The sequence below is a fragment of the Mastacembelus armatus genome, chromosome 17 (genome assembly GCF_900324485.2).
Source record: "Mastacembelus armatus chromosome 17, fMasArm1.2, whole genome shotgun sequence".
In the NCBI taxonomy this organism is placed as follows: domain Eukaryota; kingdom Metazoa; phylum Chordata; class Actinopteri; order Synbranchiformes; family Mastacembelidae; genus Mastacembelus; species Mastacembelus armatus.
Window position 1 is genome coordinate 6,188,261 of NC_046649.1, and position 127,114 is coordinate 6,315,374.

A 127,114-nucleotide genomic window follows, 5' to 3' on the forward strand; every position below is an offset into this window, starting at 1 on the left:
CAGTAAAGCTCGCTGTGACATTATCTAAATTCAATGTCACCTCAATAACTTTGTGAAAAGAGTCCCTTCCTGAGTTATGAGAAGTATTAATAGAAGCTGACTTGTTTTGTTGTGAGCTTAAATCCAGAGAAGTGCTTATTAAATAGGGATTTGACACAAAGAATCACATCAGATATCTGCAGGGAAAAAAATTACTTCCTAACAAGAGGATCCCATCTGCATCCGAAGTGATTTAATATCACAATGTAAAGGGCAAGTCATGTACTTGAAGTGGTCCGGGGCTTTGTTTGACAAATTGGCTGAGGACAAGTAATTGGATTTTTTTTGTTGTCAGGTTATGTAGATTGGAGGATGTAAGGCAGCAGTTTACTGGGATGTTGGAATTCATTCGGTTGACCTGAAATGTTATATAATGGTTTTGTTTTGTAGCTAAAATGCAAATCTCCTTAAATGCGGGAAGCACACAATTCTTTTGAGTATGGCCAAGTTTTATATATGTATTGTATTTGCTCAGGTTCAGTAACACTTGTTGTCCAGATAGTTCAAGAGCCAGAAAAATAGATACATCTACTTCTATAAAAAACTAAAGTTTAATTTTGGATATGTAAGCAGCCCTGACTCTGTATGTACCCTTTTTCATTCTGTAAAGATTATCCAAAGGCAAAGAGCTCTAATTGTTTTTTCTTGTTTTGTTTTGCTTTTTGTAAGAAGATAACATCCTTTTTCTGGTAAACTTGTTAGCAGACGGTTGCTTATTTAATCATACTCAAATTACAGAACAGCATTAGCTTTCATTTGGAGCATAATCAATTATCACATGCTCAAGTCATGTTAATTTCATTGGAAGGGTAAAACTTATTTGATTGCAGATGTGTAACATCTGTGGACACAGCCATTCATCTATTGTGTATAACACCTTACTCTGTGGAGGCTCGTAGGTCAGGGCTGGGGGTCTGGAGCCGATCCCAGCTGAGAGGCAAGGTGATGTTAGGTATATGATGCTGATAAATACTTGAAGGGCGTGGTCTTATTGGCAGCCATAAGTCATACCATGGTGACCACTTGACCTCCTGACATCTCCCAGACTGCACCACAGTACATATCTAAAATCAGTGTTTTTATTGGCGGGGAGCAGGCAGTTTTTCATCAACTCTGTCTTGGTGGTTAATGAGAACACTTATCTCTGTCATCTGTCTGCGCTGTGATCTGCTCACACAGTGCAAGGCGCTACCAAGCTCTCATGTCCTGGTGAGACTTAATTAAGTCTGCAGATTAGTGAAAGCTTAAAATGTAAGTCATGCTCAGCAGACCTATTGAGAGGATCCTTCCTATTTCCATTCACTGTGTTGGATGAAGCTCTAACCTGTCTGGACCCCAGTACACTGTTGAAAATTCTGTGATATCAGGCAGCTACAAACAGCAGTGAGCAAACTGGGCTCCAAAGTGAGACTTGGAGGAAATTAATATCCAGTGGATTCAGGAGATATTATTATTATAAACTATATTATATGTTTAATAGCCTTTAATAGCAGATCATGCACTGCCATTAAATATTATTTCAAATCCACAGGTTTATATACAAAGAGTCATAGAGAAGCCATAGAGAAGCAGTGAGTCACAGTAAGAGTGACTGTTTTCCTGTCAACTACCAGCTACTACTGTATATATAAAACTGCCAATAGGCAGGAAGAATGCAATGTTTTTCCATATTATAAAATATTCAGGCAAGTACACAGTTAGAAATAACTGGTCTTTTTTGGGGGCAGCAGAGACAAGCTGTGAATATCATCCTATGTATGGCGAACTTGTTTGGTTTGGTTTTAACCAGCTACTGAGGGAACTATTTGGTTCTTCAGCTGCTAAATGCTCAATTATATTCACCAGTTAGCTGCTAACTGTGCTTCTTTAAGGCATTTGGTGCTCAGCACATAGTGTCCAGTGGGTTTTGGATCTTTTGATAAGCTATTTGCAAACTAAAGGCTGTTTGGCCCCTGTGTGTTAAACTGTTAACATTTCAAAGCATACTCACATAGCAGCTTACTGAATGTTGTAATAAATAACAGCATCCTGACTCCTGATCCAGAGAAATTGACTTGGTAACATTTTACTGCTTCTGGCCTAGAAGGTCAAACTGGGATGTTTTCATATGCTGGATTCATTTCATATTAAAAGTGGTAGATATGAGCATTTTGCTTGCAAATACCAGTCAGGTCAGCTTCTACAGCAGTACTGAGATAGCTCACTAGTGTTTATGACTTAGCTTAAATAAAATACAGTGCTGTGAAAAAGTATTTGCAACCTCCTTTATTTATTTATTTTTTTGCACCTTTGACACACTTAAATGATTCAGATCATCAAACACATTTTAATTTTGGAAGAAAGAAAAAGATAAGCTGAGCAAATACAAAATGTGGTTTTTAAATGATGGTTTCATTTATTAAGGGAAAAAAGCCGCCCCCACAAATTCAATAACTGGTTGTGCCACCCTTGGTGGCAACAGCTGCACTTAAGCCTTTGTGATGACTGGCAATGATTCATCTCTGTGGAGGAATCTTGGCCCACTCTTCTTTGCACAATTGTTTTATTTCAGCCACATTGGAGGGTTTTCAAGCATGAACGACCTGTTTGAGCTCATGCCACAGCATCTCAATTGGATTTAAGTCCAAACTTTGACTGGGCCACTTGAAAACTGTAATTTTGTGTTTTATTTGGAGTCATTCAGAGGTGGAATTGCTGGGGTGCATAACACAAGGGCACTTGAGCTTGAGGTCTCATGGTTCTTCAGGATTTTCTGGTACAGAATTTACAGTTCCATCAGTTCTGGCACATTGTCAAGTTCCTGAAGCTGCAAAGCAGCCCCAGACCATCAGACCACCATCAATGTGTTTGACTGTTGGTTAGTTAGTGTGTTAATTTTATGCCTGATGTAATGGGACGTACACTTTTGTCTCATCAGTCAACATAATATTTGCTCAAAAGACTTGGGGATAATCAAGATGTTTTTTATCAAATATGAGAAGAGCCTTTTGTTGTTCTCTTTGGGTCAGCAGTGACTTTCCCCTTGGAACTCTCCTGTGGATGCCATTTTTGCCCAGTCTCTTTCTTCTTGTTGAATCATGAACACTGACCTGAACTGCAGAAAGTTGTTCTGGTCACTTTTATGAGCTGTGCTCTTGGAGTCATTGTGGTATGTTGGCCACTCCTGGGAAGGTTCACCACCGTTCCAAGTTTTCCCCATTTGTGGATAATGGCTCTCACCGTGGTTCACTGGAGTCCCAAAGCCTTAGAAATGGCTTTGTAACCCTTTCCAGACTGATCCATGTCAGTTACATTGTTTCTCATCTGTTCTTCAGTTTCTTCAGATCACGACATGATGTGTTGCTGTTTGAGATTTTGAGATTGAGACAGGTTCTATTTAAGTGATTTCAACAGGTCTGACAAATTTGACATGTAGCAAGTCAAAACTAACTCAACTTTCCAAAACATGTGGTTAATCGCAGTTCATGTATGATTTAGCAAGGGGGCAATTACTTTTTCAGGCCAGACAGGTTTGGACAGCTTTTTCCATAATAAACTAAATCATCATTTAAAAACTGCTTTTTGTATTTACTCAGGTTAAAATCTGTTTGATGATCTGAATCATTTAGTTGTGGCAAAAAAACAATCAGGAAGGTCAAATACTCTTTCACAGCACTGTGAATCAGTAAGTGATCATCTGTTTTGCAACATGAGTTTCAAGAGGCAGAATGTCACCAACAACATTGAAATGAACAATTATCACAAGTAGATCACAAAAGTAACTGTAACAAATATGTGTCATTGACAGGGAAGTTTTTCTCTCAGAACCCCTGCATATGTGCCAACCAGTCTGAAAACAGAGTGGGAGATTACTCTTTTCCAATTTCAGAGCCCTTTGCAGCTCATTCCTACAAACAGTAAACTGGAGTGAGACGTGACCAAAGAAGGTTTAAACTCTGGGAGAGAACGTGATGGGCAGCCCTGACATGAGATAGAATGCTGATTTCATTTCTCACATTTTTGACAGATAGGATCTAGGACTGAGATGTTATCAAGTGAGTTTTTGTGAATAAATTGAACCAATGAGTTTTCCAGTGAGAGTGCCAGTTAGCGAATGTACACAGTCTCAGCGCTGTGTTGTGTTGGCAGCACTGGACACATTAGCTGACGGCTGTGAAAACATCAAGCCGCTAAAAAACACCCTTCTTTGTAGACATTTTTCACAATCTTTTTTTGACATTTGGATCGCTTTGTGTGTTGATACAGACAGGAACTTTGGAGTGAGAACAAAGGACCTGCCTGGGAACAAACTGGGATTTTAAAAACCAGTATCCAGTATCATGTAGGGTCATGAAAATTGAAAAATCTTGTAGAAAATAAAGGGTTTAAACAAAAATGCAGTTTCATACAACGTTTCATTTTAGTTAACATTTCAATGCTTTTGTTGTATTGCTAAGAATTTTCATGACGGATTGAGAACATGTTGCTATGAACAATTACACACTGCGATCTTAAGGTTGTGTGAAAGTATTCATTTGGTTTTTATGGCACACACACATATTCATAATAACCTTCAGCCTCTGTCATAGGCCATTGGTCTTCTGAGTACTGATGATCTGTCTGACTGGGAGTAGTTCTATCAATCCAGACCACATTATTTGATATTACCTGAAGTCAAAGGGAAGAGTGTGCACTTCTGTTACGTTGTGAGAGATTTTTAAAAAAAAAAGCAACAGTCAAAACTGAAACAGCAGAAGCCAAAATATCCTGGGTCAAGCTCCTGCAGCAATAGATCCTACACTTCCCATGTTGCACCACAGGAACTTTTTTGTTAGATATTCTCTGTGTGATGAATGCTTATGTCTTTCACACTTCATGGCCCAAATCTTTATCACGGGCTTGACAAAAATTCAAGCACTACCAAAGATTTCACACTGTAGAAGGCTCAAGGGCACAGAAGACATTAAGGTGACATTATACAACTGTTTATAGCATCAATGGTTAAACTTGTTGGATGGCCCCTTTAGGTCCGTCAGGTTTTCTATATGATTATGAGTGCTGTTCTATTTAACCTGGATCTTAGTTAGGAATAATATCCATCCATTTTCTATACCCGCTTTTCCTGGCTCAGGGTCACGGGGATCTGCTGGAGCCTATCCCAGCTCTCTCTCGGGTGGAAGGCAGGGGTACACCCTGGACAGGTCACCAGTTAGGAATAATATCTTGTGGTTATTTTAGGTAAAGCAATCACGGGAATACCTCATTCCTCTCCAAGAGGAGTCCCTCTGCCTCCCCCTGGCGGCTGCTACATCTCTCAGCGACACAAACTGCTTCTCTCACTGCAAAACCTGAATGAAACTCACACTGCTGTTTCACAAAGGAGCATATTGGAAAGGACCAGTGCGTCTCGTCAGATATTTCCACTGAAATAAGATAGTGAGGGGGGAGGGAGGAGACTCTTTCACCCCCATCATCATACCTCCCCTATTCTCCAACCCAGCCCACAGGATGACCAGTCTACACGCTGACTCAAAGACGCGCCCCCATCCCACAGTTTGCAGGAGACAGACCGGAGAGAGACAGGGAGGGATATGCAGGTATTGACTGGAGGTGGAGAGGGACGCGCAGTCGAGGCTGCCCGCTGGGACACCAAACGGAGAGTCGGGGATGTGTTTTTGCGTTGATGGCTTTATTTCTTCTTCTTCCTCTAAGAAGTCGCCTCTTACTATAAACAGGGACGCAGGTGTATCCTCTCTCATCCTCCCTCTAGCCTACTACTGCCTATTCCATCTTCCCTGCGCCGCACCTCTCCCATCCAGTCGGCTAAAGGAGGGTTTTACGCGCCGGAGTGGGAAGATTAACATCATGTTCAATGAAACGTGGTCCGTCTCCTTTGTGCGCCGTGTGCTGCCGCCGTTGTGAATGTGACGCCGGGTCTGTTACCAGCACAGATGACCTGAACCGGGCGGCAGGGGCGGTTCTATCTACAGCACTTGTTCCATAAGGTGAAGACTCATTGATGACCATGGCTGACCAGGTAAAGCGACACATATCCTCTTTAACACACCGCCTCAGCTCTTCACAGTAGCACAGACTACACACCCACACACCAGGTAGGCTACACACACCTAGTGTGTGTGCACCCAGTGCGAATAGCAGGGGAATTAATGCAAGTTGCTTTTTTAGTTTCTGCCAATCACACTCTGTGTGTGTGTGTGTGTGTGCGTGCGTGCGTGCGTGCGTGTGCGTGCGTGTGTGTGTGTGTGTGAGGGAAGGATGTGGAGCACTTTTCAGACTTATTGTTAAGATGCTTCATGATGCACATCTGTGCTCCACCTTATCCCTCATATATTACTTCATAGCTGCTTTAAAGTGAACGAGTGAGTCCAATAATGCAAATATTATGGAAGTCCATTGGACAAAGCTAGGCAGAGCGAGAAACAGCAGTCGGTGTATTCAGACTGTGAAGACACCGGCTGTAGTATTCATGTTGTATCGTAGACTGTTGTTTGCCCTCGTTTCTCTGCAGCCGGGCCAGAGAAGGAGATTAACCCCTGACACACTGTCTCAGCCCCGCGGTCAGAGTCTCATAGACGGGGCCACGCTTAATTAATTAGCTCAGTCACTAAACTAATTGACCTACCTGAGTGAGCCTGCGTCAGGAATGTGTGTGTGTGTGTGTGTGTGTGTGTGTGTGTGCGTGCGTGCGTGCTTGCGTGTGTGTGTGAGTATCTGTCAGAAGCAGCCACACCTCATCTCTGTGTATGACAAAGAATTAAGTAATACTGTGTTTTATATATAGTCCTGTACCAGGCTGTACTAATTTGCTATACTGTAGTATATCTGCTATATGTCCCTATACTATACAGTACTATACATTACACTTCAGTGCTTTTAACTATACTATTCTACAGTCTAGAAAATACTTTATAATAAACTACAGTATATTACACCACAATATATTACACAACCAATACACTATAATGCTTTACATGACATTGAATATTTCTATACTCTATTGTTCATTACATTAAAATACAGTATACTGTGTTCAACAGACAGCAATATGTTATTGTATATTGCATTTCACCACTCTACACTATACTATAAAAACTGAATATATTTCAGGTAATTAGACTATAGTACTCCACTACAATACATTGCAGTATTATATTATAATAAACTATATAGTACAATATGTTTTAAAACACTATACTGTGCTCCACTATGTAATATTACACTACACAACCTCATATTTCAATAACATACATCACATACAACATTATAATGTTCAATACTACTATAGATTGCACAGTGGTTTATTATAATTTATGTACCATTTTGCTATAGCCTATTTCTGATGTATACTATTATTCTACTATACATTACTGTATTATATTATTATAAACTTATTATTATTAGGTACACCTGTACATTCTATCAATCTAATACAATCCATATATACCCTTACAGTTAATCCTAATTTTGTTAAGCCAATAACATTCAGGTTTTGTTAACACTGTCAGAGAGGTGATTATTCAGCTCATTGTAATTTGCAATACTTTCCTCTGTGGTGGTGGTGCTGTATTGGATCACATAATATTCTAATGTGTTCCTGTTATTGCCTTAATTGAGTGCCAATACTGTACTTTGCTGTGCCAGGCAGATGCTGGGCCACAGACTCCCAGGGATGCCACTGGAGCTAGATTAATTGCTGTATTAATATTGATGAGGGTCGTCCATGGCTGACCTGCTGTGGCTGCAAACACGCTATTATGCACATGCATGCACACACTTGCCCACACATTTCTCTTAGCCAAACTGTTGCTCTGGAGGAAACCACTGGCAATCTCCTCTTTAGCTTTCCCGCTTTTAAATAAGTAGGCATGAAGATCAATACTTTATGTTTCAGACCTATTTTTTTGTGAATTCAAGCTGCACTCACAATGCACACCCTGTAAATTATAGAGATACCTGGCTGCACTTGTGCCTTTATTATACAGAGCTTCATCCTCGTTACCTCTTTCCCTCCCCTGTTTTTTTTTCTCTACAAATGTTTTCCCACCTCTCTGTCTGTGGCCTTATTAACCTGCTGTCTTTTAGTGTCTTCTTATCTTCGCACACCCACCAATACACACACCATCTCCCCCCTACTCCTGTCTAAGGTTTCCCTTTGACACACTCTGTGTCTCATCAGCATCTTTCTCTCAGACTGACACTTATGTGTCTCACCTCTGTTTCTTATCGCCTTCCTCTCCGTACACACATAAACACACAGAGTAGAAACACGGATCCATTTTCCAGTGACAACATTTACCTGAATAGACATTGTCACAGGTAGATTTACAGCCAATTTGGACCTGAGAACTGTTTTACTGTAGGTAACACCACCATTTTTGTGTTTGCAATTGTCTCCATTCTAGACTTACAAGTGTCTGTTTGTTTTATCTGTCTCTATGTCATTCTAGTACAGTATGTTTCTCACCACGGCACCACCCCTCCGGCGAGGAAGCACACCCCTGCCTGTCAAACACCAGCTGAGGAGGGAAGAGGCTGTCTCCGAGGACTGTGACTGGATCCCGGGCTCGGAGGAGCCCACCGCACTGCCTATCAGTGACACAGCGGTGCCCCGGAATGAGTCCTTCAGTCAGCTGGCGGCTGCCCAGTCAACTTACCAAAGCCACAGCGGAGCATTGAGAATAGTGCTGCTGGGACAGAATGGTGTGGGCAAGTCATCACTGGCCTTATCTCTGGCCGGGCAGTCGGACAGATCCCTCTCTATAGACTCTGAGACACAAGCATGTGGTAATGACCTGGAGTGTGTTTCTGTGTACATGTGCAGCTTTTTAAATCAGAGGGATAAGTTCAGATAATCTTCATTCAGACACTTAGTGTGGGGTCAAAGTTGACCATTTTTGGAAGATCAGTGCTCATTAATTGTTCCTCTTTCCTCATTCAGATTAAAAATTCAACCAATCCATCAGATTGTTTTTATGGAAAACTTTGATATTACAAGAAGTGAACATATTTTTACTTAGAGTTAAGTGATAAGTTTGATACCACTGTTATAATGGTGTGCTAAATATGTAGCTGGAGCTTGAAAATATTTAGCTTAGCTTAGGATAAAGACTGGACACAAGAAGAAACAGCTATCCTGGCTCTGTCCAAAAATAAAAAAATATCTTGTTGATATATACAAAAACTAAAGTTTGCTTGCCAGTTGGTACCAAACCCAGGTATTTAGTGGACAGACGTAAGACAGTCCCAAATGGTAGGTGGACTTGTTTTAAAATTGTCTTTGAAGCGAGATTGTGACTTCCCCAGTTTTCCAGGATTTATTCTAAGCTAAGCTACAGTAAGTAGCTGCTAGCTGTAGTTTCATATGTAATAGACAGATCTGTGGTTGCTGTCAGCTCAGCAGTAAAGCAAATGACCATATAAGTCTTTGGATATAACAGAATTTCTCTTTAAAGCTACTAAAACAGCCGTGATCTACCTTTCCCTCCCATCTGGCCTCTGTCAGTCAGTAGATCTGTCACAGAGCTGCCTGCAACACAGGATAATCGGCCCTGCTCCTCAACCATCCAATCAGCCAATCGATAACTGTGTTACAATGAAGTGTCTACTCTCCCTCATGTATGAAGCTAATCTGCTCCTGACTAATGCCATACATTCATTACTGCCCATGTGCAATTGGACTCATGTATCATAAAAAGAAAAAGCACTGCCCTTCGAGTGGCTTGGACATAATGTCGTTCTTGTTATGCATGGAAATTTTAACGATGTGCTAAATTGTTCTATGAGCTACACGTCAAAATTACAAACTGTGAAACAACACTGTTCATCACCTATTTAATTAACAGTTTTAACACAGTATCAGCTCTGTGAGGGAAAAACATCTCACCAATCCTATGTGTCACCATCAAAAAATTACTAGTAAAAGACATAATTGATTTACACCACTCTTTGGTGTGTTCATACCTTAAAATAGATAGATAGATAGATAGATATGTATTCATCATAATGGGTGTTCTCATCTTTTTCATGCAAATCTCAGCTAATGTCTATTGTAAAAGCTAAAATGAACTTGTAGGTGATATATTTTCTAAGGATGTAACAATGTAGGTCAGAGTCAGTACAATACACAATATCGTCAACGTCCATTTAATATACATTTACATTTGCTGTTCATCTAGCTCCATTATTGCCACAGTACTGTTCAAAACACAGCAATCAGGCACAATTTTGTGCAGTGTGGACACTATAAGTTATTTTGAGGCAATCCCACATATACTGCACTGTAAAACTACTGCACCAAATGTAGCCTTTATTAATTGGTTCCCAGTAAATACCTAATTTAATCCTACTGAGTATTGTACAGTGCCCAGGTGTCATGAAATAATTTAGCTATTTTTGAATGATACAAAATCTGCCCAATTTTTGAATATAGAATATTGAATATCTGTGGTAGGAATGAATTGGATTAGAGCAAAGAGCCATCGACTGGATAGGGAGGTCAGAAAGTACTGAAAATAGACTAAAACATTATTAATTTGGGGGCTTCGTAGAAATTTTCAACAATAAAAATATTGATCATATTCATTACATAAATGACAAAATGTCCTAAAATAGATGAAGATAAAGGAGAAGTGCCAATTAGCCACAAACCCTAATGTAAACATCACATAAGTGATTTGAAGGTTTCTGGAATAGGGCAAACACATTGTTTAAGTCCTAGATTAAGTGTTTCTGACCACTGACATTTCACTTGAAGCCCAGTGAACTTCTGAACTTCACGATGCATACTCTCACATGATTCTATTGCGGAATATTTTTCCTTGGCATATTACACCCTAGTGCTAACTTTGAGTGTCATCCATTGTGTGCTGTGATGGTTCCTATTGCACTAGCACTCTAATCCTGTGTGCCCTGATGAATGTGCCGTGTATTTGCTTGCAGGTGAGGGCTATGAGTGCACAGTGACAGTTGACGATGAGGACAGCAAAGTCATAATTTTTGACAACTGGAAACAGGTGAGTTACTGACTCTGATCTTCATAGTTCACACATTCTGTTCTGTTTACTCTGTATAGTTTAGACTGCATCATCAACCCTTGGAGCTGAGCAGTGTCAGTGAGTTAATATTCCCCTGGACATGATTTTTGAGCAGGAAAAACAGGAAGAACAGTAACAGCTTGTGGTTATTCTTCATGTGACACTGACGAATTTATGCAAAATCAAAACCATGCACACAATGGCTATTAATAATAATGATGTAATGGTAAATCACTCTAATTAGTATGCAGAGTGAACCATCCCTGATGCATTATCCAAGATGTCCATTCAGCCTTCAGGGGTCCCCCCTTAAGGTTAAATTATTCACATGTAGCTACATTTAGCTCAGGAAACCTCCACTGAAAGCTAGTTGATTTGTTCAACTCCTTTTTCCTATATGTGTTACCCTCTCTTTGTCTCAATTGATTTTTGTTCTCCTTTCTTCCCATCTATCATCAGCAAGTTTTCAATGTCCTTTGTCTCTGGTGAGGTTTTCTCACCTCTCACCACTGTCCTTTAATGCCACAGTTAAATCTCACTTACACTTAATTACATTTGTTATTCTGTGCATGTTAATACAAGGCAGGGCATTAAGGCTGAAGCAACAGACGCAGGACAGTGGGAAGCTTGGAAAGCCTCCAGGACTGTTGGCAGAGAGGGAGGGAGACTGGACAGCCTCCCAAATTATCTTCTAATTCATGCTAATGCTTTTCTGCTTTTTTTGTTGCAGTGCTCATAGTTAAAACACATATATACAAATATAACTAAATATATACGCAATGTTTCTCATATTCACATTCAGCTGCATAGACAGATGTTATCAAGTTGCATAGCATGTGTTATGGCCTTGAACTGGAACTGCATTAACTATTCTCCCAGTTACAGGAACCAGGGCTTATGGCCTTGTGCTGAGCTGGAAGTATTCTTCTTTGGGCACCTTAACCTACATTCAAACTGCCATGGACAGACACACACATACATGCTCACAGATACACATACAGGCTTGACTCAGTCACTCATTTGTGTATAAGATCATGCTAGAGCTACTGGCTGCCGGGCTTCATCTGTGCTCTGGCTAGTCCAATCATTCCCTAATCATCCCCTTGCAATATGAACTGCCAAAAAAGATGAAAAACTGCTATATTCACTGATTGTTCCTTTAAGTGCTTTCTTAGCTTGATTCACAGTTGATTGACACATCAAGGTCTGGATGGAGCTGTAGTTTCCCCAACTACAGTGCAGTGAGCGGTGCACAACACGTAGGGCTTAGTGCAGAAACACGTTAAATATATGCTGACAGACATGCATGTGTGTGTGTCTGCAAGCAGACGTTGCCTCGGCATGGTCAAATCTGTAACACGCACCAGCATACACATTCACAGAAGGCTTAGAGTCTGCTTAGCCAGATGCTGGGACGTGGTGAGTGTTGTTGACATCACAGGGGTTGGTTGGTTTAAATAAGTCATCCATGTGCCCAAAATAGAAATGCTGGCACACTTGGCCTTGACCTAGCAGCCTATGCTGTCCCATGCTGTTTAGACTGACATTGGTTGTGTAATATATGTTTTAAGCAGCTGATTGAGTTCTATATAGCTGGGACCAAGTGAGAAATTAAGGTCACAGAAGACCAGAGGGGCTTACCCACCCTTTACGCTCATGTGCGTTTGCCTTTCTCACTGTGCATGTCTGAATTTATTCCAAGCTTGAGTCAGTCTAGGAGTTTCCATTATTATTTGATAGCTTGAAATTAAAATATTTATTAAATACAATCAAAAGGTGCAGCCTCAGGCATGGAATAATGTAGGGCAGTGGTGTATATGAGTTTACCTTTCAGCATGCAGTGATGCAAAGCTGCTATTGCCCCAGTGGAATGGGTTATTTATAATGTTATAAGAAATTAGAGAAAAGGTTCAGGATGTAATTTGGAAGAAGATAATTGCTGCTTGACCACATTCTTTAGCTCAATTAGGAGGGCAGGAAAAATATCGCTCTACTTTCCAGTTCTTGGAGCGGAGACTGATTATAATGTTGTGTCCAGAGACTTCTTTCTTCAGACATTTTTCTCTTTCCTGTTTTCCTGTTGCGCAACCTTATTAGGGTCCTATTTAAAAGTCCATGCTATTATACCTTAATGGTTTGTTTATTTAGTCTCCACTGGGAGTCATTAATAAATGTACTGTATTTGTATAGAATATTTAGTCTGGACCAAAATCAAGCCAATGAAAAGCTCAGTTGAAATCTCAGATCGTGTGTAGCATTAACAGGATTCACATAAACTACAGGTTAGGTAAAGAAAGAGAAAAGGTAATACTCTACATTTTGTATGTCTTACTCCTAGTCCTACCACAGTTAAGTTGGTGAATGCCACTTTAAAGATGCTTTAAGGTTTTCTGCTTAGTTCATTTTCAATTCGTACCATAAGATATAAGAATTCAAGTTGTCAAATCTTCTTATAGAAGTTGATTAGACGTTCTCTGCACATTCCAAGCGCTGAATGCCATTAACACATAGAGATAAAAATACTCTAAATGTACACATACTGTTAAAAATTCCTCAGTGCCATGTGAAAAACTCATTTTGAAAAAATAAATAAAAGTTAGGTATAACCTTTCAGTTCTCAGGTCACAAGATGTTTTTTACTAATAATGCTGTACTTTACTGTGCCCTGGACGAAAATCCTCTTTTATCCTCCAGCTGTAGAGAGTGTAGAGGTGAACCACAGAACAACATCCCTCAAACCAGAGGAGATTCAGGGATTTGCTGATGGGCACCTCAGCAGGGTGGAGGCTCCACATGTCATCATATTAAAGCTGGAAATTGGGTCATGTAGGGACACTCACTACACCACCCGTGTATTGGTGATGTAGTTGTTGCATGTGCATATGCTCAGCATTGTGCACTATGTCAGTGATGTGATGTCAGCTATGTTTGTGGATGATGTGGTCATTGCTCACGCAGTGCTTATGTATGTGTGTGCGTGCCAGCCAGTGCAGGCCAGATGGCCTCACCATTATATTTCCTTAGGGAAGCATTGTCTCAGTGTAGCAGAAAATAAGTGAGAGAAAAAGAGTCAAACCACTAACTCAGCATTTTATCTGCACTAAGCTTCTTCATCCTATTATTAGATTTTGACTTTTGCTAGTAAGCAAGATGCTGCTCTGTCCCTTTTTTTCTACCTCTCCACTTCTTTTTCCTTTTTCCTCTTTCTTCCTTTCCCTTCATTCATCACCCCAGCATGTTCATTAATCTGCCTGCTCTTTCATTCTGCTCTGACTTGCATTCAGCCAGAGAAACAACACAAGCCAAAGAGCCAGATGTGTGCAAAATGAATGTGTTTGCTTTTGATAAAGCCAAATGGTAGCATGAGCATTGATGTATTTATCTGTGCATGTGTCTGCACTCCATGGATGTTTGTGTAAGCAGGTGGGGATGTGTTTGACCTTTTCTTTCTATGCACTATAAAAGCTGTAAGCTGCTTTTCTCCTGTATCTTGCTCTGCAAAGCAAATTATTTGGGAGCCAATAGATTGCAGTAGTGGGTTTGTGTTCCACCAGGTGGGGAACATGTTCTGTATAGTGAGTGATGTACGTATACACACACATGCTCAATCACATTTTCATAAAAGGATTGCTGCGTTTTCTGCCTTTTTTCAGAACTGAAAAAAAAAGTTTGAGTGCTTGTAGGACCACGGGATGTTATGCAAATCATGTCTGATAAGTGATTCATTGTCCTCGCTGTTAATGGTTGTTAATATAGTGAGTTGCTCTAGCTAGTTGGCGTTTAAGTGCATTTTTGAGTGCAGATTAAATTACATGTATGCATGAGTGTATAATGTGTATTGTTTCTGTGCATATAAACATCTTGTGAAACATGAAAAATTCATTCCAGATATATAAAAGGTTGTTCTCAACCACAGCTCCACTGATAGCTTTGAACTCAGGTGCATCTTCTCAGTGGAGATGAAATCCTTGTTTACAATGCACTGATAAAACAGGGCTGGATACTGTTCAATCAATCAGCCATGTTTTATTTATTTTTCTTATCTGTATCTGCTTCTAAATGTGTGATCGAACAGAATAAAAAGCTGAAGCAGAGTGCTTTTAAGATCCACACCAATGTCTCTGTATGGCACAGCAGCTGATTTTAAGGGTGTATATTTTAGCTGATCAGTAACAGAAATTGCATTATGGAAAATATGGTTAAAATAATTTAGAAAGGGTTGCCATTGCACAACTGTTCCACCAGAGAATTTCCTTTTCTGCTCTAAGATATCCTGCTTAGTATATATTGTTACAATTACTTAGTGACCACATTTCAGGGATTCTTATTAATGCTGTTATTTTTTTGGCCTTGGGAATGGCAGAGACATTTGAGATGTCCGTGTCAATTATTTATTCATAATTTGAATATAAAGTGAGAATTGAAGTGTAGCTTTGTGTGCAGATCAGGTCTCATTATTTTGGTTGTGACCTTACAGCAATGTAATCATCGGAGTAGGAGGATTGACTCTGTATTTAGAATCTAAATCTGTGCTCATTAAGACTGAACCATTAGTAAAGTGTAGGGACACCTGAACTTTACAGCCATATGAGAACGTTGCATCTGCAATTCCAAAATCAACATGTTTTCCTGTTCTGAAGATAGTCTATGGCACTCCCATTCAGTACCCTAATTAATATAGTTAGAGGACAGGACTTTCTGCAGAAGACCACAATGTAACACCACAATTATCTGCCCTCTATTGGAGGCAGGCTAAACTAATAGAAAGTGCATGTAATTCACTCACAAATAATTGGTTGTGTGCCATAAAGGGGCTTTCCCATGACAACCCCAAAATTATCTGCACTACCTGTGGGTGCAGCCTCTGTTCTCAGGCAGCCATCTCCGACATTACAAGTAACCCTGAATTCTCCCAATGTAAACATTGCCACTCACAGATGGGCCCAATTTAATAATCCCTGGGCATCCATCGGGGATCTCAGTGATCTGGGCCAGATGAGGTCTTTGTTATTAGGATGATTTAATTAGTTTTTTTCCCTGAATGCTCTATGTTCTGTGTGTATTTACTTGCATTTTGAATACTACTGTATATGGGCCTGGCTTTTGTGATTGTGTGTTTATCTGTGTGTGTGTGTGTGTGTGTGTGCATGGGGGGAGTAGGTATTGACAGATGGCGTGCTCTGTGTGAACAGAGAGGATCTGCTTAATGGAGAGAAAGAAAGAGAGCACTGGCACTGTCCTGAGTTGTTCTGCCTCCGTTTGATAGAGAGGCGCATTTACATTGTCACTGTTTTCCTACTGGTGCGCTCCATCACACTCCAAACTGATGTCCACTCTGTGCTGGTACTCCTTTGCTTACAAAGATTAGAGTCTGTCTCTCACTTTGTTTCTCTCTCTGCAGTTTGTTGTTTCCATTCTCCCCCCTGATCCTTCAATCTGATAGTGACAGGTGGTGGAGCTGCCTTCCACGCTAGTGGCTCCCTCCCCTCCTCTTTTGTCTTCTCCCTGTCTTTTCCTATGCCCCATCAAACAGACACAGTGCCAAGCCTCTCCCCATGAATATCCTGCTCCAGGCTCTGATTCAATACCACTTGGCTGCTTGAGACAGTGTGAATTTTTCAAACATTTGAAATTCTCTGGAGGGCAGGAATTTACCTTTAGGGCTGATGATGTAGGGCAAGGGCATTCATGCACTAATACACACACACCCATATAATATGTCCAAGGCTAGCAGGCAGATTGGGTTGTCTAGTGGGAATACCATGTTTTTATATTGATTCAGGCACCACTGTTTATGGCTCCAGAGTCGCATTTCCACTTGAAATACAATGTGATTGAATTTGCAGGTCATTATGCAGTCTTGCGCAAATAACACAGTGGAAAGTTATACATTAGAGCTTAAACAAAAGTTCAAATATAACTGCATCAATTCCTGGTTTAAAGTCAAGTAAAGTAAAAAGGATTCTGATATAAAATATAAATGTCATTTTTTTGCAGCAATGACAGTAAACAGAAATATTTTGTTGACATAGTGGTGATTTGCTGGATTTTATTTGAAGACTACAGTCACTATTTGTGCTTCACTACAAGAAACCCATCTGGCTATAAAACTGCTGTTTGTCTGTGTCTTCTAATGACATTTGTGACTTGACATAACTCCATGGGATTGGGCCTCAGGTTTCTGTATGTGGGAGAAAAATAACTGGGTTCGTCACTAGGAATGACTCTTTTCTCATGACATATTTTACCTATTTACAGTAACTCTGTTTTTACAATCATACTGTACCAGTCAAAAGTTTGGACACACTTTCTCTTTCAATTCAGTGGTAAAGTGTGTCCAAACCTTTGACTGGTAGTGTATTTATCATTGCACCCTTAAGGCAAATATGGCACCATGTGGTAAAAGTTCACTATATTTCAGGCCATAAAAAGCTACACTGCAGTGTGACATAAATGTCATAATATGGCAAGAGCAGGCTTCAGACTTAAATCCAAACCTGGACTGCATTTTATATAGGGCATTCACCTTTGACTAACAAAATATATAATGTGGAGACTTTCCTAATAGTTGGTAATAATTGGACAAACAAATGATCAGTTGGGAGGGAGTTGGCCATGAATGTTTCTGTGATATAATGTTAAAATTGGTTTCCATATAAGGTTTGGCTTGTGCCTTGGTCTTTAAACTGAAGAAACAGCCAGGAAACTGTAGACTTCTTAAAGCTCAGGTGCAACTAGAAGAACCTTGCTATGATTCATCTTACATCCATGAAACACCTTCAGACCAGTGTAAATCCGGCTGACAGAATGAGAGCGAGAAAGCGACAGAGGACAGAGATGGTCCTTGGCAGTTCTAAGCTGCTGTTTCAGCTTGAGCCACTTGGGCTAATTGAGTGTCTGTGACAGGAATCCCTGGCGGGATTTTTGTGGGCTTTTTTAAAAGGGTCATGGGGTTCAAAGTGAACCAGGACGTGTGCACTGTCAAGCTGGGCAAAGTCTCCTCTGCATCCTCTCATGGGACAGTGACAACAACTTGAGTGCTTATGCCCTTTCAGTTGCTCCAGCAAAACAAAACAGGGACCTGAGAAAGGATTCTGAGTTTTAAGACATGTGCCATCACCAAACTGCTAATTTGTTAATGGCATGCAAGGGATCTAGTTTAATGTGTCGTAGCTGCCTGGCATTCAACACCTATTGAGCTGTCACTGGATCTCCCCTTTATTTATGCATGTGTCTGTACGTGTTTGTGTGTGTTCCTAGGACCTGTCCACACTGCAGTGTGATGTGTGTATCCTGGTCTTCTCAGTGACTGACAGGAGAAGTTTCCACCGCACTGCCCAGCTTCGCCTTCTCCTCAGGGAGTCCCAGCCACACACACCAATCATCCTGGTGGGCAACAAGAGCGACCTTGTTCGCTCCCGTGAGATCAGCTCAGAGGGTAGGTAGAAGGAGGGACACCGCTCTGTAATGGGACTTTTACTGCCATACAAGGATGTAATTGGTCACTTGTCAAACCCCTCCTCTGTAAAGCAATGTCCAATCTTATCACACCAACCATGTGGCATGTCTGCCAGGTTTTAGATTTCTAAGCATGCTGAATTGGTAAGTTAAACTGGATGCCTTATTACTAGATTGCATTCTATTCATGCTTAGAATCAATGCTCAGTGGCATATGTATATGCTAAATAAATAAATTAATACATAAATAATATTTTCTTACCAGATAGAGCTCTTGTAGAGCTCTTATAGTCGATTACGATAACATATTGTTACAGCCATGCACTGCTCTTTGGTGTGCATGGGAATACAGGCAGAGAGGTATTATGGTGTATTTTAAGCATATAGAAGGTGAGGTGATTTTAGCTTTTCCAAAACCAAAACTCAAAACAATAAAATACAAGCAATTAATTAATTATTATTATTAATTAAACAGTGCGATAGCTGCTATAATGTTAGCTGCAGGGGTTTCTCCCTTGTCTGGCTTCCCATCTACAGTAGTGACCTAACAGTTACATCCATGCCATGGGGGAAGTACATTTTGAGGGGTTACAGGTTAGTAAAAAAAAAAAAAACATCCATTCGCAATAGCAAGTTCACCATATAGTTTTTACGCACTGAAAGATGGTTCTTTGTACTACATTAGGACCTCCACTATAATGTCTTTTCCTCCCACAGTCCAAAAACATGTATGTCAGGTTGATTGGTGACTCTAAATTGCCCATAGGAGTGAGTGTGAGTGTGTGAGGTTGTTTGTCTCTATGTGGCCCTGTGATGGACTGGTGACCTGTCCAGGGTGGACCCCTGCCTTTCACCCAGAGAGAGCTGGGATAGGCTCCAGCTGATCCCTGTGACCCTAAATAGGAATAAGCAGGTATAGAAAATGGATGGATGGATGGATGGATCATGCTTACGTTACTCTGATAAATATAATTGTTGGGCAGCAGGCCTTGGCATGCAACACTAAAGCAAGGTCTTGGCAAAACAAATACACCAAAAAAGAAACACACAGTGCTGCAGTGAATCCATTAGGCTTAAAAATTCAGTGAAGACAGATAAGCCCATTGGCAGACTATCAGTTTACTGGAGTGAATTTTAATGTAGAACTGATCTGACCATGAACTTACATTCACTTACATATATACATTTAACCCATAATGTCACCTCTGCAATTACTGTCTATTTACAGCCCCCATTTATGTGGTGAATATAGCCACTCTCATTTCCTTATAGGCCTAACGTATTTCACTTCAGTTTCAAATATTACCTTATCCTTAACTGTTCTAATTCTCTGGCATGGATCTATCTCACTGTGTCCCCTGGCTCCTTGTTCTTTTGTTTTTGTTCTAGTAAGAACTTAAACGCACTGCAGGCCAACTGACAGCTAAGTCAGGGCAGACCACTGTGATCCAAGTGCCTGTAAAGGGCAAATTTCACAAGAACAGATTAAAAATACATTATAGATGGACAAATGTGCATACCAAGTGTATGAGCTGGAACATCAAGGCACAATGATGAACACTTGAATGCCCTAACTTAGTGTGTTAAACTTAGTGGTAGTGATTTGATTATGTGCAAACATTACCTGCAAACCTACAGACAGGTTCTGCTCTGTAAATGAACAGCATTGCTAACATTATATCTGCATATAACTTTATATCTGAGCCTCAACAAGCTGTTGGTGCGTGTGCACTGGCCTGCAGACAGCACAGCTGTTTCTGAAACATTAATCTTAGTTATTTCACCTACCCCAAAGTCTAATTCGCTTCATGAGCCGGTGTGGCAGCACCCGACACAGTTCTTTGTTTCTGGAGATGGAGGAGTAATGTTAGAGCTCCTTTTCTGCTTGCCAAGAGCTTCTGCAGCCGCTGAGTAGAGCTGCTGCTGCTGACTTCACCATAGCGTTACTCTTATTCTTTGGCCATACCGTTGTCGTTACTCTTTGGCAACACTACAGCAAAGGCTGACAGATTCACTCCTCTTCTGCTTAGCTGGGCCTTGATTGGTCAAGCTTACAGTTTGAATTAGCCAATCATAGGTGTGGGTCATAGAAGATGCCTTGATGAGTGAGTGACACTTTAAATTTCGGATTGAATTTTGATACCAAAAGAGTGTGGTGACAATGTAAATAAAATGCAATTGACTGGGGGCGCTGTTTCACTGCCATGTTTATTAAATAAAGAGACTAAAAACCCATGGCAATATGACATGCACTTGATTCTGCTTCCATTTAAAATTGTGGCCCTGTGATGGACTGGTGACCTGTCCAGGGTGGACCCCTGCCTTTCACCCAAAGAGAGCTGGGATAGGCTCCAGCAGATCCCTGGGACCCTAAATAGAAATAAATGGGTTTCGATAATGAATGGATGAATAATTTCAACGTGAATTGAGAATTGAATTGCCACTTTGTGCACTGAATTGCCAATTGCAAAATGAATTGCAAATTGAATAAAGAGTCCGTAAAACACCTCTCATGTCACTCTCCATCTTCTCGCTTCGTGATGTTTGTGAGTCTTTGTCATAGCGGTGACTGTGATGAGAGGGACGAACAGTGACAGAGGGAGGGGTGGATGTATGAGAATGATGTGTCTACAAATACCAGTTTGTACCATCACTGAGTTAATGTTAACCTCTTTCAGCAGTATCTGTCTCCATATCTTACCTTGCCAGTATAAATGGAGTTATTCTGTAGCTCTCTTATGAAAGACCTTCCTGCTCATTTAGGCGAATTCTGTATTTTTGTTGCTATTCAGAAATTGTTAATTTTCCTTCTTAAATCACTCTCTCTTTTGGCTCCTTTTGTTTTTCTGACTGTGGACAGATATCTGACTATATGTGTGCTTTTAATAAACCCTCTATAAAACTGCACCAAGGGGGTTAGGCAAGCCAAGTGTACACTGCTGTCATCACAAAACATCACAGAGGTCAAGTAAATAGCAAGTCAACTAGAAAGCTAAAGTGCCAGGTAATTTCCACAGGAGCTGGTGGAAGCTGAAGCAGAGCTAAATGGAAATGACAGAAACAAGACTCAGTTGGGATTCTAATGCTCTGTTTGCAGTAGTTTGTTAGCATATTAGTCATACCAGCTTCGTTAGTCAGTGACGAGCAGAGGATACCAAATTACCAAAGCTTCACTCCTGTGAAGCATGCTGTCTTCACTGTTTCAAAGCCAAGCCCATTACTAACAGTATAAACTCCATAGAGCACCTTAATCAGCAGTGGCAGGGTCTTTCAAATATGTATTCATTGTTATGTGAGGTCCACATGAGCATTTTATATTTAATATTCCAACAAAAAGGGAAGGGGTTTGTATATTTGTGTGTTGTTTTCTTCTTCAAACAGTCAAGTTAAGTTTTGCTTTATTAGTTCTCTCACGGTTAAGGTTTCATTTATGGTAGGCCCTGGGGTTAACATCTTATGACGAGAGTTATAACTGAGAGAAAGAAAAGAGATAGTGGAAAATCCATTTGTTGTTCAGAAGTGTAGACATCACAGCTTGGGGTCAAACCTTGTTTGCTTTGATTTGTTGAAGAAGTCAGAAAAGGCAGCAAGTGTAAAATTTGTGCACACTGGTGCTTCCACATCACTGACATCCTCATTTGGTCACCACTTAATGACAGGAGTGGAAGGACAGGGGAGGGAGGTGAAGAATGAATAATGAGAGATTTCTACACTCAGCATGTTTTGTCGTAAAAAAAAAAAAAAAAAATCGATGTGGTCAGCGATATGGAAATGCTCCATCCTTGTTCTCAGGGTGCCGCCTGACAAGGATGCTCTTATGCTCTCTCTGGACAGATCACATGTTTTCTTTTTGAAATGTGAGCCTGACAGAGGAAGCCAACTGGTCTGTCCAGCTATCTAACATCCTCTTTAAAGAAGCTGAGGCCTGGCTGAGACACACACACATAAAGTCTATTTATGGCATGTACGGTGACACGTTTACTCTGCTATCTCTCACCTTCTCCCTTGTTGCATCTCTCTATCCATTCTTATAACACACTGTGATACTCACACTGTGACACCGGCAGCATACGGCATTCATCATTTGAAAAGGAAAAAATACACTCTCATCCACGGGTGGAGTGTGGCATAAAAAAATCCAAATCCAGACGCTGTATTTATTGCTGTAAGAATGGCTTTGGTGTGGCCCTGCCCCTGTGGGTTTTGACTCATATGAATCTTGGCTCCATTTGCTTAGTCGACATTCTTTCTCTCTGTCTCTGTCCTCTGTCCATTTGTCTCTTTCTGTCTCCTCTTTCTCATCATGCCTGTCATCTCCGTTCAGGATCTTTTTCTTTATTCTTTGACTCAAGGTTAGTTCCATTCAACTGAATGTTGCTCTCACTTGACCGGTCGTCTTTCTCCAGCCCTTGTTTTTTTTTTTCCCCTCTTCTCAGACCATCACCGTGACCACTTTTGGCCTCTGTTGTCTCCTCTTGTTTTCACCTACCTTTCTTCTACTCATTTCCAATACAGGTGCCTCACCACTCCTTTTCCTTTCCTCTTCTTGTCGTTTCTTCAGGTTTCCTTCCCTATGTTGCCTCTTCTTTCCTCTCCTCTCCTTTCCACCGTCTCATGTTTTCCTCATTTCCAATTGTGCCCTCTTCACTGCTTTCCTTTCCTCATCTTGCCTCCTTCCCTCCCTTATTTTCTCATCTCCTCTTTGAATTTCTTCTCACCTCAAGTTGTTTCCTCTCCTATATTTCTAGTCATTACCTCATCTTCTTTCCTCTCTGATTTCCGTCTTTCCTCACCACTTTGTTGTTTCCTTTTCTCTTCACCTCTTCTCACCTCATTTCCTCAGCCCCTCACCTGTCTTGTTTCTTGTTTCCTCTCTGGCCTGATTGTTGTGTTGTTTTTCTCTCCTCACCTTGCCTTTTTTTCTCTCCTTTCCTGTCCTTTCCTCTCCAAATCAGTTTCCTCCAACACTTTTTTTTTATCAACTTATAAATACTCCGTTCAATCAGCTGTCATAGGTATTAAGATAAGCTGTGTTGATCTGATTTGGGATTTTTCTTTTTCCTCCCACTCCTGCCTCACCCACTATTTGGTGACACTGCTCAGGGACATCAGCAGCACTACAAATGGCTTACTACACCCAGATCAAATCAAGTTCTGTTTTTTTTAATTTTTTTATTTCCTGCATAACACTGTTGTGTGTTGAGTGAATACAGTTTAGAATAATAATGAGGATTTAACTTGACTCAATGACATGAGTGTTTAGTAAGTCATCTTTAGGTACAGTAGTCTCAGCTCAGTAGCTGTTACGATCCAAGAGCACTTTGAGGATTTCCCCTCCTTGTTGTATTGAAAGCTTGGTATGAAAATTCATTACTGCCCTTAGAAACCGTAATAGCACAAAACAATTTAAGGACCAATTATAAGCTTTTGTTTGTAGCTTTCAATTGCATCACATCATCAGCTGTTGAAGTTTGCTCAGTACAATGTCAAATGACCCATCTCCATGACAACTGAGCAGACACCACTACTGATAAATCACATTCATGTGAAAGCTCTAGGAAAACGTGACTAAGAGCACCTTGAGTTCAGACTGTTTTACTGTCAGAAGTTTTGCTATTTTACAACCCTGGTGATAACATCCATCCATCCATCTTCTGTACCCGCTTTTTCCTGAAAGCCAGGGTCACGGGGATCTGCTGGAGCCTATCCCAGCTCTCTCTCGGGTGAAAGGCAGGGGTACACCCTGGACAGGTCAACCCTGGTGATAACATTGTGACTCTTAATTATGGCATGGAGACTTGTCATGTCTTTGTTAGAGCATAGAAACCTCACAACTGATGAGACACGTTTCGTACAATCATAATACCATAAATAAAATAAAAATGAACATACCTGAACAATCCTTTGCTGTCATTAATTGCAGCAAACACGATACCAACCTGCACCTACCAAAGCAGGCTGAAAAATATGTCAGTTTATGTAATCATTTTGATGTTCATTTTTGTTTTGAAGAAAGCAATAATAATTGTTGGTGTCCTGTTTCTATTTTGCCAGTAGAAAGTAAATAATAAGAAACCAAATAATAAGTTAACAGTCTAAAGCCCATGCAACACTCATCCATGGCAGGAATCTCTTCCTGCTACCAACTCTCTGCTGTCATTTGAAGTTCATACAGTGGATGTTTTATATGGGCATGAATATGAGCAGTAAGCTTTAAAAGCATTTTCTGCACACAGCTGAGCTCTCAAACTGGATCTAAGCAGAGCAGGAGTAGAGCAAAATGAAAAAACCCATCTGAGCTGCACAATGAAGCCCATTTGTTGCAGAATGATCTGTATCTATTCATTTTCCTTATCGTCCTCTCTTGTTTGACCAGGGACGCTTTTAGCTGAGATACTGAGCCTTGTCAACAACAGATTTAGTCACCTGTTCTTATCCAGGAGACTCACATTGAGATAGAAAGTGCTTTCCTATTTGAGCTGCAGCCAAGGGATTTGAGCTTATACAACTCAGCTAGTGGCAAAATTAACTCCATCCTGCCATCACTGTCTCTCTCTCTCTGGCTCTTCTTATTCACTTATGACCGTTGAGAAGACAAATTTGCTAAACGAATACAGTGAATGTTAATTTAAGAAACATAAAAATGCAATAATGCCTAAGTAGCTTGTTTACTGTATCTCCCTTTGACTATGTCTCTCTGTTTATCTCTGTTTCAAGATTTCAAGAACTCTAAACAGAGACAAATGTCCCATCCCCACATTGTGAGATGCTGCAGATTGACTCTATTTGTCTCAATTTAGTGCATGAGAAGTGACAAACTAACACTTACATAGTTTAATACAGCAGTGAGTGAGCTGTTGACGCAGAGGTATTATCTTGTGGAGAAAGATGAGGCACAGCTAGGTCATTACCACCCTGTGGATGGTTTTCTGGTTTCATGATCTAATGTCCTTAAATTGCAATCACTAATTGCCATTTGTAGTTGTTAGTTTGTGCAAAAACCTATCATGCTCTCTTTCATCAGAGGCTCAATCCAGTGCCACGATGTTTGACTGCCTCTACTTGGAGCTCTCAGCCTCCCTGGACCACGGCACCAATGAGCTGTTGGAGGCTGCAGTTCGGACTGCAAGGGGTGACTGTGTGGGGCCCAGGTGGTCTGATGGTGACCCAGGGGCAGGGCGCAGGGAGAGCCTGACCAGTCGGGCCAAACGCTTCCTGGCGGGGCTGGTGCCACGCTCGTATGGCCGGGACCGGGATCGGGGACGCTACAGGGAGATGAGTCGCCACCGGGGCAGCAAGATTCTCCGCCAGAAGTCCCGCTCCTGCCATGACCTCAGTGCACTGTGACTCACACACTTGCATACACTCCTGCAAAGAGATACACTCCCACACATGTATACACAGACACGCAAACCAGATTGAAAACTAGGAGGGAGGGAAGGTGTAATGGACAGAGGTGGAGAAAAAGGCAAAATGTCATATAGTAGGGGGGAGCAGGTGACTAAATGGAGTGACAAGAAGCAGCTATAAGTGTGAAACTTAAAGCAATGAAAAGGAAATTTAACAATGGCTGGCTGAGGTCAGGAGAGGAGTAAAGGGAGAGAAAAGGTGAGAAAAAGATGGCTAGATAGCACTGAAATCAGCCTGCATCTCAGCACTGAACCTTTATCTTATCCCTATCAGTGAAACCAATTTGAGAACAGAAGAGGCCATGTTTGAGAGAAACAGATAAGGAGGTGAGTTTGATTTGCTCCTCCTGCCTGGGTGAGTCAGTGAGCACTCATTACCTGCTGAGAGCAGGAGAGACAAAATTAGTGACAGAGAGTAACATCAGGATGCTGATTGGCGATATGGAAGTGAAGGAAAGCACAATCACACACCCAAGTAGCATGTACTGATTACGTAGAGACTGATAGCAATGTAAAATAAACCTATTGTAGACCCTGTTTTATAGCATGCTGAATAGATGATTTAAGACATGACCCTGTAGGTTTTACAGCTACATGATACTGGATTTACTGTACCTCAGTGGTTAATAGCTAATGCACAATCTACCTAGTCAAAGGCAAAACCCTTTATTTATAAAAACGCTCCCTCTCTGCACATTTTCTAGCCATAATCTTCACACTGTTTCCACCTTTTGTGTCCTGTACTTATTTAAAGTGTTTAATGAAATCCCCAATGGCTTTTGTCTATCTGTGACTTTTATACAAAGCACCTAAGCCATAAATTCACAAAATGCATCATGTGCAATCAGCACAAAGGACCCTTTACATATAATATGGAGTGAAAGAAAAAGGTCAGAACTATAAAGGAAAAGATGTTAGTAGGGCTGACCAGACTGACCTTTTTTTAAGCTGAAGCTAAGTCAGAAAACAGTGGGATGTTCTTGAAGCCCAGGAGGACAAACGGGAGAAACCCTAATTTAACTGTGCCTGTGGCTGTTTGATATTTTTCATTTTTGTTTTTTTACCCAGTGGCATTATTCTGTGTGTTTAAACTGTATTCTGTGGGGGCTGGCCACACAGGTGACCCAAAAGAGAACGTTCTGGAAACGTTGTTTGGATAGCTCGTCAAGCATGGCGGCATCACTAACACATGCTCACTCGTTTGTCACAGTCTACTAAGCAATCTCATCTTTCCACTGAGAATAAATACATTTTTGTTTGACATCCTGAATGTGTCTCGTCCTTTTTTTTTTTTATACAGACGTTATGAAATGAATGTCTCATTACAGCGTTACTGGGGTTGAGGGATGGAGTGACAGAACATCAGATGACTCACAGGGCCTCTAGACAGACTGTGAGACGGCCTCTCAGGACAGTTCTTCCATTTAGGACTAAGAAACAAAAAGGTTGTCAACACATGAGTGTAACAAAATATCAGGTCAAAAATAGACTGTATCAGGGGGACATTATAAACTCAGACCAATGAACTACCTTGTCTTTAAGGTACATGTGGAACACACATTTTGGGAAAGCTGTCACATTACTGGTATTAGATGTGTGAAAACAAAAATGTGTCTCCAGTGTTTGCTCTAAGGAAAAAATTCCCAACATTTGTTTTATCTTGTTTACCCCCACGCCCACACAGATGAACGTAAGCAGCCCTTCATAAAGCTTCCTAATTTTTACTAGATCCTTTCATGTTATAACAAGATATTTTTCATGCATGGGCAGTGCCAGGCAGGGGGTTGAAGGGTGCTGTAAACACCCCTATGACAGCCACACCACCACTGTAACAGCCCTGTAGTTTTTCATGTTTAATATGTCAACACTATAATCTATAAGTTTAAAAAAGTAAATACATTAATTGTTAGACAATGCAGGTGACCTGATTCACCCAATGGGTGGAGGGCGCACTGAACCTATTTCAATTGCTAACCTGTTAACAGCACAATTATTTGTAATGTGTAGCATTAGCCATAGCATTATTGATGATGATGATGTGTGCCATTATAGTTTCACAAGCCAAACACTTGGCATGTTGAAAGTTAAGTTATTATTGTAAACCTTGTCTCTGTGTATATGTATGTGCATTCTCTATACAGCCTGTTATATTTGGACACTAGACTATAATATTATTGATGTGGGCTAGATATAAAATAAATAAAATAATCTCCTTTGAAACCATTTTGCTGACTCTTTACATTTTTGTGTTGTAGAGTATAAACTATCCAGTTCTATCTACTAGTTTAAGTACTTCCAGGGATCCAGTTAGTATTTCTAAACTGAAATTAGTTTTCTGCCTCAGATTCATTTTATTTCATTTTAAAGATTGTTGACTTGGAAACAGTGGAGCCAAGCCCATTAATGGGAAAACTAGCATCAAAACCTTCCCTGAAAAGCCAGTCAATCACATTGACTAATGTATCATGAAAAGAAAATCCTGGGGATGCCAACTCGGCATAACACTGGCATGTTGCTGAAAAAAGGTAAGATGCTGAAAAACTGAAGAGAAAGCTAAGTTACAATGCAGAGCAACATTTTTTCTTTCTATTAGCTCTTACTACTGTGAAAGGATGCTGGACATTCAAATTTTGTTGGATGTGTTCTCTATTTCTATAACATACATTCAAATGTGGGTTTCAAGCAGCATTATGGGTTTGCCCAGCCTAACACCTTTCACAGCAGTAAGAAGTGCAAGAGAAAAAGAGAATGCCACTCTGCATCATAGATTAACGTTCCCCTTGACTGCCTGATTTTTTTTTTTACCTGTCCTGTTTGGCAGATTGAGAGCACAGAATGATAGGTCTGAATCCCTTGTAGCGCCTGACAGAGTTGCTCTGTAAGGAGTCTGACATACTCCTCCTATACCATGTTTATTTAATTATTTATGGAGATATTCATCAAAATACACAGACCACTTGGGTTATGATGGAGAGGATAGAGATTAGGGGAGATGACGAGGAAAGGGATGGGGAAGGGGTGGGGCAATATAGAAGAATACAAACACAATATATATTTAACGGAAGCACAATGTATATGTGTGCTTAATAACTCTGTGTGTGTGTGCAGGTGTATGTGTTTGTGCCTGTGAGTGCATGCCTGTGTGCTTCATGTGTGTGTTTGCACACCCATTGAGCAATGCATCTACAGGCAAAGGGTAACAAGCAAGGCACCAAGACTATACCAAGCCCACCTGAAGTGGAACGCCAGACCCATTTGTCACAGCAGGAACCGCCATGTCTCAGTGGGAGTGAGTCCATCTTGCAGTTAGAAAAAAGGAAAGCTGAAGTTAATGTGTTAGAGAGTGTTCATGTCAATATGTGTTGTTCCTGCAAAAATCCAGCCCCTGGTACAACAGCAAGCCCAAGTGAAAAACCAGAGCTACACCCATCTGAAGCAATTGATAGTCAAGGTACCAAAGAGCCAGGACAGCCGCAGCCCCCCTGAGCCACTGGGAACTCCAGGGGGAAACCAGGCACACATCTAGACGGAGACCACTAAGAAATTCCTGGGGAGGTGCTCCAGAGGCAGGGACCAGCCCCCAGGAAGAGAGCTTGCAGAAGACCCCAAGCCTCATTCTGAGGCCACCCTAAAGCCCAAGCTAAGGCTCAGGCAGCACATAGGTATTACATCTGACTCAATATGTGTATTCATCTGTAGTAAGATTTTAAAACATTTAGTTCCACTTGTGCTTTTTCTGTCAAAATGTCTGCACTCTGAGCGCTCCTCTGCTGGCATGATCTTGCTTTCAAGATTTTCAAACTACCACTGTCAAACATATATCTCTTATCTGTAAAAACTAAAACAAAATTCATCTCTATTGGTATCACTTCAGGATGACACCAATTTATCTGTCAGGGAGCATACATTGTGGCCCTTGTGAAGTGGGGCGTAAGAGAAGTGTTTAGGGACCATTAAAAAGTTTTCATATGCACCACAGAATGTCTTCAATAGAAAATAGTTCCAGTGAAAATATTATCTGTGTATTGTCAGTAATGTTGGCAGTGTTTCTGAGAAGAGAGGGATATGAACTCATGTGGCTCATGAACTTTTTACAGTAATGGGGAGCAGAGGAGACCTCCTATAAAAATACCTACACCTTGGTAACCTGAATTAGTTACACAGGTGATTTATGGCTCAGTAATCCCAAAATCCAAAGTAACACTACTGGGTCCAAATAGAGTCAAACATGATACTTTTTAACACACATATGCACTTTTAGTCAACATGTTTAGCCTCAAGTACCAAGTATCAAGTAGTGTGTTTCTAATACTATTACTATGCCATTCATCATTATTTATGTGAAATATTTCACCTCTTAAACCTAAATTTCCTCTCTCTGTTGTCAGACTGCAGGGTGTCTGTCTGTTCCCAGGATTAAAAAGATGGGATTTGGGATATAATAAAATAGTACTGGGCTATAATAAAATTGATTTGGGCCTGGTCTGATGTGTTCTCTAGATGAAAATTAACTTTGCTTGGAACAGCAATGAAAACATCTCTGCCACTCTCCCCTCTTTCTGCTCCACCCTAATTTCTGCAGGTGTACTGAAGTGCCTGAGGCTAAAAAGCAGTAGCACTCTACCCTAGAGCCAATCTGTTGAGAGACACATCAGATAGCTGTGGTTTTTCAGGTTCTGATGCTGGTACAGTAACTATCTTGAGTGGATACATGGGAGTATTCTTGAGAGCAGGGCAAACTGGCAAAGATACAGAGGGGTTGAAGAGAGAGTGAGAGTCAGAGATAGGGTTGGAGAAAAGCTTTGAGGAGTAATGGTTGCTTGGAGACTGTTGTCAAGGAGACGATGAGTCCTTGAGTCCTTTGGCATCTCAAATGTCCTATATTTATGTTGATTTTCAAAAAGAGGAGGATTTTGGTTTGTTTTTAGGTTTTTTAGGTGAATAAGAGACAGATGGTGATATACACAAAGATAAGGTGAAATCAAGGCAGGTTCAATATATGTTCCAGAGTGAAAGCTGAGAAGCTGCAAAAAGGATTTATTATAGTTAACTTAAACAGATCAAATAACTGTCATATAACAGCACACATTTGACAGCTACACAGACTGCAGAAATAGAAAGCAAAACAAGTACAATATGATACATATTCTTTTTGTGACACCCTATCAGTCTGATCATGACAGAAATCCTCCCTCTCTCCGTCTTTCTCTCTGACTCATTCTGTGGGCATTTACTGTGATTTCCGGGCAAAAGAATATTTCTACAGAGCAGGGAAGAAAGAGGGGGCTTAAAAGATGAAAAACCACCTACTGTGTCAGTGAAAGCCTGTCGAACTTACTCCTCACTTTGTACCAAATAGAGACTATTTTCAGAGAGCGTGTGCATAACTAATGAGATGCATATTTTCCTGAGGTGTGGGTGCAGGCATGTTAGCTAAGAGGTAATATTGAAAATGGTCTGTGTAATAGTTCAGAGGATAGACCAGTGCGTGTAGCCATTGCAGTGATGGCCATACACTCACGATCAGACACTGAGTGGGACTGACGTGAGCATTGCTGAATCCCCAGGGAGTTTATGTGATTTGTTTTGAAGAAGTATTGGCTTATTGTAATCAGCAAGGTCGTTGATCCTCTGCTTTGACTCCCGAGTAAACAGAGACGATTGTACATGCACAGAGCTATAATAACCAAACAACAAAAGGAAGCAAGAATGAGCCAGACCATTGCAGCTTGAATACCACGCTCAGAATGAAGCATATGTAATTAAAACTGGTTTGGTCAAGGTAAGAAACCCACACTGAACCATCAGGTCAAGTGACTAATAGTAGGTTGAATAACAAGGCATGAAAATCAACCTTATAGGGGCTGAATGCCTTATGCAGTACCCCCCACATTTCCAGTAATGTGGTTTAATAGCAGGTCAAAAGGTAAGAGTGAAGACCTGAGTTCTGCAAAGCATGGCAAGACAGTAATTAGATGCCTTCGTGAGATTGGTATTGATCTCCACATTGACATACATGGATGCCATGGGCAATGTATTAGATAAAATCCAATACATCACATAGTGTCTTTAAATCAGTACAGTAACAGTATAAACATTACTGCCAGTTATGTATTAAATTGGTGAGCAAGCAGGAAGAAGTGATTTCAGGGAGACTGTGGGATTTCAACTATCTTACTGTGCTGATCAAAATTTAATCCAGTACATAACCCCTCCACAACACATGTCCTTGGTCTGCTTGAGTTTTTGTATCTTTTCAGTGCGAATCAATTCACACTGAAAAGATAGTTTCAAGACAGTTTTCAAGATGTTTTCTTGAAGTCTATTTGGCTTTCTGTTGACATAGCTTTGTTTGGAATATTACCAAGATAAATTTCTTCCATAGCTCACCCCAGACTCAATTAATCAATAAATGGAGTAGCATCCTCATGTAATATGTAGTGATGCATTTTGGTTCACTTGGATTTTTCTCTGTGTGAGAATAAACCAAAAGGGGAAAGCAGGTCAAATTTACAAATTGGTCCAATGATATGGCCATTGAATATTCCTAAGCAAATCGTTTCACATTGGATCACTAGGTCTAGTCATGCTTCAGTGATGGGTGGTTCTCATCACTTTAAATGCTGTACACTGATGGAACGTAAAGATATCTGAATGATGAAATACTGTGCAATCCAAGATATACTTATTCAATGTTTAGAGTCTGTTGTTCATATACTAAAATGAAAATGTTCCCAATATTAGTTTAACACAACCGACAGCCTCAGAATGACTCGAGTCAAGTATTAATAAAATTGATCTTGTTTAGTCCACATCTCTAGACAGCTCTACAACAGTGAACTGTTTCAAAATGAAGTACAGTACTTAGTACAGGACTACTACGTTAGATTAAATTAGTGTTGAGTGTTTTCTATTTGTCTGCCCCATATATCAATCTTCACTGTTGTTGTAAGATCAAGGGTTCTTGTGTCTTTATGTGATAAAATGGCTTACATGTAAAAAAATGCACCAGAATTGCTGATCTGCAGCTGAAATACAGGAAAGTATGGAAAACTGCTTGCTCACCGCGTGCTCAAATCAATCTGTGATCAATTGACAGTGTACTTTATTATACAGGGGTCTGGTGCTAATTGTGTTCACATGGTGATTGCATATGCTGATTTGCAATGTGGCTTCTCCACTAAGAAGCATCTGTCAAGATAAAGACCTTCGTTCTCCAGCTCAATTTATTATGAGTTCTCCTGTGTAACTGAGCTAATGTGTCTCCAAAAAGCATGTAACAAAAGCAGCACACTGTGTGTCCAGTGTTTGGACTCAAAATTTCCCAAAGCTGGAAATTTGAATATGTCAGCCCAGTGACAGACTGGCGACTGGTCCAGGGTCTACACTGTATCTTGCTCCAATGTCTGCTGGGTTTGGCTCCAGTCACCAGTGACCATCTACATACAAAGTAGTATAGCTGATGGGTAGATGGGATGAATATGTTTTTCTGTTAAGGAAAACACATTATAGCGTTTATAGCTTATATACTTTTTATATTATGAACAGACAACATGGATGCACACAAAATGTATAAGTTGAGTAATTCAGCCAGTTCAATGGAGTCGCTCAGTAATTCTTAAGATAAAAAACTAACTAAAACAGAATCAGTAGTGTCAGCTCTGTGCCTTTGGTTGAGAGTTAAAGACAGTTATTTTATGTTCACACATTTGAGCTTGTGTTGCTGTGCTCTTTTCAGGTCCCAGTGCATGGGAAAAAAAAAAAGACTGAGAATAAATGCTATACTACTGCCACCTGGAGGCTGTGTTGTTTGTTGCACACAAACCCAAAGTGGTTGAGTTCTGAGATTGAATCAGCTGTCATTTGAGCCCCACAATTTGAAGAGCTATAACAACCAGACACTAATGAAGACAAACTTCTGCTAGAATTTTTATCAAATTATAACATAACATATATCACATATAAAATATATAGCAAAAAACAAAAATTTTACAAATATATACTTTCATTCGAGAATGTCACTGAAAAGCTTCCGCTTCTTGGACTCGCCAGTCTGTATTTCCTGCCAGTAAGCTCTTCTGTGCACAAAGTGAGAGAGGGCAAACTTGGCCCACACGTGACGAGCAAACTGATCAGACCTCATCTGGCTTTCACTTGGAACTGGGAGGGAAAGAGAGAAGGAAACGAAACCATGAAACATGCACTGTACTAAAGGAAATGGGTCATTCTGTACAAAAGTGAGTGAACGCTCCTGTTTGTATTACCTAGTTCCTGTGCGATGCTTTGCTTCTGACTGACTGAAGCACTGTTCCATATGGCTTCTAGTACCCGACTGCCCAACCGAGAGCAGGCCATTTTAACATACTGACCCTGGTGGGGACAAAAGATGAAGGACAAGCTTGATGTCATGGGACAGCTACATAAAAAAAAAAAGCCCAGTTAACTCAAGGAACAGAAATGCACCATGTCCCTGCAGTTTTCTGAATAAATGAATCAAAAATGAACTAAAACTGAAAGTTAATGCTCAAATTTGGAAACAGGAGAAAGCCCAGTCAGTGACTGTTGTGGAGCTTATTGGTTATATCACACAATGCTGGCAGATTAAGTTGGCCAGTGGACATTTAATCTCAGTCTTTAATAAATACTGACAACTGGGCAACTCCATCTGAAGTGTGACGAGTGAAAGCACTAACAGCTGTGGTGAAACTGTTCTCTCACATAAACAAACGACTCAAGAACAGAAGTCTATGCAGTAACTTAATATTCATGATTGTAGCTACTGCTGCCTGTGGTGATAATACCTACATTTCAACACCACAGGTAAATATGCAGATATTCAACTGTTCTGTTAGCTGTAATTTGATTTTACACCCTCCAGAGATTGTATTCTTAATGAATACTGTAAGTGTGGTTGAAGTCATTAAGAATCAACAGCAGTTAATGTGAAACGCAATCACTCAAAAAGCAGCAGCAGCAAAGCCAGCCAAACACATCTTAAGCTTGAAACGTTCAAATTAACAAACTAAACACATGATACAATAGTAAACTCCCTGGTCAGAAGCTGACTGTACTCTTTGCTCTTTAAAATGTAAGAAGTGAAGAGAAAGTAAAGTTTGACGTCCAAAGTGATTCAAAGTGTCTTCAAGTCTCCGGTTGCTGATATTCAGTTTACTATCCCATGACAAAGAAAAACAGAAAATTTGCATTTTTGCAGAATGAATCAATTCTCAGACTAATAGTTTCAGTTCTAATGTTCCATCAATGCTTATGCCTTGGTACCTCCAGTCTCTTGAGGATCTTTCCCCTGCCTTTATCGCTGGACGTGGTGATGAGGGCCTGGAGGACGTGGCTGCCTGCAGGGTCGGTAGCCAGTATCAGGAGGTCAGCGGGGCTCATAGTGCGCAGACTGCTCAGGAGGAGGGAACGCTCCTTGAACTTGGCCAGTGCCTGGACCAGCCGGGAGCCGTGGTAACAGATGGACGACAGTGGAACCTAGAAATGTTTAGGGGAAAAAAACATCCACAGCTGTACCTCATTGTGTCTGCAGGGATTTTCCAAAATCAATTTACTGTGGGATTCATATATATTACAAGGGCTTTGCAGTTGTAGCTTTGTTCTAATAATCCAATCAGAAATGACCAGAGAGAACTAAAAATCAATGCACAAATAATTTGCTTTTACTTCTGTCAGCCAATTACCTCCATTGATATGTTGTCCTCTGCTGTGTCAGAGTGGTAGTACACCTCGTAGGTGAGCAGGGACAGGAACAGAGGGAGGCAGTTCACATGTCGAGAACCAGGCTCAGCACAGTGGAACGCCTGGGAGGTAACACAGCTATCCATAAATCAAACATGAACTTTTATAATGTTGTCATGCCTTTTCAAACTAAAGGAATAAATGGAAACCAGAGTATTGTTTTATTAAGGACTGCCATTTATGACTTCATAACAAACCCTAATTGAGGCTTACATGTAGGAGGCACTGCATCAACTCGTTCTGTTTCTCTTCGCTTTCTGCACAGCTCTCAGCTAGTTGGACAATGACACCCATGTGACCTGTAGCCAAGATAGCTTCCACACCCTTGATCAGTTCATCAAACAACCTCAGGAACTATGGAGAAAGAAACAGGCCAGAGAAGCTGTGGGTAAGATTCAGTTATCTTTGCAAGATCATTACTCCCACCTGCTCAACCAGATGGTGTGACCTACCAGCTTGTACTTGGCTGAGGCTGCAGTCAGCCTCTGTATGGGGAAGTTGGCGATTGGGTGGAGGGCTAAGTCGACCAGCTGACCCTTGAGATGGTTCTTGTAGAGGTTGCGGAGGAGGGACTTGTGGGCTAATTGTATGATTGTCTCAATGAGGTGACTTGAGGCCTGGTCTTTTAGAAAGACCATAAGTGGACTGCAAAGAAAGTAAAGACAGTACTCCCTGTTACATCCTACAACAATTCAATTTTAGAAACATCATTCAGAAGAATCAAAGTTTGTCTCTAACCTAACTCCTGGAGCAGCACTGCGACTTGTTAGATACTCCATGATGCCTTTGAGGAGCTGTTTGCAGAGTTTGGGCCGTTTTCTGTGGCATACACTCAACATGGTCTGGAACACTGCACTGGCAACAGCATCTGTCACACTCACTAGAAAGAAAAGAAGTGAAAGGAGAGAAAAATAATTACAACTTTTCCCTTCACTGTACCATTAAGCTAAAACTAGAACATAACACAGTCTACTCATTTAACTAATATTTGTTCAATTTGTCGTTGAATTAACACAGAAAGGGCTGCATCTCGTTCTTCAGTTAAGATTAATACACAGCGTTTCCTTCTGTCCTTCTGTGCAGGAGAGCTCTATAAGCCATTTCTCTGCGGTGTCTGCAGTTTGTTGTGGGGTGAATTTAAAAAAGCTGCTCGTAAGCATCCACTTTGACTCTCTTATGAGTCCTGACTTGCATCTGACAGGTATAAGTTCTTATCCCATGAAAAATGTCAGTGCAGTCAGCAGAGTGCAAGAGGAGTGAAGCTGCACTGCTGGCAGTTATTAGTTGAACAGGGGATGTTGCACTGAAATGCAGCCTTTCAAAAGTTGACATTTAGGCATCTGTGAAGCAGCAACAACCCAACATTCAAAATGTTTTAAGGAATATTTTATTTCTTTCTTTTATGGAGCTGATAGTTAACAGAATTAGGAATCAAAAACTCTAGCAGCCAATCTGGAAATATCCGGCATAAACAGCATACAGTGTTGAAAAAGATATTTTAGTCTCTTTAAACAGGACCTATTGCCTGTCTACACCTTGCTTACTTCATGTTAACATCAGAGCAGATGAGCATGGACTTGATAGGTTTTGATTACTCACAATTAACATTTTCCATCAAGGTGTCCGTAAGGCTTTTAAGTTCGTACCAGAATGATGTGGGAATCTCAAAGTCTGTCAGCTGAGGAGCGGCATTGCGTTCTTTGGCACCTGGGAGAAAACCAGTATCAAAAGAGAAAAATGGCTGAATGCAAGCTTAGAACAACCATTCATCTGTGTGTACAGGTCCTGACAAACAGGGCTAGCATTAAAGAACTACCACTACCAAAGCAATCAGCTGAAAGCCTTATTTGTCTTGTCCTGTCTCTGCTTGAAAAAAAAAAGAAAAGCAGAGATAAGAGATGAAAAACCTCATCAAATAAGTGCAATCACTTATTTTCTAGGATGAAAAGGTCTCAGACAGTTTTCTCTCAGTCTGGAAAGTGTGGACTAGTGCCAGTGTTGTCTGAGACTTGGCAATGCTGGGTCACAGACATTCAACAGGAACAGCTTGATACGTTAGGGCAGGGATTTTCAAACAGGGAGGAATGTCTCTCTGGAGGAGAGTTAAAACAGAAGGATGATGATTATTTATCTTTTTGTTATTTTCCCACAAATCCCATGCAGAGACTAAAACCAACCATAAAATTCATGTACTAGTTTTTAGACAACGATGTATACAGCAAAACTGAATAAGATGACCCAGGTTCTGGGTTCACAGACACTACAGTGAGTACAGAAAAATACACTGCTGGTTTTAGCCTCTGTATGTGGAAAATCAAAACTCCTTTAGTGGTGAGTCTTAGAAGGACAAATGTGAAGTGAGGCAAAGATGCTGTGTGAGTTCTAAGGGACGGGTGCATGCCAATGATCTGAAAATAAACACAAGGTAATTAATGTAGTCTGGCGCACTGATTTGGCCCATTTCTCAACACTGTCGTCAGCTGAAGCTCTAGTACCAACACACAGCTCAAGGACGTATTTTCAAACTCTTCCAGCCTGATTGCTTTTTGAAAATTGCAGCAAAAATTATACTCAGTCATGAGGAAGGTACAGATATAAGAAACGTATTTTTAGATTCAGTGAGACTTTCCAGGGATAGCATTATGTCACAAGTTCATCTAAAACACAGAGAAAGCTGCTTAGAAGTCACAGAAAAAAAAATGACGTTTTAAGTTTTCATCAGTGTAAAAGTAATCGTAATGATAGCTGTACAAAAACTGACCTTGAGCTTTAATTGACTATGATATTATACTTAATATTCACATCCTCCACAGCATTACAAGTAAAACAAAAAAATTATTTTTTAATTTTATGTTGTATTTCATTTATTTTTGACACAAATGAAACTGCATTTCTATTCGACAGTGAGGGTGGGGTTTCCATTTTGTTTGAGGAGGGCCCAAAATGTTACACCTTGAAAACTGTTGCTCCAAGCGGTACGTGTACGTGTGTGTGTGCGTGTGTGCGTGTGTGCGTGTGTGTGCGTGCGTGTGTGCGCACACACGTGGGTACCTGGACGAGTCTCAGCGCGTGGTGGTCCAAGACAGCCTGCCAGCACATTTAAAAGTGTTCGGACCACATGTGAGCCATGAACATGTTTGATGAACTCTGCAATGTTGTCTCTGACCACTTGGCTTAAAGACAACACCTGGGCCTCCAGCACTCCACAGCCCTCCTCTTCTTCCTCTGTGGCAGCAGATGGATCCCTCTGTGATGACTCTGAGGATAAAAGACACCAAGCAGAATGTGAGAGCTGAGGGTGCTGCTGGTGGCAAACAGTAATGAACAGTTTTTACTTCCATGTATTAGGAAGCGTCTAATCTTACCCATCCATCTGGACACCTGTCTGACTGCACTCTCCACTACATGACCACCACATCGGTCACAAGAAACTGCTTTAAGCTCTGACCCTGATGTTCCGCCCAGTTCAGCCAGCACTTCTCCCACCTGCTCGGGACTGGACAGTGGGAGCAGCCGCTGCAGAGTGATGCTTCCTGTGCGGTCCGTCGCTACCAGGGCTGCTTTACCTTTAACTTCTGTGAGGACATTCTCTACGAACATTTCTGTGGAAGACATTGAAAGAGATATAACATGCCAGCAGAGATGAGAAATCTGGACAGTGGATAGAACTTGCATAACCTGCTTGTTCCGGTAAAATGGTGGTATATGGTTACAGTTATCAGAATGGTGTCAAAACAGTATGTGGGAAACATGGTAACAAGGTCACAAATCTCTCAATGTCTTCGGCTATATATCCAACTCTGTGAATTACTAAACATCAAGATAATGCAGTTAACTAGAAGATAACTAAACCTTAGTCTAGTTTAAATGACATTTTCAAACGTTGGATTGAGCAAGTAGGGCTGGGTGTCATTTGAAATCGAGCCGAAAAGAGTCGGGTCCTTTCCACAGAAAATAAATCATCATCAATGTTTTCCTTTTCTAAACCAAATGTCTTTGAATTTAGATTTTATCGTTTGATTGATTAAAATGAGCATTATTAGTGTTTTAATATCTATTTGAGCCCTGGGAAATTTTGTCTTGAAAAATACTGAAATTACATATTTTCAGTATTTTTTTATTACTGGATAACAGACACGTTACTGCTGACCTTGTACAACGTGATAAACTCTAAGCACAAAATCTGGAAAAGAAATTTGACATGTCTCAACAGATATGACAACACTGCTTACAAAAGATGGTTAGATTTTATTCTTTCTATAATGAATTCCTAAAGTACTTATTCTGTTCTCATACTGTGGTGTACTAGTGTCATGTAATGTAACCTTTACACTTTTATCCCAACTTCAGTCCTGTGCTTGTTCAGACAACAAGACTCATTCTCACCTTTCTCCTCAGTATCTTCAAAGCCTTGACTCAGTCTTTCCCCAACTCTGCGGAAGTAGCCCACACTCAGAGCATCTAGGCGCTGTTTGCCACCATCTCTGTGATGCTTTTTCTCTCCTCGTTCCTCATCATAACCGACGTGTCTCCTCTTCTTCCCTCCTCCCTCTTTTTGTGGCTTCTTTTCTTCCATTTTTGCCAACATAGCTTAGACCTTACAACAGACAGGTTTTAGCAGAACGTCTTAATGGTCTCAGTGATGGTGTCTGACTATTTTCTCTCTGAAACAGGAAATAGATGACAGGACCCTGACATTATTATAACTGATATGATCTTATAATCTGAAGTTCCCATCCATCTGATTTGCCATATTATTGATAATAGACAGACACACATACAGATAGATAGACAAACATATATATAGATGAGTACTTAATACAGGTAAGAGTAGTTTGATCGAAGACTGGAGAAGCTTTAACGTCACGGATTGGCAGGAAATCCCATGACAACAAAGGATATTTAATTGCTGGATAACAACAACATATGCCGAATTAATCTATGGCTATAATAGTTTCAGATAATGCCATAGGTCGTCTTTTAGAAGGTCAACAGAGTTGCAGATAAGCGGAGACAAATTACATTGACACATTTTGGTAAAGGAGTTAAGCTAAAAGACCGAGAGACGCCTGTGTTAAGTCGCTACACAGGAACTGTAACACAAACAAGCTGGATATTTACGCAAACAAGTAAACATTTTACAGTTTACCAACCAGATGATGCGTTTATCTCACTCATACAGAGTACATGTAAACTAGCTTAATGTAGTTTAACTCACGTGTGTAAACCACCGCCAGTGTCGTCTAATGATGACGTAATGCAAGTAGTGAAGTATTCTTCTTCTTCTTCTTCTTCTTCGGCTCCTTGTCTTCTTCTATTGTTTAATGGCGGCAGGTTTCCCCATCCCTTAGGAATAAACAAATATTGCCTTAATTCCCCAATAATATTTCTAACAATGCAAATACTTATCCCACTTAAAATAAAAATCTCTTATCTGATATTTTATATTTGAGCTCATCGCGTTTTTTACATTCAAATCTTTGTAACCTTCTAAGATTCTCTGTAAACTACACGTTTTTCATGCTGCTAAAACCATGACCACTGTCTTCAGACAAATGAAACCATTCAACCACTACTTCTGTTACAACACCTATAGTCCATCAGTCATTACTGACACAAATCTAATTCGTTATTGATTCATAAATTCAAACAGATAGACAATATTGTCTCCAATAGCTCGATAAGTCAGGCTGTCAAATCCATCCATCCATCTATCCATTTTCTATACCAGCTTATTCCTTAACCAGGGTCACGGGGATCTGCTGGAGCCTACTGTCAAATCATTTTTATACACTATACCCACTGTACTGTCATGTAAAGTTATCAGCCACCAGAGGGCAGCATAGTTACTTTCGGAGTAGTGTGATTTAATGACCACACTCAACCAAAATCTCACCATGAGGGAAGCTCCAGTCATGTCTCACTCACAGTGAAGACCTTCAACTTTAACACCAGTGAGTCCTCACTTTATTAGGACTCTTGTTATAAAAGGCCTTGTAGAAGGGTCTAAGCCAGACCTACTCAACCCATGTTCCTCACAGGCCACTGGCCTATTTGTTTTCCAACTACCCCAGGCCCACCCACTGCTGATTAAGACACCTATCCACTTTGTCTTCCACTCACTCCACTCTCGTCTGAGATGGGTAGGCCAACCAGGGCAGTGGTCCTCAAGGATCCATGGTGTAAGCAGACAAGTGCAAATACATTATTTTTACTTTGTAAGTTTAAGGCTACATTTAATCAAAGTCTGGAGTGACAGAGAAGTATGGTCGAGTGGTGCAGGACATGCATGAGAGCTGTAAGACAGTGGTGAGGTGTGCTGTAGGGGTGACAGAAGAGCTCAAAGTGGAGGTGGGACTGCACCAAGGATCGGCTTTGAGCCCCTTCTTGTTTGCTGTGGTGATGGACAGGCTGACAGATGAGGTTAGACAGGAATCTCCGTGGACCATGATGTTTGCAGATGACATTGTCATCTGTAGTGAGAGCAGAGAGCAGGTGGAGGTTTGCTCTGGAAAGGAGAGGAATGAAGGTTAGCCGCAGTAAAACAGAGTGTGTATATGTGTGTAAATGAGAGGGACTCAAGTAGAACAGTGAGGTTACAGGGAGTAGAGGTGAAGAAGGTGGAGGATTTTAAGTACCTAGGGTCAACAGTCCAGAGCAATGGAGAGTGTGGAAAAGTAGTGAAGAGACATGTGCAACCAGGTTGGAACGGGTGGAGGAAAGTTGGATGTAGTGAAGGAGGACATGAGGATAGTTGGTGTGGGTGTGAAGGATACAAAGGATAGGGTTAAATGGAGGCAGATGATTCGCTGTGGAGACCCCTGAAAGGAGCAGCCGAAAAGAAAAGAAGAAGAAGGCTACATTTAATTAACACATTTAAATAGAGATTCCATTAACACCTTTACTGTATAAAAATGTACTTTATTTAATAGCTGTAACCCTTTTATTTAAGAAAGCATCTTATTTCATGGAGATATGTCCTGTTCTTGTTTGTCTGTCATAGTACATGTTTTTTTGTTTTTTGTTTGTTATTTTATGATATAAAGTACTTTGATAAACTTTATGTTGTTTCAATTGTGTTATATAAAGAGTATTATTATTATTATTATCATCATTATTATTTATTGTTGTTCTAATTGTAATTGTAATTAATGAAGTATTATTTTATACATATGGTATAGTTCAACAATTACAGTAAGAATTAGGAATCTAAAGTTCAGGACTTTAGAAATTTTGACGCTGCCAACTCTGTGCAATAATGACATAATGACTTTGACTACAAATCCCTACAAAGGGGTTAGGGTGTGTGTTATAATGAATCAGAGCTGACAAAAGAATGGAATCACAGGACGTGTCAAAGTTTCCACAGATAAACTGCAAAAGCAGAATATGGTATATCTTATGTGCTGACATTTTTGTTATGAGTTGTATCCATGTTAAAGTGGTATAATAAAGTGCTGATTACAAAGAAGAAGAAGATGATTAAGAGACTGATGTTTTACATTTTTCATTCTTAGCCATGTTAATGGCTTTAAAAACGTCGATGTCACTTTTTGATCCTAACCGAAAAATATCCTAAGACCTATACAGTAGGTCCCCTTGAGTATCAATCGTGGTCACTTGCTCCTTGATGCTGTATTGGCATTTAGCTCCGAGCACCACTGCGTCTGAGCACAGTACACTTTGTATACAGGCTGTACAGCTTACTTTAGATTCTTAGTCACAGTTGAAATGATTACATCACAGTACAGGTAACAAAGAAAGTAAGAAATGGTGTATGTATTTTTCATTCTAAGAGCAAGGGGTTGAGACTGAGAGCTGAGGCAGCGTGACAAAGACATCATTTGTTCAGCAGTTGAGCTCCTGTTGGCTTCGTCTGTTTGTGTTCATCTCCTGAGCAACTGCCCCCGCACAGCATGCTGTGAATGAACACTGCAGCTAATTAAGACTAAGAGTCACACAGACGTACGCAGACACATTTCATCACACAACTGTAAAACACACACAGCTCTTGATGTCACAGGCTGAACAGGCAATCTTATGAATCAGACAAATACGAGGAACAGCAGACACTGAAATGCTCATCTTCCACGCCCACTAACTATGCGAGTGAGCAGTTATCAGGTTGCTATAATTGCTTCATTGCACAAGATTATTGCCTCTATTTTTCTGCGTTTGTTTTGGGTGTTTGTGAAGAGGTGAGAGGTTACATTCCTCCGAACAGGAAATCAAACTAATGCTGATGTTTCAGCTGTTAAAGATTGGGAGCCAATCTGCAGCTCTTGCTAATTAACACACTGTATCTTGTCTGTGTCATCTTTAATAAGGAAAATGTAAACTGTGGGTTTTGGAGATGTGCTGGACTATATCAGACTATTTCAAGGCTGGTTCCCTGTGCTTCCAGTTGTTATGCTAACATAATCAAAACCATTTAATATAAAGTACAACCAGGGGACCGTTTGTTTATAGCATATAAACTGGAAATTAACCAGAGTTAAAAACAGGTAGCACCTTTAGAGGTTATGGAGGGGACCATTTTTGGCTACTTTAAGCAGTTTGCCTTTTCAGCAAGGAAGTATGCCTGTCTGTCCGTTAATAAAGAGCTAATACTACACATAACTAGCAGGTCTTAGCATAATGACTGGGAACTTAGAGAAATGGCTAGAAATTGCCTACAGCCAAACATTAATCAGTTTGAATCCTTTTTTTTTAGTCTGGGTGGTTTTCACTGAGAGGCCACCTGTCTTTTCCTTTTTATCTGGATATTTAACATGTACAGATCACAGTGTTTTGGCTCTGTGGCTGTTTCGGTCCCTGCAGCAGAGAGGGTCACTCAGTCATCTTGGTTATTATTTAACAGGGAAGTGTCAATACATCACATACCAAAAATATTCTCACTGACACCCTGTGACACAGGGCCAGCACACACACTCTGTGTTTGTAAAGGAAAATCAGTGCTCATGCTACTGATTTCAACATACTGTACTTTTCACTTGTTGCGAGGGACATTTTATAAAACACAAGGGTACTTTCCTGCCCATTTCTAAGTCTCCCACAGTCAGGAAGTTTCCTTTGGCCTGCTGCTTGCTGTTTGGTTTCCCACATATAGTGTGAGAGCCAGGACACAGGCCCATCTGTTATATTTAGATACTCAGTGAACCCAAGTCACCTTAACATTTCCTCGCACGCCCACTGCTGCACAAAAGGTGAAAATTTGTGTGTGATTTATCACACTGGTGCCAAAACAGAAGAATCAACAATAAGAAATAAGTGGCCTGTATTTTTAGGATACAAATAGTCATGACAAAAATCTAATGTGTAGCTTATGAGAAACCACTGTTCTGAAAAATATTTCTAAATGAGATTGTATAAAATGATGTTCCTGAAGGTTTCCCTATTACTTCCTGTTTTTTCCACAATAAGAATTTTATTTATAAACATTTTGCAAAGGGCTGACAATAAAAAGTGGATCATTACAGTACAATTTAAAAAGCTGATGATCACTCATTCATCACTGATCAAAAAAGTAATAAAAAAATTAGAGAATTATAATAAATCCTTGACACAGTGATGCTTTAACCCTTTTCAGTGGTCTCCTTGTGGTTGCTGTGAGGTTTTTCTTTTTGTTTTCTTCTGCATTTTGCACAGTGCCACACCACTTTCACAACATTTAAAGGGTTTTCTCTAACAGTGCCCCAGACTTTGACCCCCTGCTCAGTGGCAGGAGATAACGTACTATAAATCCAATACAGCCACAATGAACAGTTTTTCTCTTGGTTGGACAGACTGCAAGTATCTTACAGCCACTCTGTGTGATGCCATTTAAGACCTTGCTGTTTCTGTGAAAAAGTACAGAAATATCAACGTTATATACAGATTATATCTGTTTCTAAGAGTATTTTTGTTCATTCTAGTCCTAATAAAAAATAATATTCTGTTTTATAATAATCCAGGCAATAGGTCTGCAACAGAAACATTACAATATACTACCTCACTAGCTTTTAAAAAACTAATTTAGTACTTAAAAAAATACGGCCAAATTTATTATAAGGATCTAAATTTAAAAATGCTATCTTTTTTATCATTTAGGCTTAACCCCAGGAGAATAGTTGAGGAGTTAAGTGCTAGTGCTCCCACAGGGTGTGAACACAGTCAACTCAAAGGACTGTTATGCCTGAGTGCAGCCTCACAGAGCAGCTAGTGTTACTGTTGCCTCATACTTTGAATGACAAATACCATTGAAGTTGAGTTTGTTATTTTATTGCACTGTTTCTCAGCTGCTATGGCGTAATCATTTAACAGGGTTTGCCAAATGAAGGCAGGTCTAGATATGCATGAAGGCTTCAGGTGGCCCTTATTACCACTGCTCAGCTCTGATTTCATTATGAGCTACTGCCAAATCACAAAATCAGTGTAGTAGTCGCATTATCTATATGTGCATTACTGAATCAGATTAGATTACTGATGGTATTTTTTGGGCTGGGCCTTAGTGTAATATTATCTTCAGATAAAACCTGACTCACCCTCATCTAGCTGTCTGTAGGACATACACATACATGATCTCATTTCCAGATAAATACCTCATTTTATTGGAATTAACATGAAAGAATGTTACTTCTGATTTAAGATACAGGCTGCTGACAAATTATTATGGGCTGCTGATGTAATTATATCAAAATATATATGGAAATATAAAACAAAGTGTACTTTATAGACTAAAGAAACAGAACCAATCTGGCTAGAATTTATCATGACTACAAGACAAATGAAGCCAGAATATGTGGTATGAAACCTGTGAGGCAAACTATCACTTTTCATCACCTTGATGCCTTAGGATGAAATCGACAGAATACTAAATGATAATGCATGTTTGCCATATAGTTTCAATTTAGAATACGACTTTATTTCAGCAGTGATCACAGTGGCTTTGTGCTCTGAGGTTTTGAACTTACAGTTGAAATTGAAATTGAGTGAAAACGGGAAGTCATTGTCTACCCAGCGGCAGTAAGTGACTTCCTACGAACTCTTATCCATTTTCTATTCCCTCCTACTGCCCTCCACTGACTTCCAGCTTCTTCTTCTTAGTAGCACTGATTAACAACAAAAGTGTATATCCTACTCACGATGTAGGACATGCACACACACACACACACACACACACACACACCCACACACACACACACACACACACACACGCACACAGAGACACACAACCTACGTGCGCTCGTGCGCGGAGCGCAGCCAAATCACGCTGATGGGAGCGGGATCTCCTGGTCGGAGTGGGAAACATGCCGTGCCGTACAGAGTAGGGCGGGGTGGGCTGAGCTGCGAGGAAGAGGGGCGTGCGTCAGCTCCAAGTACCGCGGACTACATTCCGGGGCAGGCCAGTGTATAAAAACATTTCCAAAAGTTTTCCTGAGCTGAGGGATTATTAGTCAAGACGAAACAGAAGGTTCACCTCTGATCTCAAGAAGAATCCACAGAGAGAAAGTAAGTTACTACACTTCTACACTACAGGGGTTTTATCGTTACATAGCCTAAGAGATGAAAAGTGAAGGGTAAAGTAAAGCGGTGCGCGCATGACCTCTCTCTCTCCCCCTCTCTCTCAGAGACAACAGATTGACTCTTGAATGAGTAACGCTGTGCATGGGAACTCTCCACTGAGAGGAAAAGAGACATTTATGCATGTTTGCAACTGACAGACCATATCCAAATGTATTACATTGTAAAATCTGGTATAACTGCATTCATTTTTCTTGCCTTTATTCAGTTTAAGAGTCCTTCCTTTACCTCAAGGTCTGTGTAAGCCTTGATCCTGCTGAACTTTTTATTTACCAATTTAAAGAAATAAATCCAGTTTTGGGGGGTGGAATGAAGTGAAGGGGGTCTTCATCTTTGCAAACAACAAGACCTTGGTTTGCTGTTATGCTCACTTTGTGAAGCATTTTCCTATGTTTAAAAAATAGCCAATTAGTTGAGGTATTTTCATGCTGTTAGCCTTGTTGGTTGGTGGCCAGCCAGCTGCAGCTGATGCTTATTTCTTCTCTTAGAGGCGGCCAGAGTTGTACAGTGCAGAGATTGTAACGCAATTTCAGATTTTTTTTCTTCATATGATGGTTTTCCAAGACATTGTCTAAGAATTTATTTAACAGATCTATTCAACATGTGACCAACATCACCAGACAAACCTTTAAGCTGATGTTGTTTGGAAACAGTGACTTGAATTTGTAAGTGCTTATCTCAGGAGCCAGTGGGCATACCAGCTATGTGAGCATGCCAACACAAACTAAATGAAGAGAAGTGCAGAGCTGTAGGGGAGGGGCACATAATAGAAGAATTGATGCAGGGGCTACAGATAGGAAAAGGGAGGAAAAGACAGTAACATGCAATAACACAATTTCAAGCTTGAATGATGAATGTATTGTAAATCCATTTAAATTTGTGCAAAGCCTCCAAAAAATAGGTTTTTGCAATGGCTTTTCATCGTTTGGAGGGTGAGTCTAATTGCCCAAAATTAGGTCACCTAGTGCAATAATTTAGCTATTTCCAAGCCTGCAAAGACACACATTGCTAATAAAACAGCATGAAAAGCTTTTGTTCAGTTCCTCCATTTCTGAAGAATTGCAGTATTTTTTGCTGATTTTATCTGCATCTATCATTTTATGATCCTAAACATTTCACCTACGCTCTATAAGAAAAGGCATAGAAGCTTAATTTTACCTGGCAACGTAAAATGTATTGCTGTGTAAGCAGAGTGTGTTGACCTCTGTCATGTGTTTCACTGAGTTTCAATCTATGTGGAGGCTTCCTTTTTCTAAAATAAGTGATGAAGTAGAAACAGCACAGAATAGATCAGAGACTGCAACTTTTGGGTGGAAATTGTGTTGAAATCCATGCAGCTTAGTCAGTCCATTGTGTCCATGATGATACTTCTGAATGTTTTTCCAAACATTTAAAGGATTTCGAAACCACTAAAAGGAGGGGAATATCATCTGACCAGCAGATGAACTCAGGAGGTCAGAGAGTTGATAACTCAGAAATGAACAAAATGCCACACTCACACGCACATGCACGCACGTACGCACACACACACACACACACACACACACACACACACACGCACACACACACACACACACACACACACCTAACCACAACCAAACCACTACTTGCCAAACCCTAACCTTGGAACAAGTTGTCACCCTAAAAGCTTTATTTTGTGTGTCCCCACACAGATATTACACATGTTCTATCCTTATGTTTGGATTTTGAGGCTCTGATAGTTTGAGGTGTCACCACCAGCTCCTCCTCAGCTGTTGTCTGCCCTTTGAATTACACTACAAAACTTCACTATTGCCTGTCTGCTTTATACACCTTCTCCATACAAACTATGGATTTAATAGAAAAACATCAAAACCTTTAAAACTTAGTGTAAATGTTGGAACCTTTAGCTTTTTTAGCAAGTGTTAAACAAACAGTAATATACATGAAGACATACTATCCATCCATCCATCCATCCATCCATTCATCCATCCATTATCTATACCTGCTCATTCCTAACCAGGGTCACAGGGATCTGCTGGAGCCTATCCCGGCTTTCTTTGGGTGTAAGGCATGGAGACATACCAAAAGGCTAAATAGGTGTGCACTATACATAATGTATGGGGTGCATAAATACTTTTTTACTAATACCAGTGTAGGGCTTAGTAAATAGCATTTGCAAAATAAGTATTATGAGCCTATAAACCACACAAACTCCTATATTGTTTGCTTATAAGTGCTGCATTTCTTATGACTGTATGCATTTACTGCAGCTCATTACTTTTTATGGATGTTTCACAAGAGTTATCAAAACTCAAATGGTGCTTTAATGTTTGGGCGATATAGTTTTACTTTTATAGTCTTGTGTGGAGAAGCTGCAGATGGTGAGCTAAACTGATAAGGAAGGGTATGAGAGGGAAAGGCCTCCTCCCTCTGTCTTTCATTCTATGAAATACTTTTTGTTCTGTTGTACTTTCCCATATTTTGCATTTGACCCTGAGTTTGGGTGCTGAGGATGGGCACGAAGGACAGACTTAACGTTAATGTGACAAATGAACTAATTCCACTGATTTTGTTGTGTGACATTGTGATGAACTATTATATGATCTGCAGAACTGTACACCTAAACCCGCAGTGTATATGCATGCACAGAGACATGCAAAGAAACTATACTGCATGGGGTGTGACCGATGGAATCCAGCTACATGTAGGAGTGTATTCTTCAGGGAATGTAGTCAACAAGGACAAAAGGCTAAATACCCCCGAATGCTTTTGGGAGAGCCTGATGATGAAGGAAAATGTACCACTGGAATGTGGTATTTGTTTTAAAAGAAAATAAAAAGTGTAAAGGGCATTATTTAGATTGTTATGAATACAGCATCTTGGTGGAAAGAAATGCACAGTGGCACACTTCCTCTACACGGGCCTCAGCAATCTGATCGCAAGGTTTAGTGACGACCATTTGCATTTAACTCTGTGTGCTCTGTCTGAAATGCTGACCTTCAATATCTAGTTGTTGCAGATAGGTGTGTCTTGAGTTGTCTGCTTATATTTCAATACATTGAAATTTAAAGGTGCAATGTGTAAAATGTGAAAGATTCAGTAACATCCAGTGGGGAGATTGCAGAATGCATCCTTCTGAGCACCCCTCACACCCCACCAGGTAGGATTTTTACCAGCGCTACATTATGTTATGTCCATCCTGGGCTACTGTAGAAACATGGTGGTGGAACATGGCTGCCTCCATGAAAGGAGACCCACTCCCTATGTTGATAATGTAAAGGCTCATTCTAAAATTAAGAAAAAGTAACGACTGGTATTTGCTGGTGATAACACACTAATAATAACACATTTATAAATAGAATTCCACTTCTGTTGATAGGTCACTGTAAATATTGCACAGTGAACCTTTCACAAATATTTCATATTTTGTTTGGTTTTTACAGTTTTATTTCTGAAACTGATATATTTTTTGATTTGCCTCCTAGAATGCCAGGCGAACGGTTGATATTAAGAGACATGTCAGAGGTTGGGCGTTTCCCTGGAGGAGCCCCACCCACCAGGGTGGAGCTGACCATTCAGCAAGCGGGGGAGAGGAAACAGGAAGAGGGTGGCTGTCGTCGCTGGTTTAGGAAAATGTGTCCATGTTGCTGTAAGCGCCAGAACAGCACCTCCTATGATGTTACAGACAGGGTGGAATTGGTTAAACCTCCAACCCCAATCTTACAGCCCACCAAGCCAAAGCCTGAGAATGGAGAAACAAAGGAAATGGAAGGTAATGTGATTGACGTTTGGGATAAATGTGTAATGCTTAGCAGCAATAGGGGCACATGATAAAGTTGATATTCAACCTTTCTCTTTCAGAACTTAAGTTGTCAGTGTGTTGGATGGATCTCCTGAGCTCCAAGACAGGTCAGAACAGATTGGAGCACCACACCGACCTGTATCATGGGGATGAGCTGATCATCCGCAGAGGACAGACCTTCCAGATAGAGATTGAGCTCAACAGGCCCTTCAGTGCTGACAGTGACAAGCTGCATTTGGACTTGAAAACAGGTATGTGTCTAACAGATGAACAGTCTATATCTGTGGTTTATCATACTGTCCAAAAAAGATGATCATAATTTCTATGATAAATAAATATCAACAGTATGATTACTAGAAACAGTAGAGGAGGACAGGGTACATAAACTGAGATGAAAAGGTGCTGGGCAGACACATAGTTGGAATAGAGAGCTAAAAGTAATGGATGAAGCTTAATTAAAGTAATGGATAAATAGTGTGGAGATAACTAAAACTAATGAATAAATAGAGAAACAGTTCAATTACATCAGTTCATATGAATCGATTTGGATCACTGTGGTGTTGATGAAGGCGAACATGAGCTCACGATTCGTTGCGCACCACTGACCTAAACCAAAGCAAAGGAGATGTGGTGAAACTGCTACACATAGCTTGCATTTTTAAATCAAGCAGCACTTCTACACCACAAGTTTTGGATTCCACCCATCAGCCCAGTGTTAACAGCTTCCAGACCCCAGGACACCAGACACCTCTCTCTGGTATTTACAGGCCCCACACTGTAACAATCCACAGTGCATTTGGGAATAAATGTCCATGAGTGCAGACAAGCGATGTGCTGTTGACTGCAGCTTTGGCAGTTACATGCCAGGAGGGGAGGAGAAGACGAATCGACACACATAACAATTAGACCTATCCACATCTGATGTACTTATTATCTTTGCTTTCACGTTGCAGTGAAAAGGTTTTCAGTGTTGCACTAAAAGCAAGACTTTAATTGCTGTCTAGGCTGTTCTTTTGTTCAACCTGAAGGCTAAATGAAGCTAATGAATCAATTTCCAATAAAGGTGACAATGTTCTAGCAGAAAAGAGAGTGTTTTTCCTGGATTTCCTTTTGAGAAAGCGATTTGAGGTGAGAAAGGAAGGGTGGGGAGTCCTTGCTGAGGCCGGATGGAGAACAGTGGTTTCTTCATAAACTCCATATGTGCTTCAGTCCATGGCAGTGAATTCTTCAGAGAAAAGCATCCAGTAAATCTTAATCCAGCTAATAGAACACACTTTAAAGTAACAACTTCTTGTAGGCAAACGATGTACAAAGTTGTTTATGTGCAGCGTTGGACAATTTCCAGTGAAAGAATTTTATTTACTCAGAGAAATCATGAACAGCTGGGTGAGACTGTGATGCATTTGTGATTTAGACTTTGCTATGATTGTGTCATCCACTGTAGGAAGAGATGAACAAGTGCTGTGACTCAAATAATCATGTCTATACTGTGCCCAGATACAAGTTGCGCACTGCTTGTGTACAGTATCACCTTAAAGTAGAAGTGCCCAACCCATGTTCCTCGAAGGCCTTGCATGTTTTCCAAGTATCTCTGCCCTACCCATTGAGATTACCTGGATCAAGTGTGTTCAGCAAATCAAAAGCTGGGTGGTACCATCTCAGATAGGGTGGAGTAGGTGAAGATAGAGTGAAATGGTATCTTCCAGCTCTTGATTGGTTGAACACACTTGATCCAAGTACTCCACAATGAGTAGAGCAGTAGACAGTGGCTCTTGAACAACATGGGTTGTGCACTCCTGCCTAAAAGCATAACATGATGTAGCATTGCATTACGTAAGTTTTTTTTGTGATAGTACTCCATTTTTATTTATTTATTTTATTAATATTCCATTCTTGTACAACATTTAAGTATAACCTGTCTTGTGTAGGTCCCCTACCCATGGTGTCCAAAGGCACTCATGTCATCATTCCACTGGTGGATCACCTGGAGGATGAACGTTGGGAGGCCAAAATTGTACAGCAAAATGGCAACAAGATCAAGCTGTCTGTCAACTCTCCAGCCAATGCTGTGATTGGCCTGTATGGCGTCACTGTGGCAACCACCTCTCAGAAGGACGAGGTAGCAGCTACTTACAAATCCAGCAAGAACATTGTCATGCTCTTCAATCCATGGTGTGAAGGTAAGTTTGGCAGTGGGTGTGAACTGGGCAACACAAGCTGAAATGTGGACGGGGGGGAGAGGATGAGAGGAGAAAAAACTGATGTGTTGTTAATGTGTTACACAACATTTCTGGAATGACTATATACTGCATATAATAGGGGTAGGCACTGAGGGCCACAACCCTGTTTGTTTTCCGACTATCCCTGCCCTACCCACTGCTGATTGGCAGTGGGTAGGGATTAGGACCTGGATTAAAGCCTTGGATTAGTTTAGTGTTAGTGTTCATCCAATCAGAAGTGGGAAGGTACCAATTCAGTTTGTCTTCTCCGACTCCATCCCCATCTAAGATGGTATCTTCCAAGTTCAGATTGGCCAAACACACCTTATCCAGGTGGGTAGGGCAGGGATAGTTGGAAAATAAGTAGGACAGTGACCCTGTAAGGAACTTGGGTTGTGCACCCCTGCTATGTAAAGAAGCAAAGCCACCGTAAATTGATCACTCTCTGATGGCTGCAGTATATGTCTTAAATACCACCCCTCTCCATGTTAGCAGTTGGAAATTCAAATACATTTTTCCTAAAATTCCATAAGTAGTCATTTTTCTGAAAGGTTTATGTTTAAAAGGTTAGAAACATGGGTGTAATTTGGATTGATTAATTATACTGCAACTCTACTTCTGTTCACTACTGTTCCTAATGGTTGCAAGATGCATTACAAAAGCAAGATTGTAGTTGCCATATTTAGGTTTTGGTTTCCTGTTTGCAAAGTGGTAGGAAGCAGTGATGTGTTGTGCACATTTATATATAGTCTAGGGGAATGACATACACATCTGGCTAAAGATTAGGTTTGAGGCAGAATATTTTCACAAAGTTAGCAAAACTGTCTAATACAGTCAAATGCTATGAATAGCCTTAGTTTGATAGCAAATACAGGCACAAAATATATTAGATGTCCTTTTAGCCTTTTAATCTTTGAGAGGAGTCCTGATATTATGTTACACATGGGTGAGAAAGGGCAGCTCGATCTGTGATCATGTTGCTCTCCATCAAATAGCTGTAACATGACCCTGTGTATACCGAGGGTAGTTGTGAAACCCCACTGGCTACATTTCAAGACTGGTTGCACACTAGGTTATGCTTATGCATGACACTGTTCAACATTATTGAGTGCTTGTCCATAAAAGGTAACCTCTGATTCAGGCATAAATCATAATGTTTCTTAAGTTTTTCACCCTTTGTTTTAAAAATATGCAAATAAAGGAGCTCAGTTTTTAAATCAAGCATATTTTACTGTAGTTTAACACACTAATGTTTGTAAACCACATATTTCCAACTTTTTTGTCACTTGGTGACCACTGATGAGCTGCTGTCATTGACTGTTGGCGTGGAAACATGGTTCTTCGTTCCGAGTTACCCTCGGGAAAGCTTGGCTAACTTTTTAGGCAGTAACAGAGTCTCATTGTTTTCTTTATCTAAAGAGCAGAATGATTACTAGTCTAGTGGTTCAGCCCAAAAATGAACAAATTACAGTAAAATGCTTTCTGCTGTTTATCAACTTTTTTTCTCCAGAGTGCTTAAAATGTAAACACTTGTTTATTGAAGAGGGATTTAGGAAATGCAATGCATTTTTTATTATGGTGAGTTTCTTTTAATTTGCTGAGAATTGCAATTTGCCTGCACAGATGTGCATTTGCAACACAGCAGACCTGGCTTTCATAATAAGACACTCAATCTTCCAGTATGGGTTGGCTGCTTTTGGCAGCATGTCCAATCTCCTCTTCCCTCTTTCAGTCTCTTCTTTCCAAGACCAATCACTCCCTCACGCTCATAAAACTTCAGAAATCTACAGTTACCGTAAAAAATACCTTGAGTCAAGCTCAGAGTAATCCTGGAGCTTGTGACGTGTCTCCCTCACTTTTACTGTGTGCATGTGTATTTCCTGTTATTACATGCCTCACCCAGTCTCGCTCCCTTCTTGCTATCTGCTGACCCAACGTCACCTCATTGCTCTATCGCTCAGCTCCTTGGTCCCCTCCTTCATATCCTCCTGTGTGTGTCTGTTTCTCCCAACATTCCAGCAACATTCAGTGAATGAAAACCATAGTTATCACAGCTGCCAGCTCCTGTCAGCTGCACCTCTCTCTGCTTTCTCCTGTAAAATCTTAAAACTATGTGCTCTCTCTGACCTCCTTTCTCTCCAAGGCATAACTTCTCCTCTTTCTCTGTCATCCCTCATGGTTTTGTTAAGCCTCTTCCTTCACGTTTTCTCGCATTATTCTGGATACTATTTTTTTTGCTTTAGCACGTTTTTTTTTTTCACCCCTCTGCCCTATCGTAATCACAGAGGAAATGGCAAAACATAGAGATAGAAAAAAAGACACATGTTTGTAAAGCTTATGTTAGGGGTGTACGCCCAAGTCTGTAGCACTGATGTCACTAAAGTGATGGTTTCCCACACATGATTTTGGGCCTCACTGCAAATTCCATGGAGCCCTGCCTTGGAGACATAATTTAAGGTAATTCAGTTACAGAAGAGATGAATAAAACATGGATTATGAGTCACTCACAGACAAAAATGAAAGCAGCTAAAATCTTGACTAGAGTCAGACTAGAGATCAAAACATATCTCATAGATTTTAGTTCTGCAGATAAAAGCATCAATTTCTTGTCAAGCTTGGTTTCATAGGATTTTTCTGTATGTAATAATAAGGAATATGTACAATGTAAGATGGCAAACCTTTTTATAAGCACTGTGATGATAAATTACAGTACATAGATAAAATAGTGTAATATCTTTCCAGAGGACACGGTGTTCCTGGATGATGAGGAGGAGAGGAAGGAGTATGTGCTGAATGACATCGGGAGGATTTACTATGGCACAGAGAACCAAATTGGTGCCCGCACCTGGAATTTCGGACAGGTATGAAATTGTTTTAGATCATGATGACATTTATTTATGCACCACTCAGTATTTCCACCAGGAAGATGGGCTATGCACTATATTGATTAATTGCCAGTACTGTGCAACAATGGAGTGCTACCTCATGGCTCAGAGAAATAAAATATCTTAGACAAGAATATATCAATACTTGTTAATAGGATCAAGTCAATGTTGGTTTTAATTTTCATGGGATTTGTTGATATTAAGGAAAATATGAAACATTGCCAAAACTATGCTTATTTATGAAGCTTTTTGCCTGACTGCTAAAAACAACAATGAATGACTAAAACCCCCTTTTTCCCCCCCTTTGCTTATGACTTCTGTTTTTAAACTGTAGTTTCATGAGGGAATTCTGGACGCGTGTCTGTTCATCCTGGAGAAAAGCGACATGCCCCCCTCAGGCCAAGCGGATCCTGTCAATGTAGTCAGGGTCATATCTGCCCTGGTGAGCTACTTTTCTATATTCTAATTCAAATGTAAATCACCACCCTACTCTATTCAACACACATTTCATATGTTCAATAGAATTTTCTTTAAAATTCATGAAATTCTGTTTTTGAAGCATTTTCAATTCATGAATAAAATTCCTGTGGGAGTGTATATTAAATAGTAAAAATCCAAAAATACTAGAAACAGCCTAGAAAATAATCATCAGATAGATCCCTCAAGTTAGCAAAACTAAAAATGTACAATTTGATCTCACTATATTAAATGGTAGCTACAACCCTAATAAGCTGTCATGTCCTGCTTTGAAAGTTGTTAGTTTATAAATTTGTACATGATTGATGTAGTAATTAACAGTGTTAACTTCCTCTTTGCAGATAAATGCCCAGGATGACTTTGGGGTTCTGGTTGGGAACTGGTCTGGGAATTACTCTGATGGAGTCTCTCCCACAGCATGGAGCAGCAGTGTGGAGATCCTGAAGAAATACCACTCCTCCAATGGGACACCTGTGTCATATGGGCAGTGCTGGGTCTTCTCTGGGGTCACTACCACAGGTGAGTATGTGAAAATGTAGCATGTGATGGGGTACGTGTGTGTTTATGGAGATAGGTTGGAGCTTAGTGGGTGGTGGAAAACCAGTGTTCAGCGTGTACTCTCTGCAAATAATCATGATCACCTATTTCTGTCTATCAGGTGTTTTTCATTAGCACTCACTGCTCCGTAACAGAACAGTTTATGCATGAATGCAGGGTCCATCATGCGATAGCTAGCCATCCTTCTATAGTGTATTATCTGATAGGGAACTGTAGCTCACATAGCTTGAATTGGCATTCCTGTCATACGTCTGTGCTACTTTTATCACAGATAGAGCACCATGTGTTGCTTTCATTCAAACAGGATAATACATTTTTATGCAATCATCAAACGCCATCATAGTAGAAGCATAACATCTTTGGATCTGAGAACTAATCAGTTATTAAATGACCTTTCTCAGTTTTAATCACTTTTCAATATCTTTTTGTTTCCAGTACTTCGTTGTCTTGGCATACCCGCCCGCAGTGTGACCAACTTTCAGTCTGCTCATGATACAGACGTATCGCTCACCACAGATGTGTATTTGGATGAGAATTTGGAGCCGATCGACTACCTCAACAGGGACTCTGTCTGGTGAGATGTGTAGCCTTGCATGGCCTTGACTCTATCCTAGAATTGCCTGCTGCTAAATCCATACCTTAAGAATGCACCATATTTTTAGAACTGCTCCAAAGGAAGTCCTCTCTAACTTGAAACCCCAGAGGTGTCATGTTCTTTTAATTATCTGTTACTCCTGTTAGACGACTACTACTACTACTACTACTACTACTAATAATAATAATAATAATATTAATAATAATAATAATAATAGAACAATAATAATAAAATGCCCCAAATCTATCTTCTCTTAGGAATTTTCATGTCTGGAATGAATGCTGGATGGCCAGAGCAGACCTGCCTGCTGGTCATGGAGGCTGGCAGGCTGTTGATTCCACTCCCCAGGAGACAAGCCAGGGCACTTTCCGCTGTGGACCTGCCTCTGTGAATGCAATCCGCTCCGGCCAGGTGTACCTCAAACATGACACACCTTTCGTCTTTGCCGAGGTGAGGGTTATTGGAAAGTGCACTTGTTGATATCACAGATCTCATCTTTGCTTATGAGTGGAGATTTTTGTTATTTAGTTCTTTGTAGTTTCATTTTGATGCATTATCAAAGACAGAGAAAGGTACACTAAATTGAAAGCATTTAAAAAAGTTGATCTGGAATAACTTTATAAATGAACTCTTTTTTATTTAATAGCTATTAGTTCTTCTCAGCTGAAACTATTTGTAGTAGTAAGAAAAGAGTTAATAAATAAATGATGCATTCCTTCATGATCATCACCATCAGTATAGAAGACGACATTCTTACAAGCTGTGAGGTTTGAACTCACCATGGTTTTTATGTACTAACTTATCAGGTTAACAGTGATAAGATCTACTGGCAGAGGAACCTGGATGGTACTTTCAGCCAGATCTACAGTGAGAAGAAAGCTGTCGGCCATTGCATCAGCACTAAGGCAGTGGGCTCTGATGAACGGGCAGACATCACACACCTGTACAAACATCCAGAAGGTACTGGCAATAGATACAACATTTATTGCAGCATTTCTAGGAATTATGTTCAAATCTAATGTTTTAATAATTTCTTGCAGCATATGAACCTTTAACTCTTCACCTGTATCATGGAAAAAAATAATATGTTTGCTTTGTTTGGAAGGACTGTCGCTGTGTCTCATATATTTCTCAGTAAGTCCTAAAACATGAAACAGAATGGGGTGCACTCACGTTTTCCTCCTTGTACTCTAACAGGTTCTGAAGAGGAGCGTATCGCAGTGGAGCTTGCTAGTCGCTATGGCAGCAAGCCAGATGTGTACTCGGCACCCAATGCAGAGGATGTGACTGTGGAGGTGAAGGTGGAGGGTGAGGGTCCCAGGATGGGTGCTGATGCCAAGCTGAGCATCTTGGTGAAGAACCTGAGCTCACAGCCACGTCGAGCTACTCTGCACAGCCAGGTGGCGGTCATGTATTACACAGGTGTGCTGAAGGGCACCATAAAGAAAGATGAACTGCCCGTGGAGCTTTTGCCCAATGAAGGTTGGTTTCCATGAAGATTTACAGCTCCTCTAATGTAAATGTTTACACAAACAGTTGATCAAATAATTCTGTTTATTGGGAAATGATTCTCTCTTAGTGACAAACCACAGACAATTATTGCCAGACTTCAAATTCTGCAGTCATTTTTGGCATCTTGTCATGTTTTTCACTTTTATAGACACTGATTCAGTTACACCAAGCTCTAAACAGTACACAGCTGAAATTAGTGACAAGCTGCGTTTAGCAGTTGAAGAGCAAAGCTGCCAAAAACAAAAATTAAGGATAAATATTACACCCATATGTGTGACCAGAAACACAAACAAATGAGTGCTGATGTTATTCCATATCAGTTGAATGTGTAAATAAGTGAGTGCTTGCTAAACGTTTGCCATATCAACTGTACAGCTTGTTTGCCTGTTTCCCCTGTATAGGTCAGCTAGCAGCAGGTTAGATTAGGTCAGAAAACCAGAAACACTTCAGTTCTCTGCTCTGAACATGAAATATATCATGAGTGAGCTTTAGAGTTGATGCTGCAAAAGCTGGATTTGGTTAGTTTTACACAGGGCTGGGCCAGTTCTAATGTGAAGTTAATAAGATAATGCACAACACATGGATGCTTGCAGAGCAAATATGCTAATTTCCCAGCATGCCCTTACATTTATCTGTGCCCCTCCACACAGAAAAGACCATTGAGTGGGTGCTGCCCTATCAGCAGTACCGGAACCAGCTGGTGGATCAGGCAGCACTATTGCTAACCCTGTCTGGAAAAGTCAGTGAAACCCAGCAAGTGTTAGCCAACCAGACCAGTTTTAGGCTCCGTACACCTGACCTCGTGATCATGGTGGGTATTTAATTACTATTTAATTTCTATTTGTCCACTGAATACAGTTAGCATTGATGGCTTTGTCTTAAGAATGTGTTTTCTTTTTTTAAACTACTTATTGTTGCCTTTTGTAATAACTGTTGACTTTTTTTATATTTTATATTCTTACTTATGTTTTTGCACTGTGAAGATTGCACTTCAATTTTGACATGTAAACAACAATGACAAGTATCTATGTATGTCTATCTATCTATCTATCTATCTATCTATCTATCTATCTATCTATCTAATAGCATACTTTTGCAGTAATCCCTCTTGACTAATTTTGAATTTCTTTGTGGGCAGCCTTTGGGTGAAGCTGTGGTTGGTAAGGAGATGGCAGCCAAGATCAGCTTCACCAACCCCCTGCCACGTACACTAAAGGGCGTAGTGTTCAGAGTGGAGGGGCTGGGTCTGCAGAGGGGTCATGAAGTGGTTGTAGGGTAAGAACATGAGATATCGCTCTCTCTATTTGCCTCTCTATCGCTTGCCACGCACACTTCCCCTCTGTTTCCTTCTGCAAACTAATATTTGACTCCTCCTTGTCCCTCTCAGTGACGTTGGTGCTCACGCCACAGTGACACTGACAGAGCACTTCATTCCCACCCAACCTGGACCCAGGAAGCTGGTGGCATCTCTTGACTGTAAAGAACTCACGCAAGTACATGGAGTGGCTGATGTTGTTGTTCTTGAACAGTGAGCGGTGACCCAGCAACATCACTTCTTTTGCTCCCATCACTTTTGCCTTATTTTATCCTATATTCAAATGTGCAAAGTGCCCCAGTATATCTGGTTTATTTTGTATTACAGAAAGTTTTTAATTTGTGATATTTTAAACTATGAAAAAATAGTTAACAACTGTAGCATTATCAGTATTATATATTACTTGAAACAATATCAAGTCACACTTTTTTTACTGAAATGTCTAAACTGTAGAAGTTGTGAAGTAGTCTGCAGCAGGGTTTAAATGTATGCATGCAAATGAACTGTTTTAATTGAACAAGTATAACACTGTATATTGAAGTTATTAAACTGTCAGGTTACACAAGTTGTACTAAGACTAGTGGCTTTCAAGACACTGAACAAAGCATGTGAAGGTGCCGTCAGGTCATCAGTATTTAGTGATAAAGTCAATACTGTATGTGTAGATATCATATATACCTTGCCATAAGGTGATAAAGTATCTGAAATGTTTATTCAGATAAAATTAACCTGACATGAAATAAATGAAGAAAGGATACTGTGAAATATTTAGAAAGGAATGATGTTAAAATTTAAATATTTCCAAGGGCACACTGCGATTTCACATCACTTCATGCTGAAAGATAAAGGTTAACCAGTTTACCTACTAACATTGCTGATTTCCGAAAATCTGAATCTACAATGATTTTAGCTAAAGGATTGTTTTAACTATCAGATGAAATGCTAATTCATGAGCCCTTTCCAAAAACGTTAGCTGTCATTAAACTTAAAAGTCTACATTTGAAAATGCAGACATAAATGTTCACATTGGAGGAGCTTTGCCAGATGTAATCTGTATGTAATATGTGTCTTTTCAATTGTGCGTGTGTGTGTATAATTGCACTTAAATTGGCTTTATAGTATTTTCCAGTTTACCTGTAAAATTGTACATGCATTGATGTGAATTACAGCCAACAACAGAGATTCAACAGATCATCTTAGATTTATCTGGTTCTAGTGTGTTTAACTTCATCATTCAAAATACAATGTGAAAGAATCTTTTTTTAATTTAATGTATTTTACACTATTTATCTACTTATATTGTTTTCATTGTATTGTCTCTCTTGTATTCGTAATAAAACTTGCACTGGAATGATGGTCTGACAAGTCTTTACTAGTTAGAGGTAGGGTGAGAGAGAGTGTGAAATTATGATGTAATCTGGAGCTTACAGAGGAAACAAGTCCCAGCCTGTAACTTTCCATGTCAATATCACTATTATTTCATTTAGACAAAAATGTGTTTCACAGGGGATGGTTAACTAATGAATTATTTCAACGGTGAAGCATGAGGCAGGTAACACACCCTTTCTGCATTTCATCATTTAAGACATTAATGACCTCTCTAAACTGATGACTACTAAAAGCAATTGTTTTTGCTTTCTCCGAGTTGCTGTGGTCAACAGTGCTGGATAAATTTAAGCTTTATATGTTAGATAGAAAATATGGGGGAGACAAGCCTAACTAAATCTTCTTTTTTAATATTGCTTCCCTTTGTATTTGGTGTATATTGTAGAGCTCTTATCTGTCCATTACGTGGGTGTATATAAACTGCTGTCTAAGAGATACATAACATAAAGGCCAATGAATTAATAGCTGTTACTAGGTTTAAGTTGTTAAGTTTACCCTCACTGACCGATCTGAGGCACAGTGTAAACCGAAGAGAAGTTACGCTTGTTACTGACCTCTACTGGTTGGGCTACAAAGTGCATCACTCATTTGCTACAATAGCAGACCTGAAGAAAATCATTTATTTAGGTATAAAGTACATTTATTTGATACAGTGAGAAAGGTATAAGTGGGAAAACAGGGTTTAAAGAAAATATAACGCACATTACTTTAGGGTTGATGTCAGGCACAAGTAAATAGTACGAATCCATAGGCATTGCACCTCTGTAATACACTTAATATTAAAATATACATATGCCTATATATAAACAATAAGCAAAATAATTTAGCAGTGGATTAAGCAGTTTAATTTAATGTTAACACATTAACAACTAAATTAAATCATAATAACAGTAAATACACCTATATAATTAATATCTTGTTACAAAATGAAAATAATTAATAATAAAACTACATTCAGGGTGATGTATGTAGTATGTACATGATGCATCGATATGCCCCAACACACACCATCTGCTATGCTTCACCTGCAGAGGTTTTACATTATTTGTCTATTTACTTTCATTCCTTTTACACGCACAAACACACACACAGTCAGTTAACAGAATTACAAATATGTTCGACCACTCTGTTGAATTCTTCCGGTTGATCGGCATACACATGGTGAGAGGCTTTGTTTATCAGCTGCAGTCAATAAGATAAACAAAGATAAGGAGGACAATCAGTGGCTACAGTGTACAATATTACAAGTACAAAATGTTTCTCTACTGAAGAGAAAAAACCCCACATAATTAAATTAAATTATGCTCTTCAAAGCAGATTAGACTGGTAACATGACAACATCATTGTGACTTTGTTAGGGCTAGGTGATGTGTTAAATTAATTTGGTTAATTTAATTCTTTTTCTTCCTGAATGATGTGAAAGCGGTTTTCTGGAGTTACAGCAGTAACATAATTTTTCATGGTTTCCATGGAGACACCTGCACAAGTGAGTTTTAACGGTCAGCAAGCTTTATTAATAGTTGCTGCTGCAGCTAAAGATGCCAAAATACTAAAGAAGTGTAATTAGTTTGTGACAGTCAAATGTTTCAGTTTTTCTAAGTCTGATCTCGAACAGAGAGAAGTGTGTATGAAGTCTGTTGAAACTCCATTCGGACTGAACATAACAGCACGGCAAACCTGTTGCAGCTTAACATTAGCTACCTTCTAAACCTGTTCCACATATGTGTCAGTCGTGGCACACCTGTGAGGTTCTATTTTATTTTAAATAATTTTGGTTTTTAATAAATAGCACATAATGCACAATAATGCAGACTCCACTCATAGCTGTGTGTGACAATCTTGCAAGCGCTGCCTTTGTGTTATTGTTGCACTGCTGCTCTTAGTGTTACTGTTCACTGTGTGGAGAACAGGGGACTAGAGGGTTATTTCAGAAAGCAGGTTTAAGAAACTCCAAACTTAACCCTGAATTCGGAGCTGAATAACTCTGAGTTAACCACGTGCACGAGGACTATAAAAAGCCAGATGCTTACGATTTGCCATTGCAACAGAGAAAAAGCTCTACCTTCTTCACGCAAGTAGAAGCAGAAATTCTTTTGGGAAATGAAAAATACTTCAATTTTCAACTTTCTGTTTTCATGGATAGAAATTTGAAAAATCTAGTTAAAAACTTAATTTTACACTAATGTAACATCTGAAAAATAGTAATGTAGAAAACTGAATCCAATTTTCCAATTAACTATTTGTCTGATCTCAAATGGAAAATTGAACTGATAAGTGTTACATGGACCTTATGTAAGGAAAAGCAACATAGCTGTAGCAGCAAAAGAGACAGTAGGCCACAGATGAAAGTTATGAGATATGACTACATTTTATATTTATTTAAATGCAATTTAAGGGGCCTAGAGTGCCTGGCACCAGCTCAAAATTAAATATGGAAACATTGTATAGGCTACTGTAATGGCTTATTATAACCTAATCTGGTTTAAGCAAATTTGACATATTAAAGAAATTAACACTAGAACTGCCAAGGGGTTATTTTTAACCACCACAAACTGCGATAGTGCGACTGCATGCCCACCAGAGAAGGAGGAACGGTGGGGTAAGTGTGCAAAAAAAAAAAACCAAAAAAAAAAAACAACAATAAAAAACAAAACAATAAAAATATGCATGAAATGCCTGGATGCAGTATGTGGAGAGTGCAGTCTGATGGTGTACAGTGTGCATACTGATTGTGTGTAGAGTGACTGTGGGGATTTGCTGCAGAGCGCACAGGAACGATGCTCTGCCACTTTTTTTTCTACTAACCTGTGTGTTGCTAGCACTCACTAGAATTAACTAAATAAACTAAATTTCTTTTGTAAGTTTATAAGTTTTGGTGTGTTTATTAATTATTCATAAAGGCAGAAGCCACAACTGCATCAAAACTGCACCTACTTTTCCGTTTTCCCATTCCCATCATCTTTTGACAGTGTCTACATAATATTAAATGTTGTGATGTTCATGTTTACTGTCTGATGTTATTAGAATAACAAGTCAAATGAAAACTGAACCATATCCAATTAAGTGCTACCAAAACGCGGCATGCAAGAGATAGCTAGAAAGCTATGAAAGTGAGTACACTCCCTTCATTATTTATTTCTTTATTCATTAATTTGTATTAACACTTCTAATCCAAAATTAATTTAAACATATTATTTAAATGTGCACCATAAAGTAATGTGAAAGTGCATTAGACCTTTTCAATCTGTAAATGCTATGCATTTGAAAAATAATAAACTAACTGAATTTTACAAATTTATTTTGTCAGGCTTTATTTATTAAAAATAAAATTATTATTTTAAAAAAATAGACAAAAATATGCAACTTTGTCACAAAATTAAATTTTTGTAATTGCCCATAATGTTGCAGCAGGGGGTGAAAATGACCCTGAGGCGGTTCTAGTGTTAAACATTATTCAGTGGTTTTCCTTCAACATGCAGTGGCTTTAATTTCAATACAGTTGAAATACAGTTTCAACATGTTTCAATGCAAATCACTACAGTCCTTTAACATTATATCTTGTTTTTATTCTCGACATACCAAATTATATGTGTGCAGCCTACAGATTTTATTTAGAACTAAGGATAAATCTATGCTGTACACACAAAGAGAGGTCAGTGTCCTTACTCTGACTGATTAATTAAAAAAAACAATCATATCAGTAAAGATAAATGATTAGCTACTGTCTGATCAGGATTTCTATCTGCTTCTCCTGATCCAAACTCTTGAAAATGAATGTGCTCTGATAAGCACTTCAATACAAACTGTATAATTGAAGAAATGAAACAAACACAAATGAGATTTAAATTTTTGGTCAGACATGTACGCACTGAAACTGACACATTTCTACTCACCATCACTTTAGTGTGGGCCTGGCTCCTAATCTGAACAACTCTGTCCCCAGATGAGCTGTCCACCCAGGACCATTGCCCATATAGCATGGTGAGGGGCAGGGAGGGCTGCAGCTGGTGAACCCGCTGCAGCATTGGCCTTTTAGCCCAGCCCAGAGATTCTGACATGGCCCGGAAACCCACTTCTCCACTGGGAGGAGGAGAGGAAATGGACAAAGGTCAAATGGACAAAGTGGTAAGAGACTGCAGACATTGTGCTTTACTGTTAAAAATATGATCATAGGAAGCATATATTGACTTGCCTTGGGCTTTGTGCATTACAGTGGTATATGTACTGTGTCATTGTGTCATCATCAAAGAGATCTTCAAATTTACTTTTGAAATCAGGGCGGAATCTGTTCACCAGGCCTGGACCTGAGTCAGTGACATACTGTAAGATGAATGGACTTTGTATTATGTGGCACAGCACATTACTGGACAAAACAATAACCTATCTTACCCCATGGGCCTGCAGCTCTAATGACAGCCAGAGGGTTGAAGAGGGAAACCACTGCTGCAATAGCTTTCACCCAGCGTGGAAGGGGCGGCCTCTTCACCACCTCTGTCGACTGACTTTGACCCTCCTTGGCCTGTGTCTCAGGTCGCTCAGGGAAACCCCACGGGTCTACTAGGATAAGATGTGACACTCTGTATGAAGAAAGCAGAGAACATTGTAATATACCTTGCAACTGGGATTTTTTGGAGTTTTTGGCTACAACCTAGGAGGTAACACTTTCCCACCCACAGTGGCTGAATTGATCATTTTGAATATTTTTACTAGACAGGTTAACTAGCTTAATGAGACAACAGTCAAGAACATGAAAATACAGTATATCAGTATTTGAGATTTTAATCCATAGATTCTTTTACTATGTTTTAGTAGAAAAACAGATTGAAAGTAATATTAATTTTTTTGATCACTTTTGGTGCAAGTAGCTAACATGTATATCCATGGTGCTGAGTAGATACCAAGCTGAAAAGGCAGTGAGACTAACTACAATTAAGAATCAATTATTTTGAAACCAAAATATGTTTTATAGCTGAAAGAGATGAAAGGGTTAAAAATTCTCTCATAACAAGTGACCCTTTTACACTTAATCATTTGAACCACTATTTGAGTTTATTTAAATTAATAGTTTGAGATTTTGGGAAATATGCTTCTTTGTTTTATTGTTGAGAGTGATATGGGACGATTGATACTACTCTTACTAACAGACTCTATTATTTGATATGTTTAATGTGTACAAAAACTAAAGTATAAAGATAAACTGTGGGTTTACAGGGGTCTTTGTGCTAGGATACCTCATTAACTGCTGCTGGTAGCTCCACTTTTACCACATAAACATAAGGGTGGTATCTAAATCTCAGCAGGAAAGTAGACGAGTGTATTTCACAAAATGTCAAAGGGTGACCATTAATTGGTGCTAGCACTTGAATAAACTAAAGAAGCTCAGTGAGATAAGATAATGAAAATGTTTAAGTATTCTACCATTGGCCGACTGCAATGTCGTTTTTTGGAATTCGTGTATGAGCCATTACACATGTGTAGTGTATGACACTGAAATGCAATCTTTACCTTACTAATAGTTTCCACTGAACATGATCTACTAAAGTTCTTAATGCTCAACACTAAATCAGATTTAGGTGCAGGTTTGGTTCTCTACCTGCCTATGATATTTTGATGATTTACACAATCTCCAATCAGCATTATTACCTGGAAGGGTACTGGATAGCGTAAGAGGTAGCCAGGTACCCCCCAAGACTGTGTCCCAGCAGTATCATGTTCTCCAGGCCTACAGACTGTCTCCACTGTTCAATAGAGCTGACAAACTGCTCCTCTGCCTTGGCAGCATCTGAGGGGAAGGGGGGCCTGGAACTCCTCCCAAAGCCCAGGAGGTCAAAGGCGTAGACAGGCCGTGACCGGCTCAGTGCATCCAGGTTCCTGATCCACAAGCCTACCCCTCCTCCAAAGCCATGGACCATCACTAGAGGAGTCTTATGGGCTGGTGAATAGAAGGTAACAGAAAAGACATAGTGTAGAGGAAGTATATTATAATGCATAAAGCATTAAATGACAGTTGTTGCCTTTCTGACAAATGATGACAGACAGGGTTGTACCTTGTTCTGCAGGTTTGTGAACAACCTTGCTGGTGAGGCTTAGAGTCCATATTCGATCCTGGTTTGGTAGAGTCACAAACCTGGCCCATAGGTCATTCTGAATACCTGTTGTGACCAGTGGAAGAAGTGTACTGATTAGTAGAGCGTTAAGGAGGCTCTGTGTTTATGCTGCAGACAGTGACACAACGTTTCATAAAATGGCCAAGTATTACCAACTTAAATACTGTATAGTGATTAGTTCCTATTGGTGGGAGAATCTCAGATGCTTTACCTAAATAAAACTATCAATGCCATATTGTAAAGCACTCTGTTACTAAAAGACGTTCTGCAATCATAGTTTTTTTGTATGTAAAAAGACAAATATATTAACATCAAAAAAATAATATATATATAATGATAATATAATCCTATATGTACTAATACCAGAATTATTGTTGTGGTATCAGCCAATACAGATTAATGCATATTATATTATTTGATTAGATTTTTTAAGCATTATTGGACATGTAGTGTAATTTTAATGTTGGAGCTAGTGGATCTACTTTATATGCAATTTATAATTTATATGTTTTCAATCTTTAAATGTTTTCTGAATTATCACTGCACATGTTGTGAATTCCCACTTGGGATTCCATAAAGTCTTATCTTATGCTTATATTTTTTTTTTTATATTAAAATGATCAAATAAGTGTACAATATTTACCTCTGGAACGTAGTAAAAGTATGCAATACCAGCAAATGGCTATACTCAATTAAAGTACAAATATCTCAAAATAAAAACTTTGGCACTGAAAAATAAACTTGACAACAATACCAGAAGTGAAAAATAAAACACTTGCATTAAAGCATTTGTGCTGAAAAGAAAAACTTTGGCACTGAAAAAAGTATTAACACTGGGAGAAATGTCATAATGGATAATTACAGACAGTCGTGCAGTACATTTTAATGATAAAATGGCTCGTCATGGACGACTCTCGCTGCCAAGCATGAATTCACCTGCAGTTCCCAAACAGCAAGTCTGTCTCTATCCTGTTTTTTCCACACAGAATTGGGCTGATATGAAGTTAATGTCAGATTTTAACCTTAATAAACTTACATTGCTTTTGGCAGAGGTCAGCTGGAGCAAGTCCACAGCAGCAGACACATGAGCAGCAGGATCGACAGGTACAAGCCCTGAGCATTAACTCTGGTGTTGAGGCTGCTGCATATTTTGTGTCAGCACGTTTATGAGTCCTTGTGCAGCAGCAGCAGCCACACTGGCCTCTGGACTAAAGCAAAAACAGTCACCACATAACTGGAGACTTAGCTAACATTACCAATAACCATAGGTTTGCTAATTAGCTACCTAGCTAAGGGCTAGAGTCAAATTTAGCACTTGCTCCACCAGCCAGAGTTCTGCCCAACCAGTATAATGTTATTAAGCTTAGCACAGTTAGTTAAAAACTAACTTCAAACCAGCTCAGTTCTGTGTGAAAAAAAACCCAATAGGAGAGAGACAGACAGTGTACTCTCCGTTCTTCAGATGTTGCATTTTAAAATGAAAACAAAAAACCACGAAATTAGTCGTGTTTCGGTTTCGCCATTGACATGAAATTGGAATAACAAAAACAAAGAATGTACTTTTGTTGTTTTGTTTTCCGGTTTTGGCTATGGCTGGAGGTTGCGTACCAGGAAATTTAAAAAAAAGCGGCAGTAATTTGACGGAGTGAACAGAGTTTGGTGTTTCTTCGCTCTTGCTGACTAACCTCAATGCCATATTTGCACTTTACAGTCTTGTTTTAAATTTACCCCAATAGTGCATCGAGGTTGTGTTTTAAAAATGTGCAGATAAGCACAATACCTGGAATATCAGTCCAAGCCTGTCAGTTGTCATGTCATCTTCCCTGATAGACAATCATCGACTCCCCCTGAATAAAACAAAACTCACCATTTTCTCACCTCAGCTCCATCAAATTACCACCACTTTTTTTCCTTCTTGGAACGTAACGTCTCTGACCAAGAAGGGAAAACAATGAAATCAGATTTGTTTTCCAGTTTTGTTGTTATTCCAATTTTGTTTTAACAACGTCAAAACCAAAAAACGACTAATTTCTTGTTTTTTCATTTTAAAACAGAATATTGAAAGAAAGGAGAGTACACTGATTTGGGAGCTCCAGCTGAGCTCATGGAAGCCACTTGCTGGAGGTCTACGGTCATATTAGAGGTGTTGGTCTGTACAGCAGAATGCAGCCAGACGTCCCTCCTTGCTGTGCAGATGCTGCTGAATTTTGTCCCTTTTGTGGCTCCATATTAGCGCTTATATAAGCCAGCAGAAGTGAAAACACTCTTACAAGCAAGAATCTTTGACTCTGCAGTCTTCAAAAGTGACATGGAAGTTGGACGCCAGGAAGGCCACCAGCTCCAGACTGAACTTGGCCTAACAAGAGAGAAATGAAAAGACATGAGAAGAAAGAAGTGATGGCAGACAGTACAGGAAATGCTGTGCAGCATACAAACACTCCTGACAGGAATCTATGTCAGAGCCAGTGTTGTATTATCACTATTTACACTGAGCATGAAGGCTACACACCCAGTGAGCCACATTTCATAAGCATCATTCAGTCAAACTTAGTGCCCAGAACCCAGTGAGGCAGTGTTTAATGAAGTTTTTTAATATTTACTAATATTTGTTCTGATGACCTCTAGCCTCTTATGATACATATACCACCATACACTCAACAGGCAACTCAGATTTGCTGAGTCATTGCCTGAAACCACGTGTCCGGAATTAGCAAACGTCCATCTTCATTTGTCTTCTCCGTCTACAAATTAAGTCAAGTCCACAAGTTCTTTTGTGTTTTTGGCAGTATAGATGCTGGTGGCGGTATATGGTGTCCCGTTGAATAATAATAATAAAAAAAAACCTGGTTCAGTCACTTTTCATATTATTTCTAGAAGTGTCTCGTGCAGAAAATGAATAACTATTTTGGCCAAAGAAAGTTTTAAACACAGAACAACAATATTTCTAGCTCTGACAATCTGTTACATAAAGTTTTTTTTTTTTTTTTTATAAAACGTTGCTTCTCTGCTCCTCTTTTCGATCAATTCCGGTTCAAAATGACCTGTCAGGTGTGCCGGCTCAGTCCTGTCCGATCAGTATTATACACAATGTAGCACTCTCCTGCCCTTTCACCTGTCATAGCCCCAATGTTCTTACAACAGGGATACACGGCATTTAAATAGTTCACTTCAGGTAAACTCTGGCGGCTACATTTCTAAAATGTCCGAAAATACTTGGGACTTTTCAAAGACTACTGTCAGTGTCATATGAAAATAAGAGAGTATCTGTTGTTTACATGCAAATATTTCAGGAAGGCTACAATGACACAGCACTACAATACTGTGCATACTACTGACATACTACTACAATGCGTGTCTTCGACATGGAAAGCGTTTTGATACATCTTAATTTCCGTAGGTTTAGTTAGCATGTACTGCAGTGTTTCAGGGGAAATATTGTCCCATATGCGGATAGTTACTGTATTCAGCTAACTGTCTGTCCAACATACTTACTCTGTCTCACAGTCGTTCTCCATTGGAGCTGTGGTCGTCGTAGGGTCCATTGGTTGACATAACGTTATTCCGGTTTATATTGTACCTCCAGTGTAAACAACACGACCCTCTGTATCGGCTCTTAAACCTAAAGCTCGTTTCCACTGTTTTGTAACGCGAGCATTCCTGGGCTCAGTTTAACGCAAAGATCGTCAACTGAGAAGATGCATCGACATTACGCAAAAAAAAAAAAAGTAACCCGCAGTCAACGATAGGCGGATATTACGTGCTTTTCAGTGTAACTTAATGGCAGCATTTTATTGTCAACAATAAACTTTGTGATTCACAAATTGGGCGCTTTCGGGCGCAAAGAATCAACGATTACAGCTACATCTCGAAATATGGGCGAGTCTTGCATCTCACTGAATGTTACACCTCTGTGTTCAACAGTGGGCAGAGCCAAAGAGTCTTCATCGTTATTTAGTTTATTTATTTATTTCTGTATTTATTTCTTAGACGATATGTAAAGAACATTTACAAACAAATGACATAGAACAGTCATGTAGCTATTCCAATGAAGAGACAAAGACAAGTATGTGTAAAGTCCAAAAAGTATGAGGGGACTGGGGGATTAAAACAAAAATAGTAAAAGCAATAAAAATAATAATAGTAGGAAAATGTAAGGTAAATTAAAGAGACTGAAACTGAGTAAATGAAGGAAATAACCAATAATGCAGCAACTTATTTTTTTTTCATAGAGTGAATGCTTTGTTGTTTCAATATTTACATAACGTAAATAATTACTATTTTTATTATTTTTTATCACCTTTTAAAAAATATGCAAAATTGAGTTTTTATTGGATAAATATGGATATAAACAATATAGAAACAATACGTTTCTGGATTATTACATTGGCTAATTTTGGACTTGTGAGGAGATGACCATTCACCAAAAGCTCGGGGAGATGAGGGCTTACAGTAGACTAAAATTAACTATGAGACATCAAAAAGACAGCCTTTGGTATTAATTTTATAGCGGTAGTATAATAATAGTAATAACAGTAACATAATAGTGTAACATACTACCTTCTGTCGTACAGTTTAAACCTTGAGAAGAACATTTCAAAATGTATATGAGGTATAATGGTTTTATAATTGTCTAATAACTGCATTACAGATCATTTAAAATGTGGCTTTTACTGGTCATAGTCACTCGGTAGCCTGAATCCAACAACTGGCTATTTTGGTTCCCCTTTCTGAGCCAGTCGGAATACATTCATTGTGACACCAAGTCCGCTTCCGGTTGATGAGGACACGTCACTCACTCGACTGAGAAACGAGCTGTGCAGTCCTCGTTATTGACCCACTGTGAAAACATTGGAGGCCCAAACCATGTCGAACTCAGTCATATCGGTTATTTCCCGATTCCTAGAGGAGTACGCCACCACGACGCCCAACAAGCTGAAGGTGGTGGATGCATATTTGCTGTACATCCTATTGACAGGAGCGCTGCAGTTCCTGTATTGCCTGCTCGTTGGCACCTTCCCCTTCAACAGCTTTTTGTCGGGCTTCATCTCATGTGTGGGCTCTTTCATTCTCGCAGGTAAGTACTTGTTCAGCTGCTTTGTATGCTGGTATGATTTACCGCTGTCTTACATGATGTTTCGGTGTCATGTCTTGAGATGAAGCTCGTGAGGATAAAGCAAATAATAACGTATGGAAACCTCCACCTACTTACTCTACTGAGTTAGAGTCACTGGCTATTTCATGCACTCCTTGCTCACACTAATGCAGTCGTGTACAAAGAGCCCTTATACTTATGAAGGTTATAATGTTCAATTTTGTGTAAACTATTGTATCCCCTTAATATTTTGTGTCATACAATTTATAACACAAAATATCAGCAACCAGCGCCACAAACAATTGCTTCTAAATTACTGCTAAGTCAATTCCTCATGAAGATGGGTTGTTTCCTTAGAGAAGGTCAGTTTGAGGTGGGAGAACCTTAGAATCTGGCAACATCGTGTTGCTTCGTACTTTATTTCAGAATAGTTTAATCCAGAGCTCTTATTGTTGTGACTGAATCACCTGTCAATTGGTGCTGAACATGGTGGGATTGATTGCTGGGTTAATATGATAATAGTGATGATTGCTGCATTCAATTGCACCTGTTGATGTTAGAAAATGGTAGAAAACAGTGGATCAATAACACATTGTAGTTCCCCAGGAACTACAATGCACCTGAACTACTTTAACTGAGTTTTTAAAGGAAATGTGTGTCACTTTATTTTTAGACTCAATCAAGTTTTCACTGAGTGAGAGGATTTAATATTGACCTTCAGCATAGCTCTAGGGGAAATGAATCACACACCATCACAAATGTTACTCTTCTTATTCCCAGGTTTCATGAAGTTAAAACAAACTGCAATTTTTAAATTCAGATCCACCCTTCTTTAAAATATAACCACAGTAGCAGAGATTCAGTCTCAGATCAAAAACCTCTTCCTTACGTTGAAGTAGAACTTGATAAAATTATATGCTTAAATCTTTGTAACCCATTGCATTTGTGATATTTTGGTGCCAAACTGAAAATTAAAAATGTCGAAAAGATCATGAAAATAATCTGGTTGTAGTCCTGATGCTTTTATGTGTTATTTATGGGTCTAATGTGGAAAAAAAAAAGAAAGAATCATCTTCTTTTGTTTTTCTCAGTGTGTCTTCGTATCCAGATCAACCCACAGAACAAAGGAGAGTTCCTGTCTATTTCTCCTGAGAGAGCCTTTGCTGACTTTCTATTCGCTCACACTGTCCTCCATCTGGTTGTGATGAACTTCATTGGTTGAAACAGACATGCCTCCAGCTCCCAGTGTCTTTTCTCAGATGGTTGGTATTTCACACATGCAGTTCTCATTTGGGGAATTTTTTAAAATTGGGTTCTTAAATTTCCGTTTTCTTCAGTACCATCGCCACAGTCAAGTTGACACATTCATGATAAGCTTTTTATTAACTGTTATTTTTAACAATTTAAACTGTTCCTTGTTTGAGCTTATCTCCTATTTTAATTAACAGTGTAATTGGTACCTGTGACTATGACAGTCAGAAAAGAAATGATCCAAGACATTAATATGGATAAGTGTATATACATCAGTATAGAGTCTCTCTATTGGAAATACATGGGTTTATATAAAGATAAGTACGTATGCTTATAAAACAAGATGTGTACCCTTGTTATGTGGATGCTCAAATTAACCATCCTTGCCACTTGTTTCTTGGCTTCAAATTGAACATGTGGCAAGAGAGATGTCCACCTTATACTATAAATTGCTTCTGCTTTGTTATAAACAGTTTTGTATTTTCTTGTTTTTCAGTTGCTTCTTAATTATGTCTATAACATAGATGTCACCAACCTTTCTACGTCCTATGTTTTCTTTTCTTCCAGGGAAGTTATCAAAACATCCTTTCAAGATATGATTCTACATCATCTTTTGTATCATCGCACCATCAACATTGAAGTAGCTGCATTTTGTGACATGATGCAGTATAGTTTTCTTGCCGATAATGGTTGATTTTGGTCTTTTTTTAAATGTAAAATTTGTAAAGCATTCCCTTTTTTGCACTGAGGCAAAGAAATAAAAACTGAAATGGTGACCTTGTGAATGGGTGTAATGAAATGTTAACTGACAGTTTCAGGGAGATGCTAGTGGGTAGAGTACACATTATTGTGTCCATAACGGCAAAATAGTAAACATATGGTTCTTTACACAAACCTGTACATCAACAGGCATATATACATATATAAGAGCTGTCAGTCTATTTAAAAAATTTAAAATACTAGGATTTACCTGTAAATTTGTTGAAATAAAGAAATGCATGAGAAACTAGTGTAAGGAAACAGATCTAAACTTCCATCTGGAAGCTTTTTACAATGAAACTTGCCGTTCAGCAGACCAGGTGTCGTGTCTTCTGCCATCATATTAAGTAGCGTAGCATTTGCTAGCAGCTGCTCATACGTTTTCCATTACAGCTGGAGTTCAATCGTTAAATCAGAGTTCACTGTCCAAGGCAAACCAAAGGGCAAGTCAAAATCTTAAGGTATGTATTCAGGTCCATGCAAAATAAGTCTCTGTAGCCTAAAATATATAATCACTCTGTAAACATTTTTTATTTGCTAGTGCCAAATAAAATGTGACAGCTATATTAATTATGAAACATTTAATTAAAAATTTAAAAAATCATTTGAAACTTGAAATCAGCATTTAAACCACACAGATCACAACACTGAAGCTAAATGGAAGTGAAAAGAGGGAGCAATGACATAGCAAAATTTTGCAAAGGTACATGTGGTTGTCACATAATCACATGGCACAGCTGTACTTGTTTCATAGCACACCATTTGGGAACCAAGGAGCTTAGCAGGTCACTGAAGTATCTATGATTTCACTCATTTTATGTGGTTTCTCCTTGTTTTTCATCTCTGTCTCTTCCTTTGTTCTTCCACATCCAGAAGACCAAGTGCTGATAACATCAGTGCCATTTGCAGCTTCTTGTCAGACGTGTTCTTGACTAGAAGCAGCTTTAAGCCTGTGGTGCTTTGCAGTTTGTATGCAGAGCAGGTCTACTGCTTTCCTTTTTGAAATCATGAATCAAGGCTATCACCATGTGCTATTGGTCAGAAGTTTAGATAACCACAATGTGTTTAAGATAATAAACAATTATAGTCTTTTGTATCTTTGCTGGACACACCCATTGAACAGTTCCAGTGCTGGTCATAAGGAGTGAACTGGTTCTTTGTTACAAACTTGGATGTTTGGTGTGAACCTTCTTCTTCCACAGCATCTCTATTGGGTGAAAGTCTGGGCCACCTCAAAAGGTTGGTTTTATTTGTCTGAAGTTGTTAAGTAGTAGATTTAGAGTCATTGTCCAACTGCATCGCCCACATTCTGCTGAACTTCAGTTGGCAGATAGTCACCCTGGTGTTACCCTGTAAGATATAGTACCTTGAAAAACTTTTGGAATTTAATTCCTCTTTGATCGCGGCAGCTTTCCAGGCCCAGAGTCAGTAACATCTATGATGCTCCCTATGGCCCATTTTTGCCATGAATGTTCATTTTTGTATGCAGTGCCCTTTTCACACCATATGTACTGCTGCATATTTTCTCTCCAAAAGTATACCTTTGTTTCATCAGTCCGCAGCATATTTTCTCAGTAATGTTGTTCTTTGTCAAGGTGTGCTATGGCAGATGTCAGGTGCAGAGTTGTTTTGTTTGTTTGTTTGATTTTGAGAGCAGCAGTTCCATGTAGCCATGCATCATGTGAGCACAGATATTAACCAGTGAAAGTGATTCATTTAAGTCTGTAGGTGTCTGCTCTGGGCTTTTTTTCAACCTCATTAAGCATTCTGCATTGTGCCTTTGGAGACAGCTGGATGCCCAGTTCTAAGCACAGTAGACACAGCACTAAATCATCTCCATTTACAGATGGTTTGTCTAACTGTGGAATGATGAATATCTGAACTCTGAGATTACTCTACTCTTTTCCAGCTTATGCAAATCAACAGTTTTCGATCGTAAGTCTTCTGACATCTTTTTTTTTTTTTTTTTTTTTTGCACCAGTAAATACTTCTTGTAATAGCAACATTTTAAGTTGAAGTAGCTGTAACTCACACTGCCACACTCCCAATTTAATTTTGTTGGTTGGACTTCAGGTTTCCTAACTCCTTACTCCAGTTTCATCTGTTCATGTCAGGGGTTTGCATGCTTTTTCTGGACAAGAAAAAAACAAGTTGTTTTTCATAAGATTAAAATAAATTGTGTTTTGTTTCTTATTGTAACATAGAAGACCACCTGACCATTTTGGACCAATTTATTCATAAGTCCAGGTAATTACAAAAAGAGTTCCCTTACTTTTTTTTGCCACTGTATGCAATCGGACTCTGTGTCAGAGTTGGTGGAGTATTTAAATTAACAACTGGATATTGTAATGAGAAATTATTTCTATTTTGAGTAATAAGAAAAATGCTACATCCAGATTATAATGGAAAATAGCAGAAGAAAAAAGAAGGCTTAGTATCCAGTGATGGAAAGTTACACACATTTTGAGAAGTATTTCTGTTTTTATGCAGATGTGTATTTCCACTACTCTTCATTTAGAGCGAGATATATACACAATATTTTTGTTTTAGTTAGTAATTAAACTAGCCAGCAGAAAACAGAGTAATTATAATGATTACTACCCTGAGCAGTTGCATCATTAAAACCGGCGTACACGTTAATGTATCATAAAAAATAATAATCTCATAATGTAAGAAATTATATAAAATATAATCTTTGAAAGGAGTGCTTCTGCATGAGTGCATTTGTTTTGATTGTTATTTTTCTCACAATACTAACACTAACTAAAGTTTTGAATGCATTTAAATTGTGACAAATTATTTTTTTGTAACGCTTTTACTCGTTTAGTAAAATACCTGAAAATTTCTTCCACAACTGTACATAGTTTGTAGCACCCCACAGAATGCGCTATTTCTTCAGTTGATGCTACAGTAAGCTGAAATTAAGTGTGTGGGGGGCAGAGGCCATATACTTGTGCAGCGGGCCTGCTGCCATATTGCTGCCAAGAGAGGCAAAAGCAAGAACATTGCACCCCAGAGCAATAAACACATTTGCTTCTATTACTTGCTCTGGAATAACTGATAGAGTCAGACACATTGCAGCTGAACAGCTTTAAACTGGGGCATTACCAATGCACACTTACATTTGTCACAGAATGCATTGACCTGAGGGCGTATTTTAGCTGGTTTGGTCTGAAGGTTCTGACTGTAAAAGGCCAATTTGAACTGTATATGAAAGTACCTTTCACACAGAGATGAAAAATAGACCAAATTAAATTGGCACCCCAGATTTCTCCTGTAAAGGTCAGCTTTAAATCTCTTCCTGTTTTGATTTAATAGACAGAGACAGGTAGCCTATCTACCTAGCTCTCCATATTAAATGGATGACATTAGCACCTGTCCTTTTGGAAAGGGTAAAAGTAATAAATAGTAGAGTAGTAAGAATGGTGATGCTGTAAACTGAAAATGGAATATATTTGGCCAGAAAAATCTAAACAAAGAGTTGAAAAAGGTTGGATGAGGTCTATAACATTCACCTTATTACACTAAGTATTGAGTGTCTTGTCCTGGATGCAGGGCATGAGAAGCTGTTTAGTCAGTTGTGTAATAAGTATTCAGATCATATACTTGAGCAGTGCTACCACTCTAAAAATGTTACCAGTAAAAGCCATTCAAAAGAATATTTAATTAAATATCATCAACATTTCTCAACCTATTATTTACATAATGGCCCATGTTACAGGTTTACTATTGTATATTATACTGTTGTATGTAATTTTGACTTACTGATTTTATTTATATTTAAGCCGCACTTTAATGTTGTGGCTAGTCCACGTAGAGGTGACTAAAGCACACTGAACAGGGCTTTTTCAAATGTTAATATACACAGTTATTAAAGCTGTTAAATTAATGAAGTGTATTAAAATGTGTAATATTTTACTCTGAAATAAAATGGCTTGACATCACTGAGTACGATAAAAATAACATTCTCTAAAAGAAATGTTGGGACACTGACACATCAGTGGGTGGAACTTCTTTAGTAAAAGTTAAGTTTCGTTTCTGAGATCTGCCAGCATTTTTCCAGGAAATGGATGACCATAAAAGGCTTTGTAGCCAAAGCAAAAAAGAGGACTTAGGGACATCCTAAAGTCCACAGAGCAAATTAGGAGGATTGGAAAAATTGTTAATTCAGCGACTGAATCCAGAAGCTTAATCCAACAAATGAAGACTGGACCACATCCAAAGTTCTCAGGCATCAAAATCAAATAATTTTATTGTAGCTTGCCAAATTAATTCTCTGCATAATGTACACAGCATTTTGCCTGGGAGAATGGGTTATTACAAAGGTGGCAAATACTGGAGTAATAAAAATAGGAGATATGACAGTGATATGATGAAAAATTATCCTAATGTTTTGCTTTATTGAGTATAATGTAATTTTGGAGTGTTACTCCATACAGGGAGGACCTAAGAATAAACATAATCTACAATTAAAATATAACTGGCATCTACATAGTTAACATCTGGAACATCTGGAGCCAACATATGGTCACATGATCAAGAGGAAGTTGGAACTTAGCGGAACCTGAAGTCTGTGTTTACACAAGGGAAACAATTTACTTGGTAAACCTCAAACTGACTCTGAAACATGCCACAACTCTTCATATTCACCCTCAGCCTATTATCTTGGATTCCAGGTAATAACTATTTTAACTGAGGTTATATACTGATCAGTGTTGTACAGTTTACTTTTGCAACTGTTTTTTTTTTCTGCAGATAACGAATAACAAAAAGGAGTTCTATATCTATATCTGCAACCCATACACTTTCTTCTTGTACTTTTTCAAAATACTTGTGCTATTGTACACTGTACGAGGTTTCTTATGCATCACTTCACTTCACCTGATTACTTTTCAGTATTAATCATTATTGAAGCTAGTTGTTAAAGTTGCATTTTTTTCAAGGTACTCTAAAAGGCTTTTTTTCCCCTCAAAAAATCCTAGTTTATGTACTGTTTTCCCTTTTGGCAAGTGTATTTTTGATGTTTATTTTGTCAAGTCTTCAAAAGCCTGTTATATTTGTCCTCCCAAATCTGTATTATAGTGGGATAATCCAATTTTGGAATGAGAAGTATGGAGAGGGAAGTGAAAGCAGAAGAAATAATTTTGTTACAGAGGAAACTGAAACTATAAATGTGGTCCAAGTATTGCTGGAGGCCACTTTCCCATGAAGTTCAGTCATAGATAAGAAATGTCCAAATGTGAATAGCTTCTGTTGTGGCTGCAGCATGACTGAAAGTTTGAGTTCAGCATTCAATCATTTCCACTTTCCATCAGGTTTCCTTTGTGGAGTAACTACGGTGGATGAGTTTGCGGTCCTAGAGGGCCGATCCCTCACAGTCCCCTGTCATTACGAGCCTCAGTATGCCACCTATGTGAAATACTGGTGTCGGGGAAAAATGAGGGAGTTCTGCTCCAGCTTAGCCCGCACAGATGACCCCAATTCAGCTAATCTGGCCAAAGACAAAGTGAGCATTTTGGATGACCCGGTCCACCTGGTGTTCACAGTAACCTTAAATGACCTGAAGGAGGATGAATCTGGGTGGTACATGTGTGGTGTGGAGGTCGGTGGTTTATGGAGTGCTGATGTTGTTGCTTACACTAACATCAAGGTCATCCATGGTGAGTAATGGGTTGAGTTTGAACTGATAAAACTGTATTGCACTATAATGAAAAAAAAAACAAAACAAACATTCATGTATTTCAAATTAGTCACATTTTAAATGTGAGCTGTCAGTATACTCTATACCCTGTATGTTTTATTTATTTTTTCTTGCAGGTATGTCTGTGGTGAACAGCCACCTAACTGGGGAAGAAGGGAGTAGTGTCACAGCCGAATGCCTCTACAGTGAGAGATACAGGTATTTGATTTTCCAATCCATACTTGGTCAGCGTTATCAAAACAAAATTACAATCACACCAGTAAACCTGAGCCTGAGGAAAATAGTTTGAAATCGTTGAAAATCTTGAAGGACACTCAGCCTTCACTAACTAACCTGTGACTGTTTGCCTACAGAGGAAGTGAGAAGAAGTGGTGTCGGAGTGGAGACTGGAGTTCCTGTCTGCACACGGGTTCTGAAGGGAGCTACGAAGACACTTCAGTGGCCATCAAAGATGACAGAACTGGGGCTTTCACTGTAACTTTAAAGAAGCTGCAGATGAGAGATACTGGTTGGTACTGGTGTTCTGCGGGACAGCGGCAGATAGCCGTGCAGGTGCTGGTCACACCACAACCCTTGACTAGTAGGTTGATAAAAAGCTTTTAAATAAAAAAAATGTTATGCATATAAGAGAGAGATATGTGTGTGTTTGTGTGCGTGTATGTGTGTGTGTGTGTGTGTGTGTGTGTGTGTGTGTGTGTGTTTTGATTAATTCTTTCCTGTCTAATTTTTGCAATACATTGTATTTTATTGTTTTTCAGAGAGCAGTACAACAAGTGAACACAACACAGATGTATTGTTTCCTTATTAAGCTGAAATGCCAAATGCTTTAGCAAACAACTGTACACATGCAATGAGCAGCCACTGAAATTGTGTTTCTGACCCTTGGTAAATGTCAATATATACTTTTCTTTTAGCTCTGTTTTGGTGTCTACCAAAAAAAGAAAAGAAAAGAAAGAATATATATATATATTCAGCTGATAAACTGCTAAATGTTCTGCTTTGTTCAACAGTTAACTAACTTTGCCAGCTGTTTGGTGCTGCCTAATAGTATTGAGTAACTTTTATTATTATTAGAGCCTTCTCTCTGCCAAAAGCTGACTGATGTGGCAGGGGCATAAGGTTCATGAGGCCAGTTAAACTGGATCAAAACACAGTTCTGTAATAAATAATTTGAGTTTGTCACTGTCAGTGATCACTTTCACATCACACCGTCATTTGAATAGTCACTGTTAATATAAAAATATAAATTAAAACATTTTGAGCCTGGAGACCTGACAAATCAGTTTACTGTCTGCCATTTAGATGATTTCTGACTTGCTGCTGAATGTCACTGGAAACTACTTAAAGCAGGTATTGTAGATATGAAAAGAAGCACAGTTTTCTGACTACATGACCTTTCACCATGACAGTTTGTAGCTGCTGAAATGAAAAGTAGCCAAGTGCAGCTTTAAAGATCAATATGTGCTTGTGACAGATGGCAGGTGCTCTCAGGTCTCCAGCTGCACAAAGTATTGATTATTACAAGTCACTTACTGTATTACAAATATTGATGTTATGAACTCTGTGGTTACAGCTACAAGCAGTATTTCACTTATCATAGGACATGTTGTTTTCTGTCTTGTGTATATTCTCATTTTCTTCAGCAATGGCATCTGTGACATCTCCACCTATGCCAAATCAGTCTGTTGCACACCTGCCTCCACCCAAACCCATCACTAAAGAGTCCTGGAACAGTCACAGGTGAGAATGAAGAACTTCATCATTGTCGTTTCCAGCGGCGTTTGTATTTATGTTTTAACTTGAATATACATTTTTTAAAAAGTGGCTTCCATGTTTGATGTGACGAATGCTTACCTATACCATCGTGTTGGAGTTCACGGTCGTATCGTTCATCATCACCTTGGCTGTCATGTTGCTGTTCATGAATAGATGCAGCATATACATGAGCTGCACTTGAAGCTAGACTATCTCTCCACACCAGTGTGTATTTTTGTGTTTTAGTCACATCTTGGAGTCTTTGCTGGTATGCACATCTTTAATGCTGCTTGTGGGCTTGGCTATAGTGGCACGAAAAATGTGGAAACTACACAGTAAGTATCACATCTGGACCGAATCATGCCACTAACCTATTCAAAACATCAATGAAATATTGGTAAATGCATTAAATATATCTGATCCTCACATTGTGTTTCTAGAGCGAGATCCTGTGACAAGACAAGTTAAGGAAATGAAAGCAAGGCTCAATGTAAGCCCCCATTAGAATATCTGTCACTATTCTATTATTCACCGTCCTATTCAAAAATACCATTATTAAGGATATGCTTTAGTGATTATGCTCATTTTTCTTTCTGTCTGCTGCAGGAGTATGCAGGGGATGTAGGTGACCTCCATAACCCTGCTGTCGTTTTCCTTAACACACATTCCCAGGATGTGCATATTGTCTGATTTTAGTCTGTGCGTTACGCCGCAGTGTTAATTGTTACTCTTTGTAACTGAATGTAATTGTTGTGTTCCCTGCACAGAAAACATGCCGTCTGCTTACTGTCTTTGAATATTACATGCCATACCACATTTGAAGACATTTCTGATTTTCTGCTTGATACTTTCAATCAACTTTCAATCACGTCTTCTGTATTATTGTTTTGATTTGTTTTTTGAATTTATGTTGTACAAGCCTGAGTGGTTACAGTTAAACAGTTACACATGCTGTGCTTTAGTCTGATGCCCAGTATTTTTTGATTTCATATTTTTATAAGAGAAACGAGACAGTAGGGTCTGATAAGTAGTTGTCTTCCACAGTAATTTCCATGAAGTAATTGGTCTTTTTTTAAGTGGCTGAAAATATAATTCAGCCATTAGCCAAAAACTAAAATCTAAAAATACAAACACAAATAGAACATTTAAGGAATGTTCTCCTCAGTATATCTAAAACTACACCTCTGCTCAGAAATCCACTGCTGTTTATAATGAACTGTTTAAATTGTATCAATCATTAAAACACCAATAAAAGAGTTTGGTCCTTATGTCTACTGATGCTCATGTTCACTCTCTACCTGTGGCATAAAGATAAAACTGCTTTGAACTGCTGCAGAGAATAAGACCAGACTGAATAATAAGTGCAACACAGTAAATCTTGTCTGCATGAAAAGCCCAGGAGACTGAAACGAGCACACTTTCAGTTTAGAGCTACTTTCCAAACAAGATAATGAAGTGGCTAATTACCACATTTAGCTCAAGTCCTTTTGACAGAAAACTTGTGCAACCAAACTCAGATGACACAGACAGAGATGAACAGTTTAATGAGATATAGTTTTTTTAAGAAGAAAGTGAACAAATGAAAACATATATTAGGAGTTAACCTTAAATTAACCTTGAAAAAAAACCAGCTCCACATTTGAATCTTGTCTGGTCACAAAAGCTGCGTTAGAAGTGTAAATTAAGACATATAAACAGCATTGTAAGCAACTGCTCAGCACTCTTAGTATAACTCTCTCACCTTCGTATAAGGATAGGTCATTTTCTTGTTTGCGACTAAAAAACTGACATTTAGAAAGTTCAAATTTTAATTGCTGCTGTGTTTCATTGAATTGAATAGAATTCCTACACACATTCACCTCTTATTGATGCATGCTGTAAAGCTTTTCTCATGCCTGTGAATTATGGTCTTTGGTGGACATGTTACTGATAATTAATGATTTTACTTTACATGATAATCAAAAAAACAATATTAAGTTATTGTAGACAAAGGTCGGTCATATCCCCACTGAGCTTAGGACAAGAGCCAGCCACAGCACATAGCTGCAGTGCTGTCAGTAATGCAGACCTCGGGCTTAGTGATAGAGGCAACACACTAAAGGTTGTTGCTTTCATCACGTTTGGCCAGTGTTGCTGCAAATGGCAGAGGCTGCTCAGGAAACATAGAGTTCACTGGTTTTTATTTGATGCTGGGTTTGAAACATAGGAAACTGAATTCTTTTGACCCTCCATCGTGACCATGTTTAATTACTACTCTGCATTCAGTTATTGTTGATGATGTTATCGAAATTATCTGTATAGTTTTGTTTATCTCTCCATTCTTGGGAAACCTCCACTGTATTTCTACCTATTTTGCAGAGCTTATCTTGCAGTCACTATCTTGGATCATAAGCTACACTCAGCTGGTAATTAGATACACCAAGCTTGTGTAGTTTTTACTTATTGTATTTATTCTTTTTTGCCACTTTTTATGCAGCATTCTAGGCCAGTTTTCAGTGCAACATTGGAAGATACACTGCAGGACACCACTGCTCCTTCTAGCTAAAGAGTATTATTTCTTTGGTTTAATTCTTTTCAAATGAAAATTATATGACTATAATTACTATTTATATTTCATTTAAAAGTAATTTAACGTAAAATGTCATAGCAGCTGTGAGGCGTTTACTGTGCCATCCTCTTTAATAATCAAATACTTTGCCATTTATATTAGGATTAGCAGATTTATCGCTAAATAAAAGTGAAACGACAAACAGTTACTAGGAAAAATAAATATGTGGTAATACGTGGTTAGAGTGCACCATGGTGTGGTGATGTTATTGTATATTTGCAGCACCACCATGTTTTTACATTTACATTTTCTAAACTGAGTGTTTCATAAATTCTGTTCTAGCCTCTGTAGCCTCCTCTGGTCTAGTTGAGTTTCATCACTGATTTGATGTTCCAGGCATTCAGTCATGAATCCTAATGCATTTCAAGCATAATCAGTTTGGCCACTAGATGGAGGTCAACCCTGTATGAAATAATGTTCTTTATGTTATGTATTGCTTGTGTATGTGCTTGTGTTTGTGTGTCTGGTCATGCAGAAATATGTTCCTTTTATCCTGGCCAGACACCACAGACATTCTTTATTAAAATAATAGCAGCAGAACAAAGTAAAGAGAATAAAAAGAGACTAAAATGCAGGATTTTTTTTTTGGTCTATTTTTTCAAACATTCCAATTCTTGCTGAAGCCTAGAGCTTACATTTCTGTAACTGTTCCCCTGAGTATTTACAATCAATACTTTTGTAGTCTCCTTGTGCACAGCTGCAAATAATAAGGCATCAGTAGGAAACATTGAAGGCCTGGCTGAAGAATTAGGGACTCTTCTATGCTGTGTGACAATTGCTATGAAGGCCAAACATTGCACAAGCATGAATGGATCCTATTAAACACTGCACTACTCTTGTTTGCCCAAGTAGACAGGATGGTTAGGATGTTGCGTAATGAGGGTAAAAATAATATAATAATGGCTGCAAGTAACCTGAAAGTGTATCTTGCTTTTCTGTGGCTCATGGATGGTGGAGTTGTGGATGATGTCCATTTACCTATACCAAGCCTTTATAGCTGCACTAATTCACACCAGAAAAATGCCTAAACCTAGTTAATACATTTTTTTCACATTATAAAGCATCTTTTTAATAATAATATGCTGTTTGTTGGTTCACTGGCTCCCTCACTTTTCCACTATAAGATGGATAGCAAAAGAGGCATAATTTCCCTCAGTGTTTCTATAGTAACAGTAGATTTAAAACCAAACAAAAACAAAATGAACCTAGTCCCTATGGTAGCTGCCAGATCCTGTTCAACCATAAGATCCAGCGTGACTTTCCAGAGTGCCTCTCACCCACTGAAAGAGCATGACAAGGTTGGAAATTATGGGCATGAGCAGGCCCTGCTCTGCATCCCTAGGCTGCAGACACATCATACCTATTGTAGAAATAATTCCTGCACCCTAAAGTGTTATGGTTTAATTTTCATTTTTATGACTATAAGAAAAGTTACCATAAAAGGAACTTAAAAGAATAAATGGATGTTGTAGAAAATTTCTATTTCAACCAATTGTTTATATGAATGCTCCCAGTGAAGACAAAGATGCATTTGAGTTTAATTTGATTTTAGTGTCATCAGGCACTTACTGAAAATAGGAACAACAAGACCATAGACAGTGTCAACATAGAGGGTATTCACTATAAGGTATATATATTAACTGTCTTAGTGAATCCAGCTATTTCCTAATTTATAACTTTGCTCACATCATAATTTTAGAAGTCTAGTAGAGCTTTGTCACTTGAATGTGAACATTTGTCATTCAGCACTTTATTAAGTGCTGTCTCCTTTTGTCCTGCTGTGCACCAGTTGCCTCACACTGTTTTTTTAAAAGTATAAGGCAGTGTGATTGTGCATAGTTTGATAATGATTTAAATGACAAAATAACACATTAAGGTTGCCCCTTTTCCTAAGAAAAGGACATGCATTAGTGTAACAATTTTGGCTCACCATATGTAGAGTCTGGCAGTCACAGGGGATGTGAGATTGATCCTCGAGGATCAGCACAATACACCTTGAGAAAATCAGTGGTAATGTACATTCTTTTTCCGGGTGACATTAAGATTTACTTAACAGTTCATGGGTTGCTAGGAGGACAGAATATTATTTTTATTTTAAACACTACATCCAAACAAGCACAAGGACAATGCCAGCTTAACTGGGCATTTTTCAGTGTTCTTTTGCTGGCAAGTAAATAGTTATATACAGTACTGTATTTTAGCAGATGATAATCCTGTACACATTTGTATGCTTACATATCTACCAGGTTACCAAACCAGAGCAGAAGAATTCAGTAAGCAATAAGAAATTCCAGTCCACATGAGGGATGTGCAGATCGTCATTTATGAATAATTGTACAAATCTGTGATTGAGTTGTTTAGTATTGTAGCTTCCTCATCATTACATCATCTGCTTGTGTGTTTTTAATAAATCTGGCAGCAACAAGCCAACCTGTTTATGTTCATGTGTTTGATATGGTGTATGGCACTTTGTGTCAGTTGTTGCTGTTTTTAAAGTGCCTTATAAATAAAAGTATTATTATTAATATTATAGTATCAGTTATAAGTCACATGACATATTTACTATTCTAAATCTTTAATGTACTTATCAAGACACTGTGAAATTCAAATCATTGCTAAGGATAAAACAATATCACCATTATGAGAAAAAAAATATATACAAATTTTATAAAGTATAAAATAAACATTGTCTTTAAATAGACACAGTGAAAAAAATGTAGACTTAGTCTGACGGATGAAACCATAGCCTAAGCTCTAAGTTCTACCTGATGCTGACAGTAGTGAGGATAATACCTCAGCTCACTCAATACAAGGATGAGATACCTGTATAAAGAACAGAGCAAATGTCATTTCACCATAGAAATGAGTCCCACTGCATGAAGGCCCACATGGATATTTAAACATATAGATGACATTTGTAGTCACTTAACATACATTTGGTCTCTTGTAGGTAAAAAGGTCAAATAAATTCCATTATCACATCTAGAATTACCATAAATGTTCTAAGACATCCAATTGGTTCTATCAAGAGTTTTATCATCATAGCATTGTTTTGTCCCTTTATCCCTAGCGTTAAGGAGATTTAAGGAGATTTTCTTCTGAGCCACATAAAAATGTCCTCTATGAATCTTTTATCAAACAAAAGGTTATGGCCAAAGGGGTTGTTTCTATCTTCTCATATGCCTTAAATAACTTTGTAAAATGAGCTGTTCTTTGACACTGCAGCTAATATTTATCGCCAACAGGACCTTGTTAGCATTCAAAATAACTTGAACAGCAGTTCAGCAGGTGCTTTTATGTAATGTCTATGAAGATTCACAGTCATCCAGGTGAAGTTATCGAGAAGCTGAGTCACGGCAACTGCACTTCTAGTTTTTTAGGTGGAAATGTTTCACTATGTAGAAATGTTTTTAGGTGGAAATGTTTCACTACTCACCCAAGTGGCTTCTTCAGTCTAAAGAGGAAGTTGGGGAAGTTCAGTATTTATCCTCACAAGTTAGTTCCCTATTGGCACCCCTATTCTGAAGAGGCCTAATGAATGTGAACTATGTAAACGGGGTGAGAGTCATTAGACCCACACTTCTGAGTTGGTTTCATTTCACTATGACAACTATGAAAGATGATCATCATCGTTAGGTGAACAAAGAAGTGAGCTCAGGTGAGGGCCGACTTGGTGGTGGATTCACGTGACTGCTCTGATCCACAAACTGGCTGTGTGAGTGTGTTCTTCCTGGAAAACATTTGATGTGTTCTTTAATTTCCTGGGAACAGATGAAAGGGCAGCCTGGTAGATTGAAGACAGGTTATGTCTGAGCCCTCCACCCCTGTTAAGGGAGGGTTATTCCACTTGGACATATTGTATATGGTTTTTCTGACCCCTCTCTCAAACCACCTGTCTTCTCTGTCTGAAATATGTACATCACTGTCTTCAAATGAGTGTCCTGTTTCCTTTAAATTGAGGTGCACTCTGAGGAGTCCTGAGGAGCTGCACCTCCTGTGCTGGGCCATCCTCCTGTTAAGTGGTTGTTTGGTTTCTCCAGTGTAGAGTTCTGAGTATTCTCCTTACACTAGACGGCATACACAACAATTCTTATCTTTTGTTATGGTGTCCAGTCCTTTGGGTTAATTAGCCTCTGTCTCAGGTGGGTTTGAAGTGAACCGCTATGTGGTGCTTCCCATCCGTTTAAGCCTCTCTGAAACACCTGCTACAAGAAATGACCAGGTTTTCCCTCTGTGGATCCCGAGTCTCAGCTTGTTCACTTGTTTTTCTGCCTGATGTGGATTCTGCCTTACTGAAAGCCCACTTAGGGTAGCCACAGGTTTTTAGGGCTGTCTTCACACGTATGTCCTCCTTTCTCTTGGCCTCCATAGAGGTGAGGGTGCTCTATGGTGCAAAGTCCTGATGACACCTAGTTTGTGTTGCAGTGGGTGGTGGGAGTCAAATAGAAGGTATTGGTCCATGTGTGGGTTTCCTGTAGACTTCTATTTCCAGGTTACCCTCAGATAATAATAACAAATCTTGATCGTCAGTGGATGGAGTTATGAGGTGACATAAGTCCATCCACTGATGAAGACTGTTAGATGCAGCTGAATGTTGTGGTAAAAGCCTTTAGATAAACAGACTTGACTCCCAGACCTGCTGTATCTGGACACTACAATATATAAGACTGTCTGGTTTTTCATGGCAAACAAAATCATTATTTGTATTGCAGACATTTATTATTTAGCACGTAACTGCTGTGCTATGAAAATTATTAGAATCCAGTATTGACATGCATACTAAATAATTGAGGTTAATAGTAGAGGAATAGCTGCTTCCACGTGAAATAATCATGGGAAGTGCCAGACAAAAAAAAGTCTGTTTTGACCATACGTTAGGATCCAACTCCTTCAGCAATGAGGATTGTGATTTTAAATGTCGTTGTCAGTGTGGAGCTGCATTCATGCGGTGTAGCCCAACTGGGTCAAGAAGTTGTCCCATCGTCTGCAGTAAAGGCATTGCATTAACAATGGGCACTGAGCATGGACAGAAGCCATTTGACTTACATTTCCTGCTCTTCTCTAGAAAAAAAAAACAAAAAAACAACTGAAGTGATGCTCCCTTACACATTTGTCAATATGATATATCAAACAACTATATATTTTCATATTTATTCATTCATTAGCTATACCTGCAACCACAAGGGGGCACAATCCAGAGTCTTCATGTGCCAGTTCCAAGTCCAGGTAAATGTACAGGGTTGTGTCAGGAAGGGCATCCGACGTAAAATTTAAGCCAAATCAAACATGCGAATCACAAATTTGACTTCCATACCGGATCGGTCATGGCCCAGGTTAACAAGGCAGCTGAGGTTCCATTACTGTTCCTCCTGTAGCAGCATGACTAGCAGAGCTAGCTGACCTGACATTGCTGCTAGTGCTGGACACAGGCTGCATTCCAGCATTCTGTCCATCTTCTCTTTTTAGAGAGGAGAAGTGACGGTCCTGTGGCTCTCCCATCAGCCACAGTGGGCTCAGCAAACATGGCATTTTACTGATGGCACTGCGAGCACTGTTTCCTGGGTCAGAAGGGCGTGGGGGTTGAAAGCTGTATGCTGCCATAAATTGTGACATTCCTGTGGCGGAGCTTGGTGGAGTTATGAGCATGTTCAATCCAGGGAAGAACTTTGAACCAGGAAGCAGGGTGGTGGGCAGTGACGCACCGTAAGGCAGGCTCAAGATCCTGGTTGGCTCTCTCTGGTCATTAGACCTTGGGTGATGTCCTGAGGTCAAACGTACTGAGGCTCCCACTGCCTTACAAAAAGCCTTCTAGACTTGTGACGAAAACTGAGGTCCTGTCAGATACAATAACCTGTGGAATACCATGTAATCTGAAAACATTCATTATAAACATTCATCATTATATGTGCCATCTCTAGCACATTTCATACCCCTTCCCAAATTACACTCTAGGATTTGGGAAGGGGTATGAACTGTATTGACGTGGAGAAACTGTATGGTAAATATTACAGCATTACCTTTTGAAGGCGGTAGTCTGGTGATGAAATCCGCTGCAATATGGGACCATGGATGGAAGGTTATGGGAAAAGGTTGGAGAAGACCAGAGGGAACCTGGTGAGTTGCACATACTGAGCAAGCTGAAATATACTCACTAATATCTGCTGCCAAGGTTGGCCACCAAAACTGTTGCAGCAGGAACAGCAACATCTGGTTGACATGCTACTCTGGAATCATGTCCCCACTGAAGGACCTCTCAACGAAAAGGAAGTAGGCACAAGGAATTTCTGAGGTGGACAATCTCTGGGTACCTCTAGAGATTTTACAACTTATTCCTCATTCCTCTCAATTTCCCATTTGGCAGCCATGCAGGACATTCTCCTCATCTGCCTCATCTTCTTGGGATCCAAACAGGCGTGATAAGGCATTTGGTTTAATATTTTGCTCCCATGGCTGATAAGAGATGGTGAAACTGAAGTTGCCCAGGAACATGTTGCCCACATCATAATTTCTTTCTGCTGGGGTTAGCCAGTGAGAGAAGAATGCACTAGGATGGATCTTTAGGTTGTCTTGGAATGTTGGGACAAAGCTGCTCTGATCTTTGAGTCTGTAGCATCCACCTCCACCTGGAACTGGAGAGAAGGCTGTGGATGACATAAAAGAGGTGCTGAGGTGAACAGTCTTTTTGAGTTTCAGAAAGACTGACTCAGCCTCAGGTGTCCATTTGTATGACACTTTGGCAGAAGTCAGTCTGGTCTAGCAGCTTTATTATAGTTACGTATGAACCTACGGTAGAAATTAGCAAACAATAGGACATGTTGAAGTTGCTTTCTTGGTGTGGGAGTTGGCCACTCTAACATTGCCTGGATCTTGGCAGGATTAACTTTCTAATGCCCCTTCTCCACCACATGCCCCAAAACACTCACAGAGGTGGCATGAAATTCACAGCTCTCTGGCTTCACATACAGTCTGTTTTCAGACAGTCTCTTTAATACTAAATGTACAAGTTGTACAGAGAAAACCCATATATTGTCTAAGTAAATGAAAACAAACCTTTTAACATGTCTCTCAAAACATCATTTAAAAGTGAGTGAAAAATGGTGGTAAGCATTACGTAAGTCCAGTTCACTAAAGATGGCGGCATCATGGAGGAAATCAAACACAGTCTTTAAGTGGAAGTGGATACTTGTTCTTCACAGTTTTTTCATTTAAGTCAATGCATGGGCATAAAGTCCTGTCTTTTTTCCCCACAAAGAAGAAACCTGCACTCACCAGAGAAGAGGATGGTCTGATGAACCCAGTGGCAAGGAAATCCAAAATATATTTTTCCATTGCTGTACAGTCTGCTAGTAGGAAGAGGTATGCCGTTGTGTAGTTTAATGCCACAATCATATGGCCGGTGGAGAGGCAGGGACTGAACTTTTATCATTACTGAAAGCTTACTGTATATCATGATATTCTTTAAGATCAGCAGAATCTCTTCAGGAGGGGAGAAACTCCTGGGGGTTTAGCTGATCTAAGACAATAAGTGTGGCAGAAAACACTCCAATTATCTATTGTGAAAGTTGACCAGTAGCAAAACTAGAGGAAATGAGGGAGCCTCTAAAAAATGGAAATGGAGAGATCATGTCCTGGTGAATACCTGAAACTAATAAAGATATGGGCACCATGCAATGGACTACTTGCCTTGACAATTTGCCATCTAAAGCAGTTACTTTTCTCTTTGAAGGTAAAGGTTCTAAGGGAAGGTTATGTTCCTTAACAAAAGCCCAGTCCGCTGCTTAATTGACTAAAACCACTATGTTGACAGAAGACTGAGATAAAATCACAGTACCTTCCATCTCTATCTGAGAGGTCTGATGCAGCATTACTCAGTAATTTCTCCCCAGCAATTAGTGAGCTTGTTCTTTAAACATGTGAGGAAAGCAGCAGGCATTTCACTTTGTAGTGTTCCTGATCTCCACAGTATAGACACCTTCATTCCTGTCTTTGTCACTGCCATTCCTACCCTTTGAGGCTTGTGCTCCTCATTGGCTCATCCTTCTGAGTAGAAGGAAGATCAAGTCTAGAAAAATTGTCTTAATTTCAACTTTAGTGTGGTATTATATCCCTCAATCTTCAAGTCTGACTCTGACAAGTTTAATCTAAAGTCCTAACACTGCACTCACTGATAGTGATTGATTTCAGAAAAATGTCCAGTTTACACAATTTTTTCTTAATATTATAACATTTTTCTGCTTCAGTGCTATCAAATTCCTAAAATACTATACTAAATATATATATATAGAAAATATATAGACTATTACAACATATTAAAAAAATATGATTATTAAGAACAGAAATGATTCAATCTGTCTTTAAAATGGTTATATTTTTTCAGGTAATGTGAAAGTTTGCTTTTACTTTTACAATAAATTGTAATCGTCATAAAAGCAAAGAAAATATACAGTAAGTGGAGTCTCGTGCTATAAACCCCTGGGACTAAATTATATGTCTAACATCTATAACCCTCCCTAGAGAGAGGTTGAAGAAAATAAAAGAGCACACTGGGAATCAATATCTATTTCATGCTTCTATAGTACCATTGGCACTGTACAATTTATCGGTGCAACAATTCAATTTTGACCTGCTCTGAGTGCATACCCAGCTATTAACATGAGTTTGGTAATTTAAAGTCTGATGAGGGTGTTAAGGTTACAGTCAAGCAAATAACACAGAGTAATATTTATTGCTGACATGTTATGAGTACAGCTACACCCTAACACTTAATGGGATAGTACACTTTCTATAGTGCTTGTTTCACTCTCATTGCAGAGCTATAGGTAGAAACATTTTATATCATTATATAATGCTGGGTTTTATTATGTTGTGTGTTTATGGTGTTTGAATACTTTACCCCCTTTATATCATTGCTCTGCCTTAAGGAGGTTAGCGATACTTTGACAGTCTAGTGCTAACAAGCTGAGGAACGGCTGGAGATTTTGGGTCCTCAGAAAGAATTCTGGGGCCTCCTGTAATGTATTTATGTTGTATGTGTTATATATGTTTTAGCCCTGGGCCCTTGTTTTAACTTTACTCCCATTTACAGCACCAAAGCTGACAAAACAAAAAGACTACAGCCATGCAAAGGGCTCAGTGAGACTGTACTTAGGCAGCTTTAGGATAAATGCTAATGTCAGTGTGCTAAAGTTTTCACAAGGACAACACTAACATAATGAGTTTTTATCAGGAACAAAGTGCAGCTGAGACTCAGTTTCAAACAAACCAAATTTTGAGTGGGGTATACAGCTAAGACTTTAAAGCCACCTTTTTTACCAAATTGAAAGCGGCTGACATTTTATCACCTGATAAAGTTGTGGTTTCTTTACACCATCAGGAGATGTAAACATTTGAATTAATTTTCTGTCTGTGCCCCTGAAATCTACTCTTTATTCCGTTTAAGCTCTGTTTTGGCCTCCAACTCTTCAGAATAATGGCTCATTAACTTGCTGAATGTGCCATTCACCTGTCTGTCATTTGATTACTCATAGACCTGTACCGTTGGAATGATATTGCATTAAAATAATAAACTTACAGGTCATAAAGGGAAATTAAACAACATGCAGAGCTAAATCCCCATGGGTTAGTCACAAGTGACAACTTCCACATAATAGTTATTAATTCATTGTTTAAAGAAAAATGTTAATTATTGCAGCTTTAAAAATATGGTATTTTTGGAACTGTACCTCCAAACTTAGTGCACAGATCGAATAATCAAAATATGTCAGTTTGTTTTAATTTAGGTGGGCCATCCCAAAATGTGCACTGGGTGTAGAAGGGCTAAAGACACTGAGACATTGGGACATAGGTACAGTACATGATTTGCTGTTGTCTAGTCAAAGGTTCTGTTGTAATGAAATATTTCATGGCACTTTTCTCCTCTTGGTCCTATGAAACCTTTTCAGAATCCATTAGGTGACCTAAAAGTGGGTGTAATCCATCAAAAATGTTGTTTTTCTTTCTAGAAGTTAATATTTGTACCACACATTCTTGTTAACCTCTCTTAACATACAGCCTATGCTGATGTCTTTGGCCTGTTTGTGCCAGTGGTCGGCATTAGACTGGGTAAAACAGAAGAAAGCAATGTCACTGTTCTGTGGATCGATAATTAGCACTTATCAGAAGTACTGCCAAGGTCTGCAGTCCCAACCAGCAGTTCACATTTCACCATTTGACATTCACCAGCTGTGGGGTGATGGTAGGGAAACAGCTACTCTGACGGTGAGGGATGAAGGACACATTCTGATGCTGGAGTATCATTTATGTCTGTGTCATAAAGACAACTTGTTTTATATACAGTCTGCAGAAAAAAATATCAGGGGAAGGAAGCCGTTTAATCTTGGCCAGTTTTACCATTTACTACAAAGGGCAATACTTATGCACATACAGTACTTATATATACTGCACAGTGGTTTCTAACTTTTTCCAGCACCACATCTGTCATGTTCTGTATGTGTTTTAACTATTACCTATTTCAAATATTTACCTGAATTTACCTGTTTCCTTTAGTTAGCTATTTTAATATTTTTCCATTAATATGACATTTATTGTATCCATTAGTTTTAGCTATTAGGTATTCACATTAGGCAAATGTTTCAGCTTTTCTGCTCACTTGCTAACTCCGCAAACTCAAATGCAGTGTAGTGTTAGTGATGATTCAACATGTGAATATATTTTCTAATCAAAAAATAGTGAGTATTTTACTCTAATCAGTTACAGTATTGAAAGCAATGGTTTATCATTTATCAGTTTATCATTTTGGGTAATATGAGTATTCACTTTCCCTGACTGTGACAAGAAGACTCAGGGAAGTCAGAGCCTGGTTGATGCTCGCCAGCAAACAGTTATGCCCACTGGCAGCTGCTGAGGTATCCCCAGAGGTACAAGTATCCCTGGTTGGGAATAACTGATAGGTCAACATGGTGAAAATTTCTCTTACTGAAATGCAGAATACCTATGTTGCAACTGTTAAAGACTGAATTGTAAAAGAAGTGTTTTGTAGAGTTACAGTACATGTTTTTGCACCTACTGCCAGACACTCTTGTCCACAGGTGACCAATTATTGTGATGTTCGAGTTGTGCAGTTCTCAAGTCCATTAGAGGAGCTGAAGAAGGTAAAATTCCTCTGCAGATCTCAAATAAGACTGGCATTTTTTTCTCACCACAGGACTCTGCCAACCCTGAACGTTTTCTGTGAAGGAAAAAAGAGAGAGGCATGTCTTAGATTTTTTTATCTGTTATGTCTTTGTCAGACAATTGGTGATTTAAAAAAAGAAAAATCTTGCTTTGACCAGAATTTATCTTCAGGCTTTCAATCATGTCACACTGGGTCCAAAATAATATGAAGCTAATCCAAGCCCTAAATAAAAATGACCATGCATAAAATTCTTCAAACAAACCTTTACTACTGGGAATGATAATTAAATTTTTACATTTTTAAAAACATTTTATTACTGTAGAACTTAATTCAACACAAATTGATTGCTGTTTCTATTCACTTTTCTCTGAGGGTGCACACAGACATTGCATCCTGACAACACCTACTTTGATATAAAGCTTATGTCAATATTATTAAATATGATTGGATTGTCCTGACCTCACAGTGCCTAACAGCAATTTCAACACCATTCAACAGAGCATCAAAGCCGGATCCTAGCAAGACAATAATGTTAGGATGACCCCTGTGTTCAGTTAGTGACACCAAACATTACAAAGAATTTTGTGCAAACCTTTCTTCTGGGATCAGTAGCAATGCAACAGATACTTGAAGCATGGGAGATGTGTAAAAAAAAAAAGCCATCAGTATGTGAAACATAAGCTTCACTCCTCTGTGGTGAATCATCACACCACATGTTGATTGATGAGATCAGGCAAACTTGGGAAATAAAAAGACAAAATGAAATCTGATCGACAAAATATTCCAGCATTAACGATGGTACAGTGCTGCTGACTTTGTGTTTGATTTCCTTGCTTCTTCTTTTTTAATGGACATAATTGAAACTTTAATGTTGACAAGTGTCCTTGACTGTCCTTAAATGGATTTAATACTTCAAAAAAAAAAAAAAAGAAAAAAAGAATAAAAACCCCAAAGCAGATAAAATATATTTTAAAAATAGAATTTAAAAAACAGCTCTAAAATATGCATCCCAGAATCACGCATATTTAGACAGACACATCCTTCTGCTTCAAAAATGGTTGAATAGTCCACTTATACCTCATATATAAATGACCTGTGGCATTATAAAATGCTAATGCATTTTGAAAAAGGTAAAAATATGCTGTGCTTCTTACTGAGGTACTCTTAGCAGCAGCAGTGCATTAAAACCTTAATTTCCACATTACTGCTATCATTAGTATTATTTTTGCATAATTTTCTGTTAAATCAGTTATGAAGGTCTCTGATCAACAGCACACACCTGCAGGTACACTGGTGGGTATCTCGGAAAATGAATGCGTAAAAATGAAAGAACAGCTCAGTATACACGACATGATGTAGTCTGAAGGTTTGACAAAAAACAGAAACATGTCCAGCAATTACAAGAAACCAGTTGGTCTGAAGGAAAACTGAGTATTTTGAGCTGTACTTTATTTGGATTAACTGCAGGATTATTGCAGTGTCTTGTACCTGCTTTTTTTTGTCCAACTGGCATGAGAGAAAGCAAGACTCAGCCACTGATAACAGCATTAATCTGCTTACATAAAGTAACTTCAGAAAGTGTTCAGACCACTTCATGCTTTACAGAATCTGTGGAGTTGTAGGTTGAATTTTAAGTGGGTAAACCGACAACTTTGGTCTACCACCACGTACTAACCCATAATGGAAATGTGATAACCTGGAATTTTTTTTAATAAATGTATTAAAATTCAAAAACTGAAATGTCTCATTTACAAAAGTAATGAGTCTTTAAAGGTTTAAGGGTTACAGAGCTTGTGCACCAAAAAGACAGTTATATCGATTTAAGAATAAATATAGGACACAAAGTGTCTGAAAAGCAAAGGTGTGGTAATACTTTCTGAAAACACTGTACATGGACCAAATCCACGGTGTCCATGACAACCATTGTAAGTAGGGCCCTGCTGGACATGTAATGACACAGCCAGCGAATTTTGTCACAGTAGGCACAAAGGAAATCCATTTACCTCATAGGACAACTGGAATAAGATTATTTCACATTTCATTGTGTGGAATAGACTGCATAATATATCTTCAGCTGCGATAAGGAGGTGTTGTGATGAGCTTTGGTCAGCTCTGGTTTGTGTGTGTTTGTGTGTGTGTTTGCAAAATGTTCTACTTTTGTCCCTGATATTAGCTCAGCTGTGTGTGCTGAGGTTGCTGTTGTTGGATCTGTACTGTACATACTGTGACTTCTGAAATTCAAGTTTTTATAGAACTGTCTATAAATATCTCTCTGATTAGTCTGACAAACTAGTAGGAGTCCACAATATTACAGGCAACTAGCTTGTTCCCTTCTTATTATTGGGTGTATTTTCAATTTTGTTGTTATGGATTATATGCGTATGTATGTTTTCATTTATGTAAAACAAAGTTTTATTATATTTCTGATTTGCCATTATGATCATAATGATATCATAGTAATATTTACTTAGTTTTATCTTTTATGTCATCTACTGTAACTCTCCAATTGTGTCTCCAAGAGCTTTTGTATATTCTACCACAAATATGTTTAGACTGTCAAATAGTATGTCATGCCTATGACAGTTGCTATTATACATAAAATGCCAGTATGCCCCTCAGTTGTCTTACTTATTGAATTCCCATAAATTAACCGTACATTTAGTATTCTTGTTGGGATCCAACCATAAAAACAGAATTTTCTTCTTCATTTTCAAAGAATATTGATATCTTTTAGAATAAGAATCAATTTATCCCTGTCTTGTGTGAATCGCAGATTATTTGACTTTTCAAGACCTAGTTCCAAGGGTGCTCTGAATTCACACTTTCTACTAAGCTTAGCAGAAGATGTGTAGAATAAAGGGTTAATGAACCACTGTTTTCACAGACCGACCTCTAGACAGGGACTCAAACAGTCACTCTATAGATTCTCTATTAAAGCTCACAGCCTGAAGAGGAAAAATAAGATAGACAACATTAAACCTGTAAAGGACAGTTTCACTATAGAGCTGTTTTGAAAACAGCCAACCATGGCCAACCATGTAAGGAAAACAACACTGGTTCCTTTCAAATACATTTTATTACGCAGAAACTGAAGACGAACTGAACAATTTTTACAGACTTTTACAGAAATTACAATAAAAATCAGCTATTGTGCCACAATGGAAATGTTATTTCTCTCTTCTAATGTTTTAACAAACACAGGAAAAACATGGTATTTTAACATTAAGGAATACAATGTTATGGTAAAAATGATTAAAAAAGACTTGCTGCTGCATTCAAAATGAACCTCTTTCAACAAATCCACCCACCCACTCCCACTCTCACATATGGGGAGTGAAATGCAATTTCAGTAAGAGGAATGGTTTAGGTCTAATTTAATGGAATCTGCAACAGGGTCCACAAAACAATTATACTTCACATTGAAAATTAGCTTTATTATATTTACACAAACCACAGACTGAATACATAAAGTCTAAGGAAAAACATAAGTGCAAAATATGATTCCTTTAATCTGTTTTTAATCTGTATTGTTAGTTGCCACTGTGTGCTGTACAGTTTCAAACACGTTTGAAAGGATGTATATCAACTGTCATACTAATCATTTCTGTTAAGTTCAAGCCACTTGTAATCAAATTAAAGGTTTGACAATTACCAGTAATCAGGTGAGGATTTCTGCAATGCTGGTTGTGATCCAGGTATCCACCAGCAATCACATGATAATGGTCTTCCCTCTATTGAAGAGAACATAATCTGATGCTTCACATCACTGTACTGAGGTGATTTCCTTTAATGTCTGCAATTAAGTTCATCAAGATGTTGTTTCATGCCAGAATACAACTAGAACCCCTTAACAGTGGATCTCATAGGCGACTTGTGAGCCAAAGAGAAGGCTCTGACTGAGGAAGAGCTCCTCTGGGTCTGTTGTTAGGGGGCCTTCTCCTCCATCTGCTGGGTTTCTGCAGAGCCCCATTCCTCCAGACCTGGTCAGGGTCTGCATCAATTCATGATCCAGAAGAGCCTCCTTCATACCATTTTGCTGGACAAACCCACTCATCATGGGACACCTGGATGAAGTGGAGCCCAGGACAGGCTTGGCTCGGTTGAGGACATACATCTCATGGCCGTGGTCATCGCGGTACTCCTCCAGCTGTGCAAATATGGTGGGTCCATCCGAGTAGTCATTTACATAGAGGATGCTTTCTTCCTTGTTGCTACAGTAGGAGCCACCTTCCTCTTTCCGGTACTGCTGGTGACGAGTGTAGATCATAATCAAGAGGAGAACAGCAGTCAGTGCCAACAAGGAAATGCCAATCGCAATGGCGGTCTGTGTGGCTGGGCCCAGAGAGTTGAAGTCCATGCTGTCCTGCTCATACAGAGGTTCCTGACTCACATCCAGAACCTCTGGTCGATAGAAGGAGCTGGATGAAGAGGAAATAAAGGAGTCTGTGTTCAAACGAGGCCAGAATTGGGATGAATATGAAGAAGAGGACATGTTGACAGCCAGGTGGAAGGTAACTCTGGCCACACCACCAGGGTTCCAGGCCTCACACTCATAGCGCCCAGCATGTGCTACAGTCACATTGCTGAGGAACAACATGCCACTGCCCATGTCTGGGTCAAAGCTGTCCCTCTCACCACCCTCCTCTGTCCCACGCACAAGCCCATGGATTCCACCTACACCTCCCACCTTGAGCCCTCCACTGCTGGGCAGGGCTGTAACTACTCCTCCAGCCCCGGGCCTGAACATTTCACCATTGGGTCCCACCTCTTGAACCAGGCCTCGAGGTGATAACTGGGCCTTGCCATGGGAGGCTTTCTTCCAGGTCACTTGAGGCTGAGGGTATCCTGAGGCCTGGCAGGATACTCGGAGACTTTCCCCTAGTCGTACAGTCAGGTGGCTTGGCTCGAGCTGCACTACAGGGGGGATGCAGACAAGACTGTTGGGAGCCACCTCTACCAGGCTGAGATGGGAGAGGCGAGGTGGTTCAGAACACATCAGCCGGCGCTGCTCGGCAGAGCTCAACAAACGCTGTCCATCTTTGGTGATCCAAGTTCTCAACCAGCCCAGAGCACAATCACAGCGCCATGGGTTCTCTGTAGGTGGGGAGGGGAAGCAGACAAGAGAAATAATGGGTAACCCAAACGTGTTTTGGTTTTGTTGTATTAGCTGGCACACAAACTTCCTGTTGGCTTTTCAGTTTATACTTTTAAGGATTTTTTGAAGGATTTTTTTTTCATTTAAAGTCTAAAGTTAGATGAAACTGTGCTTGAGCTAGTGTATGAATTACAGTGCTCTAACACTGCATTTTCAGGCTGAATTTGTGTCACAGAATTGGTATGGAATCTTTATATTCAATCTTAGAGGATTATGTCATATTACAGAAAGACATAATGTGTTCTGGGAATTCTGTCCTCACTGTGCCTACCTGTGACACGGAGCACCTGCAGACTGACAAGAGGTTTGAGGGACAAGGCTCCCAAGGTGCGGAGGCGATTTTTGCTGAGGTCTAGCAGGGCCAGAGATGACAAACCAGACAGGGCCTGTTCTGCCAGGAGCTCTATGCTGTTTTCCTGCAGGTGGAGTTCCTGCAGACGCTGCAGACAGCAAGAAATAAAGCAGAGGAATAAAACGTGAAAAGAGATGTCAAATGTAAAGAGAAGATGGCTCAGTTCCACCTGACTCAGACTCATCTGTATTACTGTATGGAGCACATTACTCGGACATGTTGTCATAAATTGGAAATACAGTTGCACATGTGATTCTGTATAATCATTAAAAAGTCTTTCCACAATGGAATATGTTTTATTCACTTGATCAAACGTAAAGGCTTTTTGAGCCCTTAAGTCAAAAGGGGCATTAACCACTGCCAACCATTTCTTTATCTGCACTCAAATGCACTAACCTGCAGTCCCCTGAAAGTGTGGTCCTGGACTCGGGTGATCTGGTTGCTGGCAAGGTAGAGGATTCGAAGGTGCTCCAGACCCCGAAACATGTCAGGGGTGACCAGGTGGATGAGGTTACCATTGAGGGCCAGCTCCAGCAACTGGCCCTGGTTGAGAAAAGCCCCGGGTTCCAAGGCTGAGATGCTGTTGTTCTGGAGGTACAGATAATGGAGGCTGCCCAGGCGAGTCAGGTCGTGAAGACGGATCTGCACTATAGCATTGTCCTGGAGGAAAAAGGTCTTTGGGAGAGACAGAGTAAATGAAATTAGTGGGGTAATCACAAATTGATTGCATTAGGGAAACAAAGTAGGGGATGTGATGTTTTGGATTGGTGCTTGGTGTGCCATGATAACTTGTTAGGAAAATGTACTAAGGGAGGAGAGATTATCTGCACTCACAGGGATGTGCAGAGCTCTGGATGTATGTTAATGTTGGCAATACAAACAATCTGAAATGAGCTGGTCAGGATTATGATAATAATGATAATGTGGATTGTGCAGCATTTTTCCTGTTTACTGGTTCCATTCTCTTGCCAGACACTTAAGAATTCACAGCCCTTGTGGGCAAACATCTTTAAACAAAAACTGCTTGAGTGATTGCAGCTACATGTGAAGTACTTTACGCTTTAACCACAGTGCATTGCTGTCTGCTTGATTGGTAATCTGCATTCACTGGTGATGTTTTCAAAGGGGAAAACACGGGCCATGAGGTAAAGTATGATTGACGAGATAGACCTGCTGATTGAGGTTAATGTAACAATTTATACGGGACATGCTTGCCATTAATATTCATGAGCTGCAGTAATGTTGGGGGGTCTGAACCCAAGAGGAAAAGATGTTGTAATGTTAAACATCTTCTCAACAGATGATCAGACGATGTGCAAGAGTCACTTTCTGAGCAAGAATGAATAATTACACAGCCAACAGCAGGCCCCCTCCCCCAGGCTTACATCAAAGAGGGTCATGGTGAATTGATTAACCACAATTATTTCAGGGTAATAAGAACATCGCGGAGAGGAAGTCCCTGATACAAAACCAATGATGCGGGGGGGAGGTCAGCTGCAATGTACTGACAGCTAGTGCCCAAGGTTATGGTCGACTGGCCAACTGACCTCTGTTACAGTGGGGACACCCTGTGGGATTTCTTTGATCCTAAGAGATCCGCATTCCACTGTTAGGCTGTAGCAGCGACAGCCAGAGGGGCATCCCAGAGACAGATGAGGAATGAGGGCCAAGATGATCAGAATGCATCTGGGAAACCACAGGAAGATCATTGTGGTTTTACAGAAGACCATCAGAGACAAAACCTGAAGAGATAAAATAGAGAAAAAAAATAAGCCTCAATCATTCACTTCAGTTAAAATAACAACAACAAAATGAGATAAACATTATTGGCCCAATGGGCAAATTTGTTTTGGGCACAAGTGCTGCACAAACCTGCATACAATAACACCAAACAGCAATGTTTAATTTAATTTACTGTATATAAGATAAAAACCGGGTGTATAGCATTGCTTTATCAATCAGCCTGTATGGTCAAAATGGACAGCTATATGGCAGTGCGTATTTACAACAAATAAAACACTAAAATGAAAATAAACAGTAATAGAAACTAGAAACTAACTGTAAAATGGGGATATATGTTTCAAATAATAGATAAAAGAACAAAACAAAAACAATAAACAAACGCCAGGTGAGGAAGAATGAATTGTTCCCAAAGTAGATAAATGAAAAAAATAATAATTTCCCTTACACAGTCATGTATTTTTTCCATAAAGGTTGGCGGCTGCTGATATGATGTATTTACATATGACTGAAATAGCAAGGGAAGATTGATGAAAAAGCAAGGTGACATAAGAGAATCTCCTCATCCCTGCCTGTTTTCCATTCAACTGTGTGTTCAGTGAAAAGCAGCAGCTTCTATTATGGGCTTCAATTAATTAAAGATGTGATAAAAGATGTGCAGGTTTGCCTCAAGGACCTCTTTCTTGTCTTTTTAATGCATGTGCAAACACGCTCACTCACTCCCTTTATTTGTCTCTCTCTTTGTCTTGCAAAGACATTCACATGTGTAAATGTGCTCCAAAGAAGCAGGAGGTTCCATTTTGGTCCATATAATCTCAGAAATCACATTTATGTCCTTGAAGCAAATTTCAAGTGGTAATAAGCTCTAATCGTCTGATCAAAAATATCAGCATTGACAGCTGGCTACACCTTCCAGCAAGATCTTCTTTTGATATAATCTGAGCAACTCAGCCATGCACTGTTTTTTGATTTTCTTACAGCCATCTTACAGATTAACCGGTCTCGGATTTGCTGTTCAGTACCATATAGTGCAGTAGTGTTCACCTACAGCAGATCACATGAAGATGCAGCAGGGTTGGAGCTAGAGTATAATCCATGTTGATATGTCACACTGAGCCCTTCATTCTATTCCTCTGACAGGAGGCAGATTTATTGTGCTTTGCTGAGGCTCCTGCTCAGTTCTGGAGAATCCAGTAGCCAAGCAGGCATCTCATTGATCCAATCTAAATTCTCACATTGACATAAAACATTCATGTGCACCCTGGCCATGTCTGTGTATCCCATTAAGCTTGTCTGGCTAATGCAACTTCTAGTTTGCTTAAGATTACAGAATCACCCAGACAGGTAATTGATAGCATTTACATCATTCTCTGAATGATTTGGAGATCATTGCGTTTCTTAATTATTAGAGGGCACACAGACCTCATTACAGCATAGTGCTGAAGGGAGCTGTGCCTGAAATAACCTGTGGCTCATAAATATTTAGTTTACATGGTGTTTGAGCTATAGGCTCCAGTAGATCCCCGTGACCCTAATTAGGAATAAGCGGGTGTAGATAATGGATGGATGGATGGATGGAAGGTGTTTGAGCTATTCACTGATATCAAGCACATCTTATTTGTAGTGTTATATTTCAGTCCAGTAATTTATTCCCTAAGTGCAAAAAGCACTAAGATCACTATTTCAATAGCTGAAAAATCAGTCTCAGTGCAGCCACACTGCATTATTAGTCAAATGAGCAATAAAATGGATTTTAGTGTTGCATGTTTCATTTAGAGCACATTTATGGGGATAGCCAGCTAGATTAATACAATGTGACCTATATAAGATGTTCAATCCTCTTCCCTCTGCAAAAACAGAGACATTAACAATAGCATGCCGGTTCCTCTCTCATGCTCTCCAAACAAGCATGGAGAGAAATTATGTATTTCTATTGTTGGCGGGAGAAAGCACAAAAATTGAATTTTGAATAAGGCCTTCGTTTGTCATTGAGCTTTTGTTACTTTTCACAGTGAGATGACTTTTAAATAGCTTTGACTTGCTTGAAAAGTGTCAGAGGGGAACCAAAGAGGAAAACACTCACTTGTCCTCGGCTAAGAATAGCCACAGAACAGGGTGCACAGACAGATATTTGCTGTTGCAATATGAGCTGAAAATCAATGTGGATGACACCCTACCAGGTAGAAAAAAATAACTAATGTATTTCTTTGCTTATATCTGTGTGATTTATTTTTTCTTTAAAAAGTCTGAGCAGCAATCATACCCAGCATTCAGTGGTGAGACAATGCTGATGAGATGTAAAGACAAGGATAACCTATGGAGTTATCAGTGTCTACAAACAGAAAGAAGACAAGTGATAAAAATAAATCAGCAGGCAGGGAAAGGTTTCTTTAGATAAAGCTGCTGACTGCAACTTGTCTTACAGTATGTGCTACTGTTTCACATTTAGCCTGCCCTCACTGTGCTTTAATCTTTGGTCATGCGTACAGTATGTGGGATTTCAGTGGTAAGAGGTCAATTTGTTCATTTCAGCCTCAGTAATCCTCTGTGGAACATACATAATCTGCACAATCAGATGCTTGTTAAACTAAGCTGCTCTCTGTACTGTCAGTAGAGGGGGATGCTTTGTTAAAAAAATGAGGTCAGCAATATATGTCAAGTGAAAATATGTATATTTGATGATTAGAGCTTAACGTTGTGTATATAAATCCTTTAACATACATGTTAAAGGAGAAGAGCTGCAGAGTGTCAGGGTAGATGTCAGTCAACAAATGAGATCTAATAAAACTGCATATCAGACTAAGCCTGTTCAGCATTCAGTATCAGCATCTACCTCCTAACATCCATCCACCAACATCTCTGCAAACATTAGTTTGCTATAAATTCCAGAGCAGCTTAGAAATTGTTTTATTTGGACATTTGAGAAATGACAATTTAGTTTTGTTTTTGCACCTCAAACAAATTTTCAGTAGCACTTTAAATTAAAAAAGGAAACTTTGCGTAAATGAAGTTCAGGCATAGCAATAAATGTATAAGCCAAATATGAATTAACATTCCTTAACTGATGACTATTAAGGTAGGGTAGGTTATTTTTTGTTACATTTCTCTTTTCATCTCTATGCATACCGTACTTTCAGGACTACAAGTTGCACCAGAATATGAAGTCGCTTTTTGCAAAAACGATCTTGTTGAACAGAAAAAAACATATATTAGTCGCATGGTGTATAAGTCAGATTTCTAATAACAAACAGAAGTGCATTATGGAATTCATTCACTGGTGTTAAGTAAAGTTAAACGACTGCTCCAGCATTGGGGTGGGGGAGATGAAACAGCATCTCCTCCTCCTCTCTCAGGTAGTCTGAACGCCAACACTCACTCCAAACTTTGTTTCAGCTGCAGACTCTATCACCTGCACTTTGATGTCTGCAGTATAGCTCTTTTGGGTGGCGTTTTCACTTGTGTTACACTAGGAGTTGTAGTTTAGCATGAACATAAATGTTTTTACTTTTTCTGCAGTGCAGTATTATCTTCACCTAAGTTAATATTAGTCGCTTTGCTGCAAAGTCACAGGATAAGCCAGAGGGGTAAAAAAAAGTGTGACTTATAGTTTGGAAAATACAGTAAATCAAAAGCACTGACATAAAGAAAAACAGCAGCAGCGCTGAATAAAAACCTGACCAATCATTTTATTCAACCTGAAAAAAACCATTGGATGGCTGACCTGCCTTTCAACCTACTTCCTATTTGCTTGGACTCCGTTCTTGTGCTCAGTGCGTGAGCCAAGAGGCCGGCGTGTGACCACTGTGTTTATAGCTACAGGTAGCGGGCTATGGCAGAGAAGTTCCTGAGGACATTTGTTGCAAACTGATGACTGTATTTGAAAAAGCTGCACCTAAATACAAGTTGGATGCTGCAAGAACTAAAACCTGAATTAATATCGGTGATGACGACAACTGAGAGAGCTAAAGGGACTGAAAAGTGATGCCATGGTGGCCATGTTTATTTTTGTTATTTCCGTGTGATGTCTAACATTAGCCAATATGACTGTTATGCTTTTATTAGCCCACTGCTAACGTTAGCTAAATTACATGTGAATGAGCTATGAGAGTTGCTGCCATCTTTTTCTTAACACTCCTCAGAAGTCAGGCATGTGTTCACGTGTTCTGGGGGAGTGGCCTTTGGAGTGAGAACCAAAGGGTAGGATTTCTCCTGTTGCCTACTTTTAAAATGATTTAATTTACAAAACAGGACTTTATGTTAGAGCTGGCCAAACGCTCACTGCACATATTCAGTGCTGTTATGACCTTCTCTTATTTTTCCAAGGGTGGTGGGAGTTGATGTGTTGTAGGTGGAGCAGAGAGGCAGAGTGCTGGAGGCAGAAGCAAAGTTCACATCACATCCCAGCCACTGGTGCAGGTTGGCCTCTTCCGTTGTTATGGCAACTCTTGTGATGAGGGAAGGTCTGCTCGTGGGGCCCGAAGGCCAGACACAGTTCCTGTGAGCTGGTGTTAAGCAAACAACTCCACAGAAATAGAAGCTGTCATTTCCTGGGGAAAATTGCTCACAGGAAACCGAGCCATGTGATGACCCAGAGCTAAATTGTAAATTCTCTTTGAGTTCAACTCTCTTTGTCTTTCTTCAGCTTCAACTTTTTTTTATCTCCTCTTCCTTACACTCCTGCACCCTTTGCAGTTTCTCTGAAAGCCTCCATCATTTCCCTTTCCCTGACTCTGACCTCTTTCTTTCTCATCTCCCGTCCTTCTCCTCTGACTGACAGGTGCTAAATCATTTGTCTCAGAGCATCCTTTGTCCACAAATAGACTGAGGCCAAGTCACTGGCAGAACACTGTGGCACTAACCCAAGAGTGACACACTGACTATGAGCGATGGTCTCAACCATGTACAAAAACAAACACACACATACTCATAAACATGCAAAGCACGCTGACAAAGGAGCACTTGTACACAAGCACTAGCCACCATTTAGACACAGACGCACACACACACACACACACACACACACAGGAAGACATGCACGTGTATGCACTTACATATCCTGCCTACAACCAGCAGCAGGCATCATCATTCACACATTCACAGACACAGACCAAGTCAGATACAAATAGGCAACCACACACACACACACACACACACACACCCACACCCACACACACACACACCTATTTTTGTATTTTTGTATCAGCATCAAAGGAAGCTCTGCTCAGTTAATAAGCCTGCATTGATTTCTTTATTTTTCCACTACTACTCTGTCCAGCTGGGCTCTGCAGCCATTGACTGGGGGTCTGGGTATGCATCTACTGTAGGATACAAACACTGCCTGTGTTTAAAAAAAAAAGAGAGTAAGTCAGTGCATGTAGATTATTGCTGGAGTATTTGTGTTTGTCTCTACATGCAAGGGTATGTGTGTGTGAAGCTCGCTGTCAGGCTGCCTCAAGCAGAATTACCCTCTGAGCAGCAGCAGCACTCTGCTACTTGTCCCAGAGGAGCATTTAGTGTGAATCCCTCACTCTGTCTTCCTGTACTTAGACAAACTCAATAAATCTTTGCTTTTTAAGAGTTCACATGATAAACTGCCGTGACAGGTCTGTCAGCCATGTAGAGACCTGATCTTGATAGTGTAAGCTGGCCAGCAGAAAAGCTCAAAGGTTATTCATATAAACTGGATAAAGGTGATATAATGTTTCACAAGCTGCAGTGCCAGTCAGAGTTTTACTCACTGTGACAGCAGAAATATTTGTTTCCAACCATAAGTGGAATGATATTATCTATTTGGATTCAACGCCTTGTTTCATTGGTGGAAGTCTTGCAATTAAATTTGATTTGTGACTGAAAATTGAAAATGAAAAGAAAAATGGCAACGTATGATTGCCTTATGAATATCTATTTTTTCACAGAAGATTTATTCTTAGGCGCTCACTGTCCAGAAAGGGTGATATATTTTTGCTCAAATGCTTAAAAGGAGATTCGAAACCTCTTTTAGCTTTGTAACTTTTTCTTTTTCGTAATTCTGTGCTGTCCTTCCTCTAAACGTGCGTGGCTAAGTAGAGACAACAGTGCCAAAGCTGTTTAAAAAAATGTTTGACTTCAAACAAGTAAATTATTATGCAGCAGAATATTGATTTTGCAGAAAAATACATAACACAGATGAAATATATCTAATACAAAACAGAGTTCCACTTTGTAACATTGTAACCTTTATAAAGAGGGGCATTATTTTTGACAGCACTGCCATTTACTGGAGGTTTATACATCAGGTAAAAGCCATTAGTCAAAACAGCCCTTGGGCTGTCTGTTGTGACAGATTCTGTTTGAATGATTGGATCATATAACCTGACTACAACAGATTCTGGATTTTGAATTAACAACATACCAACATTTACCAATCAGATTTTTAGCAAAAGTAAAGGATAAACATAAGTATAAGGGGCGCTCGGCGAGAGATTGGGTCTTACATGGTTGAGTCACCAATCAGCCTAACCTATATATATATTTGTAACGTGTGAATGAAGCAAGTTATGTGTAGAAAACCCAAGCAGACATGAGAACATAAAAACTGCATATAGAAGGTTCCTGAGTGGGATTTGAACCTAGAACCTTGTCGCTGTGAACAGTGAACGCCACTGTTCCACAGTACCACCCCTGTTACTGATATATCATCCAAAAATAATGTTTCAAACAAACAAAGTTAATATCTTAGATTTGTGATTTTATTGTCTTTGATGGTTGTTGACTTTATTTTGGTCTTTTTTTGGTTAGTTCTAGTCAAAATAAACAATGTTTGTCTAGTTTTAATGATTGACATTTGAGTTTGGTTTTTAATATTTACGTCTTCTAAGCATTTTGATGCCACAGCTGTCTCCTGCCATCTTTGGTGTATACAGTTGCCATAGCTACAGTTGTTGTTCTTGTTTATCGCAACTGCTGTTTATTTGTTCACTACTCAGTGACCATGCTATGCAGAGCAGTTAGTGATTCAGAAGCTGGATTCAGTCAGGTTTTCACTAGTATACTGAGTGCTGGGTTTAGCATGTGAGGAGAAATGAAATTGCAGCATAACATTAATTTTGTGATCCTCCTTTAACAAACATCTTAAAGAAGCTTTAGACTGTAGATGGAACATATTTATTCCCCTGGACAGCCACACAAAAGCTATCCAACGAAGAGCAGCATTAGGATTACATCCAGAGCCACAGTACTCTCTGGAGTTCATTGTATTTCTGCCCGTATTTTTTATGATTATTTAAAAAAAGCCTCACCAGAAAGAGGCCACTGTGCATTTCAAAGCCTCAGCAAAAGAAAATGCAGTAACAATAGTTTTATAATAATAAAAATATAATATAATATAATCATTTTATAAATATCCTTCAGGCATGGGATGCTAACTGCTGTTAAACACCTATGAAGAAGAAGAAAACCTCAATAAACCTTGTGATTTTGTCACTTTGGTTGGATACCACTGACAACATGAGGAAACTATAAATCAGCTACTTACAGTATATCACTGCTATTCCTGTGGTTTTGATTCTTAAGCTGGATTAATTGGTGGATGTTTATTCTTCATAACAAGCCCCCAGTCACCTTCCCCCAGTAGTTGTTTGTTTTTGAAACATAACTTACGTTTTCATGAACAGACAAGATAAACTGGCAGGTAAGATTCTAAACGCTACATGACGTGTCCGTGCTGTGAACAGTATCAAAAATATGACCAGTACTGTCTTAAAGAGGACACTCTCAGCTTTCAAGAGTATGTTTCACAGATATATTTATGCAAACAAAAATATTAAAAACATGAATTTATAAATTGTGACATATGAATCAAAGGGAGCTAGTGTGTTTAGAACCCCCAAAGGTTTTAATTATCTGACTTTTTCAGAAATGTCTGCAAGTTGCCTGCAGTTTGTTTCTGCTGCCTTTTTGCATCTTTTTGTTTAATTCTAACTCACTGGATTGTAGATCGGTTTGGTTAAACTAAACTATTGAAGTGCTTGCTGTAGTGTGGTTTCATTAGAAAGAAATCAAAAAAGCATATTTCCCAAAATCTCAAAAATATTCCTGTAATTACTATTATTCTTTAAAAGAACTGCATGAGACATCAAGTATGTCTGTGTTTCTGTACCTCTTTGGCTTTGTCACTCAGATATTTGGTAAACATGCTGGCAGCATTTCCAGAAATTGTGCCAACCTTTTGAAATATAACTGCCCTTCTTTCCTGCCATGTCACCATCACAGGTCTGACATGTAGTCCTCTGTTTTCTCTTGATTTCTTGTGACATTTCACATACCGATTTTCTCCAGCCTCTGACTCTTGCACAAGCACACATGCACACTGTCTATTCTAATTGTCAAGTCTGGTTGCTGCAATCGATCACAACGATTTCATTCACAATATCTTCATCTGATGGGCTGCAAAATTTATGAGTCCGTGAATTATGCCAGAGCAGAATGAATAGCTTGACTTTTGTATTTCTTTTGCTCCATTTTCATTAATCTGGTTGCAACCCACTTCTATTCACCCATTCTTATGTCAGTGACAGGGTGAGTGGGAATGTGTAGTAATTAGGGAAGCAAAAGTGGAGAAACACACACACACACACACACACACACCAGTCATATTTGACGGTTGCTCAGTACAGTTTTGTTTCACTTTGTAATGGATGGATAGGCGTAGACAGGTTGGAAGATGGATGAATGGGTGCCAGTCTCCACTGTTAAAAAGCAGAGCAGTCTTTTCCATTTTAATATTTTTTCCAATTTTAATAAAAGCAGTGACATGAATGAATTTGTATTTGATTCTGTTTACTCTTAGGTTGTTGTATTATTGTGTTTTCTTCTTTGTTCCAAATGGGTGAATTGTCAATATTACTCCTTTTTATGGGAGTTCAGTCAAAAGTGCAAATATCACTCAAACAGCGATACAAGTGTGTAGGGAAGTGTGGGTATGTGTGTGTGTGTGTGTGTGTGTATGTGTGTGTCCAAAAATGAAATGAAAATGATGCTTTGATAGCACCTGCTTATGATCCTACTATATTGCATTTCAGAAATATTGGGTGTGCAGTGGTGTTTGCAGTAGAAAACATTGAATCCACATAATTTATGTTTTTTTTTTGTCACCATGGAAGTGTTAGCATCTGCTGACTGCAAGTGATGGATGTCAGATGTATGTCAAATTACAGTCTGACATGCAGCCTATATTGTGGTTGTCTGTGCAGCCTGGCATATAGAAGGGAAATAATAAAATTGTAAAGGTAATCTTTTTTTTTTCCACCTGCATTTCTTGCTTCAGTTGATCTTTGCCATCTGCCCATATCCTTCTCAAGCCAGGCTAGAATTAGAGGTGCTAGACAGCCAAGAAAGATTTCAGTCATCATTGTCTAGCAGACAGTAGTCAATGAAAAATTAAAGATCTCTTCAGGCATCAGAAATCAACTTGTCCGTACAGATCTGTCTACACAACGCAGATACCCCACCCTCAAGTTAAACAAACGAGGTCCTTTCTTGGGGCCCCTGCTCGGCTCCACACTGCTTCATGTGCAGAATAGCAAATAACCACGGAGTCTTGAATTAAAACTGTGACATTAGGGATGAAACTGTGACAACTGTGAAGTCAGAATGAGAAAACATGGCAATTTTTCTGTAGAGATAGGACGTATGTAATCGCACTATTTTCTACTTGGCATCTCTCTTTGTGTCAATGTAAGATTGTTGCCAGATTCTCGCAGGGTATATGCTCTGCTCAGCACTAATCTCATTATATTTAGTTTTTTCACAAACACACAACAAAACCACTTCAGTATTTCTATAGGATCTGAATTTACAGTGGCTCTGCTGAGAATTTTTCCCCCAGAATGTATTCTAAGCTCAAGGTAGCTGTTTTAGTGCTGCAGTACTGCAGCTTGATGGGACAAGCTATAGGCAATCTGAAGTCCTGGATAACTGCTGTGTCCTCTTTCTTATTAAATATTATTTTGATTCACCATTGCCTGAATTCTGCTTGTATAACAGACACAGCAAGACCATTAAACATCACCACATCATAATGATTTGTTAGTTTAGATTATGGGCTATAGAGGAGCTGTAAACTCATTTATTAGGTAAAATGTTCTGTTGAAACTGTTTGAGAAGGTTGTTGATTTAACTTTATGTGAATTTCAGAGGATGTAGTTTGTGTTGCTGCTTAACGCCATATTTTATATATATGTATTTTATAAATTAGATACACCTAATGCAGCCCTGTCATAATATCTATCTTCACATAGTTCATAATGTTTTGATTTGCCATTGCCAGATAAAGTCACCTATGTGTTTGTTATAGAGACCATACTGCTCGTACATAGATACTGGTGGTGTAGTATACTCCATTACACTGAGAGGAAGGCAGAATATCACAGACACTTCTCAATATAATGCAGTTCAACATTTACACAAACGCAATTTACATCAGTCATCATAAAAGTGGACTTTATGGCAGAACCTAATTTCACGTGTATTGGATTAACTATAATATAATAACTTATTAACCTGAGACAGTAACAATAAAGGTTGTGCTGCTGTGTATAGTCCACAACAGTGTTACACCTACAGGTATTTTTAAAATCTTATCCACTCCTTCCATAGCAGGCAGTAATGCAATACAACAGTTTGGGTAGTGCAGTGTTATACTCAACTTTGAAGTACTACAGCTAGTACAACATATAATACAGTGACATAGAGTCCAGGGAAACATGATGGATGCAACAGTGACTCTCAGGTTCAGTGACCTATAAGGGAACTATAACCTATAAGTATCTCAGAGATGACGTTTCTATTCACTCTTAAGTTTATTCCTGAGATGATCCCACTTCCAAAAAGAATTCACATCTTTTGTTTCACTCTCACTCTGCGGTGTGAAGAAGTACGCTGTGTGCCGCGTAACACTTCGATATACGGCAACACAAAACAACCCGCGATTCTTTTTGCGGGATTAAATTGTATCAGTTATGAAACACAGTCGCTAACAAACAACATTTGTGAAGCCATGTGTTACTATCCACACTGCCTCCTTCATCCCTCAACACAACACAACTGCGACCTACCCTTTCGCTGCGTGCACGGACTTGGTCTTGGCAGCGGTCTCCTCACTTGCTCGGGGACTTGTGAGACAAAAACAATATATATATATGTATATATATATATATTTATATTTATATTTAAAAAGATGACCCCCACTTCAAATCAGCGCAGATAGGTTAGATGAGCCGGAGCATTGTTTCCTCCCTCCGCTCCGGTCCTGACTGGGCAGGCTGAGCTCTTCCGTTGCAACTGAGAGCCGGAGAAAACTGCTCGTATCTGCCACCGCTGGACGTCAGCGCTGATGGTGGTGGATTTCGACTCTTACCTCCCTCTTCTGATATTGTTATGTGGCTTTGATTCGCTTTTCCCTTTTCTTGGGTTTCCTCTGAACGATGTTATCTTCCAATACTGACCCACTCTTCTAATTATCGCTGCTTGAACTGACTCCCTCCCCCCCTCCCTCTCCCTCTCTCTCTCTCTCTCTCTCTCTCTCTCTCTGTCTTACAAAGGAAGAGTGTCTTTATTCTTGTTCATTCACTTTCAATGCATAAATTAAGTGGTTTCATCGCAGCCTGTCACAGATTATTACAGTGCACTTAAGTGTTATTTCCTCAGCTAATGACCCACTGTATATTGGGAAACAACATTTCCAGGAGGGCATTCAGATTTCAGCACCACGGACAGCAGCCTTGTCTTTTATTATGAAAGGTTACGGCCGTGTAAGATGTGATCCTCCACGCTCTGCCACTGACAGAGTGATGCCCGTCCTTCTATTTCCTGCAGGGACAGCGATATGAGTAAGCGTGGAAAACTGCAGAAGGACTGAGCTGAGAAAGTGCCATTTCTCTCAGGCCAAGGGCAGTTTAATTCAAGCTGAACCGCGGCCCTACAATATCCTGCAAAACCATATTGGTCAGTCATAGTCACGGCTACAGTCCATTACTGATTGTGGGGTAGAAGATGAATTTGAGCCGAGGTTACTTTTATTGTCCTGCCCTTCTAGGCCCCCTGCTGCGGATTGTTCAGCAGCATCAAAAGGCTTTGTTGATTTCGGCCAGGGCTGAATATTCCTCATATTCCACAGTGGTCCCCCGTTTTTCTCCATTTCTTCTCTTAATAATCAAAATACTACCCATCATGTTTCAAGTGTTTATACAACAATAATATTCAGACAGTGTTTGCATTCTTGTCTCTCACTTCTCCCAAGTCATTAATGTTTAATCAGTTCCTCATACTTCAACTATACTTTTCCTTATTCTCAGCTATTTCAACTTTATCAAGCTTGGATATTTCAGCTGTTTATAGATAATCTGTTAACATCAACAAGTTAGCTATTGTAATCTTTGTGTTACTTTATGTCCTTTAGATAACTTTTTTAACTCTTAATCATTACAGCAAGATAATTGCTTGTATTTTTAATTATTTTATCTAAACAATGTCAAACATTTAGTCAGTCATTTCAGTCCCCTCACATTCAAGTCGTCATGTCTTTTTGTGCTTTTGTGTCTTTTTAGCCATTTCTTGCCCATTTTGGCTCATTTTGCATCTCTTTGTAATCATTTTGCACCTGTATTTAATTGAATTGACATTTTGTATAGTTGGGTTTGTTTTTAGACTTTTCAGCCACTGTCTGTTTTAGGGGTTTTGTACCTTTTCTTACTGTTGTTGATTTGCATCCATTTTCCCTGTATTTTTGTGTTGTTTATAGTCTTTCCAGCGGAGAGTTAAATGGTCCCTTCACAGTTCTGTTCTAGGGCCCCCTGACTCTCTGAGCCCCTGGGCCAGTGTCTGGTAGGCCTGTTCAGTAATCCATCCACGAGGATTGTTTAGTCCATTTTCAGGCTGATGAAACAGGATATTTGTTGATATCAAAAGATAATGTCTATTTTACTTCACTTGCAGTCTTATCATGTATTCCCTGGTACCTGCCCCCAGAGTTGCAGTAGCAAAACCTGTTTGAGAATGAGAGTAAGTAACCACTCTGATGATTGGTCTCTCACTAATCACACACCATGGTGGTTAAAATCGGGCTGACCCATATTTAGCATTGCTTGATTAACGACCTTATGTGCATGTATGTGTGTGTTCCCGTGCACAGGTGCGTGCCCGCTGATGCGTAGCCGCATGTGAAAAGGTTCCCATGCCTGAGCAGGTACATTAGTTTGTGTCTAATTGCACATCTTTGTGATGCTGAGAGCACCACAGTGTGTGTGTGTGTTTGAGCTTGGATTTTAATGATCTCCTCCTACCCCCTCTGGGCCAGCATGAGTGTATTTCGACCCACATCAGGATAATTAACATCACACTCAAATGTTCTGTAGGAGCAATGGGCTCCTTTCACCATCTTTCCTCTCATCTTGCTCCTTTTAATGCATCATTTTTGGCTCACAGGAGATGTAACAAACGTTAAATTACAACACACAGGCTATTTGTATGCATGCAAAGTCCCATACACATTTTATTTGTTCATAAATTGGTCCATAAAATTTGCTAACAAGTTGTGTTTTCCAGCTATAAAGAACAAAATCACCTTATTAACCAGCCATAGAGTGAGATAGTTGGGCTTATAATGTCATGGTTGCCAGTTTGAATACACAGATTTGCACAGAAGTTAGTCCTCTACACCCATTCACTACACTGCCAAACAAAGTACACAAGGAGTGGTTGTAGTTTCATCCATGCTTCTCTGTACCGAGGTCTCTGGGCTGTTTCTAGGTGTCATCCCCTTGCAGCTACTCAGATAGGGAAGGGCTAATCAGGAATGTTTTTTTTCTCAACTTGACTTGTAAAGGAAAACACATAATGGAGGCTTTTCCACCTCTAATCTCAAAATAATGCGCCTTTGTTATTATTTGGGTTCTTCATTGCCCAGAAACTTATAGTGGTAGAAAAATATGATTCTATTTTTGCATGAATCAGAGCATGTGAAAAAAAATCTCAATTAAGAGACACTGACTGACAGTAGTGGAATGGAAACACAAGCTCCTTGTCATTGTGAAAAATGTGAGAATGTAATTGTGACTGAATCATCCATCTCTTTGATACCACATTTTAACCATTTTCAAAATGGCAGCAAAAGATGAACTTTCATGACTTGATTCACAGTCAAGACAGACAGATGGAAATGCACTAAACCAAATTACTAACGCAATAGCATCGTTCCATTTACATATTTTATGGAGCAATATAAATGAGTGCAATTTTCATACAGATGCAAGAAAGAAAAAAAACAGATGAGGAAGTAACATTTGTGGTCGTGATGTACTCTATATAGGTTAGATGCAGCACCATGCGCAGACAGATCCTGGGGAGATAACAATGATTTAAAGTAAATCTACACACACACACACACACACACACACCCTCACACACACACGCACACACACACACACACACACACACACACAGTGCAATGTGATGATCTCCCAAAGAAAAGCTTGCAGAACCTGAAAGCTTTGCAAATGGCCAGCAAAACAACTTCTGTAATGTGACAGGCAGACATTTGTTCCACTAATCACTAAGGGGATTGTCAAATACAGCTGAATGGAGGCTAAGAGAGCTGGGATAGGCTCCAGCAGATCCCCATGACCCTGAATAGGAATAAGCGGGTATAGATAATGGATGGATTGATGGATGGGTGGAGGCTAAGAGAGTCTTATGGTATTAGGGTCTGCTTCCACAACACACAAAAACATGCTGTGGATGAGACAGCTGTCCATCATCCCTTGCTTTGGCCCTCATACCTTGACAGCTGTCACTGATTTTGACATGTGTGATCACAGAATAAAGGGATTACACTGATCTGTGAAGAAAAGGCATGTTTGCAGAAGATATTTTCAGGAGTGTATACATCAAACATTTTCTTATTTGTCGGTGTGGTATCTAACTATGCAGATGGTTTTGTTTTTGTGTGGCAATTATATTTGTTTTATTTGTGGTGCTCACAGGAATGGGAAAAATATGTTTAAATAATTTAGCAACAACATGTCTTCCCAGAAACGATTCCCTGGTTCACTTGGATAATGTGTTTACATTATTGCCAACAGTTTTAAGTGGAACATTTTACAAAAAAGTCTGGAAAGTGCTGACTGCATGATCTTAGGACACTCCAGGCAACACAAAAAACATGTTGCAGATGAAGTTTTTTAAAAACTCAATACTTTTTAAAATTATTTTTAAAATTACCATGGATGGTATGGTAATATGAAGGTGTAGTGATTGATCATACATTGTATATACAGTGTATATGACCAATAACACAGATAATTAGGATACTGGACAATTATATAAATCCTCAGATTAAGTTCAATGCCTCTGTATTTTTTTAATGTCATATGTCCCTTTTTAATTCTCACTGTTTATAATATCTGTCCTTGGCATTGAATGAACAACTGACAAACCTGTGCAAACAAATTTTTTGACTAAATAATTTGGGGGGTAATTCTCTATAGATTTATTACATTTATTTATTACAACCATTATCTATACCCTCTTATTCCTAACCAGGCTCACAGGGATCAGCTGGAGTCTATCCCAGCTCTCTCTGGGTGAAAGGCAGGGGTCCACCCTGGACAGGTCACCAGTCCATCACAGGGCCACATAGAGACAAACAACCTCACACACTCACACTCACTCCTATGGGAAATTTAGAGTCACCAATCAACCTGACATACATGTTTTTGGACTGTGGGAGGAAACCAGAGTACCTGGAGAAAACCCACACAAGCACAGGGAGAACATGCAGACTCCACACAGAAAGTCCCCTGCTGGGTTTCAAACCAGGAACCTTCTTGATGTGACGCAACAGTGCTAACCACTAAGCCACCATGCACGTGCAGTGTTGTTACTATAAAAATATAAATATTAACCATTTATAGGTTACTGAAAGGTTGTGATTATATCAAATGAATTTGGGGTTCAAAGTGTACAAGCGCTTTGAGATTTGCATATGTTCTCCCCTATTAAACCTGTCAGGATTGGGCACCTAAAGCACCTGTTTAAGGCTATGATACACTGTACTTAGGACTAGGCAACTGAAAAGTTTAGTTAATTGCAGATCTGTAATGGGACACAAACTCTAACTACATGCCTTAGCTGCATGCTCATCCATTATCACAGACAATATGGGATTAAAGATGTTTTTTATATTATCATCTTGATACAGTATTTTGGTTTTGGGGGTAATTACATTTTTAATGGATAGTCTAGCTGGCTTGTTTTGTTGTAGTCATAGTCTAGTTGCAAACTTTCTAAAGTTACTTAAAGGGCACAGTACCTTCTGCAATGCCAGTCAACATTGACGTAAAGCATAAGGTGTGGAAGCATCATAAGGACCCAGCTCCTAGGATAGCGGGCTGTTGAATAGTCAAGCTGCAGCTGCGTTTGCCTGCCTAATGCGCTGTTCTCATCAACCACAATTCTTACCATGATTCTATTCTTTGTATGTGATTCTATATCCACTTTGTGCTTTACCTTGGTTCTTTGTGTTGTTTTATTTTTAATGCTGTTAGCACCAAACAAAATCCTGTTTACCTCATTTCTACTGTTTTTATAGCAGTAACTACAGATATGGGAATTTCTAAAATAGTCTGCATTGCAAGATATCACTGGAAGTTGTGATGTGATGCACTGAGCCTTTAATTGTGTGTTTATTTTTTATCTGGACAGGTTAATAGACAAAAACAGTGGTGGTACACACACTTCCAAAGAGAGAACAAGTTCATAACATTCGGGGCATAGGTGTCTCCCACCTTCCTGGATATCCCGATGCCTTCGCTTCTGTGATTTCTCAGGAAATCCATTACTATTGCAGACCGGTATCATGCTCCTGCACCACAATCAATACTCTTCCATTAAGGTGATGAACGGGCTGTTTCCCAAACCTTCTGCAGTCAAGACAAATTCTCAGGACCCACTGATCCAAATCAGTCAGTGTGGGCATGATACCGTTGAACCCAGGTAAAGTGAAGGGTAAATAGAGTGACTGACTGGGGAAGTCTGACCAAGTCCTTCATTCCCACATGGTGACATATCCTCTGCAGCACATGCTGCCCTTTACCTTAACACAAACACTGACATTCATTTCCAGAGGCAAACTGAAACAACAATTCAGGCCAGGAGTTAGACCGTCCCAGGCCACCCTGTTGATGCAGGCAAGCCCTATTTGTTGCTGTAATGGGTACCAGACTAGTTATAAATTTAGCCAATATGTTCATCTGAGAGCTAAATTATCCAGACTACAAAATACAAAATCTGAGACTGACCAATAAACCAATGAACCTATGGCTATAGGGCAAACATTTAAAAACTATTTCTTAGAGAGCTTCGTCATAAAAATATGTTACTGTGTAGCACTCAGTAACATATTTAATATGATAATAATAATGATATAATTCCACCACAAAGACAAAAGGTGCAGATAAGATAAGATAAGATAAACATGTAAAATGTGTAAATGCCTACTGGACATTGTATAACACTGTTATTAGCTTAGCTAGACATTATTTTTGAGGTAATTTCAAACTTCATTTTAAAAAGGTAAGTGTGGCAAATTAAGTTATTAAGTCTAACATAACCCTTTAGATCAAGATTAGCCAACCTCTACCCATTGCTGATTACCTGGATCAGGTGTGTTCAGCCGGTCAGAAGCTCGAAGGACAGGGGTACTTGAACAGCAAACAGGACAGCAAGCTGGCTACAACAGCTCTAGAGAGGATTTTCTTAAAATAAGTTGGAAAAAAACAGTAAAATGAAGTGAGATGTATTTAAAATGTGTCTGGTGCAGGTAAACATACTTTGGATGTTCTTTTACAACGCAAAAATATTTGAATTAAATGTGATTTCTATGAGAAAACGGTGAATCATTTTGTCATCGTTTTGGTTCAAAGGTTAGTCATTTTGACCCTGTTCAGGCATTAACGGAGTGATATCGTAACTGACTGGGCACATGTGGTAATTAAAAGCCACGACAGTGCCAAGACAACATATTTCCCTCAAGCCTCATTGCTGACAACAGCTGCTGTTCTTTGATTTTAGAAAAAATGCAAAGTCATCCTTTAGGAAACAGGAATCAGTGTACTCATTTTCACACATAGACATGTTGTGAAACCCCTGGCAAACACAGCGCCATGTTAATTTAATAAAGTCTGTGTTAGCTCACACTGGAAACTATTTTCCCTTCAGTTTAACAGCTGACATGTGCTACTATCTTTTGGTAATCTAAAGAGAGCTGCAGAGTGGGAAAGCAATTACTGCGTGACTGACAGGCTTACAGCTGAACGTTTAGCTAAGCCAACACAGCAAATTCTACATAATGTTCAAACAATGTCAAATATTTCTGTGAAATGCACAGAATGCTGTGGACGTCGATGATGAATGCTAATGGCTGTTACATTAAGTACAAATGCACGTTTGAGCTGGCAACATGACAGGGTACACAAAATGATCCCATAAAATAGGGCAAGAATTTATCTCGTCTCATTAACTTTGCCCTTCACCAATTTTGTGCCTCAAAGTTAATTTACTAGTTATTGGTAGTGGTACTGATAAGCTGCAGGAGCTTTGCCAAGTCTGAGAAAATAAAGTGATGAGCAAGTAAACTCAGTTTTTGCTTTGACACTACCAATTTGAAAGAAAAAGTGCACTTCACAAACTGGGGGCACAGAGTTTGAAAGACACAAGTGTTTACTATGTGGACAATGTTGTGAAGGCTGATTTTTCATTACAGCCTAATCACTTAGTCTCCACCTGTCTCTGTACTATACCTAGACATAAACAGTGGTATAAGCTAGAAGCTTACATCAGCATCATATGGTAAGCACCCCACATTAGCAACAATAACATGCTGATGTTAAGCAGGTATCCTGTAAATGTTATTATGTTACCCATCAGTTTAGTCTGTTAGCATGCTAATATTTGCTTATTCAAAGACACAAAGTACAGTTAAGACCGGTCTGAGTCCCCAAGGGGTATAATGTTAGTGGCAAACTGCCAGAGAATCATGATGAAGATTCATCCTCAGGGCACCTTGGATATCTGGACACAATTTTAATGGAAATCCAAGTGTTTTTTGATATTTCAGACTGGACTAAAGTAGTGAACCGACCAACCAACAGGCTGATCCACTCTGCTGCTGTCACGGTACTAAATGCCTACCAAATTCTAATGTGTCTAATGTGACAACTTTAAATTGCTTTTTTTTGTCAGACCAATGGTCCAAAATGATATAAAACAGAGAAAAGCAGCAAATCCAGACATTGCAGTAGTTGGAAGTGGAGACCATGTGACGGTTTCGCTTGATAAATGATTCAAGGTTTAATCAGTTATGAGAAGAGTTGCTTTTAATGTTTTGTCAGTTTAATGTTTCAGCACTAGGCCATATTTTTAAAAAAACAAAAAACGTTTTAGTAATCTCATTGTTTTTGAATCACTTTATGTCCTCCTGGTCTGACACCTGAGCTTGAGCCTGTGCTGATAAACCTTTCACTCCTCAAAACTGCGTTAGAATCTTCCCCTGCCCTGCTTTGGATTGTGCATGTCCACGTGGAACAAACAGATTGATCGAGCAGATATCAGGATGAAGGATTGTTCCGTGGATTCATTCATCTCTGGCTAGTGTCAGATGATCTGAATAACAATAACAGCCACTCTCAGTCCCTCCACAGCCTTATTAATGAGTGCATAAAGTTAGTGTCACACTGCTGGTATGTCGTATATTATGGCTGACAAATCTGTAGGACCATGAGCTTGCTTGCTGTGACTGTGAATGGTAGCTGGATTTTAGTTCTGGTAAGGAGAAAAGTTGGGTACACGGAACTGGAGTCACCTTTCAAACAAAATGCAACAGTGCCCGCACAAGCAAGAAAATTGCTTTCTGTCAAAAAAGGTGGCTCCAGTCTGGGACATGTCCTTCAGCCACCCCTGACACGCACGCTGCACCACTCGACTGCAGTGTTGTTGTTCATGTACAGAGATCATAATCAACACTTATGAAAAAGTAAGCCCTAATCCATTTGTAGGGGCAATTAGCTGTTATGTTCCTCCTATCTTCACCAAAACTGATGAGATTATGCAGCTGATAAGCTGAACTGAGAGCAGACTGAAGTCATTTGAAAAACAGCAGGCCAACTAAAAGAATACGAAGCATGGGGTGCTAACGCTTAACAAGCCATTGACATATAACTGTTCATTATATAGCTTAATCTTGCAACCTGGTGGCACTCATGATGGATGTTATGGAACAGCAATAAAATAGCTTGGCTGGACTAGCTGTGCTGGTAAAGAGGATGGTGGTCCATATATACACCCTCACTCTGTACTCTTCTGACTCCAGCCCAAAGTGCATAAATGCAGAGGATTTAGGCATGAATATATATCCACCTTTATTAATGACTCTTTAAGATTTTGTCGATCCTTATCTGTTACTGCTGTTACAGACAGAAGATTTTTCATTCATTCGCCAATTCAGTGTCAAGCTAATTGCAACAGACAAGTCAGATATTCGTGAAATCAGCTGGGGAAATTTTGTACTGTATTGATGATACCCACCCCCTTCATGTAACACCAAATAGGCTTAAGAGGCTTTTACTCAAACTGCTACATCAGGAGCTGGTGTTCAGTTTTCAGGTTTTTTGTAAAAAAAAAAAAAAAAAAAGCCCAGTTCATCAAATTACATATAGTTTTATTTAAATATAGTATAGGTCACAGACTCTACCTTTAGATTGTGATGACTATTGTGTCTAATGAATAAACCACTCAGCGGAGACAATAGGTTTTAATAATTTCAAACTCATCAGTATGTCTCTTCCGTCCCTTTTGTATTGTGGGTTGTGATAAACACTGCGCTTTATGCTGGCAACATACGGGGTACTGTGTGCTGTCTGTGGTGTATTTACAGGTCTCCAGCTCTTAAAGGCAATTAGAAAACAAAAACTACCCCACATCTGTAAGCTGTGAACACAGAATGGGATGCTAAAAATGAAAAATGATGAAAAACATTCATTAGGTCCAGCGACTGAACAGTTTTCATTACACAACATTTGGTTGCTTTTGTTTGCCATGTTTGAAGCTTGTTATTCTCTTCATGCCAGCGTTGCATTGAGACCATGCCATATGTACAGATGTGCCTTCATGCAGAGGGGTGTATACAGCCATGCTGCCCTCTACTGACTCCACATGGAAGTATGGTCATTGCATGAGTGTAGGTTTAATTTAGCATCCAGGATAGTTCATGGGAGGAATAGCAATAAAGAAGTGGACCACATCCGTAGATGTATTTGATGGTGTTTCTGCATTTGTAAAGTATGGAGATTAAATTGGTTTTGGATCAGATTAAATTGGATATGTGTGATGTGACGGGGTATGAGAGGGATTTCCCCAGACACAATTAATGTACAGCAGGGATCTCCAGCTCCAGTCCTCGAGGTTCACTGTCCTGCTTGTTTTCCAACTATCCCTGCCCTACCCACTGCTGATTACCTGGATCAGGTGTGTTCAGCCAATCAGAAACTGGAAGGGCAGGGATAGTTGGTAAAGAAGTAGGACATGGGACCTCGAGGACTGGAGTTGGAGACCCCTGATGTACAGTATTATGTTAAATTTCAAGATGTTTATTATGTTTCTTGATTGGCATATAAAGTCATGCAGGCATCAGGGGGTACTAGGGTTTAAGAATTTCAAGATACAAAATACTGTTTCAGGAACATTTCCAGTCTGATGAATACAACGAATACTTGTTATGTTAGGCATGGAAAAGGTTAATTACACTGATGCTGATTACTGGAACAACATATGAGCTCCCATTAGCCCATTTGTATCAGTCCTCATTAAAACTATGTCAGTCTAACCCGATAAAAGTACTGCTGTGATCCCAGAGGAGGTTTAACAATAATTGCTTCTCTAACCCCACCTGCTGGGGCTAAACAATTTCAGTATTACAGCACTGAATCACAGTGCAGAAAGGTCCCTCTGTGTGGGTGGATGGACTAAAGTTACACTTGTACAATGTAGTGTGTGTTCCATGGTGTATACCACAAACTGTATAAGATGTGTTATATTCATTATCTAGGTCATACACCATATCTTCAGGTTTATTGTCAAGACCCTCCTAGTGGGTCCCACGTTTCCTTTCTGAACAGGAGTGTGATTAAGGAACAGGATAGACAAAAAACGTAATCATAGTTGTTTACTTTTTCTGGTTGAGTGGAACTGCTCACAACTCTTATACATGCTCTGGTCACCTCCCGTATTGATTACTGCAATTCTCTTCTAACTGGCCCACCACAAAAACTCCTACATAAACTCTTATTAACTTATTCAGAACTTTATTCATAACCCAACTTCCCTTAATGCATCACATTACCCCCACCCTCCAACAACTTCACTGGCTCTCTATTAAATACCGTATAGAGTTTAAAATTCTCCTCCTCACATTTAAAGCACTTCATAATCTCGCTCCCCCTTACTTATCAGAGCTCCTTCAGTTCTACACCCCCTCATGCACTCTACGCTCTTCTTCATCAAGGCTTCTAGTTACACCCCTTCCCGCTTGACCGCCATGGGTTCTAGAGCCTTCAGCCGTACTTGCGTATTCACATCTCACCTTAAGACTCATTTATTTAGAACCTACATCTACCTATATCCTTTTTTTTTAAAAAGTTGTTATGTTGAAAGTTCTGTTTTTTTGGTAAAAGCAGCCGTTCTGTGGGGTGGGTTTTCTAATACCCTACCATCAGTCGTCTGTGTGATTTTTGAAACCCCCTGCCTGTACTGTGCACTTGTAACTCGTTTGTGTCTAGAGTTGTCCTTACAATGCAGAACTGTGTGTTTTGATAAAATGCTCTGTCCCATACTGAATAAATACTAGATGTGATTTTTTTTCCCTGGATTTTTAAATAACTGTGGTGAAACCACTGAAGTCATGGCATACATTAAAACTCCCAAACTACTTGTTTGCACCAAGTCAGTATCACAATTAAAATAACAATAAACAAATAACAATTAGACAAAACTAAGTTATATAAAAATAATTAATGTGGGAGCTGTTAGTTAACACTGTTGCCTCACAGCAAGAAGGTTCCTGGTTTGAAACCCATCAGGGGCCTTTCTGTGTGGAGTCTGCATGTTCTCCCTGTGCTTGTGTGGGTTTTCTCCAGGTACTCTGGTTTCCTCCCACAGTCCAAAAACATGTATGTCAGGTTGATTGGTGACTCTAAATTGCCCATAGGAGTGAGTGTGAGTGTGTGAGGTTGTTTGTCTCTATGTGGCCCTGTGATGGACTGGTGACCTGTCCAGGGTGTACCCCTGCCTTTCACCCAGAGAGAGCTGGGATAGGCTCCAGCTGATCCCTGTGACCCTGGTTAGGAA

The 127,114-nt window shown here is 39.4% G+C and overlaps 7 protein-coding genes across 11 annotated transcripts; 4 read left to right on the plus strand and 3 right to left on the minus strand.

The window, feature by feature from the left end:
• Positions 1-5,928: 5,928 nt before the first annotated feature.
• Positions 5,929-25,877, plus strand: rem2 (RAS (RAD and GEM)-like GTP binding 2). Its single transcript, XM_026314255.1, has 5 exons — positions 5,929-6,055; positions 8,487-8,823; positions 10,978-11,051; positions 18,333-18,510; positions 25,555-25,877. The coding sequence occupies exons 1-5, from the start codon at positions 6,038-6,040 to the stop codon at positions 25,875-25,877; spliced, it is 930 nt and encodes a 309-aa protein (XP_026170040.1). The 5' UTR covers positions 5,929-6,037.
• Positions 25,878-33,855: 7,978 nt separating this feature from the next.
• On the minus strand, positions 33,856-41,054 carry nop9 (NOP9 nucleolar protein). 4 transcript variants are annotated; one of them, XM_026312583.1, is made up of 12 exons: positions 40,914-41,054; positions 40,082-40,359; positions 39,061-39,297; positions 38,747-38,953; positions 37,295-37,402; positions 36,434-36,575; positions 36,148-36,340; positions 35,909-36,049; positions 35,638-35,757; positions 35,219-35,431; positions 34,204-34,309; positions 33,856-34,099 (listed from the first exon to the last, which is right to left on the minus strand). In XM_026312583.1, the coding sequence occupies exons 2-12, from the start codon at positions 40,281-40,283 to the stop codon at positions 33,945-33,947; spliced, it is 1,824 nt and encodes a 607-aa protein (XP_026168368.1). In that variant the 5' UTR covers positions 40,284-40,359; positions 40,914-41,054; the 3' UTR covers positions 33,856-33,944. The 4 variants fall into 4 exon arrangements, 3 of the variants coding, with proteins under 3 accessions (XP_026168368.1, XP_026168370.1, XP_026168369.1); XM_026312585.1 differs by having other exon boundaries at positions 40,082-40,292; positions 40,914-40,957; XM_026312584.1 differs by having other exon boundaries at positions 40,849-40,916.
• Positions 41,055-46,990: 5,936 nt separating this feature from the next.
• Positions 46,991-61,958, plus strand: tgm1l1 (transglutaminase 1 like 1). The gene is made up of 14 exons (XM_026312915.1): positions 46,991-47,185; positions 50,725-51,011; positions 51,101-51,292; positions 52,970-53,221; positions 56,003-56,121; positions 56,480-56,587; positions 56,964-57,141; positions 57,616-57,754; positions 58,033-58,225; positions 58,582-58,735; positions 58,973-59,257; positions 59,938-60,098; positions 60,426-60,562; positions 60,675-61,958. The coding sequence occupies exons 2-14, from the start codon at positions 50,726-50,728 to the stop codon at positions 60,817-60,819; spliced, it is 2,349 nt and encodes a 782-aa protein (XP_026168700.1). The 5' UTR covers positions 46,991-47,185; position 50,725; the 3' UTR covers positions 60,820-61,958.
• A 631-nt stretch (positions 61,959-62,589) lies between these two features.
• On the minus strand, positions 62,590-71,768 carry abhd4 (abhydrolase domain containing 4, N-acyl phospholipase B). 2 transcript variants are annotated; one of them, XM_026312916.2, is made up of 8 exons: positions 71,588-71,768; positions 70,366-70,451; positions 68,036-68,140; positions 67,632-67,920; positions 66,378-66,565; positions 66,181-66,292; positions 65,882-66,068; positions 62,590-63,170 (listed from the first exon to the last, which is right to left on the minus strand). In XM_026312916.2, exons 1-8 carry the CDS (start codon positions 71,635-71,637, stop codon positions 63,081-63,083), a joined length of 1,107 nt encoding a protein of 368 aa, XP_026168701.1. In that variant the 5' UTR covers positions 71,638-71,768; the 3' UTR covers positions 62,590-63,080. The 2 variants fall into 2 exon arrangements, with proteins under 2 accessions (XP_026168701.1, XP_026168702.1); XM_026312917.1 differs by lacking the exon at positions 66,181-66,292.
• Positions 71,769-72,848: 1,080 nt separating this feature from the next.
• Positions 72,849-75,223, plus strand: dad1 (defender against cell death 1). The gene is made up of 3 exons (XM_026313605.2): positions 72,849-73,169; positions 74,279-74,449; positions 75,006-75,223. The coding sequence occupies exons 1-2, from the start codon at positions 72,959-72,961 to the stop codon at positions 74,407-74,409; spliced, it is 342 nt and encodes a 113-aa protein (XP_026169390.1). The 5' UTR covers positions 72,849-72,958; the 3' UTR covers positions 74,410-74,449; positions 75,006-75,223.
• Positions 75,224-79,717: 4,494 nt separating this feature from the next.
• Positions 79,718-83,750, plus strand: pigr (polymeric immunoglobulin receptor). The gene is made up of 8 exons (XM_026314580.1): positions 79,718-79,873; positions 80,513-80,857; positions 81,015-81,096; positions 81,252-81,478; positions 82,542-82,638; positions 82,900-82,988; positions 83,094-83,143; positions 83,260-83,750. Exons 1-8 carry the CDS (start codon positions 79,825-79,827, stop codon positions 83,341-83,343), a joined length of 1,023 nt encoding a protein of 340 aa, XP_026170365.1. The 5' UTR covers positions 79,718-79,824; the 3' UTR covers positions 83,344-83,750.
• A 15,866-nt stretch (positions 83,751-99,616) lies between these two features.
• lrrc24 (leucine rich repeat containing 24) lies at positions 99,617-104,247 on the minus strand. The gene is made up of 6 exons (XM_026313367.1): positions 104,167-104,247; positions 103,810-103,813; positions 103,489-103,715; positions 102,338-102,616; positions 101,861-102,029; positions 99,617-101,528 (listed from the first exon to the last, which is right to left on the minus strand). Exons 1-6 carry the CDS (start codon positions 104,245-104,247, stop codon positions 100,282-100,284), a joined length of 2,007 nt encoding a protein of 668 aa, XP_026169152.1. The 3' UTR covers positions 99,617-100,281.
• Positions 104,248-127,114: the final 22,867 nt, after the last annotated feature.

Bases quoted from the DNA above. Each gene is read 5' to 3' on its own strand.
- dad1 (XM_026313605.2), top strand. From the start codon at position 72,959: ATGTCGAACTCAGTCATATCGGTTATTTCCCGATTCCTAGAGGAGTAC. The intron at 73,170-74,278 runs GTAAGTACTTGT...TGTTTTTCTCAG, and splicing joins GGGCTCTTTCATTCTCGCAG to TGTGTCTTCGTATCCAGATC.
- rem2 (XM_026314255.1), top strand. The intron at 8,824-10,977 runs GTAATGACCTGG...ATTTGCTTGCAG, and splicing joins CTCTGAGACACAAGCATGTG to GTGAGGGCTATGAGTGCACA. The intron at 18,511-25,554 runs GTAGGTAGAAGG...CTCTTTCATCAG, and splicing joins CCGTGAGATCAGCTCAGAGG to AGGCTCAATCCAGTGCCACG.
- lrrc24 (XM_026313367.1), bottom strand. From the start codon at position 104,247: ATGAGGAGATTCTCTTATGTCACCTTGCTTTTTCATCAATCTTCCCTT. The intron at 102,030-102,337 runs GTTAGTGCATTT...TGCTGTCTGCAG, and splicing joins ACACTTTCAGGGGACTGCAG to CGTCTGCAGGAACTCCACCT. The intron at 101,529-101,860 runs GTAGGCACAGTG...CCCCACCTACAG, and splicing joins GCAGGTGCTCCGTGTCACAG to AGAACCCATGGCGCTGTGAT.
- tgm1l1 (XM_026312915.1), top strand. From the start codon at position 50,726: ATGCCAGGCGAACGGTTGATATTAAGAGACATGTCAGAGGTTGGGCGT. The intron at 51,012-51,100 runs GTAATGTGATTG...TTTCTCTTTCAG, and splicing joins AGAAACAAAGGAAATGGAAG to AACTTAAGTTGTCAGTGTGT. The intron at 51,293-52,969 runs GTATGTGTCTAA...TGTCTTGTGTAG, and splicing joins GCATTTGGACTTGAAAACAG to GTCCCCTACCCATGGTGTCC.
- abhd4 (XM_026312916.2), bottom strand. From the start codon at position 71,637: ATGGACCCTACGACGACCACAGCTCCAATGGAGAACGACTGTGAGACA. The intron at 70,452-71,587 runs GTAAGTATGTTG...CTCTCTTGTTAG, and splicing joins GAGAACGACTGTGAGACAGA to GCCAAGTTCAGTCTGGAGCT. The intron at 66,293-66,377 runs GTAAGATAGGTT...TCACTGACTCAG, and splicing joins TAGAGCTGCAGGCCCATGGG to GTCCAGGCCTGGTGAACAGA.
- pigr (XM_026314580.1), top strand. From the start codon at position 79,825: ATGCCACAACTCTTCATATTCACCCTCAGCCTATTATCTTGGATTCCA. The intron at 79,874-80,512 runs GTAATAACTATT...ACTTTCCATCAG, and splicing joins CCTATTATCTTGGATTCCAG to GTTTCCTTTGTGGAGTAACT. The intron at 82,989-83,093 runs GTAAGTATCACA...TTGTGTTTCTAG, and splicing joins AAAAATGTGGAAACTACACA to AGCGAGATCCTGTGACAAGA.
- nop9 (XM_026312583.1), bottom strand. From the start codon at position 40,283: ATGTTGGCAAAAATGGAAGAAAAGAAGCCACAAAAAGAGGGAGGAGGG. The intron at 37,403-38,746 runs GTACCCACGTGT...GTTTTCTCCCAG, and splicing joins ACGCGCTGAGACTCGTCCAG to GTGCCAAAGAACGCAATGCC. The intron at 36,050-36,147 runs GTAGGTCACACC...CTTTCTCCATAG, and splicing joins CCTCAGCCAAGTACAAGCTG to TTCCTGAGGTTGTTTGATGA.